The sequence below is a fragment of the Manis javanica genome, chromosome 7 (assembly GCF_040802235.1).
Source record: "Manis javanica isolate MJ-LG chromosome 7, MJ_LKY, whole genome shotgun sequence".
In the NCBI taxonomy this organism is placed as follows: Eukaryota; Metazoa; Chordata; class Mammalia; order Pholidota; family Manidae; genus Manis; species Manis javanica.
Window position 1 is genome coordinate 136024922 of NC_133162.1, and position 139896 is coordinate 136164817.

Below are 139896 nucleotides of genomic sequence, written 5' to 3' on the forward strand. Positions count from 1 at the left end.
TAAACCTGTCAGGGCAGGAGTGTCGGCATGGTGGAGGTCAGCACACACCACTGCCTGGCTCTGCTGCCTGCCACCTGGCATGGAGCAGGGCACTGTCCTCCACAAGACCACCCTCACTTCTGACCTGGCTATGCGGGGTGTTCACTAGCCCTCAGGTGAACTGGAACGACTCACAGAACTCATGAAAGTGCTGTGCTTGGGATCAGTTTTATTCTGACATAGACACAAATCAGAACCAGTCGACGGGAGAGATGCGTTAGGGTGAGCCCTGCCCAGAGCACGTCACCGTCCCGGCACACCCGTGGGTGAGCATTGGGGAAGCTCGCCTGAGCCCTGGTGCCAGAGTTTGGGCTGGGTCTCGGTGGCAGTGTGGTTGCCTGGATGGCAGCCCACGGGACTCTGTCTCCAGCACCAGCCCCACCCCAGGTCTGGCTGATGCCACAACTAAGTCATCACACGGTTGGTCGTTCTCTTGTGCCAGCCTCCTCCCGAGTCACCTTGTCAGCACAGACCGTCAGGTGCGGACCTGGGGTCCACCGTGAAGAACGCCTGGGAAATCCCAGGGCCTAGAGGCCGCCTCCCGGGAACTAGGGACAAAGGCCACCGAAGTCTCTAGTATGTGGCCCTAAGCATGTGCCCTTGCCCCCACAGTCCATGGCACCCTCTCTCGGTTCCCCACTCCTTTTTGCAGAGCAAGCACTGGACAGACTAGCCCGGTCTTCTCCCGCCAGGCAGTCACTGGTCCAGTCGAGGTGGGGGCTGGGGAGTGGGGCCAGAGGGTGTAAACCGTGACCACCCAGCCTCCCCCTCTGGCTGCAGCTTCGTAGCGCCAGCTTCCCCTCACTGGGGCTGCAGGAGCTGCGGGCGCCCCGCCTGGTGTATCGGCTGCTCTGGGGGAGGAATGTGGGATGAGGCGTCGGGCAGAGCAGTTTTCGTCCTGGCCCCTCGAAACCCCTGACACCACAGTCTCTCTGGGTGCTGACTGGGTGTCACACCATTCCCTGGGAGCTGACCTCGCTTCTCCCTCCTTGCAGTTTCCTTACCCGTGTTCTCAGGCCAGTGCCACAGCTGCACACGCTGTCCTTCGCACCTGCAGCTTCTGAGCAGAGTGTATTTTCGGGAATGAAGACATCAGGCACACATGACAAACACCACACAGTGCTGGCCATGTACAGGTCAGGACCCCGGGGGAGCCTCAGGGCACAAGGCAGGAGTGGGGGGGACCCCAGGGCAGTGCCGTCCAATAGAGACGTGAGCCACGTTTGGGCTGAACTTTCCTAGCGGCCTTGACAGAACAGTAAAAGGAGATAGGCCAGGTTAATTTTGAAATATTTTATTTGACCAACTTATCCAAAATAGTATTGTTTCAACATGTAATCAATATAAAAATTATTGTAGAGATACTTTACATTTTTTTTAAGTGCCCAAAATCTGGAGTATATTTTATGCCCATCACACAGCCCAGTGCGGCCTAGCCCCAGTTCAAGTGCTCAGTAGCCTTCTGTGGCCATGGTCGTTACAGATGTGTATTTATTATATATTATATATTTTATGTTGTATTTTATATGTATATATTATATATGAGTATACAGTTGACCCTTAAACAACACAAGTTCGAACTGCATAAACCCACTTTTACATGGATTATTAAAATAAATACAGTACAGAATTGTAAATGTATTTTCTCTATCTTTATTGTAAAAATACAGTATACATGTAACGTACAAAATATGTATTAACCAACTGTTTGTGTTATAATCAGTAAAGCTTCCAGTCAACAGAAGGCTATTAGTAGTTAAATTTGGGGGAAGTAAAAAATTTTTTTTACACATGAATTTATGATTGGATGGGGGTCAACACCCTAGACCCCTGCATTGTCCAAGGCCAACTGTTTCCACACACATACGTATGTAACTCTGTATATGTGTAAAATCTATTCCCTCTTGTAGAGGAAACATCCTCAGCACCCATCTCCTGGCCCCACTGCTTGCTGGCGAGTCACCCACCTCCCCAAGGCACTGTGTACTCATCTGTGAAACAGGGATAAAAACATCCACACAGACTCCTGGGAGGGCTAAGCAAGATGCTGTGAGGCACGGAGCAGGTGGTTAATAAATAGCTTATCTCTATTCTCCAGAACTTCAAGTAGTGACGCAGATCAAGGTTAGGCTTCTGATGACCCCACCTTAGCCAGAATTCCAGTGAAGAAATATACACACTTACGCACATGCTGCTAACAAAGACCAGTCTGTGGTGTGGGTGAGGGCTTCCCAGCATGAGGCCTGTCAGCGTGGCCCTGCCAAGGATCAGTTATCCATGATGAGATGCCCTCGGGAGCCCCTGGGCTTCTTTACTGCAGGACTTCTCAGAGCCTTGATGTGGGAGTGGATTCGTATACTTTGTGGGTCTCTAAAAGTGAGATGTATCCAGAATTATTTGTCCATGTGATCTTTTTTATAGAACACTTCCTGGAGAGATGGGACACCTTTCTAGGCTCCAGGCCATTTGATTAATTCTTCAGGACTCGTAAGCAGCATGCCCTGACTTCCCTTCTTTATTGCTTTATTATATTGGTTTGGGTTTAACAAGTTAAGGGAAATTTATGCTTGAATGGAAAGCTTGCCTACAAGTATGTGCTTTTCAGGCAGGTTAAACTAAGCACCCGTGGTTCCTGGAGGGATGCGCCCTTAGGGCCGAGAGCCTGGGCCCACCTCCCTGCCCTCTGGGCCTCTGAGCTCTGAGCATGCGGCTTGCCGGCCCCCTTCTCACCACCTGTGCCTGTCTGGGGACTCCAGCGCCTTAGCTGCGGACCAGTCTTTGGCAGAAAGGCCAGGTCTGTGTCCCAAAGGGGTCCCCTCCCTTTCCAAACGGCAACCCGTCCAAACACATGTGCGCCGTCTCCTGTGTCAACATGAAGCCCTCGTCCTCCCACATGTGACTCGCGCTGCGGCCTCCAGCCCCCTGGTCGCCGTGGCTCCATCCATCCTTTGGGCGCATCCCGTCTCCCATGTCCGTGCCTGTCCTAAAGCGTGGTCCTCAGCACTGGGTCCACATCACAGGGGAAGCCGGGGACATGGCCAGCTCTGGGGGCAGGATGGCCGGTGCCCCTTGTCAGGAGCCTTCTACCTCCATCGGTCCAGCCAGGGCGAGGTCAGCCTTCTCCGCACCACTGCCTCTGCTGTGCTGGGCCTGAGGAAGGTTTGGCCGGGTCTCTCCTCCCATGTGAACCCCCTGCCCCACACTCCCCGCTGCCCCATGCTTCCTGCTGCCCCACGCTCCCCCCGGCACTTCATCCCTCCCTGCCAAACTGTGTCTTTCTTGGCCTTTGCCTGTTGTTTCACCGATTGGATCATTTTTATATCCTGGTTTTGTTAACTCAAATGTTGGGCATTCTGCTGGCATTGTGTGCCGCACAGTTTTGGCAACCACAGTGCCTGTGTTCCCGCAAGCTGCTGGCCGAAACGCAGGGCCTGGGTCGCAGCAGACCTCCCGGGCCTCCGGCAGGTGGCAAATCCCACGGCCCCATCCCACTCCTTGCTGCTCGGTGTCCCGCCGCTGAAGGTGTCAGGCCCTCTCCTCTGAGCTGCTCCATGTCTGCCGCCCAGTCTGGGGTCCTGCTGTCCTGCCCCTTCTCCAGGTCCATGCCCAGTGCTCGCCGGGCCAGCTGTGCCGCTTCCCCTTGTCCTTGCATGGTTTGGGGTAGAAATGAGGAGAAGGCCCCACTCGGAGCCTGTCTGGCTCTCTCACCGTGAGTCTTTGCCAAGAGGGCACAGACTGTTTCCCTCGCCCCGATGCCTGCCCCTGAACCAGGGACCCCAGGCTTCCCCGTCCCGCCGGCTTCCTGGCTGGGTCACCTGGACAGCCGCGCTGAGGATGGCTGCTTCTGTGGGGGCTTCCTGAGGTCCAGGAACCTTCATGTTCCTTCTTTCTAATCTTCATCCCCCGGATGCTTTATTATCACCATTTTTCAGATAGGAAAGCAGAGGCTCACGGAGATCAAGTAGCCGCTCAAAGCCCCGTGGGTGGCGTGTGCCGGTCCGGGTTTGCATGCCAGCTGTCCCTGCAGTTACCAGATGGCTCCTGTGCTTTCACTGGTGCGGCCATCCTTGGAGCCTGGTCCTTCCACCATGTGCACCTCAGGGCCGCTGACCTGGCCGGGCCAGGACTCGGGGCTGCGGGAGGGAGGCCAGGCCACGAGGGGCTTGCGGCCCTGCCCACCCACCAGTAGGTGGGGCTGCCTGCCATCCTGCCAGCTTGTACCCGGTGAGCTCGCTGCTGGCTCAGGCCCTCCCTGGGCCCCCGATTTCCTGTGAGCCGGACACGCCGGGAGGCCACCCGGAGAAAGCCGGTGCCCGGGCTCTTTGAGACCTGGTCTCTGGACATGGCATTCTGATTTCTCAGAAATCGTAGCTGTGGAAGCTCCAGAAGGTAGGTGGGCCCAATTACACTAGAGGAAAGACCTTAAGCCCAATTTTTACTGGTGGCACTGTGGGATTAATTTTTAGATTCTTTCTCCCCTGCTGACTTCATTTTGAAAAATTTCCAGCCTATTGAAAGGTTACAAGAATAGTATAACACCCATTTCTCTCTGCCCGAGACCCACTGCTTGTTCTCTGAGGCCACACCCACTCAGTCTTTCTCATGCTGTGTTCGTGTGAGTGAAAGTGTGCGTGCCCATGCGAGTGAGTGTGCGCCTGTGTGAGCCATGTGGTGGTCGGTGGCAGACGTGACCCCTTGGTGCGCCTCCCTAGGCATGAGGGCACTCTCTGACGTGGCCGCACGTGCTCTCGGTGGTATCACTTTTTAGAAAAGGGGAAATGCACTTGGCTTAAGAACTTGAGAGATTCCCCAGTGCGGTCTGGTTGCGCAGTGAAAAGGAAGCCAGTGTAAGAGATTCACCCCCCTTGCGTGTGCTGTGAGAGGAATTTCAGGACTGGGCTTGGTGCTCCTGAGGTCAGGCCTGTGCCTGAGCTGCCCTCCAAGGGCAGATTTTTGAAAGATGCAGCCCCTGGGCCTCGGGAAGGGGGCTTGGTCCAGCACAGGCCCGCAGGCTGGAGGCCAGCTTTCCGGAGGCTCTGGATGAGGGGCCGTGGTGGGGGTGTTCCCAGGAGCAGGATCCCAGAAGGGGGCCTGGAGATGATCGTCAGAGCTGGCCAGTGGCCAGGGCACGGCACGGGGGACATGTCCTTTCCCATGTCAAAGAACGGCTGTGGGGGGGCGGGGGCAGTGGTCAGCAGGGCGTGCTAGCGGGGAGCTCTGCTGAGGGGGTTGACCCCAGACTCCTTTGTGGACAGGAAGGGGGAGGGCAGGGCACAGACCTGGGCTGCAGGCCTTCTGCTCCAGACCCCAGGCTCGAGCTGACTGCACACGAGTGAGGGGCTGTTTCTTGGGAAGGAAAACTTCCATTTGGCCCTTGTGTACCCCAGCCTGGGTGGAAGCTTCTAGGGGCTGCTACTCTAATCCTCACGCTGGCCAGGAAGGCCGGCTGATGAAACAGCCGAGCATGCTGGAGGATGGGCGGGCCTGGGGAGTTCAGGAGCCTTCCCTGACGCCGCTGGAGTGTTCGGCGGCCTCCGAAAGGAGCGCCTGAGTTTGTGTTCACCCCCTTTGGCCTGTCCTGGCCAGTCCCTCTTGACTGCGCACCAGGAGGCCCAGCCTGGTCTTCAGACCTCTTGTCATCTGAATGCAGACCAGGCTGAGTCTGGCCCTGCCACACAGGGAAGGAAGATACATACACTCTAACTGTTCTAGAAATAGAGAAGAGAATGCAGAGAACCATCCAGTCCAGGGCCCAGGGATGTCAGAACTGCCAGGAGTTAACTCAGACTGACCGAGCAAAGGTCCCCCACCTCGGAGGTGGGAAGGGGCCTCGCGGCATCTGCCCCTGCGCAGCGTGCTTAGGCGGAGGGGCCTAGCCGGCCTGATTCGCGGGCTTTATCTCAGCCTTCCATGCCCCATGGTCCTTCAGTGCCTCCTCCCCAGGATGAGGGAGAAGGGGTCACCTTTCTCTCCCCCGGGGGGAGGCTCCCCTAAGGCACGGGCCTGTGGCTCTTGGATTTGCTTTTTCTGCAGAATCACCTGTGCTCTGGAGGCAGCGTTGTTTCTGGGCCCTGTGCCTGATTTTCACAGCTGGGGATGCACAACAGCTGGCTGTGTCCCCTCATTTGCAGCCCGGCCCTGGTGTCTTTGGAAATGCACTGTGTTCACCTGGCCCCCGCCCTCCGCCCTGCCATGTGATGGGCAGAGCAGCAGGAGGGAGTTCACAGTGACCTCTCCTAGGTCTGTCCTGGAAGTTCAGGGGCAGTTGGGTGACTGCTTGCACCTGGGCATGGCAGCCTCTGCCCTTCAGATGCCTGGGGTGAGGCTGCTCAAGGGGGGCTCGAGGGGGCCGGCTACTGCCCCCAGGGAAGAGGTCCTCGGTCTTCAGCCTGAGGAACTCATTAAACTCTTAAAAATTATAAAAGGCCCTAGAAAGCATTACTCATATGGATTATATTTATAGATAATTAGCATATTATAAATTAAAACGATCATTTAAAAACTTTAATACCTTCACTGAGTTCTTTTATTCTCTAGCTCTCCACCCCTAGCTGCTTCCGTGTGTGTCTGCCGCCCTGTCTCCTCTGTGATCCCGTCAGAAGCTGCAGGCTTTACGGTGGTCTACCCCTTCTGGGTATGGATGCAAGCAGCAAGGCCCACTCCTCCTGTGCGCTGGCCTCAGGGAGAAAAGGCTGTATCTCACTAAGGTGTAAATGGCTACTAGCTCTGTACCTGCCAGGAAAAACCTGGTCAGAAGACACATGTTAATGCAAATAATTCTGCCCCTTTTGGCTTTTCTAGCAACATGGCAGTAGAATGCACATTCTACCCATCCCCACGGGAGTCCTGAGACTTCAATTTCCTAGACTCTGCTCTTCAGAGCTGCTTCTGGTAAGCCCTTAAAACCATCTCCCCCACCTGGTGTGTGTCGTCATTAGTGGTGTGAATGAACCAAGTCCCATCAAGGGCTCTAGCCTAATGGATTCAGGTTTGCATGAAAGCCTCCGACATTCTGAGCTCAGATGCCTTTTTGAATCTTCACAAGTATTGAGGATCCCAAGGAGTTTTTGTCTATGTGGATTGTACCTATCAATGTTTTTCTGGCTTGAAACTGAGAAAGTTTTATTCATATTTATTCATTAATGTATTAAAAACTATTTTATGAAAAATTACATGTTTCAAAAATAAATCTGGTGTGTGTGGGGGATTGTTTTACATTTCTTCAAGTCTCTTTAAGGTCTGGCTTTAATGGGAAGCACCTGGATTCTCCTGTCTGCTTCCGCGGTCCATGAGTCGCCATCGGTTGTTTTGGGTGACACACTCAGAGCAATGGGTGGCCGGCCGAGGGCGGTGCGCTCTTTCCTGGCCTTTCCGGGTGGTTGTAGATCCACTTCTTGTTACCACACTGAAACGTGACAAGTAGTGGTTTCTTAAAGGTTGATTTGTGTGGAATCATTTATCCTGCTTGCCCCTGACTCCCTGGTCTGACTCGCCCTTTGAGCGGCTCTTTGCCCCGTGCAGGAGATGCCGCGTATGGGGCGCTGGGAAGATTCGCTGGGTTATGCGGTTGTCTCCAGTGGTGACCCTTTCCATCATAAATCAAAATTTAAAAATCATCATATTTCATCACAATATCAAAAGATCAAGTTCGGTAACATGGCCACTGATAAGAAAAGTTCTCGAGTACTTAGAAGCTGTTGAGTTCAGGATGGCAGCTACAAGTTTGCAAAATTCAAATTTTTACTTGAATGCGAAAATCTTATCACTGACATCAAATACTGCCATTGTTTCCCTTGAAATGAGAGGCTCAGTGTGTTCATTTTCAAAGAAATGTCTGTCACATGCCCAACTCTAAATGAACATTGTTTTCTTGTCATTCTTTTGAAAAAGATGGAATTCCATGAAAACGTCCCCCTCAGCTCGTGGCCCAGCCCACAGCCGTGGAGTCGGCCGTGGAGTCGGCCGTGGAGTCGGCCGTCGGGCCTGGATGTGTGATGGGTGAGCTCTAGGCCAACTTGAATTTAATACAATTGGTAGTTTTTACTGCTTCATCAAGGACAATCTTCAGAGGGGTTTGTACTTGAAAAAAAAAAAAGCCAGTGTGTATGCTGGAGAATCAAATGGCTGCAGTTGGGAGCCTCTGTCTGAGTCGGGCAGGCTTTGCCCACCACTGCCTGGGCCACCAGTGCCCTGAAGAGTGACAGAACGATTCAGTGTTATCACAAAAAGAACTTTGCCCTCCTGCACGCTCAGAGGGCCCTGTGGGATTTCCAGCTTACCTGGATGGGACTTTGAAACACCGTCCATGAAGCATCTTCAAGCGGGGATTCCTGGGTACGTTGTCTCAATCTCTTCTGAGCATGGCGAAGTCCTGCAGGCTGGGCACGCAGCAGAAGTCCCCTAGATGCTTGCTGGCTGAGGAGCGGGCACCTCCGTGACCCAGGTTTAGGGAGCAGGGTGTGGATAAAGGCGCTTGTCATGGGAAAGTGAACGCCTGGGGCCTGGGAGCTGCTCCCTGGAGGCTGATTGGTCTGGGGTGGTGCCCAGGCGTTGGTGACTTTTTAATATTTGAAATATCTTAAAATGCTGCCACAGGGAACTAACAGCAGGGCTGTCAGGCCAAGGGGCAGAAGTCACAGGAATCTCTCCCCTTCTCTGGCTTCTGCTTAAAACCATCAAGACTGGGCACCTTGCCCTTGGACCTGGGCCTGGCATCCTTCTGAGTGGACTCCGGGGCCTTCCTAAAGGAGGTGGGGGAGGGTGGGGGAGCGCTGGACCTCAGGGCCCCAGAGGGGGCAGGGGTGCTGGTCGCTCAGGTGCTGTTGGAGCCACAGGGCGACGGGCTCCTGGACCAGGAGGGCACAGGCCAGAAGGCAGGCGCCGTCACTCTGCAGCTGCGGGCCACACCGGGCAGGGCCCTGTCGGAGCAGCCTCCCAGCCTCCCGAGAGCCCAGTGCCTTGCTTCTCCCCAGGGCGCTTAGCAGGTCACCAAGGTTCCGAGACTGCCAGTGACCCTGATTCTGTGCCATGTCCCCTCTGGGCAGGCCACCTCAGCCCCGCCCACCCTGCCGGGCACTCTGTCCAGGCTCAGGGCTGGAGGCCCGTCTGGCCAGTGGGTTTCAGTCCCAGGCAAGTTCCCTGTGGATTCAATGAGACCAAAGAAATGACAGTAGAGCGTTCTTAGGGTGAAAGGGTTTATACCCAGCTTTATTTCCACGGTGGCTGGTCAGTCACTAAAATCCCGTCCACTCAGAGCGAGTCTGCATGCAGCAAGCCGGTCTCTGCCTCGGGGCCCCTCTGCCCCACAGCCGTCCTCTGGGCCTCTGTCCTGGGCGCTGCCACTGCTCCAACCTCTGCTTTGCTCCTGCTGCCTTGCAGCCCTGCCACCGTGTTGCCCCGGAGCACTGGGCGGAGCTCTTTATACAGAGTCAATAACAATGCATTGCCCACACATGTGTAGTGAGCTAGTCAACCAGGGCCAGGTGAGAATCCTGGCCACAGGAGCTTTCATTTTATCCACAAGGCCAAACCCTGCAGGCCCCACCACCTGGAAGCCCCTCTCTGGGAGTGCTTATGGGCTGTGAAGAGGTGGAAGGTTCTGTGAGAACAAGGCCTCGGGGTCCTGGTGGTGCTCGTGAACGTCCTCTGTCCTCTGCGAGGTCCTCCAGCGAGGGGAGCAGCCTGCGCTGCTTGGCTGCAAAGCTTCCCAGGTGATTCGAACATGCAGTGGGGGAGCCTGGTTTGATTTGCTTTGTTGGTTTGTTTATTCCTTAATATTGAAACCAAGGCATATTTTGAGATTCAGGTGGAAAACAGAGGTGTGTACCCCTCATGTGGTTAATTTGGAAAAAGCAGCACGGTTCTCTGTAGCTTACCTTTACAGATCACTAAGCCAGAACTGTAACTGACATTTGGTTAACACTTTCATTGATTCTGTTGATCTTGTGATCAGTTCCAAAGAGGCATTTGAAATCTTGAAAACCAAGTTTCTCAATGGCACTCTGGGCTTGTAGGAAAAGTAGCATTGTTTACAATGTTGTAGAGGGTGGATGAAGGATTTTTGTATACCTGCAGGCCTTCTGATCAAATGTTGCTGGAAGGTGGAATCCTGGCTGTCTTAGTCCTCTTAGGCTGTCACAACAAAATACCGTTGACTGGGTGGTTTAAACAGTGTTTGTTTCTGACAGTTCTGGAGGCTGAGTCCAAAATCAAGGTGTGGCAGACTCAGTGCCTGGTGAGAGCGCCCTCCCCGGGGGGGCACACGGCCACTGACTTGCTGTGGCCTCATGTGGAAGAGACGAGCGGGAGGGTCAGACTCTGGGGTCTCTTCTTATAAGGGCAGTAATCCCGCCGTGGGGGCCCTATCCTCATGGCCTCATCCTGTCCAACCACCTCCCAGAGGCCACAGCTGCAGATACGAGCACACCGGGGATTAGGGCTTCAATATATGAATTTTGGGGGGGTGCACCTTCAGTCTGCAATACAGGACTGGAAGCCAACCATAAAAGTCAATTTATAACCCAATCCCTAACCTGGAGGTATGCAAGCACAGTTCAGCCGCAAGGAGGCCTGTGAGCCCAGAGGCAGCCCACTCAGGGCCCCTGAAACCCTGGAGGCGTGTTGTACTCTGGAAGGTGGGAGGGAGTGCGAATCCCGGCTCCCGCCACGCAGTCGGCAGGAGCAGGCCGGTCCATTCCATCCTTGCAGGAGGTGAGGGCCCACGGAGCTCGGCTAAGGAGTGTCCTCTGCTCATCGGGATTTTCCCATCTGGCACTTGACATGTCACCCAGGGGTAAGGACTGGAGCAAGGAGGGGCCGCAGGCTTGTTATTTACTACAAGGTCATTCATGCCAAGTCTGTCTGGATCCAGAAAGCCTCATGTGTGCATTCCGGGTAAAATGAACAAAGATGTACATTAACCCCCAAAAATGTTAAAGTTAAAAAAAAAAACCAGTAAAAAAGTTACATATCATGAGTGACTGATGATAGCAAGGTAAGATCCCTCCAAGGAGAGGAAAAATTAAGAAAGAAACAAGTCGAATGATTACTGTGATGGCAGTTAGATTTGGTGACACATTTGGTGATTTTAATTAGTCTTTCCTCCCAAAGATTTCCCAAAGGGTGTATCTTAATTTGTCTTGGGTATCTTGTTGCTCTTTCCTGTTTTTCTACTTTGGGGTTTCATGTAAGATTTCTACAGGTTCCCACCGTGACTGTGCTATCCCTGCCTTCTCGATGCGCCTTTCCCAGCCCGCGACATGGGCTGGGTCAGTGCAGGTCCCACGAGCGCGGGGGGTCCGTGTGTGCGGCTCGCGCTTCCCGGGGGGTCTGTGTATTGGGAATCAGTCACAGTAGTGACCGGAGAAGTGGCTGTAGAATGTCCTGGCAGCGTCTTCATGAGTGATCTGCGTGAGCTGGCATGGTGGCTTGGGGCGGGGGGCTGTTGCTTGTACTTTCGATTAAGGCAAAAGATGGGAATGCACCAAAAAACCCTCCGTTTGGAAATGTAAAAGCTAACTATGCAGAGGTTCCCTTTACCTGGGGTCTGGTGTCAGCTGGCTTCTCCCTGCCTCTGCTACTTGCTGTCTGTCCAGGGACAGAGGCCTCCTGACCTTCACCCACAGGAGAAGCTCCTGGGGAGCTCTGCCACGCTCCCTGCAGGGCCTTAAGGGATGCCCACTCCTGTGCCTCCCTGCCCAGGCTTGGCCCTCCTAACCTGCCTGCACAGACCTGGTGGGCAGGACAGGGCAGGACCAGGAATGAGTGGACTGCCCATCATCAGCGCCTTCCCCTTTGGGGAAACCCCTGACCAGCCTGCAGGGAGGCGTGTCCTCCTGTACAGAGGGGAAAGCAGCCTGGTTCCAGGTGTCCCCTGGGGCCCTGTGCCCTACCAGCACAATGACTGCAAGTGTGGACAAATGTGGTTGTGTCTGCAAGGCCTCCTGGAGGCTGGACTTGGACCCCCGAGCTGTGGAGGAGGGTCAGGGGGGGTAAGGACAAGCAGAGACTGGCCTTGCCAGCATTTGGGGGTCCTGAAGAAGCCTTTGGAGTCCAGAGGATATAAGTGGGCATAAACAGAAATCGTCATGAGCCCACCTTCTCCAAAGCTGCAACACTGCTGCTTATGCTCAGGATCACAAATCCTACACCAGGGAGTTCTTGGCTCTTAATTGTTATGAAAGTGTAAGAGTTTAAAATAAAAATGGAGAACAGCCCAAGGTCCAAGAGCGGAATGCAGTGCGCCTGCCTCTGGCACGGGTGTGTGTGTGGCGCACTGCAGGCTGCAGAGGTAGGCTGGGGAGGTGGCGAGCAGTGTGGGCAGGAACCAAGGGCCGTACATGGCCCAGGCTCTGTCCCAGACACCATCTAGAGAGGGCACTGCCCCTGGAGCTGCCGCCACTAGACACCTGCTGCCAGCCTCCCCAGATCCTCGGCCCCTCTGCCGGGACCAGTGACCTCATGGTTTGGTGACTCCAGCAGAAACACCCAGTCAGCTGAGCCTGCATCACATGACCTGCCCCGGTCACCAGGAGAGAGGAGGGATAGGGCCCGGCCTCCTCCAGCCGCACGGCGGAAGGTGAGCCCGGCTCCACCAAGCAGATGGGCGGAGAGCCCCCCATGGCTGGGCAGCTCCAAAGCTCAGATGCCCACTCCAGTGGCCAAAATAATTGCGGTATTTTAACCATGCATTTGAACTGACTGGTAAAATAACTCTGCATATATATATATGTATATACATTGTCGAATATTATCTGTGTGTGTGTGTGTATATATATATATATATATATAAATATACATACTATACATGTTATAATTATATATAACAACACATGTATGCCATATACAATGTAACTAAATGTATATGAAATGTTCAACAGCATTAGAGCTGAATATGAAAGATCATTTCTTGCTGGTTTTATTTATAATCTTACAAAAATGTGTGCACTGACAGGGTTGTGGTTTACATTATTTATATTATTCATCATTTATATTATTCTTTTGAGCAGGTGCTATTTGAGTTCAGAGAAAAAAGCTGTGATAGAAATGCCATGGAAATAGTCACTCTCTAATCTACTTGATTTTATTCATATTGAAAGAAATGTCTTCTGGTGGCATCAGAGGCTTTTACCCTCGAATTTCGGGAGGTGATTTCTAACAGGAAACCTCTCAGAGCCCACGGCAGAGGACATGCAGTCTAGGAGTGGCCAAGGTTTACGAAAGAGCTTGGAATAATATCAAGCTCAGTCTAGTTGGGTTATGCAGACTTCCTCCCCAGGTGTTACTGGGCTCTCCTGCCCAATATTAGGACAAGCAGAGAAATAGGGACAGGGACCATTCATGTTGGCTCCACAGGTACAGTCACCCTGTTTCAAGTTGCATGTGTGCATGGGTGACAGAAATGAAGGCTATTTGGTTCGGCATCTAGGGAGGTTACAGTCTGGGGGAGAAGATGACACATAGTCAGGACTTTATAATGAGCTGACTTCTTAGGAGTGTGCTGGTGGGTGTGAAGTCCCAGAATAGACTCAGTGTATCTTTCTAGAGAGTAGATTTCATACATGGTAAATAATTTAGAATCAGATAATGTTATATGAAAACTGCTGGAAGAGAGGCAAGTCTGAGATCCCAGGCACAGTTGCCACGATGTAGACAGACTTGCTCGTGTTGTTCAGCCCGCGGGGCACAGGTCCTTCCAAGCTGTCCAGAGGCATGTGCCCCATGCCTTGGGCTTTAAGAGGCACATCAGCTGGACACGCTTCCAACCCACTCACTCTTGAGAAGCCTTCTGGAGCCTCGGCTTTAATCCGGGGCTGCAATGTGAGGCAACTTCATGCTGCTAAGCTGGTGCGCTTAGCAGGGCAGCGCAGCCGAGGGCCCAGCTCGTCTTCCCCCCAGGCTGTGCAACCACAGGGGTCCTGAGCCCTCCCTGAACCCTGGCATGCTGCTAAGAATCGCGGGAGTACAGTATGTGTGCCTCTGAAAATCTCCCCATGGAGTCATGAGTATTTACAGCTTTTCCTGGAATAAGGAGTTCCCCAGCCTGCAGCACTGCTCTGAGGGTGCCCTGGGGTCTCTCCTTTCAAACCCCAGGTTTAAATTCTCCTCCAGGAAGCACATCTTGATTTCACCAACCTCTCTGCTTGAATTTCCGGAATGACTAAGCCTATATCTGGCTGACGACTAATTAGTGCTGTTGGAGAAATAGGTCTGTTGGGCTAAAGATGGGGAGCTCTGCTCCCAGCACTTCCTTTGCAGCCTCTTTATCCTCTTTTTTAGATAAACTGATATATGACATAAATATTAGTTATGACTCTGGTTGCAAGTGAGAGAAGCCCAGCCCAAACTCGGGAAGTAGCCGGGCTGGGGGAGCCCGAGACGGGCGCCTCTTGGACCTCTTCTCCTCGGGGGCTTCCGCTTCTCTTTGGATGCTGCCCTCATTCTCTCCAGGGGAGCACTGGTTCTCTCCATGCCATAAAGAGCGTGCCCTGGACGCTTCCAGAGTGCCTCCACCTTAGAGGGACGGGCCTTCCTCCTGGCGCCTGGTTTGACAGCCCCGGGGAAGGGCTCTGTGGCACAGCCTGAGCAAGTGCTCGCCTCTGACCCAGTCACCGAGGCTGTGAGGTGAGCCAGACTGCGGGGCTGCGGGGCGCAGAGCCGCCAGCAAAGAGGCACCCTTTTTGGGGGAAAGGGGGCAGCGCTGGGCAGAAGAATAAATGACGTCCCTTACATGATGCTTACAGATTCTTTGGTGAGGACTCCGCTCAGGTTGAAGAAGTCCTGGGATGGCCGCTGGAGAATGGCATTTACTATGTTTTGCCTCCAAACACTCACTCCCCTTTTCCATGACAACCACTTGGATTTCCTGTGGCGAACCACCCTACCCCTGCTCTCAGCTGTGTGTTAGGGTGGGACCCCCACCCCAGCCAGGAGGGGGACACGTGCCCCAAACTGGCCAGTCAGCACAGTCCGTGCCCTGTGGCCGTCCTGAGGGCTGCTGGGAGTGCCTCCAGGGCAGGGGCTGAGCTTCACGGCTCTGGGACCCCCACAGCAGGAGTTCCCAGACCCGGCTGGCCTGACCAACACCGGGGCCCCCTCCCCAGACGGGCTGAGTCTGCAGACCTGGGGCTGGTCCTGGGCACCCACATTTTGAATAAGCTCCCTGGAGAGTATGGATGATCAGGTGTGGGAGTGGTTCCCCCACTGTGTGTATAGACAGTAGGCGTGTTATGGCTGCTGGTGTAACGGGAAGCCTGGAGCCGGTTTCCCTGGCGTGATCACATGAGTCGTTTTTGTGTTGCTTCTCAAAATGTAGCTGCCAGAACTCTGTGTGTTTTGGGGAGGTCCTACCATTTTCAGCCGGTGATCCAGGTCCTTCCTGTTGGTGAGAGGCCACTGGCTGGTGGGAACAAGGCCCCTCGATCCCAGGAGCTGGCGGAGCCCCAGAGGTCTGGGGCACTTGAGGAGGCAGCCAGCTTGCTCTGCTGGTTGCAATGAGGCCACCTCAGGATGACTCAGAGTGTCAGGGCTTTCTAAAATTAATCTGCGGCCACATCTAAGACCAGAGCCTTGCATAACGTCGCCAGCTCCCTCCTTGCCCCACGGAGGGTCTGGGACACGGGGTGGGGGGCTGGGTCTGGACTGTGGCCATTTTTCAGCCCCTCAGACCTTTTGCTGAATTTAGATTTGCTCACAGACAGTTTTCCTTCTGCTTTTCCTTTTAGAATTCTCTCCCTCCTAACCGCAAGCCCTAGCTATTTTTATGGCCGGGGCTTTCATTTCTCAAAAGGAGGATGACAGGCGGTGGATATTTTCGTACTGTGTCCTTACTTCTTATTAATGGACTTAAGGTACAAATGTAATGCAAAATACTCAGAGCCTTTTTTAAAGTATTTTTTTCCTGATTAAAAAGGGTTTGAACATAATTATGGTAAAAACTTCAGTTGACACAATAAAGGAAAAAGCACTAATTACGGGAAATCTCTCATCCAGAGAGAAATGCCTGTTGCTGTGTTGGTGCGTTTCCTCCTAATGCTTTTCATCAAATCCCTGAGTCCCACAGATTAAAAAAAATTAAAGTGCACAATTTTATATATGGAAATCATCTTGATTTCCCAAGAAAGTCCTTGGATTCTGCCTTTCATGTTCAGAGTCTGCTGGTTAGATTCTAAATGAAAATCTTCTGGAGGAATATATGGACTTATACGTACACAAAGCGAGCCTGCCCACCCTCGGACACGGTGAGTGCCGTCAGGAACCTGACCCAGAGCAGAGCCTCCCGGAGGCCCCCATCCGCGGTGCTGGCAGCGTGCTGGCGACTGTCCCGTGGCTCCCCCTGGGCCAGGGGAAGCACCCGCGTTCCTTTCATGGAGTGGTTAGGCCCAAGCAACTTGAGTATTTGTGTCCTAACCACTTAGTCGTTGTTCGAAAAACTAATACACATAATTTGAAAAAAATTTCTTTTGCATTTCATGCTCACGTAACATTAGACAGCAGCATCAGCAATCAGAAGGCAATGGGTCAGTGTCTTCAAAATTCTGAAGGAGTGTGGTTTGCAACCTGGAACTTTGTGCCCTGTTTGGTTCTCCAGCCGCTGGGTACGTGGGTGAACGAATAAACAGGTGGATGCGTGAGTGGTTAGAGCCTGCCAGTTTCCAGTTTTTCCTGGAAGTCTTGGGGAAGCAAGAGTGACAGTCTTGATGCCTGAGCCTCGGGAAGGTCCCTGCACCGGAGGTAGGTGAGGGGTGCTGTGGGAGAGGACAGGCAGACCCCGGGGGGGTGGCCGAGGACCACAGAAGAGGCCTGAGGGGCAGGCACAGGAACCAAACAGCCCTCCGCTTTCCCAGCCTGGTTTGGAGGAGTGTGACTCACAGGCAAGCGGGCCACAGACCCGATTTCACAGTCCCTCTCTGGCTCAGTTAAATTGGCTGCCAAGCAGGAATAATAATGATATCTATTCTTATAGTGAGAATTAAATGAGTTTACTGGCCTCCTGGCATATGATTAGCACTCCATAAATATTAGCTATTAATGTTAGTGGTTAATCTCTTAGAACCACTTTTTTTTCTTTTCTTAACATGGGCTCCCAGCAGGAGCTGGAGGCGAGGCCTGGGGGCGGCAGCCCGGGGCAGGCTGGTCATGCTCCCCTTCGCTGCCCCTGGTAGCCCCGTCTCCCTCCTGCTTTCTCTTCTCCTCTCCTGCTTTTCACATTTCAGAGGAACAGGAAGTGAAAGCAATACGAGTAGAAGAAGAAAAGGACCTTTTCCTGTAAATTAGGGATGTCTCCTGATGCACTGGGACTTGATCTTGGATGTGGGCTCCGTGAGGGCAGCTGACAGGACTTGCGGTGTGTTCTGTGTAGAATTCCCTGGACAATAAGTTCGGAGATGAGGATCAGCCCTTGTAAGGTCCTGGTCCTGGCGGGCCTCTCGCTGCAGCCCCAGACCGCTGGCTCCTGGACACCCCACCAGTGCGGGAGCTCCTTGGCTGTGGGAAGGCTTTTGGAGGGGTGGGGGGCACTGGGGGAGGCAAGCTAGGGCGGAGGAGTCCGGGCAGCCTGAGCTGGCTCTGATATGTGACATCCCCTGGGCACTAGGCTCTAGAAGCTAATTCCTTTGGGGCGTGCTTGAAGCAGACCTGGGCTTCCCATTCACACTAGGTAGGACTCTGGGGTTAACGGGGCCAATCATAATCCTCACCACCACACAGAGCTGTTAATTTAGCAGCTACAGTGAACCAAGAGCCACACCAGGCCTTTCATGTACCTTACCTGATTCCAGAATGAGAAATTCCACTGTATTTGTCATTTATCCCATTTTGCAGATGAGGAAACTGAGACTCAAAGAGGTTCAATTTTGTCCAGGGTCACAAGGTGGCGGGGCCAGTGCTGACCACAGTCCGTCCGACTTGAAGATTCATATGAGATGTGAGGATTTTAACTGACAGGTTGATGTATAATGAATAATTGGAAATCAGCCTTGATTTCCAACAACAGGGTATTGATTACATAACGTGTGATACTTCTATGCAACAGAGTATCCTGCGATTCAGAATAATGTTGCAGCGTTATCAGTGTGGGAGTGTTTGCACGGAATATTCTTAAGGAGCAGTAGTGTGTATACACTAGTGTGATGCCATGTTTGTAAGATAAAACAAGTGTTTTAAGACCTTACAAATATTGTTAGGAAAAAAGTCACATATCCATAGAAAAATGTCTAGAAGGAGACATGACAAAATGTTACTCTTGGACCTTAATGACATTATGGGTGATTTTTACTCCCTTCTTCATTGTTCACTTGTATTTTCTAACTTTCCAACAACACCATGAATTACTCATTTGGACGAGACAGAGGAAAGGGGGCTACTGGCCTGGAAATAAGGAAATTCTGGGTTTCTGGGCTAGCGCTGCCTCTGATTGTGGCTGGGCAAGGCCTTTTCCTTCTGTAACGTGAGTGATTGCTTGGTAGACAGGAAGGCCCATGTGAACAGTGGCCATGTCTATTTCATTCAAGATAATATAGGCTGCACTCAGTGAATAGTGAATCAACAAGTGAAGGAATGAATGAGATGAGGTTCAAGCATCAGGGCTGTGAGGTGTGGGAGAGTCTCAGAGACATGTCATGCAGCAGGGGACAAATGTGCTGCAGCAGCGGAAACCCGGAGGTGTGCGACCTCTGCAGGCATCATGAAATGACCCCAGGACTGGCTGTTACATTCAGGTCTCCAGCCCAGGAGTCTGGTTCAGGGATCTGGGCTTTTAGGGTCGAACAGAACTGGGGTCCAGTCCCAGTGCTGTTCTTTGCCAGCTGTGCGATCTTGAGCAAACTATATATTTTGCTTAAGCTTGTTTCCTCATCTATAAAGTGAGGGTAATAATACTTAGCTCATAGGGTTGCTCTGAGCATTTGAACAATCTGTTTAGAAATTAGTTCAAAAGGGTGGACTGAATTCCAGCCACGTTTTCCTATCCCAAAGCCTTAGAAACACCAGAAAAGATAAATACATATAATCCATTAATGTTCTGGCAAACAAGAGGGGGCAGCTTCAGGAGACCTGAAATTGTGAGGAATTCCTGAAGGAGGAAAGGTGGTGGAGTCAGAGGGAAGAAGGCACCACCTACACTGTGTGCGGGGGACCGGCTGTGAACGGTGGGCTTTGAAGGGTGTCAAGCTTGAGGACAGTGGGTGGGGCAGCGGTGCCAACGGGGAATGGGCCGGGGTGTCGCGGCAGGAGCAAGCAGGGGCCCCAGCTCCCTACTCCTCCCGCCCCCCTACCCCCAGCCGGCCCGCAGCAGAGTGAATGTGGGCACTTAGGCCGGAGGCAAGGTGACGCGGGAAGGGCGACACTGGACACTGGCACATCTTTCCCATTGCTTCTCACCCTCCGTCCTGCTGCCCAGTGACTGGAAGCATCACCCGTAGATCGGGGAGCTGGAATCCACGGCGAGCGCTCAGCCACGCGTCATGATGCTGAGGAAACCACTGCCAGAAAGAGGCCCAGAGCCCAGAGACAGAAACACCAACCCCTGGAGAAACGGAGCAGATGAAACGTGCAGAACAAGCTCGGACTTCCTCAGGCAGGCAGTGGAGGAGACGGTCGGAGATCTTAGAAATGAGAAAGAAGATTCTCAAAAGCATTCTCAACCAGTGCACTGTGAGCAGGGTGGACACAGCTGAGTGACAGCATAGGAGTGACCTGGGAACTCAAACTGAGTTCCTGCAGAACGCGCCGAGAGAGAGAGGAAGCATATAATAAAGGCTAGGCCGTAAGGAAGAAACAGATCCTACCGTTTGCAACAACATGGATGGAGCTGGAGGGTATGATGCTCAGTGAAATAAGCCAGGCGGAGAAAGACAAGCACTAAATGATTTCCCTCATTTGTGGAGTATAACAACGAAGCAAAACTGAAAGAACAAAACAGCAGCAGAATCACAGACTTCAAGAAGGGACTAGCGGTTACCAAAGGGGAGGGGTGGGGAGGGAGGGAGAAGGGGATTGAGGGGTATTGTGATTGGTGCACATGGTGTGTGGGGTGTCATGGGGAAGACAGTGTAGCACAGAGAGGACAAGTAGTGACTCTGTGGCATCTTAATACGCTGATGGACAGTGACTGCAATGGGGTATTGGGGGGGCTCAATAATATGGATGAACATAGTAACCACATTGTTTTTCTTGCAAAACCTTCATAAGATTGTAATATCAATGATACCATAATAAAAATAATAATAAAGGCTAGGATATGTGAAGAATAGGTTCAGAAATTCCAATAGCCATCAAATAGAAGTTCCAGAAAGAGGGAATAATATACATACTATATTGGTAAAAACGAAATCATTCAACAATGCAGTAGATTGGAGAGAATGTGGGGAAACAGTGCCTCCTGCTGCTGGTGGGAGCGCATACACTGGTCCGTCACAGTGAGCAGTTTGGCAGCGTGTCAAGGGAAGTTATCCTCCAAATGTACTTGCAGACATGCAAATGCCGGTGGTCCAGGATATGCATCAGAGCATTGTTGGAAGAGCAAAGACTGGAAACCATACAAAATCCACGTCCGTCAACAGGCACTGGTTCAGCAACGTATGTGATGCTCTTCCAATGATCTACTGTGCAGCTGTAGAAAACAAGGAAGCCTTCTATGAACTTCATGTAGAAGTGTATATAAAGCTTGCCACAATAAAGTAAGAAAGCAAAACAAAGTGATGGGCATAATAATGGGACAGTTTTACTTACACCTCTGCTGTTAAACACATAGCCAGCAACTCTCTGACACTTCCCCATGGGGAAGTGAGGTCTGTTCGGCCGCAGCAATTCTACGTGATTTCTGAAGCTAGGTCATAGAAGGCCATGCGGCTTCTGCCTTCCTGACGCTTAGCATAGCTCCTGGGCACCCAGGGCGTCCATGCTGTCAGGAAGCCCAAGCCACCAGGAGAGACCACGGGTAGAATGTTTGGTCAGTGGTCTCCACTGAGCACAGGGCCAGGTGCACGAGCGAGGGAGCCTCCAGGCAATTCCAAGCCCAGCCCTTCGAGTCCTTACAGTTCAGATCCCAGACATGGCTGGGGCAGAGGAGCGCCAACCCCCAGAACCCCCCCGAAACACTTCTTGCCCAGAACCTGAGGCCTCGTCTAATGGCGGTGTTTTATGCGGCCAAGTTTGGAGTGTTTTGTTATCCAGCAGCAGGTGCCAGGCATACTGCTTGCGTGCGGAGTGAGATTCACGAGCAGGGGTCTCTCTGGAGGGGCTCACGGGAAAGCGGCCTGAGTGGTTGGGGACAGGAGCTTTAACAGAGACACTCCTGTGACCAAAAAGGAAATAAGACGCCTAAGTACTGGACAGGGAGAGACAACTTCTTGTTGGCAGGTGGTACAGCCTTCGTGCCTAGGTACCCCAAGAGGTCATCTGGCAAGTGATTAAAATGAGGAGAAGTCAGCAGACCTCTAAGGGCAACGACATCCTCAGGCTACAGGGGCCTTTCCCACACCCAGCAACAAGTTGAAAATGCACAACAGTAAGCCGCCATTAGTGGTTTATTTTCTCCTGCAAACTGCCCTTTAAGACTGGGCTCTCCAGAAAAGCCGTCTGTAATCCCCTGGCATCCAGAGCGGAGGGAGCAGGTGGGAGGCTCCGCCCAGGGGCCGTGCAGGGAGGCTGGGTGGGGAAGAAGGGTGTGGGTGGCAGGCGGGGCCTTCTCCCCTGAATCTGTCACCCCGGAAGAGACTGGTCAGGCAGGCCCCCAGTGAGAGGGCTGGGAGGTGACGCGGGATGGGAGGAGGTGCAGTGACGCCCCGGGGTGCAGCCCTCCGGCAGTGGGGCCTCCCCTGGCTGGTGCTCTCAGGAGCCTCGTGAGTGCCGGGCAGAGTCCGAGGCACAGAGGCCGTGTTCCGGCAGAAGGGTTAATGCCTGAGCTGGTGCTTCTTGGCCTCTGGCCCCCCAGAGCTCCCAGCAGGGAGGCGCAGCGACTGGGAGGCCGGGGCTCTCTGCCCCAGGAGTGTCAAGGAGCTCCGAGGGGATCCCCTGTGCAGTGAAGCAGGGACATCCGGCCCTAGACATTGAGCACTAGCAGGGCCAGGGCCCTCCCCCGGGCCGCTTGGCCCTCAGGAAAGGGCCGGCCCTAGGAACCTTGGGTCCCTCTTTGACACCAGCTCCTCACCCCTGCGTCCCGGCCGTCTGCGCCATCCGTCTCCTGACGTTCGTTTTCCCATCCCCTTCTTATCAGCTCCACCATGAAGGACAGCAGCAAACAACCAATCATTTAAAACCCTGACCCCTGTCCCAGCGCCAGAGCCCCTGGGGATGGTGACCCCCGTGCCTCAGGACGGCCCACGCTCGGGCTGAGCTGTCAGCCTTCCCCGTGGTGGGTTCAGAGGCCAGCCTGGGACAGTCCTACCCAGTGAGGCTGGGAGAAGTCCTGTGGCAAGGCTTCCGAACATCTATCGGTTCTGGAAGGTTCTCCAGTCACAGACAGGACAGAAGCACTGACGTGGCCACACCGTGGGAGCACCCAAACGCACGGCGCTAAGTGTGAAGAGCTGGTTGGAAAGGCCACACATACGATTCCATTCCTGTGGAATGTCCAGAACTGGCAAAGCTGTAGAAGCAAAAAGCAGGTGGGCGGTTACTGGGGCTGCGGGGTGGTGGGGAGTGACTTAACCTCGTGGGGTGATGAAATGTTCTGTGACTAGGAGCTGGTGGTGGCTGCGTGGTGCTGTGACCTGGACGTTTGCTGACCCTGCCCACAGTGGGATTCAGCTGGAGAAAACATGCGTGCCTGGAGGGACAGTTAGAATAGGGGGTCAGCCAGTGCGACTCGAGCTCTGGTTACAGGTGGGGCTTGGCCCACAGCCTGGCTTCCTGGTCCCCATGGCAAGGCCACACTAAGAGGGGACATCAGGGTGATACAGCTCAAGGGCAAGGGCCATTGAGTTTGGCCAACCATTTCCATTTTCCCTGAGCCAGTCTCACCTAGAATGTCCTCGAAGCCCTGGGCTTGCCATGCAGTGGCCCCGTAGGGAAAGGACATGCTGGCCACGGGGCCCCGGCTCTTGGGGGCTGATCGTTCACTGTCGGCTCAGCACTGGTGTATGGCTGATGCATGCCACTGTGATTGGCCCACAGGACCTGTCCGCTGGGACTGGGCAACACTAGGGGGCCTCTGAGCCTGCCTGGCAGAGACCACCTGTGCACAGTGTGTCTGCCAGCTCCCAGAGGCCATCCCACTTCTTCAGCTCTCCTGGGCAGCGTCACCGTGGGCTCTGCAAGAGAGGCACGGCGGCCCTTGAAGTACCTGCTCAAACTGTCCCCCGTCTTTCCGAAGGAAAGCAGCTTCAGCCTGATGCTGCAAGAAGAGATTATTAGTGTGGCAGTGACTCAAACACTGAAGGGGAACTGCCATGAGCCTCACAACCAACTTCCCCTCCAGCCAGGCCTGTGGGTGACCTGGGCATTTGGGAAGGTGCAGGTCTGAGGCTCTGAGACACTGCCGAGGCTGTCGGCTTTCAAACTAGGGGTGCTCGGGGCTCCTCTTGGCGTTAGTCGTGCCCACGGCCCTGCAGGTGAGCTCTCCTCTCAACCTCTGCCCCCGCAGCCCCCGGGACTGGCCTTGCAGGCCCTCTGCACACCCTCCCCTCCCTGGAATCTCTCCCCACCACCGGTGCTAAGGCCCTGCCCTCCGGAGCTCCTGTTCTATTGCTAAGATGTGTCACATCACTGCCTTTGTGTGCACTTCCTTCCTTTCCTTCCTGAGTGGGCGGCAGTGGACACTGGGCCACACTCCTTCCTTCAGGACCCTGGCCCCTCTCCCACCATCCCACCTGCTGTCAGTGGACTCCAGCTTCCACTGCTGCCACTGCCTGCCTTAGCTCCTCCTCCTTCATTTATGCCCCCCCTGCCTCTCCCCTTCCATGCCCTCCCGCCCCAGGGTCCCATCCTCTCTCCGTCTTCTCCACCCCAGCCCAAGCCCCTCTCTGTTCACTAGTACCTGGGCCCCTCCCATTTTGGCTCGTGCTGGTGCTGGGGCTCTGGGGCCCTGGCCCCCTCACCTCACGAGCCCCGTGTGCCTACACAGCGCAGGATGAAGCTGCGAACGCCGTCTGCCCCCGGGCTTTGGCATGGAGTGATGCTCTGGCAGGGCGGCTGAGCGAGGGGGCACCTGGGGTGGTGCTAGAGGCTCAGCGCCTGGTCCTCAGGGGCGACATCCGCAGCCCGGCTGGCTTGTCAGGCCAGACACTCTGGCGTTGGTGAGCTGACAGGATGCTGGGCCGCTGTTCGTAGACACTTGCCGGGCCGCAGCTGAGCTCCGCCAAGCTCTTCCCGTGCATCCCACCCACTCATCCATGCGTCTCTCCGTCCGTCCGTCCATATCCCACCCACCCACTCAGACCTCTCTTCCCCCACCTGTACCCCCACCCACCCCGTGAAGCAGTGAAGGTTACTACAGGGTTTCCAAACTCACTTGTCCCCAGGAGCAGGCGGGTGCCGTGGGTGGGGGGGGAGGCCAGGAAGAGGAGGGGACAGTGTGGCCTTTGGTGCTGGAGGGGCGATAGGGATCGGCCAGGAGAGGGCGACTGGGGGCAAGTCGTATAAAGGGGTCAGCTCACCAGTCATTGCCGAGAGGACACGTGGGCCCGGTGGGGCCAATACCTGTTTTTTCTAGAGAATTCAGAAATAGGAGCTTTTATGTAAACCCAAACGATCGTTAAATGTGGACAACTAATCAAATTAGAAACAGTGGGCAGGCTCGAATTGCACGAGTCAAGCCAGACACGTATATACAGGGGCTGGAATCGGCTCCGGGCCGTTTGCAGCCTCCGGCGCGGCATCCAGAACACCGGCTGCGGGGCCTGCCCGGCCCCCGGCCATCGGGAGAGCGGGGAGAACCGCAGCCGGTCTGCACCCCCGTTTCCTCCTCTGTGGGGGTGGCTGGGACCTCCCTGCCCCTCAGCGTTAAGGTAACGCGTGGGGGGCCCCGCGCAGCCGCCTTCCCGGGGTGGGTGCCCAGGGGCTCTGCACGGCCGCAGGACCCCCCACCTCGGCGGCCCGCTCCGCGGGGGCGGGAGGGCAGGACGCCCCGGGGTGAGGCCTCCCCGAGGCGCTTCTGGCCAGGGCCGACCCCCCTCCCTCCTCCCGCCTGCCCCCCGCATCCGCCCCCGTCTTCTCTGGTCACCGCTGCGGACAGAGAAAAGGGGAAAAGGAATTTTTAAAAAGCAGAACCGAGGTGTGGGTTTTAACTTTTGTTTGCTTTTTAAGCCTGTTTCAAGTCCCCGTTTCCAGGGAAGGCGATGTGGGGTTCGGGGTGGGTGGGAGAGCTCGTCCTGGCGGGGGTGGAGTCCGGGGCCAGGGACCCCCGCCCGCAGAGGCCCGCGCTCCTCCCGGCGGCCCTCCCGGGGCGCTCGGGGGGCGGGGCTGCGGGGCCCTCGGCGCCCCCCGGTATCAGGGGCGGACCCCGGCTTCCGGCACTCACGGCCCCGCAGGCACGGCGGCTTCAGGGGCGGCGGCCGCCCCACCTTCTCGCAGAGGAGGGCCCCCCGCCCGCGTCCCTTCCTGCTCCCCGAGGTGTCGCCGCGGCCCCGCCCCTCGCCCTCCCAGCCGCGGTCTCCGTCCCCCCGCACGTGCTCCCGCACCCCCGGGGGTTCTACGCACACCCTTCTGCTTCAGCATCCCGTGTGGACCCAATTCTCTGGGTTTCCCGATTCAAAGAAAAAGAGGCGTGGGGCGGGCGGTCTGGGAAAGCTTCAGGTGGCCGGGGCTCACCGTCCCCGCAGACGACGCCTTTGGTTGCTGACTGGCCCAGGGACCGATGGCCCCGGCTGCGTCAGGGGTCACTTGTAAGTAGACTGGGCCACCTTGAGCAAATTCCTTCACCTCTCTGAGCCTCCATTTAACCCACCTGCCAAATGGGTACAGTCATATTATCTTACAGAGTTGTGTGAAGAGCAAGAATATAATCCGGGTGCTGGGAATTCCTTGAGTCCGGGGACAATGCCGTTCATGGCTGGATCTTTGGATTCAGGTTCAGGTTAAGTGCTGAGTACGTTGAATTAAGTTGTTCGTAAGTGGTGTATGTATCTATCGATTAAGAATGTTTTTTGCTACAAGAAACAAAAAATTCTCTTTATAGACACCTGGTCATAGAACAAGTTTCTTCAGATCAGGTGACTGCTCGCACTGGCCCAGCAAGTCATGGAGTAAATGGAGCTTATCTGGGAGTCTCACTTGTTGCCTTGTGATCACAAAATAGCTATCGTGCCAGACATTTTATTTGTGTTCAAGTCAGCCTGAAGGAAGAAGGGTTGCACATTTCCCTTTAATCAAGAAAAGCAGAAACCTCCCCCAGCCCCAGAAAATTTTCACTGAAGTCTCATTTCCCGGAGCTCTGCCAAATGTCTGCTTGATTTCAGGGAAAGCTGGTAGGGTATGTATTTAACCTTCCAGGGCTCTGTAAGGTGGGTGGCAAGGCCGAGGGGGACTATGGTGCAGCCATCTGCCGTCTGCCTCAGCTCCTGGACCGCCTGAGGGAATTGTGGGACAGAGGCATTTCGTGAGCTTCTCGGGACTGTGCCTCGGGAGCAAGCCAAATGTAGGATTCAGGACCTGGGCAGGAGGTTTGTTTTACTAGATGTGTGGCCATGAGCTGTCCCTTCCCCTATGGGCTTGGGCTTCCAGGTTCCTGCATGAGGTAGCTGGACAGGATGGTATCTGAGGGTCCCCCCACCGAGGGTGGTCTAGCTTCATGAAGTCCCTGTGTGAAGGCCAGAGAGGAGGAAGAATAGGATGGGAGGCAAAGACGTAGAAAACAATAAACGTGTATAAGCAAGTATTGATAGAGCTGCGCTGCTGGTGCGGGAGCTGAGATGCTTGTCTGGAGCGTCCCCTGCCCTGGGTTACCTGAGGCCGCGGTGAGAAAGCCGTGGACTCCCGTGTGCGGCCACTGCAGTCCGGCAGAAAGTATGGCCTGAATGGTTTTGATTATAATGTTTCTTAAATATATGCAAATATAAAACTAGACATAAACTTTGGATGCTGATAGCTTTTGTACAAGGAAACCAAAAGTAATTTAGAAATCATATATAAACAACACTATGAAACTAGTAAAATTGAAAACAACAGTAATTTAACATGAGGAATGATAATCTTTAAGTGAAAATAAATAACAACTTGCACTGTGACTGGAAGTTGCTCCTGAGGACATCTAAGAGCACACCTGTGCTCCAGAGGATGAAATCACTGAAAGTAAATCTTAAACCTCACCTAACAGTTTTGGTCCTCCAAGTAATATTAGAAATGTAATTTTGAAATTGTTTGATATAAGTTGTAGGAAAAAGTAAATAAGTACACTGATTGAAACCAAGATTTTCAGTTTAAGGGAAAAGAGATATGAATATAAAATCAAAGAAGTTAAGGGGAAGAAACCCCTGTAATATTATATTTGAATTGAAAATATCAATAAAAATGTATGTTTTTTTAAAATGTGAATTCTTTAGCTCTGTATCCTTAAAGGGCACAGAAGCAATCATACCTCAGTGGTAATGAGAGCACCTAGCACCCAAATTTTGGTTTCTAACCCTTTTCCACGGAAAGAAATTAGAACTCTTGGAGAAATGGTTTATTCCAGGCGAGGACAGAGAAAATACAAGGTTTGCTTCAAATATCTATGCCAGAAAGAAAGAAAGATTTTTCCATAAAGAAAAGTTGGGGAAAAACCCTGTAAAACTAATAAAATTAAAATAACAACATGATGAGGGATATTGTTTTATTAAAAATAATTTTCTCACAGGGTGACCAGTCGGATATCAGCGCATGCTGCTGTTTTTCTTCAGGTGGGACATGCCTAGAGGACTTGGTTTCATGAGACAACTCAATTCTCCAACCACTTTCTCTGCCCAAACTATTGCCAACCTTTTTTTCAGGGTATTATGAGTTGTTTCTCTTGATGCCACTATTGACACACAAAATTGACTTGTTCTTTTACATTTACCATCAGATATTTTGGTGCCAAGTATGACCCTAAATGGAAACATAAACTCTACCTGAGGTGGCTGATAACAGTTATCAAGTGGCCATGCAGATCCAGGTGCCACTGCTGGGGGACTCTGCCCCCCTCTGTCAGCACATTGACTACAGCAATATGCAGCTTTAATACTCACTTTCCTGAATTCCTGGGTTGCTGAGCATGGCATGTGACCCAATTCTGTCCAATGGGATGAAAGCAAAAGTCATTCAGTGGGCGGGGCTTCTGGATAACCTTTGTACAAGGGATATACTTGGAGGGCATGTGCCTTCGGTCTTACTCCTTTCACTTCCCTTTTTCCCTGGTTAAAACTGGAGGTGCAGCAGCCATCTTGCAGCTGTGAGGACAAATGTCCCACAAACTATTGCTAGAGTAACTGAGTCAGAAGATGGAAAGAGCCTATGTCCTGACGACATCTTTGAACAGTTGCATCTTCTCTAGACTGTCTTTCTCCAGACTTCTTATTACATAGGGAAAACAAGCTCTTATGTGGTTAAATTGGTATTATTGAATTGACTTGCAAATAAATACATCCCTGAATGATTCATTCAGAAAATACTAATGTTAGATGTTTGGATTATCATATGTGGCATGAATGTAGATGCAAAAACTCTTAACAAAATATTGGCACATAGAGTTCAGCAATATTTAAAAATACTTACATACAATGATCAAGTGGATTTATTCCAAGAATACAAGGCTGGCTCAGTATTCAAAAATCAATCAATATGATCCATCACATTAACAGTCTAAAGAAGAAAAATTATATGGTCATATCCAGTGATGCAGAAAAAGCATTTGACAAAATTCATCACCTATTCTTGATAAAAACTCATAAAACTGGAAATAGAGGGAACTTCTTAATTTGATGAAGAAGATCTAAAATAAACCTTCAGCTAACATCGTACTTAGTGATGAAAGACTGAATGCTTTTCCCCTAAAATTGGGAATGAGACAAGGATCCCCACTCTCACCACTGCTATTCAGCACAATACTAGCCAGGGTGATAGGCCAAGAAAAGGAATTAAAGTCACATAGGAATTAAAGGTAGAAATAAAACTATCCCTGTTTACAAGTGACACGATTGTCTACATAGGAAATCCTGATGGGAGAAGTCAGAGGGGTGAATAAATGGAGAGACATGACAGTGCTCACGGGCTGGAGGACTCCACTTTGAAAAGCTTTCAGTTCTTCCCAAGTTGATATACACTGAGATTTCTACCAAAAATCCCAGCAAGAAATTTTGTAGATATAAACAAGATTATCCTAAAATTTATATGGAGAGTCAAAGGAACTAGAATAGCTATTCCATTTCAACCCGACTGTTCTGACACCAGTGGATGTGCCACAGTTCAATTCTGACACCAACAGCCAGAGTTAATGCAGACCCTACAGATTCAAGGTCATGGTCCCCGGCAGGACCTTTCCCACTTCAGAGGCCAGCCCCAAGTGGGAAGTGGCTACGCACTGGGCGGTCCCCACAGCCTCCTCAGGTTTGATGACTCACTAGCATGACTTGGAACCCAGGAAAGTGCTATACGCATGATTACAGTTTTATTATAAAGAATACAGAGCAGAAACAGCCAACTGCTGAGAGCACCGGACAGGAGGGAGTGCAGAGCTCCCATGCCTCTCCCTGTGGGCTCAGGGCCCATCGCTCCCGGCACACCAATGTGTTCAGCCAGCCAGGAAGCCCCACTGAACTTTAAGGTTCAGAGTTTTTATTGGGTTTTCATCATGTATTGAATCTTTGGCCACAAGATTGAACTCAGTCTCCAGTTCTCTGTTTCCCCTGAGGTGGGAGTTGGGGCTGATGTCATGTGGCTCAGAGCCCAATGCTCAGATCACATGGTCAGGCTTTCTAGTGACCTGCCCCCATCCCGAGTGGCTTCATCTTTCGGCATAAACTCAGGTGGGATCCAAGGAACCCGTGACTGACAGACACTCTTATTAGTCTGGAAATCCCATGGATTTCGTCTCTCTCCTGGTAACCAGGGATAGGTGTGAGCCAAATTCTTTACAATAAGAGCTAAAACAATTTTGAAAAAATTAGAACAAAAGGGGAGGAACCTCTTTATCTCTTTTCAAGACTTACAAGCTACTGTTATTAAGACTGTGTGGTGCTGGCAAAGGAACAGACACATAGATTAATGGAACAAAACAGAACCCAGGAAGACGCTCATACAAATATGGCAGGCTGATTTTTGACAAAGGTACAAAGGTCATTCAGTGGTGGAAGGACAGTCTTTTCAGTGAATGTGCTGAAGCAATGGGATATTAATAGGCAAAAAATATGAACCTCACTCTATGCATCTCAGCTTTTATAGAAATTAATCCAAAATGGATCATAGACTTACATATAAAACACTGAACTATGTACCTTTTAGGAGATAATATAGGGAACATGGGACTAAGCTTGGTGAAGAGTTTGTAAACATGACACAGAAGTGTAATCCCTAAAAGAAAAAAAATGGATAAATTGGACTTCAAAATTAAAAGACTTTACCTTGCAAAATACCATGTTAAATGGATGAAAAGATAAGCTACAGACTACGAGGAAATATTTGAAAACCACATATCCAACAAAGGACTATTATCTAGTATATATAAAGAACTCTCAAAACTCAGTAGTGAAAAAACAAGCAATCCAGTTAGAAAACAGAAGACATGAGGATACATTTCACTGAAGAGGACGGAAGGGTGGAAAATAAGCACAGGAAAGATGTTCATCATTAGCCATGATAGAAATGTAAATGATCACTATACATGATGAGATATCACTATACATCCATCAAAAAGGTTAGCATGAGAAAGACAACACCAAATGCTGACAAGAATGCAGAAAGCCTGGATCTCTCACACTTTGCTGGTGGGAATGTAAAATGGTACAACCACTCTGGAAAGCAGTTTGGAAGGTTCTTTAAAAAATGGAACATATACTTCTATGATGTGACAACTACACTCCTCAGTATCTATTCCAGAGAAATAAAAACTTAGGCTCACACAAAACGTATACATGACTGTTCATAGCAGATTTGTTTGTAAGAGTCAAAAACTGGAGTCAACCAAAATGTCCCTTATCCGGTGACTAGTTAAGCAAGCTGTGGTGCATCCATCCGTACTGTGTGGTAGTCCTGCTCGTCAACACTGAGAAGTGCACGGCCGATGGGTGCAACAACTCGGGCAGATTTCAAGGCATTAGACTCGCGAAAAAAGCCAAGCTCAGAATGTCACATCCTCTATGATTCCATTTATACAACATCCTTGAAAGGACAAAGGTGTAGAAACAGAGCAGAATAGTTGACACCAGTGTTGAAGGATAGGTGGGGGTGGCTGGGAAGGGGTGGCACCAGGGAGGTCTTGGTGCGGCTGGGATGGTTCTGTATCTTGACCACGGTGGTGGTGAATACGAGTCCACACAGCGTGGAAAAGAGCTGTGCAGGTGCGTTGTAGTGACATCAAGTGCGTGGCGGGACTGGGGTGCAGGGCGCACGGACCTCTCTATACTGCCTGGCTGCTTCCTGTCAATTTGTCATTGTCTTGAAATTAAAGAAACAATAGTAGCCAAAGAAAAACTTCCTCAGACAAAAAATGATAGCAAAGTGAATGGACCTCCTTGCACACCTCAAGTCTGAGACTCACAGAGGCGGGGCAGGGACTGCAGAGAGGCCACTCTGCGGGGGTGCTGATTGCCCCGAGGGGACACGGCTGAGGCCCTGCCCCAGGGGAGGGCGCCCTCTAGTCCAGAAAGGTACAGAGTTGTGGCATTCCTTGCTCTCTCCTCCCACTCTCCTCGGCTTCTGCCAGGCGTTTGCGAGCACAGATGTCAGATGCTACAGGACACTGGGGGGTGGTGATGGAGCAGGCCTCCTCCATGGGGGGGCAGATGATATGGGAGCAGGTGCCCCGGAATCTCAGAGCAAAGGCGCTGGCCCAGCTGGCGGACCTGGGGAGGCTTCCTGGATGGCAGGATTCTTGAACTGGGTATAGAAAGACGAGCTGGAACCAGTGACGCAATGGAAACAGGGAACAGCTCCTGCCCTGCAGGAGGGTGGGCATCGGGGACTGGGTCTGGGTCTGAGCCTGGCAGTGCAGGGCAAGGTGTGTGTGGGGCAGGTGGGAGCTGAGCAACCAGGAGGCCCTGTGTTAATCTAATGTATTTGGAATTTATGCCAAAATCTGGGGAGACAGTGAAGGACGGAGAGCAGTATGGTCAGAAAAACATTTTAGGCTCATTTCCCTGGGCAGTAGCCAGGAAGGGCGAGTGGGGGAGGGAGGCCCAGGGTCTGTCAGACCAGGAGGTGAGGCCTGCAGGGGTGGGCGGTGGGCAGGGGAGGAGGGCTCTGAGGGAGGCCGTCTGAGGGACAGAGTTAGCCGGGGCTGCGTGGACACAGGCAGCTGTAACGGTTTGAGAGTCCAGGCCAGGCCTGTCCAAGAATTCCTGGAACACAGCTTCTTCCCTTCTGCCAGATTGTCCCTGCCTGGACCCTGGGGCCCATTGGGTCCAGCCCTGGGCTCCCTCACTGCCTGCTCCGAGCTGCTGAGTCGAGAGCCTGAGCACAGCTGGGGAACATCTTCGTGTCTGTGATGACTGGCACGAGAGTCCGGATTTCAGAATGGGTATGTCAGGAGGGTCGCCCAGGGACTCCCCCACCCCCAGGGAGCTGCGGCTTCACTGGAGGAGCAGGTCCCACAGGCAGGTGCTTTCCTTCAAAGGTGTCCGCGTTAGTGTATCCCTAAGCCCGTTCAAAACGTCTGTGCTTGTTCAGGTTTCCCTCTCTAGAATTTTTGGCAACAGGTGGCATTTCATGATGTAGCAGATTCTCATCTGCCATGGGCAGGTCATATTGTCTGTCTCCTTCCGGGATGAGAGCTCATTCTGTCAGGGGCCCGCCTCATTCTCCTCTGTACACGTCCCCACTGTCGGGGGCCGGCTGGCCCAGCGATCAGTGAACAGTGCCAGGTTTTTGCACAGCAGGTTTCACTCTCTACGGCTTCTGCACTTACCCGCAGGCTGTGCTCGGGCCTTATTAGACTGTAGAAAACGGCTCCCTGCTTCATGTTTACAGTGGGGCTTGCATAAACTATATATGAATGTGTATGTGTGCTATATAAACTGTATATATGACATACACGGGATAGAATTTGGAATGCTAACCCTTGTTTCTCCCTGGCATTTTCTGTGACCCCCTACTCTCCCTGTTTCAAACAGATGAGCTCTCTGCTTTCTTTGCCAGGAATGGATCAAATTCTTGGCTTTTGACTTCTAAAAGCCTGGACCTGTGGGTAAGCCAACAGGCTGGGGGCAGTGCCCAGGGACTTGCCCGGAGCCAGATCAGAAAGCTCGTCTTAGGGTGGGGTTCTGGAGAACAGAGACACAGGGAGAATTTCCATGCTTCTAGGCTCTGAAAGAGGCCCTGACCCTGCCACCAGGACCAGTCCCCGGGGACTGGGAGGGGACTGAAATCCCAGCCAGGTTAGGGAGAACCTGAGGGCAGAGTACTCCTTGCCCCCCTTTCCTCCGCAGCCTGGTGTCCTGTCTGCGCAGTTGGCTAGAAGGTTACCTGTGGCCCCAGTGTGGAGGGAGAAGTGAAACATTTCCTGTATCTGCTCAGCTGCTCCAGAGGCCCAGCCATGGTAGCACCTGTTGCCTAAGCCAGGCGGCAAGGACGTTTCTCCCAGGCCCTGGAACAGGCCCGTGGGGCAGCCGAGTGGGTGATGCATATGACCCCAGCCTGAAGAGAGTAGGGAAAGAGCGCTCTGACCCACAGAAGTGGCCAGAAGAGAGAGGCCCTACGTCTGTAGAGACGGAGCAGGGGCGGAGCAGGGGCTGGGGTGACCCCTGCTGGGATCAGGCGGGGGTGGGGGGTGGTGGGGGGGGTGGGGGGGTGGGGGGGGCGGGGGGAGAAAGGCGAGTCGATTATTTCTTGCGCAGCTGGGACCGAGGATTGAGATCTGGCCCTGCTATCTGTGATTGCACATTTTCAGCCATTTTTTAAGGAAGCATTGTTGTGTTTTGGGGACAGAGGCCATTGAATTGGACATTGTCAGATGTTTACTTAGAAGGAACAAAAACTATTATGTTCTGTGTCCTACTCTGTAAAATGTAAAATGTGAGAAGCACCATTTCAGGGCTGCCCATCTGTGCTCTGTGAATGTGCATCACTGTCTGCCTGCCGGACCCCGGAGCCCGAGGCTGCCGCTGGGGCTCAGCCATGCCCTCGGTGCTCCTGCCAGCCCCCGGGACCCAGGAGCCCGGCTGCGGTGGTGGACGCTGGCTTGGAAAGAAATACGGGTCAGCAGGAAACAAGGGAATTCAGCACGGACAATGACTTACAAGAATGTAAGCAAGCATGGCCGACCTGATGAAGCACTGTCAGCAAAGGAAAGAGAGGACGTGACCAGCGAGAGACACACGTGAAAAGGCGGCTTGCCCAGTTGGGGGACACCAGCTCCAGGTCTCTGCTGTTCGGCTCGGAGGGCCGCCCCTGATCTCGAGTGGACTGTGCCCCAGCCAGGCGCAGGGGTGACCCCCAGCACACACTTGCTGAGTGCCCGATCTGCGCCTGGCTCCGTGGAGGCTCGGAGGTCAGAGCTACGCAGACCCACTCCCTCCCCAGGGGCTCCAGCTGGGGGCTGTGGTTCTCAGCTGAACATCATGTCCCCTCAAAGGCAACCCCAGTTCTGTGTAGGGGGTTGTCATTTCTCACCTAAAGTCTGAGCAAGAAATGATGCTCTCCCCACACACCCCCAGAGCACCATCACCTCCTCCCACAACGCTGGGCATCGCCAGGCCGGGAGGAGCACAGTAGGTGTGACTCCACTGACTGTCAGCGTCAAGAACTGGGTCCCAGAGTGTCGCCCTCCATTATCACGGAAGGGGTTTTGAGAGGTGCTAGAGAAGGCCGGGGAGCACAGAGGAAGCTCGCTCAGCCCCGCCTGAGTGGGAGGGGTCCTAGAAAGGAGGAGGAGGCCTGTGGCTGGGTCCGCAGGGCCAGGAGGGGCTGCCCGGCAGCTGGTGAAGTGAGGGGGACAGTGGGGTTGGCGGTGTGCACGCGCCTCCGGGAAGCCCGGCACACGCAGGGCCTGTGCAAGCAGGGCGGGCTGCGCAGGACAGCAACTCCCCACCCAGGCGGGTGTTTGCGGCCACAGGGATGCTGGGTGGGGGGGTGAAGCACTCAGAGGGGCCCACGCGAGGTTTCAGGTGCCCATGAGGAACTTGAGTAGAAGACGAGGAGAAAAGATAAAAAGGAAAGAGGAACCTGGCAGAAGAGGAGCCGCGGCTCCGGGCAGCATTCTGGCTGCGCCCCCAGCATTTGGAGGAGTCCATCTTCTTCATTCTGGCCACTTCTGTGAGTGTGCGTCGAGCTCACTGCGGTTTTGGTTTGCATTTCCCTCAAGACCAATGCAGTGTAGCGTCTCCCCAGGCGCTCACCGCCATCTTCTTTGGTGAAGGGTCTCTTTAGATCGTTTGACTGTTTTTTTTTTTAAGTGGGTTTTACCTTCTTGTTATTGAGTTACAACAACTGTTTTTATATTCTGGATACAAGTCCTTTGTTGGATATATATGTGTCCTGAGTAGTTTTTATCCCAATGGATTACCTCTTTATTTTCACAGGGGTGTTTTTGGAGGAGAAGACTTCTTAAATTTCGAAGAAGTTCCATTTACCAATGTTTAATGATAGCTTAATATTCAAAATATAGAGATACCAAAATTTAGAAGTTGGCTTAAACCAACCCATGCGTGGATATTTTAGGCTGTTTCCAACTTTCCACTGTTTTCCTTGTTGTGAGGAACATCGTTGGACTTAACACTGCATTTTCAGGATAGTTTCAGATACATCTCGGGATGAGAGTGTCTATAAAACTTTTGTTACACACCCTGAAATTGCTTTCGTAAAGGGCATCTCATCATGTGTGAATGAAGCCCGGTTTCAAGGAACCGGTCAGTCCTCTTACGATTTCCATAGCTTGTCTGTTTATAGGTAAGTGGAACTTTAGAAAAGCTTAAAAACGAGCATGTGCGATCTTGTCACTACACTTTGCTTAGTAAAGCACTTTTTTTTCATAGATAATATAAGGACAATTATAGTACATTTCCAGGGAGCACTTCCAAAGGCTGGAATCTTATTTCTTAAGGAACTCAGCAGTGATGTGCTGGAGTGCTGGGCAAAGGGCTGTTTGCTTCTCTCCACTTCTATTGACCCACCTGTAAAGCTGGCAAAGGTCAGCCTACTTTGTCTCGCCACAAAGAGGGCCAGGAGCCAGATTAAATAAGACGCCCTCAAGACAGGGTATTGTGATACCCCGGCCACTAAGCCCTGGGCCAGGGAGTGCCTGTGTTACCTCTAATCTTCAACAACAGCCTTGCTGGTGAGTGTTATTGTTCCATTTAAAAGGAGTGGGCAGTGACTGGGAGGACAGATGACTAATACTGCCAGAGCTGGGGTTTCCTGGCTCTGAAGCCAGAAAACCATCTACTACAGTTTAAACACACCATAGACCACATACAGGTCAGTACAGGTTTAAAGATAGGAAATTAGTGAGAATGTCTGATAATCTTGATCTGAATGATGGTTACATGAGTGTATATGCATGTCAAAATGCATCGAGCTGTATGCTAAGATTTGTGCATTTTCTTATATGTACAATAATAAGCAAAACAAAGTATAATTCAAAAGCCCTTAAAAAAATAAAGATGGCTAGGAGAGGTACAAGCAGGTTGATTATCTTAAAAATCATTCTTACGCTTGGAGGCTTCATTTACTTGAAGCCAAAGGACTCACTGGTTTTTGCTGGAAGCCTTGGAAATCTCCTGGAGCTGGTTGGTGGCCCCATGACTGGCCTCCTCCCCAGGCCCCACCAACAGGGTCTGGTTAAATTGGATCAAGGCTGGAGCTAAAGGATCTGTAGATCTGGAGCCAGGAGGTGACAGGAAGTGTCCTGCCAGAAGGTCCTCTGGCGGGCTGCCCTCCCAGCTCTGCAAGGTCCCCTGAAGGGTGGCTGGACAGTCCCGGGAAAACCGGCATCTATCTGTGTTCAGTGCCAGCTCGAGCACAGGTTATGGAATACATGTCTTCAGCCCCCTTTTCCGACTTTATTCTTAGCTCCTGTCCCGTAACTAGGTACAGGTACGGCCTGATTTTCCCAGGACACTCCCAGTTTGTGCCTCCTATCTGGGTGTAACTGTTTCCCCGCTTTCACTCAGAACTGCAGAGTCGGGACATTCTATATTAATTCAGATGGACCAGAGAGAAGCATTCAAGAGAAACCCCAATGTGAGGATACCTATAGCTTTAGGGATTCATTAGGGTTGTCTGTCAGGGACATTATTATGATACTGTATGTCAGTCACGACAGTTTTGATTGCAGGTGACCTCAAATTAGCTTTAGCAAGAAAAAAAGATATCGGTCTGGTAGCTGGATAGTTGGGGGTGGGGAGGGCAGGATCCCAGGTTCTCACGCTGCTGTTTCCGTTTCTCTCTCTGGCCCCAGCTCTCCAAGTCTCCCTGCGTGCTGAGACTTCATCTCGGCAGGATCTTTCCCGTGGTGGGTAAGCCGGCCTCTGGTGATCTAGACTCATCTTTCCATATCAACAGGGCTGGCCAAAGGGGAATTTTGTTTGCTCCAGAGATACATCTGCATGCCCAACGGAGACTCACTGGCCCCGCTTGGGTCACGTGCCCACCCTGGGCCGATTGCTATGTTTCAGCGGAATGGCTTTGCTGGGGCGCCCACACATCACCGTGCAGGGGACACGCCCGCATCAGGCCACACCGAAGGACAGAGTTCTGGATGAAATCAGGACAATTAGCTGAGCTGGCCAGACTTAGAGCATCTGCCATCCATTACGTACGGCCACCATTCAGAGTCACTTCCAGTATTCCAGGGGCTTTATATATATTGTTCATTATTTCCACTATAATCCAAAGAGTGTAATTTACCCCCTGATGCAGATGAGGCTTGGGCAGTTTAATAACACTGCCCAGGCAGAACAGCGGCCAGTGGAGCTGCTGACTTATTCTGGGTCTGCCAGCATGGCGGCATTCTCCCCGTGAGAGGGAGCAAGGGTGGTTTGAGTCAGGGTTCTCCTTGGACTCACATCACACATAGTCTGCCCTGAATAATGCTTCTGGACAGACGAATCCCTGTAGGTTCTCCTGGATCTTCTCTGTCTCTCTGAGTCTCTGAGATGAAGCCCACTGTCCCGGGAGGAAGGTACCAGGCTGGTCTGGCTCAGTCCCTGGAGATGGCCGGGTGCTAACTGATCTCAGCACATGTGCCTTGGGGTAGAACTATCTTCTAAGTCTCCATCTGCAGAATGAAGGCAAAAAGTCCTACTGCCAGGGTACCTAGGGTTATTCCGAGAGTCAAAAGAGTATGAACAAAATCTTGCTTTGTAAGACCGAATAACGGTGGTGACGATAGCTGTGGTATAGCTCAGAGTCTCTGCCTCAGTTCTTGGAGCCCAGGAGGACAGCATGGGGACGGTGCTCTTTACCCTCGGAGGCCCAGGAGAGCTGCCCTTTGTCAGTCTGAGTTCTTCATAGTGTGAAAAATTTCACCAGAGGGCAGTTTCTTCATTTGAATTTGTATTGCTAATAGCATTTCTTTCTGATTACAAAAATAGTACATGAACAAAATCTGGAAAATAAAGAAAGAAGAGAAAAAAAGAAACGCATCCCAAATTGCTCCAGCCGGTGATACCAACCACATTCGGATAGCAGCTGGGGCTGTATGTTACACAATTTAATGTTCTGCGATATTCCAATAGCAACACGTTACAGGCATTTCCCCATCACAAGAAATGTCACGAGCATTATTGCTTTGGTAAACATTTTGTGCATGTCTGTAGTATCGTTTAATCATAGGTGGTAACAGGCCTTTGAGCAGAGGTCCAGGGCTGAGCTGGGCAGCTGGGCCTGGGGGTCTCTGCTGTGGAGGACACAGGGGCTGAAAGGCCTGGGCACTGAAAGGCCAGAGGGAAAGAAAGGTGCGCAGTATACTGGAAAATAAAGAAAGAAGAGAAAAAAAGAAACTCATCCCAAATTGCTCCAGCAATTTGCTGTCTGCTTGTCTGTTCCTTTATTCCTGCCTTGATGTTTGAGGGCTCCGGTGGGCACCAGGCTCCCCCTGCCTCCTGCCAATGCTGCCTTCAGGCCTTCAACAGCACTCCTCCAAACGCCTCCCCACCCCTCCCATCTCCATCCTGTCCCCAGCAGGTGCACTTCTGGGGGAGGGCTCTGCTCCCATTGCTCTTTCTGCAAAGCTGAGCCCAGGACTGGTAGTAATAGGTGCTCAGAAATGTTTGGAGACAGGGGAGTGAGTGAACATAAATAGAAGCAATGATACTAATACGTAGCTAACATTCTCCTGCTTTCAGTTTTGTACCGTTATAACTAATGTTATTAAATCGGTGTGATTAAAGCTTTGCTAAGATTATGATTTCTTTCCTAGACTTGGGATCCTAGGGTTGAAGAATATGGGTACTTTGGTGATTCATAATACAGATCGCAAGATTGCTTTCTAGACACTATCTGTTACGCTCTCAGAAGCAGTTGTGGGAGTGTCTGTCTCTCTGGTTTTATGTAACATAATTTAAAAAAATGATTTGCTGATTTGATGGAAGAGGGGGCAGGCACAGCATCTCACTGAGTTAATGAACATTTTTGTTTTCCTGGTAAGACCGACCCTTTAAAACCTATTTATTGATCATCTGAATCTCCAATTTTGTTAATTGTCCATTAGTAGCATTTGCCATTTATATGCTTGGATCTTAAGTTTTTCTTATGAAGTGTAAGAGTTCTACATTAGCTTCAAAAATATTTCCCTAATTTCTTATACTTTATTTTTTAATGTCAAATTTCTTTTCAAAATGGAAATAGCTTAATTTATTTTTACTTTTTTATGACAGCAAAAACAATGTGCTGTCATGGAAAAAAGAATCGGACACTATAGAAAAATCATAAAGAAAGTAGAAATCTACATCCTACCCCTTGGACGTGTACTAACTTTTATCCTATGTGTTGATGGTATTTTTTGAAGTTTAAAACATTTTAATTTTCATGTATCTTCAGAGTAGCATTTTTTATTTCAGTATATCCTCTAGTGCTCTTGTGCTTAGGAAAGTCTTTCCGATCTAGAGATCAGATAAAGAATTGGGCTCTTCAAAGACAGAGCTGTCTATGCTTTGGTTCTGAAGGCACTGTAGCCTATTACAGAATATTTAGGAAATAGAAAAAAAATCAGCCATAATGCCTTGAGCTTAACACATTTCCTTTGTACTTGGTTCTTATGAGTCTTTGATCATGAGCATTTGTTTATTTTTATGTGTTTGAAAGAATAGTGCACGCACAATTTCCTATCTTCTTTTCACTCCGAATTATCCCATAAGCATTAGTTTCAGGTTGCTACATAATCTTTGTAATGGTTGTTTAAAATGATCTACTAATGGCTCCTCCGGTTGCTGTGAGATCTAGCTGACCCTATTCTGCTAAGCATTTACGTTGCTTCTGATTTTTTTGTCCAGTGGTATTTTGAAACACCAAAGCCCAGTGAAGCAGAATTTCCCACAGTTCCTTGGGGGCTGGCTGACTAATAAATTTGACTTCTGCCTATTTCTTCCTTTCCTCAGAGGAGTGCTGGAAGCCATGGCTGTTAGAGAATATGACTAGGAACAACAAACAAAATTAGAAGGCAGGTTGTGGAGTGAGAGTATGTTGAACTTTTGGGAGAAAGCCGCGTTAGAAACTCAGGCTGCCTGTTCAGGTTTTGTTTTGGAACTCACAAATCAGGCGTGCGTTGATAAGGATTTTGACAAAATGCTTTCCATCCACATCATGTTTGGTGCTGTTACTGGGAAGCAGGTCAGAGATCTGGGGGCCTGGGTGCAGGATGACCTTCAGCAGCTGCAGGGCCTCCGCCTGTGCTTCGCAGAAGAGGGATAGTAACAGGCCCGGAGGGAGGACGATTAGGATCCTGGCCTGCAGGCCCTGAGCTCTGAGGGGAAGATCCAGGAAGAGTGGCCGGAGAGAGGAGGCAGGGGGCCTCTCAGGCAGCGGGGAGGGAGAACTGCCTGTGGAACCCGGACGGTACCTTTCGTCCCTGGGCCTCCGTTTGTACGGGGGTGGGGGTGGGGGCTGGCGTAGGGTCCGCGCGAGCCCTTCCGGCTCCTCCCAGGGGCCCCACCCTGGCTCCTCTCCTGCGCAGGTTGCGTCTCGGTCTCCTCTGCAGGGCCCAGGACTCCTCTCTCCACGGAACTTGGCCCACAGTCCAAGGGAAACTTTCCAGGGCTGTGCCCTGACCTCCAGGGCAGCAAAGCGCTGTGGCACCCTTCACAGGCCGGTTTAGGGAAGGGCTGTGGGTAGGATAAATAGACTCAATACATATTTATTAATCTCTAGTAAGTGTCCCTGGTCTGTTAGCAAAGCCCATTGAGATAAACCTCTCTTGAACAACGATCATTAATTATTTTTCTTGCAGTAGGAAGAGGAGACAACCCAGGGCCTAGGTGAGAGCCTGGGGTGCAGGGTCAGACCGCGGTCCAGGCCTCTTTGAGCCCCGCCTGTGGAATGGGAACACACCAGGACCCACCTCGCAGGCTGCCGGGGAGACGCAGGGCGGTAATGCCTGTAGGAGGTGCCTGGCGGAGTGCCAGGTGCTCAGCGCACGGTAATGTTAGATGGTGGTTGTAAAAGTAACTGTCAGCAAACTGGAAGACCGAGCGCCTGGTGGGCACGGGACTAGGTGCCGGGGGCGAAGATGTGAAGACGTCCCTGAGGCGCCCAGCGAGCCCAGGTGGGGGCCGAGCGTCGAGCGCGGGGCCCGAGGTGAGGCCCGGGAAGGAGGGGGGCTCCGGCCGCGCCCCAGCCCCGGCTCCCGTTCCCGGGCGCGCGCCGCTCGCCGCACCTGACCTCCGGTGTTTGGAAGCGCCCTTCTCCACCTGGCCTCTTTTCCCGGGCTGCGGGCGGTGACTTCTGGGGAGGAGACGCCTGTCAGTCCCCGCCCCGGGGCGGGGTCGCCGGGCCTCCGGGGAGCACCGCCCGCCCCCACCCAACCCTCGGCACCTACGCGCCGAGCGGTGTCGGCGCCCGAGTGGCCCTTTAAAAGGCAGGTCCGGCCCGGCGGGGGCGGGCGGGGGGCGCTGACCGCCGCGCCAGGCCCGGCCCCTCCCCTCCCTCCGCCGTCCCTCCCCGGGTCCCCGCGTCGCTCGCGCGCTGGCTCGGGGCGCACGCTCCGCCCCCGCCAGTCGGCTCGGCGGTCGGTGCGCGGCGCGGGGCGCGAGCCGGGCCGGACGCGCGGCCGGGTCTGGGCTGGGGATCGGCGCCCCCACCGGGCGAGGCCTGAGCCGCGATGGCAGAGATGGGCAGCAAGGGGGTGACGGCGGGGAAGATCGCCAGCAATGTGCAGAAGAAGCTCACTCGCGCGCAGGAGAAGGTGAGCGAGCCCGAGCGCCGGCCTCCGCGCCGTTCGGGCCATCTGCCCCCCGGCCCGCCCCGGGGGTGGCCCTCGCCCCGGGCCGCGCGCTGTCACCTCCGGGCGGGGGCCTTCGGGGGTCCCCAGGCTGCGCCCGCGGCGCTCCGGGCGCCCTCTCCGGCCCGTGTCCTCTGTCCCTCCACCTCCGGCGGGGGCAGGAGGGGGCGCAGCTGTCCTCCACCCGCCGCTTGGTGTCTTCGACGCACGTCTGCGGAGCGGTGGCGGCCCACGCTCTGCTCGGGCGCGAGGTTCAGGCTGACCCCGCCCTGGAGGCCGAGGGCCGGGGGCCTGGAAGGCGAGGCGGGGTGGTGGTGGGCGGCCCCTGGTCCCCCCGGGCGGCTGAACTCCGGGAATCCCGGGGCTGTCCCTGGCTGCGGGTGCAGCGCTTTCGCCCCAAGGCCTCGGGGCTCTTCCTGCGTCGCGTCCCCTCCTCCCCGCCCGCCTCCGCGCCTTCTTTCCCCGCCGGCCGAAGGAGGGATCGGGTTTCCTTTCCCGAGTGGTGCCTGCGGCCTGGAACCTCCGGCCCGGCCCGGGGGAGCAGAGGATCGCGCACCCCGCGCGGAAGTGCCCTCACCCGAGCATGGGCTTCGCTCTTCCTCCGGGAAGCGGGTGGCGGCTCCGATCGGGGAGCCCACCGCCCAGGGGAGGCTGGCCCGGAGGAGGGACCGGGAGGGCGCCGCCGGAAACCCGAGCGCTCCGAGCGTAGAGCCTCTGGGAGCAGGCGGCGGAGCAGGAGCGCCGGCTCCCGGGGCGCCCTGACTGCAGGAAATGCGGGGCTGGGGCGGGGGTCTGCGCCCGCGTGCCTGCCATCCTAAGCCTCCTCTGGTTTATTGAATTGGATCACGCCAGCTGCTGACGCCACTTCCCTGCCGACTCCGACTCTGAAATCCGAGATTACAGAATATGCGCTCCTGTCGGGGTGGACCCCAGTGCCCCCCGGCGGCGCCTGCCCCCTCTCCCAACCAGCGGGCGGCCCAGTGGGAACCTGGGACAGGCCGACATCCCCCTGCCGGGCTTGTGGCTGTTTATAAACAATGACTTTTGCAGCTGAGACCTGCGGACTCCCTAAGGATGCATCCACGTGATGGGGGTTGGGTGGGGGCGGCTAGAGCCTCTCGCGCCTTCCATTGAGCCCTGCGGCCCATCCTTGCGGTCCCGGGCTAAGGAGGTGGGTGGGTGTGGGTGGAGGTAAGGCCCTCAGCCAAGCGCCAGATCTGGCTGCCCCAGCTGTCCCCGCTACCCCCCAGGGCAGGAGGCAGATTAGAGCCCCAGGGATAGCTGGCTGGGGGCTGGGAAGGCTTCAATAACTCAGGCTGGAGGGGGTGCGAATTCTGTGGCCCTTGCTTCCTCACGGTCCCATTCCTGCTTCCAGTGACTGGTAATCCATCTAGGCACAATCCCTTGTGCCGGCCCCTCTGGGTCTGGGCCTACTTCCTGCCCCTTAGGGGCTGAGGAAGATGAATGGAAGCACCAGGCTAGCGGGGACGAGTCCCCTGCCCCCACCCCCTTGTGGTCCTACTCCCTGGCTCCCCTGTGCCCGTTGTCTGTCTTTGCATCAGCATCCTCCAGGAAGTTCAGGCGCAGGAGGCATGGGCTGTGGCCCCTCCATGTGAGAGATGGTGTCATCACCGACTTCACTGAACTGCCACCCTTCCTCTTCAGCCCCTGTTCTGTGGCCGTGGACGGTTTGCGGGCAGCTGGTTGGCTGTGGACGTGGGCCTTAGTCAAGCGCTGGTCCCTTCTGAGCCTGGGCTGCGGGGACTGGAGCACCTTGGAGCAAGGACTGCTCTATGCCCTGGCCTGGCGCTGGCCGGGAGACCCTCCCCATCCGAAGTCAGAGCAGACTGGCATCCTGGCTGCCTGGGGAAGTAGCCTTCTCTGTTTCCCCTCCCTGCTGGCCCAGCTGCAAGGCCCAGGAAGCCGGAGACTCAACCCACATCATCCTCGCCCCTTTACCCTCTTGTGCTCAGTCTGTGTTGTGGGCCAGGCGTGCAGACCTGGCGGCCTCCTCGGCATTTCCTGGTGGTATTCAGGACTCTGGCTAATGGGAATTGTCCGTGGTCTCACGGGCTTGCCCACCTTACCTGGGTCAAATCAGTGAGGAATGGGGCAATTCCAGTTGCCCCGTTGCTGTAGGAGGGCATTTCCTGATGCGACAAGCAGCAGCTTGGTGGAGGGCCTAGATAATGTCTGCATAGGGAGCAGGGTCCCACCTCCCCTCTGTTCTTCTTCCCCAGTTTCCCCACATCCCCAGCCCAAATGTCACCAGGTCTCTGAGGGTGACACTGGGGTTAAGGAAAACTTGCTCTCTGGTGCCTGCGGAGCTCGCCCTCCTGTTCCCCCAGCTCAGTGCATCTCTCCATGGGCCCTGGCTTGGCATTTCCCAGTGACCCACTGCCTCCACCACGGGTCTGGGTGCGCTGGGGCTGGGGCAGATCTGTGTGGGACCCGGCATTCACCTGCTCCCGTACGTGCTGAGGGACTGTTTATGAACAAACGGGCATGTGGGGCCTGGCTAGGAAGCCCTGATGCAGGCCTGTAGGTGGGCTGGCCTGTGCCGTGTGCTCGCTGCCTCGCTTCAGCAAATCCTGCCTTGGGGACATGCTGTGGCCCCAGTCCTGGGCTGAGCCCAGGGTGCAGTGGGAGGCTGGGTGCACATGGTTCTGGCTGGCATGGAGCTTCCTGTTGTAAGGTCCTGTGGCCTCTGGCTCTGGTGTAAGGAGGGCATGAGAACATGTGGGAAGGGTCACAAGTGTCTGCCAGTGTGGCATCGTTGCTGCATGCCCCCAGCCCCGGCTATGCCCGGAGCGCCCAGGATACAGACTGTGTGCCTGGAGCTTGGGCTTGGGGCGCCATGAGGTCATCTTCCCGTTGCACTTGGCTTGTCGGACCCTCTATAAATGACTTTGTCCATTTTTGGGCCTCAGAAGGGTGGCCAGGCAGAGTCAGCTTAGGGTGGGGCCTGGGTCAGATGACAGAGGATTAGAGGTTGGCGGGCTGGACCCCTGGGGGAGGGGATTGTTGGGGAGAAGGGACAGCTGGGGCGGGGGTGGAAGCTGGCCTGCTCTCCCCTGAAGCCCACTGCCCTGGGGTCCTCTTGGAGCGCGAATGAGGGGGGCTGGCCTTGTGTCAGCGGAGCTGGGCCAAAGGCCAGCACAGGGGGGCCGTGGGCCTGCGGGAGTGGGGAGCCCCGGGGGGTGCTGCCAGCGGACAGCACAGTGCTGGCATAGTGGAGCGGATGCTCACTAGAGGGAAGGGGCATGGCTGTTATTTATAGAGCCCTGACACATGGCTGCGATGGCACCACGCTCGTCAGGGTGTCCAGGCCTCCACATGGGGCGGCCATGGCGGCCTCCACGACCAGTCCTAATCCTCACGGCAGCCTGAAAAGTAGCCACGTTACACTGGGAGCAGGGAGCCCCCCTGGTCTGCTGGGGGGCCTCTGTGGCCCCCACCCCTGCCCCTTCCCAGGTCCCAGTTGTATGTTGCCCCCTGCACCCCTGCTCTCCATTTCCCGCCCCCACCTTGGCGTCCATCTCTCTGGCCCTGAGTGTCTGAGGACTTTCCTGCCATGGCTCGTCCTCCACCCCATGACTCCTTCCTCAGCCTCCCTGCCTCTGGGCCTCTTTGCTCTGACTGGGGCCTCTCCAGTCCCAGACCAGCTTCCTCCAGAGCCCAAGTCATCTGTGCAGATGGTCCACCTCCTGTGCTGGTGGAAGGCTCCTGAGCCTGGCACTGCCTCTGGGTGGGGGTCTATGGGCCAGGGGCCATTTGGCTAAGGAAGTGGGCCTGGGAGGCTGGAAGCCTGGCCTCCAGACCCCCTGAGCCCCTGAGTCCCCACTCAGAGGAGACTGCTGGCTCCCAGCTGGGCTCAAAGTGAGCCAAAGGCTCTTTTGCCCAGGGACTGGTGAGGAGGGTGAGTCCCCGGGGCCACATGGAGAAAGGTTCCAGGAGCAGCAGACGTGGGGCAGGGCATGGGGTATGAGCGAGGTCAGGCAAGGCGCCGTTCCCCTGGAGAAGGGGTGCGGGGGGTGGCCGGGAGCAGATCTTGGCCGGATTTGATTAAGTCCTGAGTGCTGGGCGGATCTGTGCATGCCATGGATTCTCAGGGAAACCGAGTCTGCTCTTTCCCCGCTTCTCCCCGGATGGCCCTGTCGGGGGCTGCCTTCTCACCGTCACTCTCCATCACCAACCAGGCCCTCGCCCTGGGACTGGGCCATGTCGACCCAGCTCGTCCCATACAAGCTGTGTGGCTCGAAAGATGTGCTTCTGCTCCTCCCTCCTGCCTTAGCCTAAGGCCAGGCCTCGCATGGTTCCTTTTCCATGAGGTTCTGGAATCCCCAGGCCCAACCGCACCATTAGACCTCTGTCTCCCTCACCGTAGGAGAGGCTCCAAGGACATGTCAGAGGACAGTGGGTGGGCACGGCGGCGGCGGGCCGGGGTTCCCTGTCTAACTGCACCTCAGGCAGGTTGCAGGACCTGCCAGAGCCTGGTGTCTCCATGCATAAATGGGACAACTGTGGTTCTCCACACCCCTGGTGTGGAGAGCGAAGCCTTGGATAAGTGCCCCACACCTAGAGGGTGCTCATTACAGGCTGGTTCTGTGGGGCAGAGTGGTACCATGAATCCACACTGGAGCCCACCCCTGGTCCCTGCAAGTGTCCATGGCAGGCCTCTCTAGACAGCTAATCCTGGCTGAGCCCTTGGTGATGAGGGCTTATGACGTCCCAGCCCAGGGTGGTGTGCGTGCATGCATGCCTGTGTGCGCGCCTGTGTCTGTGTGTGCAGGGGGCAGCCTGCAGTGGGGTGGGGAATCAGTTCTGGGTGAATCTTGACTCGCCTCCACATAGCCTGTGGTTCTGTGTAAGCTTCCCCAGCCTCCAGCCTCCACTTGGGCATCAGTACAGTGATGGTGGGGTTTGCTTATTCATTTACTTGTGGAACCTTATTGACTGAGCGCCCACTCTGTGCGCAGCATTGTTCTAGGGCCATGGGGGAGCTGGACAAAACCAGGTCCCACCCTCAGGGAGCCGTCCCCGCCAAGGAGACAGGAAAGAGGCGAGCATGATGGCCGGCAGTTCTAAGAGCAGCAGAGGGGGCGGTGGCCTTCAGCTGTCCCTCGGTGGGATCCGATGGATGGGCACAGCCTTTTCTGAGCATCCCGCGCACCAGCTTCGAGGACGCAGTTGTGGATGTGGACATGGCACTCACGTGGTGCGGGGCATTGGCCGGGCAGAGGCTTCTGGTCTCCCGGGGGTGGGCACCTGGGGCTGGCAGGTTCCAGGTCACCCTGCTCTGCTGTGGTTTTTGAAGGCTGCCTCTGTGGCAAGTCTCCTTTTGGGATCAAAGTGCCAAGGAAAGGGCCCCAGTGCTAAAGCCGTTCAGCAGGGCACCAACAGGTCAGGCCGCTGTGGGCTGGGAGTTGGGGGCTTGCCTGTGAGGGGGGATGAGAGGAGGGGCTGCTGAGAGGCAAGAGGAATCCAGGGCTGGTGTAGGGCTCTCTAGAGAGCTTAGTTTGAGTCCCTCCCCAGGTTGCGTGGACCTCTGGGCCAGTTGAGTTTCCTGCCCTGAAACAGGTGTTGTGCAGACTAGAGGGACACAGCGAAGGGCAGCGCTCGTGGGTGCCTAGAGTTCCTGTTGTTATGTCGTGGAAGGGGCATGCCTCCTGACCTGGCTGGTGTCCGGGGCTCCCGGCCCCCCACAAAGGGGCCGCCTCCTCCTGAAGAGGCCCCCCGGCTCTGGACTGGGCAGCAAAGTTAGCTCAGTGCCAAGGGCTGACGGTCGGCTGAGGACTGAGAAGAGAGGCAGGCCCCTCCGGGCTCCAGAGAAGCCTCTGTCAAATATTAACTTCCTAGTACCTGCCTGGGGCCAGGTGCGCAGGAAAACCTCTCATCTTCACTGCAGCCAGGTGATGTCATTATGACTTCCATTCAGCAGATGAACAAACCGCGGCTCAGAGCCATGTGTGACTTGCCCATGGGCTGTCCTGCCCAGCTGTCCGGTCTGCCACTGCCCCGGTGGTGAGCAGGGAATGAGGCGCAGACCTCCAGGGAGGCCCTCCTGACCCCTCCTCCCCGGCAGGGTCCATCTACCAGGGGGCCATTTGACAGATTTTGGTCCCCAAGACCTTTTCCTTCTCCTATCAAATGAAATTTTGGGGCCCCTGTGTCCCCCTGAATCCCCACTTGGGGACTAGGCTTATGCTTGGGATGTGGCCTCTCTGCCGTCTGGGATGTGGGGTGGGCTTTGGGGTGAGGGGTCAAAAGCCGGGGATGGGGGTTCATGCCAGTGAAGACAAGTGAGGTAGTGGTGTATGTATACGAGAGGGTTTTCCTGGATTTAAAAGCTGTGTTCCGTGTATTCAGTAGAAAGGAACCCCCCTTTTTCTGAGATTGTATCTGCCTACTTTGGTTTATGTTGTTGCAGCAGTGTTTCTTTTATGAAATGATGTTAATACTGGCTGTTTCTTCATGCACTTGAAAGGAAATAGTCCTGCTGCTGACTGGGCCCCTGTGCCCGCACATGCAGGTGCTCACACACACACACACTGGGCCCCCGTGCCCGCACATGCAGGTGCTCACACACACACACACTGGGCCCCCGTGCCCGCGCCCGCACATGCAGGCGTGCACACACACATGCACTCATTCACACATGTACACACACACACACACACACACACACACACACACACACACACACACACTGGGGGAGACTTGTCCTGGTGTAGAATCTAAAGTCTAAGACTTACTGCTCTGGGGACCATGCCGCCCACTCCTGTGGAGTGGGGAGGTGGTTTTCCCAGCTCCAGGCTGACAGCAGGCCCTGGGCAGGCAGGGCGAGCCCCCTGGAGTGTCTGCTCCCCAAGGGTGGGTCCTGCGTGTTCCAGCAGTAGTAGCTTCCCCAGCCCAGCACGCGGTAGGCACTCAGCGCATGTTTTTTGCATGGATACATGGATTCTTCAGGCAGGGGGAGATGGGCTGAGCTGGCAGAGGCCAGGGAGGCCCTCTGGGTCCTGGAGTGTGGGGTGGGAGCGGTAGGCGAGCTGTGGCTGCAGGATTTCAGGCCTTCAGCATGCAGGGGAGGCAGCACGAGCGCTCAGGCCTTGGAGTCAGATGAGGGGGCACATCTCGCCCCATCACAGGCAGTTCTGAGGGACCTGGGCATCACAGCACTGCGCCTTGGCCCGGGGAAAACGCCTCAGCACTGCGCGGAGCTCGCCTGAGCCAGGGGCTGCAGACCCCGGGCTTCCCAGGAGGGGCTGGGGCTCTGCTGAGGAGCCCTGCCTGCTGGAGGTGCCAGGTGCCAGCAGGGCTGGCCTGGCTGCCCGGCGGGGGTCCTCCAACCCGAGGAAGCTTCCTGGTGACAGAGGTGCTGGGGCCTGCTGCCCTGCGGGCCTGGGCGATCTGCTGGGCCTGAGACCAGTGAGCTGCGGCCCTCAGAGCTGCCTCTGCTGTCTTTGCTGGACCTCCTCCCCCTGCTTCCTGGACTTCACCTCCACCCCCAGGCCCTGAGCCCAGAGCCCAGGGCCACAGCACACTGCACCCAGGGTGGGCGTCGGAGCCTGGGGGTGGGCAGCAGCCTCGGGGCACTGACAACTGGCCATGGTGCCCTGGGAAGCGGGCGTCATGTTCCCTATTCCTCAGGGTGATGGTCAGGGTGCCCCCCACTGCCTGGGCCCCGGGGAAGGGCAGGGGGCTGCAGACGTCTCCACCTCGGCAGTGGGGGGCCGCAGCGCCTAGGGCTGGGTGCCATGGCTGGGAGTGGGTGGATGGCCGCCAGCAGCCTCCATGGGCCTTGGGGAGGGACTCCCCACAGCAGCCACAGCTGGGCCCCTGCAGGCACCCATCCTGGAGCCCTCAGGGCATTTCCAGGGATGTCTTGCTGGCCCCTCATTTTCCTGCCTCAGCTTACATGGAACTGGCCCCCAGAGGCCGCGATGACCTTGTTCATCCCCGCGGTCATTCTCTTGTTGACGGTGTGTCCGCAGTGTGCGTGGGGCAGAGGTGCTGAGGGCGCTGGGGGAGAGGGGCCCCTGCCCTCAAGGAGCTCCCGGCACGCACACTGCACCGAGGTTGAGGCAAGGGCTTCCTGCCAGCTTGGGAAGCCAGGGAAGGCTCCTCAGAGGAGATGGCACCTGAGCTGGGCCGGAAGGTCAAAGGAGACGGGCGGTGAGGCGGGGAGGGATGTTTCTGGAAGCCTGTTGGGGTGGCTGGAATGCGTATGAATGAGGGTTGGGTGGGATGAGGCCTGAGTCTGAAAAGACAGTGAGGAAGAGCAGGCCTTGGAGGGCAGGGGGGCCCCTGTGCCCGGCCCGCTCACCTCTCCCCTCTGGTGCTGCCTGGACCATTTGTCCGTCTCCCAGCCTGGGCTCAGCTGAGGACCCAGTGCCTCACCGTCCTGGGCCGAGGGGGTTCCCGGCTTTCTGAGGACCGGGGGGGATATGGGGGGTGAGTCCTGAGACCCTGCAGGAATGACCGTGGCCAGGTCAGGAGCCACCGTGCCCAGGAAGGACAGGGCCTGGGGCAGCTGCCATCCTGGAACCCACCTCGCCAGGGCTGGGGTCACAGGCTAAGCGACGTCTGTACTGCCCCCTTCACATGTGTGTCTGCTTCTTTGTTATGGGGCCTCAAGGTGACACTGCGGTGGGTGGGTCTGTTCCTGTGTGCTCTGCCCTTCTAGGCCAGGCCCTTGGCACCATGGTCATTTGGGGTCTCCTGGCTCCTAGGGCAGAGTTGGGGGGTCCTCAGAGGAGGATGGCTCCCTCCAGCCAGTGGGGAGCCTGCTGGGTGGGGTGTGGGCCCCGGTAACGGTCCCAGCAGCTGGGGGTGGTGGGGGCAGCAGCTGGCTGGCGAGGGGCGGGGGCTTCCACTCAGGTCCAGGGTGAGAGGAGCTCTGCAGAGGCTGTGGGGCTGGGAGGGGGGATGGGGCACTGCGAACCTTTGCCAGCTCGGACCTTTTTCCAACAGCTGCTGCTACTTTCTTTGGACCCTTTGCTCAGCTTGGCCTCTCCCCAGGACTGTGGCCAACATGCCTGAGCCTGGGCATGCCTGGGCCCACCACTGGGCCTGGGCACAGACCTGGTGCAGGGAGGCCCGAGGGCCTCCGAGGGACCCAGGGCCCCTCCCTTCACACCCTCCACCACGGCTCCCCTCTCTCTGCTCCGAGCTGGATCGGCCCCCTCAGGACTGCCTCTCCGGCCCACGGTGACTGTATCAGAGCAGGTCTGGGTGATGGCCTGGGGCCAGGCGGCTGTCAGGGGAAGGGGGTACCTGGAGCTGGGGCAGAGAAGGAGAAAGTGAGGAGGTGAGTGTGGGGGAGGACACGCTGGCAGAGGCAGGGGTGGGGTGGCCTAGGAGCACTGTGTCCCCTGGGGTCCTGGGCCAGCTGTGCCTTCTCTGAGCCCTCAGTGCCCTTTCTGCAGTGGGAACCAGAGTTCCTGCCCCCGGGACCATGCAGGGGGCCCACGAGGAGGTCCGCATGGTCAGTGCCTGGCCTGACCCCGTTCCTGCCCACCGAGTGCTCTCAGGTGGACCACTGTGACTTTTGTGTTGTGCTGAGGGACTCTTGTAATGGACTTTTTTCTCCTATTTCCTCTATAGGCTGAAAAAGCTAAATTAGGAGGTGGTGGTACCTCTTCCCGAGGAGGGTGGTCAGAGCCCCCCTCAGCCGGAGCCGGACGAACAGGGTGGAGGAGGTGAAGTGTTCCGAGTGGGGTGGGCTGAGGGTCAGAGGAGGGCCTGAGCTGGGGGCAGAGGTGAGGGGTCTCCCGCCATTCATGCATTCATCCAGGGAGCCGATGTGTAGAGGAGAGGACGCCCTGAGAGGCCTGGGCTGAATCTCGGCTTGGCCGGGGCCTCAGTGGGCCCAGGTGGGGATGGGGAGCGTGGGGCTCCCTCCCAGTCAGCGGAGTGAGCTTCTGGCTTTGGGACAGAGGCAGGCGGAGCTCCCCCTGGGCCCTGCTGGGCCCACATGCTGCAGAGGACAGGCTCAGCCTCTCTGTGCGTTCTGTAACTTACGCAGAGCCCTCACTCTCGCCGTTTTTCATTGTTTCTCGCAGTGACCTGTGAGGTGGGCAGGCCTGGACTGCGGTTCCTTGTGGCTGAGGAAAGCGCAGAGGCTCAGGGAAGCCAGGGGGCCCTTCCCACGGGTGCCATCCCCATCTGTGAATCCAGGGGGAGGGGTGCTGGGAAGCCAGATACAGCCAGATACAGCTGCAGGGTGTCTCCAGATCAGAGGCAGTGTGTGGAGGCTGCCTTTGTGGGTGCCCAGCTGGCCCGCGCCCGTGTCCCTGTGTGTGTGTGTGTGTGGGCGTGCTAGCATACCTTGGCAGAGGGTGAGCGTGCACAGCTGGCCCGTCATAGTGCCAGGACCTCTGCGTGGCCCCAGCACCCCCAGCTCTGGAACAGGTTCCCTGCAGTGATCAAGGGGCCCCAGAAGGTCAGATTTGGACAGAGGGGGCTCCATGCTTCACTCCCTAGGGAGCCTCAGGGCGGGTGGAGAACTGGGCTCAGATACCACAACTCCCACCTCCCATGAAGAAAGATTGGGGGGTGTCCAGGGACAGGGGAGGCCTCAGAGCGAGCCAATGGCCAGGAATGGGAGCTGAGTAATGATCCAGACTGAGATGCAGAATCCGCAGTTAATTGGATGCATTTGCTGAACCTGGGACAGGATCCAAATATTGCTGTTTTTCTGGAATATAAACTAAGCCAAGAGTTTATTTGTGTCCCCTCCCCATGCGCTCAAGGACTCAGTGGAGCAGGCTGTCCCAGAGGCAGGGCTGGCTGAGCCGCGGTGTCACCACCTCCCCCACGGTGACTGGCCTGGCCCCCCTAGCTGGGCGGACTGTGGGTCTGGACGAGACACCTGGGGGGCCCTGGGTTCTTGTTGCCGGCACTGGGTCTGGTGGGCCTGCGGGGGCCCCGGCCTGGCCTGGGCCTGTGGAGCTGCCCGGAGGGTGGTGCAGGGCTGCGGGCCTGGCTGGGGGAGCTGGGTCAGCAGCAAGGCAGACCCAATGCCTGCATCCCCACTTTGTGCCACTGCACTTGCAGGTCACCCCGTCTGCTATGCCCACTGAGAGACCAAGGGAGGCTGTCCCCACATCTGTAGCCAGCACAGGGCTGCCCCTGAGCGACGCTGGGAGAGACAGGCCTCCGGGCACAGCCTGAGACCCCGATTCTAGCGCCCCTCTCCCCCCACCCCACCTAGGCCCCGCCAGTCCCTTAGCCCTTCTCGCTTTGGCTTGCTCCTCCGTGGGTGGGTTAACTGCCCTCCCTGCTAGATTCTGGGTCCTCGGTGGGGGAGGCTGGTCCCGCTGAGGGTCTGTGATGCTGGCACCTGCACACAGTAGGCATCTAGTGCTAAGCGCGTCGGGGTGTGAGGTCCCAGGACACAGGGGATGGGAGAGGTTTCACAAAGCACCTTACGTAGTGTGGCAGGTGGAAGCCCGTTCAAACGCCGGCTCTGCTCCTCTTGAGCCCTTGACCTTGGGCAAGGTACCACCTCAGCCTCCCCTTCCTTCTTGTGAGGATTCAGTGGGACAGTGGTGTCACCATTTCACACCCGAGGACACTGCTGGGTGGGTGCCAGCTTGCGGACCCCGCTGTCCTCTGGGGTGGGGGTGGCTGAGGTGCCCAGGCCCAGGGTGTGTGTCCAGGCTGAGTGTAGCCCGGATCGGGGGTGGGGTGGGGGACTCTGCCCACAGAGGGCCATGTGGGGATGGAGCAGGTGACAGCAGGGGCCCCTCTGCTTCCCACCTCTTCAGCCCGCCCAGCCTGACCCCCTGTTCCCGCAGGCAGCAGGACTGTGTCCGGCTCTCAGGTGGTCCGGACGTGTCTGGAGCTGTAGCGCCACATGGCCAGAGTCACATCCAGGACCTGGGTCGGCGTCCACCCCGGGCCTCACCCGCTTCTGCTCTCACCTGTGTGCCTTGGCACATTCCTGTAATTTTGTCTCTTTGTAACAAAGGGATTGGTAACTGGCTGTTCAATTTTCACTTTCTGGTGAAGAGGCCCCAGGAGGAAGGGGATAGGTGGGCATGAGTGCCCCCGGCAGGCGTGGAGGGAATGCTGCTGTTTGCTGTGATTTCTGGGGGCCTCTGCCCTCCCCTGTGTTGGGGGGGGATCTCCTGACCTCACTGCTTCTGCCCTTATCCTGGGACCTTTGGAGGAAGCCTGGGCAGGCTGAGCAGAGGCATGTGGGCCAGAACCCTGGGGTCCCTCCTTAGCGGGGAGCCTGAGATGAATGGGCCTCTCTGCTAAACTGGCCGAACCGCTCTCCTCCCATTGTAGAGGTGGGACCCTGAGCCCTCTGGCCTCCCCTGCACCCCTGGGATGGACCTGGGAGGCCCTGGCTTCTGCCCACTCTGCACTGACCTCCTGTGCTTACTGGGGTGGGGGGAATGGGGCCTGTCAGTGTCCCCCCTCCCCACCCCCCAGCACTGGGACAGCAGAGCACGGGGCCTGGAACAGCCCTGCCTGTCTCCCGAGGGCTCACTCCATCTGCCAGGGCCGGGGGCAGCTCTGTGGCCCTCCCTCCCATGCCCAGCCTTCACCCTGACTGGACCTGATGGTCACACGCCCCTTCCCCTCCCAGCCCCTCCCAGCTCTCCTCTCGCCTCAGTGCTAGTGAAGCTCTGGAGCCAGTCCTGGGCTGGGCAGGGCCGCCCTGCTCTTCCGTGGGGCCCCGAACCAGCGAGTGCCGGGACCCCTGATTCCCCACCTGCCAAGTGCGGGGGCCCTCAGGTGCCCTCCCCGGGGCCAGGAATGCACGGACAGTCCAGTGCCGAGGTGGGGACGCCACTAGCACAGCTCCGGCAGATGAGGGCCTGGGAGTCCCCACAGGGGCGGGTGGGGGTGGCCTTCCCTGCTGCTGAGGGGGGGGCATCTCTGCTTGGGTGGCAGGACTGGATGGGAGCTGTTTAAGGGGATGCCCTTGGATAACACAAATAACAGCAATAACTAAAGTAACAGTAGTGTACTTGAAAAAGAAAACACATATCTTTCTTCCTTTTGGTACTATTTAATAGTTCCAATTTCACAGATGTAGACACGGAGAGTTCTGATGGGTACAATAAATGAACAACCTGTTTGCACAGTCAGGTGGAGCTTCTCAGATAGGTACAGACATGTGCAAAGGGCATCCAAGGGACATGGCATCCAGTGTGTGCCTGTGCCTGGGGTGGAGTCAGGGAAGACTGCCTGGAGGAGGAGAGGGCTTGGTATCAGTAGGGAAGCAGGGTTCCCTGAGGGAGGCTGTCGGGAGGCATGGTGAGTGGGACACCAGGGCCTTCTCTCTCTCCTCTCCGAGCACCGGCTCGGAGCTCAGCTGAGGTGGGCTGGACCCATCAGCTCCACACAGGCGGTTTCCCCACCAGGCTCAGGAGGCAGCTGATGAGGGGCTTGTGCACTGGAGGGGTGGATCCCACCTCTGTCACCATCGGCGTTCCAGAGCCTGGGCTGAGAATAGCACCCACACTTAAGTGGAGGGAACGGGCAGCTCTGGGGTGACTGTGCTGACATCTCTGAACAGGTGGTGTGGAGGGCTGGGCCTGTGCTGTGCAGGGCCCAGCCTGCATGACAGAAGGGGCCAGCCAGTGGCCTGTGTCATGGACACCCGGGCCTGGCCCTGGCCTTGTGTCCCCGCTGACCCTCCATGGAGAGGCTGTGCCTGGGGCCTGGCGCTGGGATATCCAGGCTCGTGGGGGCTTTTGCCACTAAGAGGCCAGTACTTCCAGCTGCTGTTTGGGTCCCACGGGTCTTTACCATTTTACCCTTTTATTGGAAGGGTCAGAGTGAGGTGGGGGGCTTGTGGGGTCCCTGCAGGGCTGCGGAGCCAGGACACTGCTGAGGGGAGGTCGGGCCAGGAGAGGAGGTGGGTGGGGCGGGGTTTGCTGTCTGTGAGGAATTTCGAGTGTGAGCGGAATGAATCATGGGGGGCAAGCGTGCAGGGCAGTGCCAAGAAAGGCACCTGTGGGCTGGGTCGGAGGGTGGAGTCTCGGCTTCCGGCTTGGGTGGGAGGAAGCCCGTGTTGGGATGGGGGAAGAACAGGGGGGAACTCGGCCACGGCTCTGTGCTGGGCCCTCACCTACACACCCTTCACCCTAAGCCCTCCCTGTGGGAGCTCTGGGCTCCCTCTCCCTGGGGAGGCTGAGGCCCGAAAGGTGAAGCTCCCTACCAGGGCTGCTCAGCCTGCCGGCCCGCCGCACCCTGCCGGGGCCTCTCGCACCAGAGGGGCCCCTCCCTCCTCTCCCTACTCCCCCACTGCCCCTTCTCCTAGCAGCTGTCAGGTCAGACATCCTGGGCTGGTCACCCTGAGGAGGAGCCTGGGGGGGGGCAGGTGGGTGGGGACTGGGCAGTGCAGGGTTTGTCCCTGCTGCCCCTGGGTTCCTGGCTGTGTGTCCTCACTGCTGTCCCTGACACCTCAGGGCACCTGAAACTTCACAGCCTCAGGTGTCCCCGTCTCTAGTGATGAAAGGTCTGTCCACCTGCTGCTCTGTCAGCCTGTACGTGACGCTGCTTCTCGTATCCTGTCCCTGCCAAGTGCCTGCAACCCCCACCGGGGCCCAGTCAGGCCCCTCCCACACGGGTCCCTGCTCTGCGCTGCTCTGTGGCCTGTCCCCAGGGCACCCTCCTACACCGGCCTCTCACCCTCTCTTCCCACCCCAGGGCCTTTGCACTAGCTGTTCCCTCTGCCTGGCACACCTCTCCCTTAGCAGATGCCACTTCCCTGAACCCCTTCCTGCCTTACCCCTCCTGCCATGCTGTGTGTTCTGGAGATACTTCCATCACCACTCATGCCCCCTGGAGCAGAGCATTGACCCCTCCAGGGCGAGGACCTTGTCCTGCCCCTTGTAGAACAGAGCTGGGCAGGGGCGGGGGTGGAGCGTGTCCAGGATGAGTCCAAGCTCCAGTCTTCACAGCCCAAGGGGCCTAGTACCCGAGTCAGTGGTGGGGTCTGGGTCGTGAGGGGTACAATCAAGTGGAGGCCCCTGATGAGGGGCAGCTTGGGCACCCCTGGGGCAGCTGGTGAGACGTTCCGCCCCCACTGGGGTATAAGCAGGCCTGGTGGGGGTGGTCTGGGCAGTGTGGTGGCACTTGATTGTGGAAGGGGTTGGTCTGTCTCGGGCTGGGTGGTCCTGGCCGTCCCAGAAGCCCTCCTACCCACACGGACGGACGCCTGGTTCTGCAGAGGACCGGTAATGGACTCAACCTGGTGGCTGGTCCCCGAGGGAACGGAGCCAGTCACCACCAACCCTGGGCCCCTCCAGCACTTCCTCGGCCACAGTGCTTTGGCTGCAGCCCCAACACCCATGTGCAGGTGGCTCTCAGGCCACTGGGTCTGGGAGTCCATGGTCCACGTTCACGTTCCAGCTCCCACTCCGGCGCTGGGGTCGGTGGGGCGGGTGGGCGTTTTCTTGTCTGAGCGGCACTCACCCTCCCCGCAGCACCGCAGGGCGCTCCCAGGCGTCAGGAACTGCGCGTTTCCTGGCCCCCGCCTCACGTGGCCCCTTCCCCACCCCAGCTTCGGCCCCTGATTCCCTGTGCTCCGTTCTGGCCTGTTTGCACCCCCCCAGCCCGCCCGGTGCAGCCGGCCTTCCTCTGGATGTGGCCGCCCACCCTGGCCGCCAGCCGCAGGCTCATCTGGTGGACAGGCTGGAATTTCAGGTGCCCTGGGCGGGCAGGGGGGCTTCCTGGCTGGGCGGCAGCCGGACGCCCCTCGCCTGAGCCGGAGCCCCTGGGAGGCTCCCTGTGGGAAGGGCCTGGGGCTGCCACGTGGGAAGCCATTGCTGGGGGGCCACACAGGTGGTCGCTGCGTGTTTATGTATCCAGTTAAGGACACAAAGAAGAAAAGCAAGCATCACTTTTCAGTCTCGCCAGTATTTCATAAAGGAAAGGGAAAATCGTTAAAAGAGGAAGGAGATAATTTTAGAGTGACCATTTCCCAAGAAAGGCCACGGGGCTTCGTCAGCTAGTCAGCGTTCTTACCAGAGGCCCTCAGAGGGGCTGAGTCCCCGTGGACTGGTTTCAGGGCGCAGCTATGTCCAGGGCATGACACTGTCTGAAGGCACCTCCGGCGGGGGGGGAGAGCCTGGAGCCTCCTAGTGGGGCGGGGGCGGTGCCGTCTCAGCGGGCCTGGGGGAGCCCGGCAATGTTTTTCTCGATTTGTATTTCATCGCAGAAATCTTTGCATTCTACCGCGCAGTCTGTCTATCGGTTATTTCACGAAAGTGTTTCATCAGTAACTCTTTGGAATGCAGCAAGATGGAGTGTGACCCTTCCAGCAGACCCGCAGGCACATTGCCAGTTAATCCCAGGCGCCTGTGAACCCCGCTTTGAGAATCACAAGTTGAGTTTGGGCTTTGGAATCTGTTGGGCTTGGGGTGCTGCCACTTATTAGCTGAGTGACCTCTCTGAGCCTCAGTTTCTTCATCTGTGGGATGGGACTAACAGTGACCCCCTCGGGATATGCATGAGCTGCGCTGTGAGTGTGGGTCAGGGGCGGTGGGCCCCCCTGCAGGGGAGTCCTGGCACCAGGCTCCCTGGGTCCTGGCCTGTGGGGCTGAGGGTGGGGCAGGTGGAAAGCCCTTAGCTGGGGTCCGTGGGGGTGGGCTGCGTGGCCGAGGCGGAATCCGAAGCTCCTGGGCCCTCTCTGGAGTGTGGGGCCAGCTTGCAGCCATTTCCCCTGAGAGGAAGGAAGGGTGGTAATGGCTGTCCCCTCCTGCCACTGCCTGGCAGCCAGCTTGGGGGGATGGGGTGCCGTGGGGCCAGGGGAGGGGTCCGAGGCCCCTCTTCAGGCCCGTCTCCTGGCAGTAGCCCTGAGTGCACCCACAGTGGAGAGGGAGCTGGGGCCAGGAGGCCCCCCGAGACCCGCTGCCGGGGCTGGGCCCTTCCCGGCCTGCCGCCTGGGCCGCTGTTGGGCTGGTTCCTTTCTCTGGTTTTCTCTCCAGCCCCCTTCCTCACTCTGGCTCCTTGCGCCGTTTCTCCAGGCCTCCGCTCCGCTTCTTGCCAGGCCCTGGGGCCTCCTGTGGTGCCTGCTGCCTTCCTACTGCGCCTGGGAGGGGCTGAGGGCCCGGAGCCCAGCAGGGAGTGTGTGTGGGTGAGCGTACGCAGGCCCGTGGGCGACCGCGGCACAGGACACCTGCACGTCCTGCGTGTGCGGACAGCGCTGTGTGGGGTCCTGGATCTGCAGCATGCCCACTTCCTGGGGGCCGAATGCTGTTTCTGGCTCTTGCCCAAGGCCAGCGTTTCAATGTTTATCTTTCTTAAAAAGTCGTGGAGCCTTTGGGAAGCTGTAAGGCAAAGCCTGAAGTGTGGCCAGCCTGGCACTGCAGGAGGGCTGTGAGTCTCACTGGCCAGGGCCACTCTGCTCCCAGGCAGGAGCCTGGGCTGCTTCTCCCCAGTGTGGCAACAGCTGCACTGGAGTGGGGCCCAGGGGCCCGGGGGCCAGTGCCTTCCCAGGAGGTGGGCCCCTCTTTCTAGCCCCTCTCCCCTTGGTCTCCTCCACCCCAAGAGCCCAGCAGCAGCCTGGGGCTGGAACCACGTCAGACTTGTCACTGGAGACCACCAGCCTTGGGGTAAGCATGGCCGCTCTGAAGGCGGAGCTGCCCGGCTCCCCTGGAGGGAGAGGAGAGTGTGCTTGGCTTGGACGAGAAGATGAAGCTGCCCCTTGTGCAGTCCCCTGCTGGCCGGGGTCATGAGCCACAGCCCAGGACTGGCACCCAGTGGAAATGACCCAGGAGTCAGGTGTCCCGCGTCCGGGCTGGGCCAGTCACAGGTTGGCTCTGCATGCTGCCCTCCCGTCCTCACCCACCAGTGGGGGGCCACGGGAGGAGACTCCTGTGCAGGGGCACCGTGTCCAGAGGCCTCGGGGAGCTAACTAGGCGTCCTGGGGCCAGACTCATCTTTCGGAGAGGCCCCGGGGTTTCTGCAACCCCACCACACTCCGTCGCTGCCTAGAGCAGCCTGCGGGAGGCATGGCCTTGGCTGGGACACAGGAGCAGGTGACGAGGCAGCTGCGGGGGCTGTCGGTCTAGCTCATTTGCCACAGCAGAGAGATCTGAGCACTTGTTCACGGCCACCGCAAAGCCACAGAGTCCTGACTTTGTTTCTTCTTAGCCATGTGGCTAAATTACTTAAAGCCTCAACCTTACTTTTCTCATCTCTAAAGGGGGCATAAGAATATGTAGCTCGGGGAAAGGCCTAGAAATGAAATGAGACCCCTAGTTGATGCCTGGTAGCACTGAGCTCTCCTCCCCTAAAGGGAACTGGGCTCTTGGAGAAGTAGCTGAATCTGGGGCTGGGGCAGGGAAAGCCCTGCTGAGCCTGGGGCGTCATACAGGGCCAGACAGCCAGGAAGTGCTTGAAGGTGCATGGAGTCCTGTCCGCAGGCACCCGCTGGCCACATTTAGGACAGATTGAGCATCACAAAGAATAATAAAGGTAATAGATTATAACACACTGAAGGCAAAATGGGGCCAGGAACCCCTAGTGATATCCCCGCGCCCCTCCCCACAAAGGCGTGACCAGGCGAAGCTCTTCTTTGTAAAATGCCAGGTGACGCAGACGGGATGCCGGAAGCCCTGGATAACAGGTGCTTCAGGCAGAGGCGAGAGGTCCTCTGCCTCTCAGACTTCAGTGTGCACACAGAGCACCAGGGTACTTGTTGACATACAAAGCCTAATTCAGGAGGTCTTGGGGGAGCCTGAAATTCTGTATTTCTATCAGGCTCCCCAATAACAGTGAGGCTGCTGGTCTGTGGACCCCACTTCAAGTAGCAAAGTTTTAATGGAGGTAAAGGCACCAGGGGAAAAGTCTTGGCTGTGGACATTCACAGTGACAGTGTATTGCCCCTCAGATAACTAAGTAGCTACCAATGGAAATGACCTTTGCAGCAGAGATCTGGCAAACACTGGCCGACCACTGATGGGCTTCAGCATGCCAAGCGGGGACATCCCCAGGTGGTGTGGCTGGAAGGACACAACGTTACGTCTGTAGGATTCTTGCCAAACAATGTTTAACCTGTACTTCACCACAGGGAAATAATCAGATGGCTGTTGAGTGTGGAACTTTCTCCAAGTGACTGCTTTAAACTCTTAAAAGACGTCAATATCACGAGAGAAAAAGGACAAGAAGAAAAAGAAACATAAAATGACAAATGATAGGCGTATTGGCAGTATTCTGGATTAAAGGAGATAAGAGACATGACAATGAGGAGCAATATGTGAACATGTTTGGATCTCAGACTGAAAATTAACCCAGACATAAAGGCACACTCTGGGGAGAAGTAGGGGTATTTGAGTATGTCCTGTACATTAGGTAATAGTATCGAACAAACCCTAGCCATACCAGGTGTGCTGATGGCTTACAGGTATTTAGGGGAACATTCTGATTCTTAGGAAATGTGCTGAAGTACTTAGGGGTGAAGCATTTTGGGGAAAAGGGTTTTGGTGTCTGTAGCTTCCTTTCCAGCGGTTCAGCAAACATTCGGGTCAACGGACCCAAGTGGTTACCCAGAGACAAAGCCAACCTTGGCTGAGTGGTAGCAGTTGCTGAACTGGAGGAAGGGTGCATGGCAGTTTGTTTGCTGTTCTTTTGACTTGTATGAGGTTTATATTTCCAGGTAAGAAGCCAGGCGGGGCGCATGCTGGGGTGGTGAGGGGTGGGCTTGGGGCTCCACCTCCCCTCCTGGCCTGCCCGCCTGCTGGTACGTGGCTCCTGGGTTACTGGACGGTCTGGGAGGAAGCTAGGACAGGCTCGGTGGCTCCAGTGCAGGAGTCCATCACAGCCCCAGGGGCCGCAGCACCAGAGCGGGAGGGAGCCGGCTCTGCACCGGCCGCAGGGCCCGTCCGAGTGGAGGGCGAGAGGCCAGAGACACTCACAGAGGGAGGCCCTGGGTGGGCAGAGAGGGCAGGACATCCCGTGTGGACCTGTCTGCCCTGGGGGTGGGGGGCAGCTCTGGCCACCAGGTGTCCTTTGCTGGGGCCCGGGCCCTCCCCCACCTTCCCCTCTAGGGGTCTCTCTCAGAGCCCAGCCATATGTGCCCAGCAGCCGTGGCAAAGCCTGCCTCCTACCTGCCCACCCACCTGCCTTTCTGTCTGGGAGCCTCTGTGGGGTGCGAGGACGTACATCCTGTCGCTGTGGTCTTCTGACCACAAGCTCTGCCGAGAGGAAGCAGTGGGGGGGCGCCGCCCTGCCCCCCGGGGCCGCTCACTCTGAGACCAGCCCTGACCCAGGCAGCCGCGCAGGTGCCCAGCGATGATGAGGAAGGTGAAGGCCCGGATGGGGCTCAGCAGCTGGGTGGTGGGTCCCTGGCGGGAGCTGCATGAGGCCCCCTTGTGTGTGAGTGTGAGTGTGGGTGTGAGCATGTGTGTGGGTGAGGAGTGGGGGTCGCCCATCTCCGCTGGCGGTGTGAGGTGCCTCCTGCGGCAGCCAGCAGCAGTGACCAGGTGCGGGGGCCGCGGGAGGACCTGCAGAGCCTGGGCACCAGGCCGACTGGGCCTGTGGGCCCTGCCTCCCTCAGGCTCTCTTCTGGGCCCCTGCACTCGGCGCTCCTCTTCCCCCAGCTCTGGGTTCTAGAAGGCATGTACTCCTGTGGGGCGGCGCCGTGCCTGTCAGGTGGGGGTGTGTGCCCCATGGGTGCAGGGGACCCGGCCGCTGTCTGGGAGGAGGGGCTTAGAGCCCCCAGGAGGGGACGGCTCGGGGCTCAGCGTCCTCGTCCTGATGCACCTGGCTCACCTGCCGTCTGGCACACAGAGGTGGCACGCTTACCTGTGAGGGGGAGCTGCTGTCTGTGAGGTGCTGTGGGTTCCAAGTGGCGAGCTGCTCGGGGTCAAACCGGTGGGCCTGGGGGCTTTCCTGTCCCTCCGGGTTTGCAAGGCACGTGTTTGCTGTGGGCTGGCCTGTCCCTCAGGGCCTTTGCCTGTGGGGAGGAGGAGAGGGCAGGCCTCTGTCCCTGCCCTCTGCAGCACCCTTGCCAGGAAGCTCACCCTGAGCCCCCAGGGCCCTGGCACCGGGCACTCCGTGCTGACTGAACACCCCACCCCCACCCGGTTTGCAGCCCAGGTGCAGGCGGCTGAGCAGTGGATGTGAGGGGGTTCACTGCCCCCACCAGCTCCCCTCTGCCCTACTGGGCTGTCCCTTCCGAGGCACTTCGGCTCCGCTTGCTTGGAGCTTGGAGCTGAGGAGGGTGTGGTGGGGCAGGCGCAGTGCATGGATAGGTCTCCTGGCCTGCTGGTGCTCAGGCCCTGACTGCCCCCACTCCCTCCTGCGCCACCCCAAAGTGTGGGGCCTGTGCGTCTGCCCTCTGTCCCATCCTCTAAAAGCCTCCCCTTTGCTCATTGCAAAGGAGACGTGCATGATAGGTGTGACACAGGAGTGCCTGCCCCCACCCCAAAATAACCCTGGACAGAGGGCAGGAACTCTGACTGCAGGCAGGCCCTCCTCCTCACCTGATTCCTGCTCTCCTTCAAAACCCAGTCAGTCGTCCTGCACTGTCTGTGCCCCTGTGGGCCAGGCCCCCTGGGCACCCACAGGCCCCTGCACTCTAGGTGGGCTGTGTGAGGGTGGCCCAGGGAGGCCCCCTGACTGTGTGGTGAATGTGTCCCCAGGGCCACAGTCTTGGGGAGCAGCCAGCTGCCTGTGTAGGTGTCCCAGGCGGAGGCCCTGGTGGCGTTGGAGCGAGCAGCCCTGGGGCCTCCCCGTGGGGAGGGGACAGACCCAGCACCGCCAGGCAGCTTTGAGGTGGCAGGGAGGGGACCCGCGGTCGTCTGGGCTCCCCAGCAGCACTAGTCGGAAGGCCTCTTTCCCAGGAGCTGGGCACGGCAGAAGAACCAGCTTTGGACGGTGGGAACTGGGAAGCTGGTAGCAGTCGAGGCTGTGGGATTTCCCTGGGTGGTAGTTTCGGCCTGGTCCCTAACCCTGGCCTGTCTTGGGGTAGGCGGTGCCTGGCTCGTCCCCCATAACCAGCTCTTTCCTCTCCCCCGCCTCTCAGGACGCACCGGGATTTCCTTGAGGAAGGGGACCCTGGCTGTGTGCCCTCCTTCCCTCGTCTATAAAATTGGGGTAGGGATGCTGAGGATCGGACGAGGCCAGGAGCAGTGTGCACTTCCTGGCGCGCTCTGAGCCTCCGTCTCCGCCTGGTTACAGGTCGCCGTGATTACTCCCGGCAGAGGCCGTGCGCCGAGGTGTGGAGGAGTTAGGCAGTTAGCCTGATGTCCCACCGGCCAGGGAGCCTGGCTCGGCTTCCCGTGCTGGTCACCACCTCTTCAGAGCTGGGACCCACTGGAGCCAGCCTGGGTCACCTGAGGCCAGGCCTCAGTCAACATGAATGCCAATTCTAACCCTAATTCTAACAGCTCCCTCCCAGAGCGAGCTCTCTGTGGGTCAGGCTGCCTACTTTCCGTATACGACCTTCCCATTTTGCCTGACAGGAGGCTGAGCCTGAGATGGAGTGACTCTGACCTCAAAGCCCATAGCTCAGATTAGCCAGGGGTCAACAAAAAACACATGTGTCCACCCTGTGCCCAGCCTTGTGCAGGATTTGAGGATGTGGAGAGGGCTGGGCACTGTTTCTGACCTCAGGCTGTCCATGTGGCAAGACAGGGTGAGAGGCAGATACTTGGAGACATTGCAGAACAATAAGGAGGGCAGGTCCCAGGCCGTGAGTGGGGCAGAGTCGTGTGGGGAAGGGAGAGGGCAGGGGCAGCCTCACAGAGGTGTCACTTGAGCAGGGTTTTGAAGGATGAATAGGAGTTTGCTGCCTGCATGCATGCCCATGTGCGTGTGACTTCTGGCTAGCCTCTTGGGATGCCGTCAGTCTGCACCGGGCCGGAGGTTGGCTGGCGTTCAGGCCAAGCTCCAGGAGGATGGTCCGCAGGTCTTTCAGGGGATTCCAGGTTCTTGCAGGTCTAGAGACGTGTTTTATAGACCTGAACTTTAAGGCCTATGTTATTTTTATTTTCCGGACAAGGCACTCGAGGCTCAGAGAAAAGTAAGGGACCCTTTTCCCAAGCATCTTCTCACTGCCTTGCAGGCCCTCTGTGGCTGGCCTTTCTTAAAGCCTGAAGGTCTCCCCGGTGGCTTCCGCAGTCTGTGTGCACCTCTGGGGCCTTGGAACCCTTGGCAGCCCTGATGGCAGGGCAGGGCCTGGGGGTCCTTTGCTGATTGAGTGCATCTCCCCTGGGAGATGGAGAGGGAGGCACGGACAGGACTCGCTCCCCGGCTCTTGCTCTGCGGGCTGGCCAGGCCCTGCCCCTCTCCTGGGGAGCCGGGGCTCACTCTGTGGCCCCTGCTACTTCTGAAGTCCCTTCCCACGTCGTGGTCCGTTGCTCTCTGGAGGGCGTGGGGCTGTAGGGCGGCGTCTGATAAGGGGTGAGTCACCCCCCAAGCCCCAAGCTCAGTGCTGAGCCCTGGGCCCCTCTGCAGCCCCACCCCGTGTGTGCAGCACAGCTGGGGCCGGCGGCCAAGGGAGTGGCGAGCCTGGGGCTGTGGGGGTGCGCGCGTGCCGATGCTCTTGCTCGTGGTGGTCTGGTTTTGCGTTTCTCCTCTCACTGCAGAGTCAGCCCTTGGTGTCCAGCTGCCCCGGCCCCTGCTGTGTGTCCTGGCCACTGCAGCACAAAGGTGCTGGTGGGCCGCGCCCCTGTGCTCCCCTGCCCTTCGCCCTCCTGACACTCACACCCTCCCTCACCATCCTCTGTCACACCCTCTAGGGGCCTTGAGTGGTTTGAGATTCCCTGGGACTGCCTCCTCCCCTTTGCTGTGAGCTCTCCCCTCTGTCTGAGCTGCCAGTCCCCCGGGGAATCTCCCCTGACTGCCTGGGCTGCTTGGCATCCCCACCCTGGGCTCCCACAGTCTCATGTGCGTCCCTGTCTCTCGGGGCTGGAGCTGTGTCTGCTTGCTCTCTGCAGAGATGCCCCAGGCCGGGCACAGGGCAGGCGTTTGCTGAGAGATGGCTGAGTGTCCCCGTGTGGAGAGGAGGGCCTGAGAGGTGCCTGGCCCGCGCCAGATGGAGGAAGCGCAGCAGGGTGGCACAGGCCATCCTGGGGCCGGGCAGGCTGGGAAGGGTCCAGGCTCTTTCTGGGACTGGGTGTCCCTCAGGCCAGAACCCTGGCCTCTCTCCTGGGCCGGTGAAGCTGAATTCCGGGCAGCGTGGCCCGTTCAGCATCTTGGAAGGGAGCGTGTAGCTGAGGGGTCGCTGGGGTTGACCTGCTGGCTCTGGCAGCTGCTGGGCCGGCCCGCAGGGCTCCTCTGGGCCGTGGGCCTGGCCCTTCTGACTCATCCTTGCCCTGGGCCCACCTTACCCTCCACCTGGGTCTCCTCTGCCTCGGCATCCCCTGTCTGCACCCCCATCTCTGATCTTGCCTCCCCTGCCTCCTGCTGCCCTCCCTGTCTTTGCCACTCTGTTTGCCCCTTTCTCTCTGTTGTCCTCGAGGGCTCGGGGCCAGGGAGCAGAGGCTGGAGGGCGGCACTCCTGGGCAGCCGCCCCTCAGGCGCCTGGCCCAGCTCTGTCAGTTTCTAGGTACTCCCTCTCCAGGCCTTGGGTGTCTCTCGGCCTCTCCCCTCCTGTCCTCTCACTTCCCCTCCCCGTCACAACTGAGGAGGCACAGCTGTGAGTCGCGCAGGCTTCCACCTGGGAGGACAGCGTGTGGGGCATGTGGCGTGAGCCCGTGTGTGTGTGTGCCCTTGCACATGGCTGTGGATGTGCGCGTGCGCCGGGGTGGGGTGGGCAGCAGGGCCTGCTGGGCTGTGGAGAAGGGAGGAGGGTGGCTAGATGGGTCCACATCTGAGCATCGTCAGGTCAGTCAGGTCGGGAGCTGACTCCTGGTGACTTGAAGAACCTGCCCCGCCACCCTCACCGCACTCCTCGTCTGAGTGGCCGCCTCCCAGCCGGGGGCCGCTCTCCTCTGTCTGGGTTCTGAGCCTGTGTCCGGGAAACAGAGTCCTGTGGGTGTGGGGTGGTGCCTCCTGGCCCCTCTCCTGCCAAGCGTGCAGGCCAGTCACCCAGGGGTGCGGTGTGAGGTCGCCGAGGAGGGCTGCTGTCTTTGAAGCCCCCTTGTCCGGTGTTGGTCGCTGCAGCAGGCCTGTCCTGAGTGGCTCCTCTGGGCCGTGGGGGAGCCCTGGGTGGCGGGAGGAGAGTCCTGGGCTCAGGCCTGCCCCTGGGGGTCCCAGCAGCTGTGAGACTGAGGGTCCTGAGGGTCCCAGCACCCTGGGCTGCGTGACGCTGGCCACAGGCCTCGGAGACCCTGACTGGGTGGGGAGGGTCAGTGGGCTTGGGGACTGGGCACTCCTGGTGTGGCCGCTCTCTTTCCCAGGGTAACAGTCTTCCCTCCTCCGTCTGCCTCGGCAGGTCCTCCAGAAACTGGGCAAGGCGGATGAGACGAAGGATGAGCAGTTCGAACAGTGTGTCCAGAATTTCAACAAGCAGCTGGTGAGCGTGGGTGGCCCTTGGCCTTGGGGGGCTTATGAAAATGAAAGTGTGGCTGACAGGTGAAAAATGTCAAGAGCCAAATTGGTGGAGCAGGGGAGCTTGGAGACGGGATCTTTGTGGGCTGGTGCATCATGGAAGGCTTCCCGGAGGAGGTAGCCCTGCACTGGGCATGGACCATGGGAAAGAGGAGGGAAGGGCAGGGTATGAGTCCTCCAGACGAGATGGAAAGCTTGGTGGGGGGAGGAAGGGTGGGTGGGGGCAGGCAACAGACTGTGGCCCAATGCTGGAAAACCTTGGTGTCAAGGCCAGCGGGAGCTGTAGAAGCTCCTTGGGAAGAGAGTGGCTTCTCAGGGTTCCATGTGGGAGCACAGCAGACTGGGTTCCATGTGGGTACCTGCTGAGCATCAGGCACTAGTCAGGGGCTGTGATTGCAGGGAATATGGTCTTTGTGGAAGCAGAAGGGGCTGCCCCTTCCTATGGGAGGCCTAGGAGAGGGTGTAGGTCACCTGGCTGTCAGCAGCTCCCAAAGGGGCCCCAGCACCCAGGCCACCCCTGCCCCTGGAGTGCTGCGAATGCAACTCACCCGCCTGGTAGCCACCCTGAGTCCCCCAGGTGGGCCAAGCTCTTCCTTCTGGGGGCACCTGCAGCTTGCACCCAGGGGGCATCATTGCCATTTGCTTCTATCACTGAGAAGGGCAGGTCTGCCTCCTTCCTGTTCTCAGGGCCCAGGGCTCGGCTCACAGCGAGCGGCCTTGACTGCATGGGGCAAATGTCGGCTGCCGCCAGAGGGGATCCGTGCAGGAGGGGACGTCCATGCCCTCTAGACCTACTGAGGTCTGGGTCTTCAGGCCACGCAGATGGGGGTGTCGAGGAAGCCGGGAGCACTGTGTGGGGAAGGGCGGGGCGCTGGACGAGCCGCCCCATGGAGCTGTGCTGGGCGACGGTCCTGGGCTGTGATGCTCTTCCAGGCTCTCTGGTCCGGAGCCAGGAGAGGGGACAGCGGCTCCAGAAATTCACTCGCCCCAGCTGCTCTGCAAGGAGTGTGTTAGAGCCCCAGGGACCTCCACAGAGGCGTTCCGTGGATGCCCTGTTTGGGGGTCCAGGGAGGCAGTTGGGGAGCGAACACAGACACCCAGTGCTGGTGGCCTCAGTGCTGTCCTGCGGGAGGCGGCTGAAGGGGAGGGCTATGCCTGAGCCCGGGCTCTGATGGGGGTGCATGGCTCAGGGGCGCAGCTGCAGCTCGCACAGCGGAGGGAGAGCTCTGGGCAGCCTCTTGCACATCTGTGCCCTGCGTGCCTGCTCACAGTGAGACCTTGTTTGGGCAGCACAAGGGGCCCTGGTACGGCCTGCGGCCCAGACGAGAGCAGCGGCCTGCCTGGGGGTGACCCTCCTCGGGGTGCAGCGGCCCGCCTGGGGGGGCCCCTCCTCAGGTGCAGCAGCCTGCCCGGGGGTGACCCTCCTCGGGTGCAGCCGCCCGACCGGGGGTGACCCTCCTCGGGTGCAGCGGCCTGCCCGGGGGAAACCCTCCAGCAATCCGGGGCCCAGAGGCCGAGGCCGTGGAGCCTCCCCGTCTCGGACCGTCTCTGTGTCGCCCTAGGCAAGTCGCAGAGCCGGGCTCTCAGCTTCCTCTTTGGCTGGGCAGGGCAAGTGGTTCTGGGAGGATGCGGTGCTCTGAGCACACCAAGGCCACAAGAGCGGGCCCTGGTAGGAGGAGGGACGGCCTGCCTTGGGGCACAGCAGAGGTTTGGGGGTCCCTGGGGGGAGCCTGCTGGAAAGCTGTCCTGCCTGCCCAGTGATGGAGAGTCGACCTGCATCGGTGGAGACCACCTCTCACCTCCCAGCCAGGCCGGAGCACTGTAGGAGTGCCGGTTTCTGGGACTGTGGCTCGCTGCCAGTCCATGTCTGTCTGAGCCTGCACCAGGGCGAGGGGACCCAACCCACGGCTGTCACCCATGCATGGGCAGAGAGAGGCCAGGAGGGAGCCTGTCCCCCGCAGACACCAGCCGCAGGCCCTGCAGAGGCTCTGCTCTCCTCGCGGCCCATCTGAGGACATCGCTGCATAGCCCTCTGAGGCTGGCCCTCCAGGCCACAGGGCTTGGCTCACTCACCACACTGCCTGAGCCCCTGTGGTGCGCCAGGCACTGTGCGGCACGCCACGCTCATTAGCTGGCGCTCTGCCAGGCAGGCTCCTTCACTCCAGGTGACAGATGAAGAGACCGAAGCTCGGAGAGGTTAGCGCCTTGCTTGAGTCTGTGTCTAGTAAGGTACAGAGCTGGGTGTCCATGGCCCCAAAGCCTCTGTTTTCATCTTCACGTGGTTTTTGGAAAATTCTGCATCTCCCTGTTGGTGGTCTCAGACCTCCCCTGCGGGCCTCAGCTTCCCGGTGGTGTCTATGGGCAGGAGAACTTGCGGCCCTTCCATGGCCCTCCCTTCTGGGGGTCCGCGGCCTCTGGAAGCCCCTGAGGCGGCTCTCCCACCCCCCGGCTCAGGCCCCCCGCAGGGCTGTGCCCTTCCCTGACGGAGCGGTGGTGACCTGCTGATCTGGGCTTCGGGAACGAGGGGTCAGGTGGTCCACGCCTGCTCCTGTGCTCGCCGGTCCCCGGTCCGTGGTTATTGGGGGCAGGCCAGGTGCACGCTGCTTCCATGACACACGTGTGCTGTGTCGTGTGTCAGTCAGCAGAGCCCCCAGCGTCTTGTCCAGTCTCTGTTTCCTGCCTTCCTTCCGGGGCTGTCAGTGGTGCCTGGAAGAGACAGGTGCTGACATGAACTTGGGGAGGATGTCCCTTGGGGCACAGGGCCCCTGAGTCAGGGATGGTGCTGAGAACACAGTGGATGCCCAGGACGTGTTTGTGGTCAGAGAGGCGGGAGCCGCTGTGCCCGTGCGGGGCCTCTCACTCTCACATGCCTCGGCCTTCTCGGCCCCCCAAAGCCCGGACCAGGACAGCTGCTCGGTGCACCTCTCGGGAGCAGCCCGTTTTCTATGCAGGTGGGCAGGGAGGAAGGGTCAGTACGGGTTGTGCCCCAGGCCCTCACCCTGTTTTGCCTTTTCTCTGCAGACCGAGGGCACCCGGCTGCAGAAGGATCTGCGGACCTACCTGGCCTCAGTCAAAGGTAAAGTGCAAGTGGGGCTCTTGGGCAGACCTGGCCTGGGCAGGCGGCTTCGTGGGACAGTGAGGGGGTCTTTCCCTCATGCAGCTGATGGGTGCTGAGCTAGGAAGGCACAGCAGAGTCTGTGGGGGTGCCCCTTCTGCGCCCTGGCTTAGCGGCCCATGGCCCTGGCTGCACTGTGGCTCCTCTGCCCCACAGCCATGCATGAGGCCTCCAAGAAGCTCAGTGAGTGCTTGCAGGAGGTTTACGAGCCTGACTGGCCTGGCAGGGACGAAGCGACCAAGATCGCGGAGGTGAGTGTGGGCCAGGGGGCCGGCCGTTCCTGGAGGGCCCTTCCAGTCTCAGCTGCCAGCTGGCCCACCTTCCCTCGCCCTCTGGGGCGAGCACTTTGGTTCCCAGGCACTCATGTGCTGTGTGATTCGCGCGTACCTCCCCTCTCCAATCCCCCTGGCCCTGGGCCTATCTGAGCCTCACAGCTGCCCCACAACAGGCTGCAGGGCAGCAGCTGTTACCCATTACAGTGAGGCAGCTGATGTTCTGAGCAGCCACTGCTGTGCACAGTGGGTCTGGGGCCGACGCCCAGGCCCCTGGGGAGCACAGGGGCTGAGTGTGCCCAGGCCCCATGGAGCACCCTCGTTCCTGCCTCCTGCAGAACAATGATCTGCTCTGGGTGGATTACCACCAGAAGCTGGTGGACCAGGCGCTGCTGACCATGGACACATACCTTGGCCAGTTCCCCGACATCAAGGTGAGGGGCCTGCTTTGCGGATCTGCCCTGCTCTGGCCTGGCAGCCTGTGCAGGGGGAGGTGGGTAGGAGGCCCGGGGAGGGCAGGCATCCCCCTTGCCTGGCAGTTCACCCCTCCAGGGCTGCTCTTTCCGAGGCCAGCACGCCAGCTCCCACACCTGGGTCTTTCGGAGCTGAGGGTTTTGGGCCAGTACCTGTGGGAAGAGACTGTGTGGGGTGTGTGCGTGGGTATGGCTGTGGCACTGTGCAGTGGGTGTAGAGTCATCTGAGGTGTACTAAGGGGCTTTAAGGCCTGGGCATGTGTCCAGCACAGGTGCCCTGTGTTAGGCTGTGTGCTTGGAAGGGAAGTGTATGCAGTCATGTAGGTTGTCTGGTGTTTGGGTGACTGTACGGTCAAAAAACTTGCATGTCTGTTGTGCCTGGGAATGTGCTGGGGGTTGTTAATAGGCCAGGGTCTCCTCCGAGGTGCTTTGGTCATGGAAGCAGAGGTGCCTGGGTCGTGACTGCGGTCATTCTAGACCCGATCCCCTGGGGGTCCACGCTCCAGCCCTCTCAGCCACCCGAGGCAGGTGCCTCATGGGGAGTGGAGAGGCTTCAGTGGTGGCCTGGGAGAAGGGAAGCCTGCGGCCCGGGAGGCCCCTTCAAGGAGCTGAGGGCTAGGCCAGGGAAGAGGCTCAAGCAAGTCCAGCACAATACTGGCTGGTGGGTGTGACAAAGGGGCAGGTGTCACTCGGAGGCGGCTTGACCTTCATGTGGGAAGAGACCTTGCAGGGCCAGCTCTGGGCCACCAGGAGTGTGCGGCAGTGCCTCAGTGTGTGTTAGGAGCCCTCGAGGGGCCTGGGTGTCCGGCCGCATCCAGGTCCCTGTGCCCACGGCCCTGTCCCCTGGGCCTGGTCCGGGTCAGGTCTCAGCGCGGGTGCCAGGCCTCATACAGCCCCGCACCCCTGTCTATCCCCCAGTCACGCATTGCCAAGCGAGGGCGGAAGCTGGTGGATTATGACAGCGCCCGGCATCATTACGAGTCCCTCCAAACGGCCAAAAAGAAGGATGAAGCCAAAATTGCCAAGGTAAGGGCTGGAGGTGGGACCGGGAGGGTCTTTAGGGAGACCAGCAGGGGCGGGATGCCAGTGGGAGCCTCCCTCCTGTGCTGGCGTCCTCAGCCCTGCCCGCTGCAGCTGGGCCTGTCCCAGAGCTGGGGGTGGGGCAGTGCTGGGCCCAGGGTGGGGGTGAGGCAGGCCCTGTGGGGCCTGGGTGAGGGCTCACGCCTGGCCCGTCCGTGGTGCCCGCTTGGCCCCGGGCCCTTGTGCCCTGCTCTCAGGCCACTTTCCAGGGTGAGCTTGGGTTTCACTGGACTTGTCCTGCCCAGCTGGGCGTGCTCGGGTGGAATTCCATCCCAGGGTCTGATGTGACCCTGTCTCAGCAGGAACAAGGCAGGGTGGGCACAGGGCTGGGGCCCTCCGCACCCTCCGTGGGGAGAGCTGAGGGCGGGCCCCACTGCCCGGCAGGACCCTGCTTGCCGAACCCTCTGCACCGCTAACAATTCTGACATTTTGCTTTGCAGCCGGAGTTCACCCCCTCACTGTCCCACTATTGATTCTCTCAGCCTCAGGGCCACAGGCCCCTGCCGAGGTGGCCAGCGTGTCTGTCTCCGCGTTTGGGACGTTTGGACTTGGTGTTTAACACGCGTGTCTCTGTTTCTCTCTCCCCACCTCCCTCCTGTCTCCGCTCTCCTTGCCTTGACCTCCGCTCCCGCCCCCAGCCTGTCTCGCTGCTTGAGAAGGCCGCCCCCCAGTGGTGCCAAGGCAAACTGCAGGCTCACCTCGTAGCTCAAACTAACCTGCTCCGAAATCAGGTGACACCCGCCTCTAACCTTGCACGTGCTGGCGCCTTCTCGTCTGTTGTGTCCTCGGTCGGGTGCCTGTCTTGTGCTTCCCCGGGCGGGGGAGGGCTCAGGCCTTTTTCCCGGTTGGGAGGCAGGGTGGGTTTCAGATGCCTCTGGCTAGATGCTGGCTCAGATGCTGCTGCTTCAGATGAGACTGAGGTCAAATGTGGGAGACAGGTAGAGGCTGGGACCTCTGGCTGACCTAGGGTGGGCCCAGGTCTGCTGCTGAGAGCCGGGGTCCACAGCAGTCCCGGCATTCTCTGAAGTCCTAGCCTCCAGGGATGGCTCGGAGCTGTTTGTCTGCTGTGGGAGCTCTGGCAGGGAGGGATGTGATGTGACTGGGGCTCCTGCCCTGACATGCCCTGTCCTTCAGGCGTCCTAAGCACTGTGAAGCCATCCTGTATAGGAGACAAGCCTGCCCTGAGGGGCAAAATCTCCTTCCCAGGGTCCCAGAGCCACTTAGTGGCCAGGCTGGGGTTCACCTGGCTCAAGCCCTGGGTTATTAGCATAGTATCCTGGTGGGGGTGTGTGTGTGTGGCTCCCTGTGGGTGGACCTGCCACTGCTGGTCAGACTCATGGGGACCCCTGGGACCTGTGGGCCCCCATGGTTCCCCTGGAGGGGTTACTGGGAGGGCGTTCCATTCTGGCTTGGATGCTAAAACCTGGACCTAGAGGGCTGGTTCAGTGGGAGTTGATGGAGGGCAAACTGTCTGCACTCCAGTGAGCCCGGAGGGCTTCCTGGAGCAGGCACTTTGTATAAAACTCCTGAGCAATCCTACTACCCTGGCAATACTCCCTGTTCCCGGCGCCTGCCCTCGGGATGCCAGGTCCTGGGTGAGCACTGCGCTCCGGGACGGCTGGGTGCAGCGCCCGGTACGGTGGCTTCGTGGGTCTCCCTCCTGTGAAGCTGATGTAGCTCCAGTGCACCTTCCTGGTCCCAGGGTTGGGGCGGGCAGCCCGGGATGCTGGATTTCTCTCTGGGCAGCGGCCCCGTTTCTCCTGGTTTCATCATCTTCGGCCCTGGTGTCTTGAGCTCTGGGCTCAGCAGGGGGTTGTGGCCCAGTTCTTAGCTGACCCGCTGCTGATTTCCTTTAGGCCAAAGCTGTGGGCTGACTTTGTAGGCAGTGCTGTGGAGAGCATCACCCTGGGTTGGGGTGACCCAGGATCTCCGGAGTCTGGGGAGGCGGCCTGCTGGGGAGACATGGGCGGGGCGCGTGGCTGGAGCCAGCTTGTCCTGCCTTGGAGCTGGAGGGCATGGGGCTGTTGACCCAGGGCCAGAGTTCCTGCATGATTTTCCCTGAAATGGGTTTGGCGGAGACCACATGAACGCCTGTGTGGGGTGGGAGAAGCCCCTGAGAGACCAGGGCGCCTGTGGCCCTTCCTGGGCTCCTCGGGCACGTGTGGTGGGGTCGTGCTGGGAGGTCCACTCGCCTCTGCCCCGCCACACCCCCCTTTAACCGCACGGGAGGCTGAGGCACGTGATCTCATCTTTGGAGTTGGACTGAAGATGTGAGTTTCTTGGCTGAACTGGCTTTCCTGTTTGGGTTCCATTTTTATTGAACGTATCCTCCTTCTGCACCCCCCACCCCACCTCATGCCTGCTTGGAAGCTGGGGAGCGCTCGAGTCCCTGTGGGCAGCTGGCTGACTGTGAGGTGGCGCACTTGGGGCCCCAGGGCTGCCCAGCTGGCCGCCGTGACTTGAGACACGGGGCCTCGTGAGACGATGCTCCGTCCAACTGACCAGTTCCATGTGTGCCCTGGGCTCATTCTGAGCTGCTCTCCACACTTGCCAATCTCCCCAAACCTGCCTGCAGGGCCCTCGTGTCCCACTGCACGGTGAGCAGGCCGACTTCGGGTCTGCTTTACACATCCGTCAGGGTGCAGCTGAGCCAGCGGGGCCCCCCAGTGGACAGCTCGCCCCACTCCCTGCCACCCCAGGTGCCTCAGAAATAGCCGGAGGATGAGGAATGTGACTCTAAGGGAATGAAAAGCACAGGCGCTTCCAGGAGCTCTAGAATGGAACCACCCTGTTCTTTGCACTTTGCTGGGACATGTGAACAGGTCTTAGTGTGTGGCGACCAGCTGCTGTGCCATTATCAAGTCACTGTCATGACTGCTTATTTGGGGACTTAGGACTGGTGTCATGGGGTGGGGCCAAACCCTCACGGAGAGGTGGTTTTTGTGGGTAGAGGGGCTGGGCAGTCAAGGCAGGTCCTGGCGGACGTGGGACTTGAGCCAGACTCCTGGTGGGTGGGTGGGAGGCGTGCACGAGTGTCAGGCTTGTGGGAGACCCCCTTTTTGTGGGTTCTGCAAACTGTCATCAGCAGACCCCAGTCAGGCAGGGCGGTTCCTGGAGGAGTACAGTGGGGATGGCCAGGCCCAGGGCCTGGAGGGCAGGCCACACCCGATCCATTCCAGGTGTGGCAGGAGCACGCGTGCTTAGAGACGTCTCTTTTTTCTTTGTTTCCTATCCTACCTCTAATTTTTAAATTAGATGTTTAAATGTGAGGCAGAGAGCTCACACACTCCAGCAAGTTCCAATGACCTGAAGGTGACTGCAGGCAGGAGGGGTGGTGGCCCCTCTCCTCCAGTCATCCCCAAGCTCCCCCAGCTCAGTGGGGTCATGGGCTGACTTGGGCTGATTCCAGTGTCTGAAGCTGGTTGGAACAGCTGGGTGGGCTTGCGAGATCGTGTGCTTTGTGACAGTTTGGCATTCTGGCCCGTTGGCGGCCTCTGCCAGAAGGCCTGAGAATGTGAAGCTGCCGGCTGGAAGTTTTCTCCTGGGAGGGGCCGTTCCTGGGCTGTGACTCAGGCCCTGAATCCAAGTCACCCCGTTGTCACTGTTCCCAGCAGCCCCTCCAGAATGAGTAGCAGAGCCCTGCTCGCTGGAGCTGACCCACTCCCACCCTCACGCTGGCCCTCCGCCTGCAGGGGGAGCACTTGCTGCCTGGTTCCTGACATTCAGCTCTGCCATGGGGCCTTAGTGCTGCTGCCTGGGGGTGCAGACAGGCCCGGGGGGTACAGGGCCTGCCCTGGGCACAGTGCGCAGGCCTGGGGAGCTGGCACGGGTGCTGCCCAGTGGCCCAGCTCCTCCCCTGGCCCTGCCCTCCCCATCTTCCCCCTGGCTTTCCCAGCCTCTGTCTAGTGGGAGCAGGGCACAGGGTAGGGGGGCTGGGTAGGAAATACTGCCCCAGGGAGGTGAAATGCAGGCTGGTGGCAGAGGCTGAGTAGGAGCCTGCCTTAGAAAGGGGAAAGGAATGCTCAGGACAGCCAGCAAGGGCCAGGCCCCGAGAGCTGGGCAGCAGGCTGACAGCCTGAGATGGGTTCCTGGGGAGTGGGCAGGGCCCACACCTGGCTGGGTCTGAGGTCTGCCTCTGTGCCCTTCCTGTGCCCAGCCTCCCCGTGGGCCTCTTGTCCTGTGCCTTCTTCTTGGGTCCTACTCATCCCTTCCCTCCCTCCTGGGCCACCTGGGCCAGATGGTGAGGGGTACTCCCTTCGGTGATGGCTGCTCTGCCCTCCTATTCCCTGGGCGCCCCCTGGAACTGGCTATAGGGGCACAAGGGCTGCCTGGGGTGGCCCACCCGGTTGTCCACATTCAGGTTAGCCTGTCTTGCCCAGAACCTGGGTCCCAGTGAGCTGGGCGGGAGGTTGGGGGAGCAGGTCTTGTGGGGGCCTGGCCTGGGCTGGGCTGGCTGGGACAGAGGCCCAGCAGAGGGCAATGACCCGTCCTGCCCTGCAGGCCGAGGAGGAGCTCATCAAAGCCCAGAAGGTGTTTGAGGAGATGAACGTGGACCTGCAGGAGGAGCTGCCGTCGCTGTGGAACAGGTGGGCCAGGAGCAAGGGGCCCCGCCCCCTCCCGGGCTGCAGCTGTGTCCCTGGTGTCTGTCCACCGGGCCCCGGGCCCCTCAGGGTCTGCATCCCTGGGTGAGGCTCTATTGGGCTGCCCACTCTCGCCCATGTTCTCTTTGCCTTTTTTTCTCTCCCACCTGCAGCCGCGTAGGTTTCTACGTCAACACATTTCAAAGCATCGCTGGGCTGGAGGAAAACTTCCATAAGGAGATGAGTAAGGTAGGCCTGGTGACCCCGAGGGCCTCGGCCTCCGGTCAGGGCCAGGCTCCTGCATCTCTGCTGGGGTGGGATCGCGCCCCGGTGGCCACTGCGCCTCCTCTGGGTCCCAGGGAAGAGCTCCCCACCCAGAGTGTCCAGGCCCAGTGGGAACTGCTGGGTGCATGGGGGTGGCGGTGAGCGGGGTCCCCAGGTCCAGCCCCAGTCCCCTCACTGCTCCCTGTCCTATTCTTGCCTGGACAGAACCAGCCCCCATCAAACTGTCAATGTGAACGCAGGAAACCTCGGCCCAGGGAGCTCAGTGTCAGAACATGATGGTGGTTTCCCAATTTGTGGGCAAATAGTAAATAAATTACTAGGATTTTTCTTAATTTTTAATTTTTCCCACATTTTTTTTAAAGACATTAAGCAGGTCTGCTTTCTCTGCCAGCATTTGGCATATTCAGAAGGGCTCTGATTATCTTAAATCCTTATGTTGTATTCTTTTCATTTTAACTTCACTAGCAGTTGAATGGCAGAGGCGAGCTGGGGAGAGGAGCGTTGGCAGTGGGTGCATCTGACTCTGTCTCTTGGGCTCAGAGGAATGAAGTGATGGTGGTTGATTCCAGGCCCAGGACAGGAGGAGGACAAGGCAGCGTGTGGCCTCTCCCGAGTCACTGTCCTCAGTATGGGGACCTGCCTTTTAGGCCTTCCCTTCCCTTTCTACATTTCCTTCCTCCCTCCAAAGATTTGAGACAACTTATAAAAAGTTTAGAGACCAGAAAGAGGTGTTTGGGGAAGGAGACATTCCTGTAAAGTAGGAGGAGAATTCAGCTCTGAGGTTCCTGGTAGCCAAGGCAAAAAGAGAAATATTCTCAGTGATGGGAATCATGTGTGCACCAGATGAACCTCTTGTCTTGCTGGTGTCTTTTGTAAATCTCTGGCAGTTGAAGTGTGGTCTGAATGCATCTTGGCAAAATGACCTTAACAATTAGGATCAACAGTTTCTTAGTGTTAATTGCAAAACAATTAAAAACAGTATGAGCTTCTGTGGCCTTTTAGGAAATCCTTGCCAGTAGGAAGAAGAGAAACAGCTTTGGCCAGGCAGCCCACTTCATTTCCCCCCTGGTTTTCCTCGTTTGGTGCTGGTTCTCAGTTCCCACTGATGGAGAAAAAAGAGTTATTCCTGGTAGGGGCAGGGGTACAGGAAGCGGGCACAGTAGGGGGAGAAGCAGGGATGTGCTGTGGAGACTGGGACTCTTCAGTGGCCCCTCCTTCCACCTGCTGCTCCTTCTGCAGCTCAGCCAGAACCTCAGCGACGTGCTGGTGGACCTGGAGAAGCAGCATGGGGGCAATACCGTCATGGTGAAGCCCCAGCCCAGGTGCGTGACCGCCTCCCTCCAGCTGTGGGCAGGTGTGTGGGGGGGTCCCGGAGAGCTCCTGGGCTCGCCGACGCCTGCCGGGCCGGGCAAGGCTGGCCCCTGTGCTCTCGTGGCCTCCCTGCGTTCAGGGGAGCAGGCGAGGCTGCCCACTCCTCAGGCGTGTCCCATCAGGGCAGGGCCGTGCTGGGCGGTCTGCAGATCACCCGAGCTGGGCCTGGCCTTCCCTCTGTGGCCGGGGGACGAAATGATTCACGGGCAGCAAGGGGAAGCTGTCTGGGAAGCGAGCTGTCCTCCTAGAGCACCACCTTTTCCCTTTCCTGCCCTGGGAAAGCCCAGGGCCCTGGATGGGGGCACTGGCACCACACCGTTCCTGTCCTGGGCCCCTCAGAACCCCTCCCACGGCAGGAGATCCCTGCTTCCTGAGGGGAAGTGAGGCGGGGAGAAGCCCTCGCCTGGCTGCGGCCCGTGGGAAAGCGCAGTGAGCCTGGGATTTCCCTTCCTTTGGCCTCTCAGAGGGCAGGGTGGGGAAGGGATGGGCATGACAGCATCGCTTCCCTGTGTGACACGGGCCACAGTGTCTGCTTCTGGGGGTAGTTGGGTCATTACTTAGTACTGGTAAGGTATTCAGTGGACGTTACTGACCCCTTTCCCCCTGAAAATGAAATAAAATATATGTGATGGAGAGAGGGGCCCACAGGGTGCCCAGAGGCTGAGGAGCTGGCGAGGGGTGGCGGGTGAACAAAGGTCAAAGGCAATTTCCTAGGTCACACCTGGGAGGAAGGTGGCCCCTGGGCTGCCCCCATCTGGCTGGAGGTCCTGTGGGCATGTCCAGGATGAGTGAGGACAGTGAGCTGCTGCTTCCTGTCCTCGGCAGTGCAGGCAGTGGGGACCAGGCTTTCCGTGGGGAGGGCTGGCCTGAGGGCAGAGGAGGGCAGGGGAACCTCCTTGGCACCAGACCGGCCCCTCTACTGGGGCCCCACACTGGCCAGCTGAGCCCCACTTCTTCCTGGCGCTCTGGCCTCCAGCACTCCTGGGGGCTGTGCTGCGAGCAGGGCGGGTGGCCAGCAGTCCTCTCCAGCCCCCTGCAGTGTGCTAGCCCTCTCTACTCATCTTGCCAGTGCCACTGCCTGGTGCCTAGCAGCATGCCAGGGCCAGCCGGGCCCCAGGACTGGACAATGGGGTTCCAAGAGTGGGGTCAGGCCCTCGTCTTGGCCTCTGGGTTAGGGTAGGCTTGGCCCCTTTGCCCTGCTCTGAGCACTGGCACTGGGGTGCTGGTGGGGGACGGAGCAGGTCAGCCCCAAAGTGGGCATCTTCCCAAAATGAAGGCCTCTGCGTCCCATCTGTTACCACAGAAAGAAAACTAAACTGTTCTCCCGGCTGCTCAGAAAGAAGAACAGGTACCAGCACAGAGCTGCATTGTGGGGGGCTGACGCTGGCCCCCGTGCATGCGCCAGTGCCCACTCGGAGGTGCCCCTAACCCCGGCCCTGTGCGTGTGTCAGCGCCACTCGGAGGCGCCCCTAACCCTGGCCCTGTGCGTGTGCCAGCGCCGCTCGGAGGCGCCCCTAACCCTGGCCCTGTGCGTGTGCCAGCACCGCTCGGAGGCGCCCCTAACCCTGGCCCTGTGCGTGTGCCAGCGCCGCTCGGAGGCGCCCCTAACCCTTGCCCTGTGCGTGTGCCAGCGCCACTCAGAGGTGCCCCTAACCCCAGCCCTGCGTGTGTACCAGCGCCACTCGGAGGTGCCCCTAACCCCTAACCTGACTGCCATGTGGTGCTGCCCTGCAGCGGGGCCGGGGCACACTCTGTCGTGTGTTGGGGGCAGAGAGCATAGCGGTTGCTGGGTGGGAGCGCGGGTGGCACCGTGCTCTCTGCACCACACAGGGCCACTGCGCTGGGCCCGGCCGGGAGCACTAACAGGTGGGGAGTGTAGCCAGAAAGCAGTCCTGGGGGGCTTATGGGGAGGCTCCTGTGGCTCGGTGGTGGTTTTAAAAATCGTATGTGTGTACAATGCTCATATTGCTCATATACATGCTTTAAGAAGGCACATCCGTTCCCATAAAACACACGGTCATAAGAGCGAGAAGGTGCTGCGATGTGCTCCGTGGCCCTCCCATCACCTACCTGCCCCGGAGGACATGGTCACTAAGTCCTGTGTGTCCTTCCAGGCTCAGCCTGTCCAACATGGGGACTTGCCTCGTGTGGCTGGCGGGTGCTTGAAACGGGCCAGTGTGACTGAGGAGCCCAAGTCTTCATTTTATTTAATTTAAAAATCCATGTGAACGGCCCCCGTGGCTAGTGGCCTGTCTCGGTCAGCCGCTGTTCTGGAGTTTATGCAGGTGCCAGTGCCGGCTCCTTTTTCACAGCCCCTTGGCACCGTCATGGTGGGTTATGGACACTGTTTGCCTTGTTTTCTGTGCTGACCGATATGGCTCAGTCCTTGGCCCCCTCGTCCCGGCCGCCACCTTCCCTGTGTGGGCACCGCCCTTTAACACGCACTCCGCCCTGGGCCTCTGGCTGGTTTACCATGGACGGGTCCGTGGGAGCAAAGGTGTGAGGCCGTGACGGGGGTGTGGGTGGGCTGTGGGCCCTAGGAGCTGGGTGCACTTGGTGCTCTGGTGTGAGGGGTGGACAGGCGGAGGCTGGCTGAGAGGCCCTCTGGGGTCAGCCGAGGCCCAGCCCGGGCGTAGGGCTGCGGGCATGTGGGACTCTTTGCTTCCAGGACTGCCGGCTGCCCCAGGGGGCCAGGACTTCAGCTCCCAGTTCTGCCCTCACAGCCACTGTCCAGAGCAGGCCCCACGGCCAGTGTGTGGGGCACACGTCCTTCATTCTCACCCATTCTCATGCCCATGTGCACGTGGCTTCACACATGGATGCAAGGGACACCCTCGGGCACATGGAGACATCACACTTTCACAGTGGATCAGTGTGGAATGGGCCACACATTGGCCCACGTGGACACATGCTCACACACGTGCACACACATTTCCACATGGGGGTCCCCGGGGCGTCTGCAGGCGCCTTGCCCGTCAGAGGCACCCCCTCTTGCACGCTGGGACCTCCCTCCATCCGGCCCCTTCTCTTGTCTCGCCTCTGCAGTGATAATGCTGCTGCCGAAGGGAACAAGAGCCCGTCACCTCCGCCAGACGGCTCCCCAGCCGCCACCCCCGAGATCAGAGTCAACCATGAGCCGGGGCCACCCAGCTCGGCCACAGCTGGGGCCACCCTCCCCAAGTCCCCTTCTCAGGTAGGCGGGTGTCTTGGTGGCCTGTCCCCTTCCCTCCTTCCTCTTCCTTCTGCTTTGCTGTCTCCCTGTCTCCCAGCCCCACCCGCCCAGGCTGGCCCCTGTGGCCCCTGTGGCCCCTGTGGGGCATCTGTGACCCTCCGCCGCAGCACCCCGACCCCTGGCCTCTGGGGCTTCTTGGCTCCTTCCGTCTTCCTTTTCCTCCTGAGATACAGGCTGGGCCTTGGCCACAGGCATTCAGGTCTGCTGAGCGGGCTGTGGGTCCCCCTCTCCCTTTATAGGGGCGGCAGGAGAGGGGCTCAGTGAGGGGGTGAGAGGTGGCAGAGGGGGCAGGCCTGGCTTCTGGAGGAGCCTGGCCCACGCCCCCCAGGTCTCTGCAGTGTCCCCAGGTGTGGCCAGTGTAGAGCTGGAGAGGAAGGGGGCACCTTGCTGCCTGAGCCCCGCCCCGCAGTAGGCAGCCCTTGCTTGTAGGGTGCGGCCCTCGGGCCCCTGATGGGGATAGATGAGCAGCAGTGAGGCGAGCCCCCCTGGGGGCGCACCTCCTCCGGGCGGCGCTGTCAGCACCTCCCATGTTCCCCTTCGTCGCGTCCCCACCGCTGCCCCGAACAGGCAATGCTGTTGGCACCCCAAGGTGACAGATGAGGAAACCGAGGCCTGGGGGTGCTGTGTGACCTCCTGAGGCCTCCCGGGCAGGTGGTAACCACCCTCCCAGCCCTCTGGCGGGCCCTGGCTCTGTGCTGGCCCCCCCAGCCTGAGGAGAGGCCCCGAGCAGAGAGCAGGGTCAGAGGGAGGTGTGTGTGCTCAGTGCCCCCGCGCCCCCAGGGGTGGGAACCCAGCCCCTCCCAGGCCCCTCCTTCTGTCCTCTTCTCCCCTCCCCTGTCCCCCCCCTTTCCTCCTCTCAGTGCAGCGGCTGGACTCCCTGGGGCCTGAGGTCCTGGTGTCTGTGTCGTGGGGACCAGCGGCTCCTCTTGCGTCCTCACTGCCCTGGGTGGCCTGGGTGTGGCTAACCGTGGCCTTGTCTCTGTCTGTCTCCCTGGCCCCCACATTCCGCTGTGCCTCCCTGCGCGGCCCCCTCACCCGCCGCCGACCCACAGCTCCGGAAAGGCCCACCAGTCCCTCCGCCTCCCAAACACACCCCGTCCAAGGAGGTCAAGCAGGAGCAGATCCTCCGCCTGTTTGACGACACGTTTGTCCCTGAGATCAGCGTGACCACCCCCTCCCAGGTCAGCCGCGGCCACCGCGGCCCAGCTCTTCCCCATCTCGCATGGCCTTCCCGTCCATCTCACGCCCTGTGCCTCTGCCCAGCAGCCAGGAGTCTGGCCGGAGAGCCTGGCCCTGAGCCTCCCTCTCGTGCCTCCGTGCACCCCTCCATCTCTCACCCCTCATCCGTGTCTGAGCATGTACTGGGGTCAGACGCAGGGGAACAGGTGATTGGCCCTGCGGGTCAGCAGAGCAGCGGCCTCGAGGTTCCATCAGCGCTGTGGAGGGGGAGCAGGGGGCCGGGGAGCAAGAGGACTCAGGCTAGTCTGGGAGGCCTTCCTGGGCAGGGCGACGTTTGCCACGTGGCTACAAACACAGTTCTTTGGCCGGAGATGGCAGCTTGTGTGGAGGCCAGGAGGGGTGCGAATGGGTTGGGAATGCTGGGGAGCTGAGTGGGTGAGGGGGGTGCCGTGATGGGAGGCAGGGAGGGGCAGTGGGAGCACACGGGCACGCCCTGGGGTGTCTGGTCCAGGCGCCTCCACTTTAGCTCCTAGAGCTGCTGACAGCCCTTGGGGGGCGGGATGGTGTTCGGGAAATGCCCTCAGAAGGCACATCATGCCCCTTCCCGGATGGAGGGCCCGGCAGGGAGGGTCCCCAGGTTGGCTGCCTGCTGTCAGACCAGCTCATGGTGCGCTGACCGCCCCAAGGCCAGCCTCCAGGTCTCACTGCTGCCCTTCCCACTTTGCTCTCGCCTTTCGGGCATGCTGCTATCCCGCACTGCTGCAGGGCTGCCCAGCCCGGGGTCTCTGGGCTCTGCCTCCCACAGGCCCCTTTGCACACCCTTGGCAGCCTGGGGCAGGGTGTGAGTGTGCACGGGGAAGCAGCTGGAACGGAGGACAGTGGTCTCTGCAAAGGGCCTGGGGTTTGTGGGCTTCAAGCCCCTCGGAAAGACCTTGGGTGGGAGCTAGGGACTTTCAGTACAGGGCGGCCAGGCGGGCGGGTGGTTCCCTGGCTCAGGGGCCCCGGGGGCACGGGAGCCCCTCTCTGTAGAAGGAAGCTGGGGCTGGTCCGGTGCACTCCTGGAACGGTGGGCAGACGGGGTGGCCCACGCCCTGGGCGGCTTTGGGTGCTCTCAGGGGCTGGGTGGCACAAGCACTGGTAAGCGCTGAGCCAGGAATGGTGCAGCCACTCACTGGCACGCCCTAGTTGAGTCTTCAGCTAGTTAAGGGGTTGTCACTCCACCTAGCAGGTGACGGGCCTGCGGGCTTGCCCTGCAGCCACAGCGCCTGCACCACGTTCCTCACGTTTGCTGCATGCCTCCCTTGCTGCCCATGTGCTGCCCCTCTGCCCACTCGGCAGAACCAGGTCCCTGTGCAGTGGGGAGCGTACACAGGGTACCGTGGCCCGGGGCTGGCCCCATCCACGAGGCTGTGCAGACGGGGTGGCTCTGCTGGGCTGTGCTGAGAAGCTGGCCAGCATCCCTGCACTGAAGGACAGTCCTGTCCTGTGTGGTGGGGGGCTGGCCTGCTGGGGTGGAGGGCGTCACCTGCCCTTTGCCCTTTGGCCTGGTGACCTCGTCCCCTTGCAGCATGAGGGGGCAGCTGTCTGCGCTTGGCTGGCTTCTGAGAAGGGTGGGGGGCGATACTGCCTGTCGGCTGGTGGGAGGCCTGTGCCCATGGTGTCTTGCCCTGTCCTTCCCTCACACGGCAGGGCTGTGGGGATAGATCAGTGCCTCTGACCCCCAGGCTCGGTGGACAGAGTGCGACCTAAAGGAACGTCAGGCCGGAGTGAGCCTGGGGCGCCTGCCCAGAAGCACATCCACTGGCCTGGGCTCTCTGAGCTCTGCGGCTTGGCCTGGTGTGGGTGCCTCACCCCGCAAGCTGTGGGACAGCTGGCCCCAGTATTCTCACGGCCCTGACAGGCCCAGCTGAGGAGGCCTTCCGGGGTCCTCCCTGGGCACGGGCTGGAGGAGGCTCCTGTTGGTACTGGGTGCAGATGGGAACTGGGCTGGCCTGGGCTTGTAGGGGCTGCCACCCTCCTGGCACTATATGAGGTGGAGGAGGGGGTCTGGGGCTGAGCCAGGTCCCTTTTCTGTAGGGCCCAGGCAAGGTCTTCCCTGCCTGCCAAAGGGGAACCCTGTGTACGAGACGGAGGCTGCAGCTGAGCAGCCCCTCCTCCTAGGAGGGCTGCGTGCCCAACGGGCAGCTGGGGCTGACCCGGCCTGTCCTCAAGGGTGGTCTGGGACCTACCGTGGGCTGGCTTCTCACAGTGTGAGTGCAGCCACCACATCCCGGTCTCCGGGGGCTGCTTCTGTCACAAGCACGTTCCTGGGCTGCACCCGGACCAACTGAAGGGTGGCGGGAGCTGCAGTTTGAGAACAGGCACCCCAGGTGTTGGGGACCCCACGCTTGAGACTGGGCCCCTGAGCGGTGTGGCTGGTTCAGCCCTGTCCTCTGTGGTGCTGGCTGGTGGGTGACTGTCATCCCATCCGTATGGGGCAGTGGGGAAGGCCAGTGCCTGCCCCAGGGCCCTCCCGGTTGGGGGCTGACCCCTGTCCAGCTGGAGCGTGGCCTGTGCTGCTTTGGAGCTCATGGGCACAGGGGGCCGAGAGGAGGTGTGCTGGGGGGTCTCTTCAGCCGTCAGGGCAGACAGATGAGAGTGGCAGACAGATGAGAGAGCTGGTGTGGGGCGAGCGGCAGCTGTCCTGGCAGGCCTGTTGAGATGTCCATCCTGGGTGCTGTATGCCGTCCATGTGCGGGTGGGAGCCTGGGCCAGGTGTGTGTGAGGTGGGGTGCCCTGGAGCCTGCGGCTGCTGTGCGCGTCCTTGTATGGGGCTCCCAGCCTGTCACTAACACTTTCCTCCTTTGCTGCCACCAAGTTTGAGGCCCCAGGGCCTTTCTCGGAGCAGGCCAGTCTGCTGGACCTGGACTTTGACCCCCTCCCACCTGCGGCGAGCCCCGTGAAGGCGCCCACGCCCTCTGGTCAGGTTGGTCTGCGCCCACGACTGCCCACAGGTCCATCGGCCTCTGGGGCACCGGGCCCTGGGCTCATGTCTGCCACAGGCCGTGTGGGCCTCCCTAGGCCCAGGCTTCTGGGTCTTGGGGTCTGCAGGCTCTCCTATGCACTGCCCTTTCCCCGGTGCCCTGGCCCCTGGGTCTCGTCAGCTCCTCTGGTCCTGACCATGGGGTAGGGAAGAGAGCAGATGGTCCGCATGGGCCCCTTTGGCAGGAGGGTGGACCGAACACTCACTGGGTACGTCAGCGGCCCATCTCAGCATCCTGTCCCTCCCCAGCGTCAGCCGCTGGCCTGGGTGCTGGGCCCCCTGGGAGGTGTGCAGGACTCGGCCCTCTGGAGACCTCAGAGCCTGGCTCTGTGCTGCCCCAGGCCTGCCGGGCTTTGGGGCCCTGGGGGGTCCCTGGGGACGCTTGCTCACCTTGTCTCTAACCTCTGTGCTAACTGTCCTTCTCCTCTTGCTGCGCTCAGTCAATTCCGTGGGACCTCTGGGAGGTAAGCCGTGCTTGCTCTGTGCCCACCTCCTGGGGGCGTGGCTCTTCTGCGGGTGCGGGGCCCGGTGCGCCTCGTCCTGCACCCGGTCGCTTCACGGTGCAGCCACGCACGCTCGGGCCAGCGCCCACGCGAGGGAGGTGGTGGCTGTGTCCAGCTGTTGCGCTGCGTCGCCCTGTGGAGGTCGTGCCCTCAGCCAGGCCCTGAGGGAAGGGGCTCCTCAGTTTAGCTTGAGAAGCGGGTCCTCTGCAGTTTGGCCCAGTTGTCAGGGCCTGTGAGTGGCCGCAGACGGTTGGCCCCCCAGGACAGGGTGGTGTCCTCCTGCTGGCCCGAGGCCTGTGAGGCGGGAGCGTCCTTGCCCTTGAGGGGCTTCCTGGTCGGGGCCCTCTAGGGTGCTGGCATCAGGGGGCTGCAGGGACACCGGAGGAGGGAGGGATGATGGGTGAAGGAGGAAAGGCGGGGCCAGCAGGTGCCCTCATGTGAGCAGGGTCTGCCCGGCCCCGCCGTCACCGGGTGGCTTGGGCACGGAAGCTGAGGAGGGTGTGGGACTCACCCCACACCTAGGGAGGCAGCTAACGCCGGAGCAGGAGAGGCTGGTGTGCGTGTGGGCGGCGTGGCACCCACAGCCAGGGAAGCTCACGGGGGGTTTCACTCCGGAGGAGCCTGGTGCTGGTGACAGGGCCATTTTTGACAAGCCAGTTTCGGTGGAGGCTGAGCTTCGGGTGGAATTTGCACCCACGGCCCCTTGTAGGAGTGTGGAAGTGGGGCCCCATGGGGATCTGCATCCCGGAGGGCCAGGCAGCTGCCACAGGCACCCATGCCCTACCCCCACCAGCACATGGCTCATGACTGTCCTCTCTTGTCCCTGTACCCCTCCCCGCCCCGGCCTCCCCGCTCTCTCCGGTGGCCCGTCACTAGCCTGCAGAGGGCCCAGCTGGCAGCCTGCCTTCCGGGGAGACCAGTGCTGCCGAGGGTGCCTTTGCTGTGGCCTGGCCCAGTCAGGCGGCCGAGCCCGGGCCTGCCCAAGTAAGTGCCTGCCCAGCCCTGCCCGTCCCGGTCTCTGAGGGTGCAGGTGGAGGAAGGCCCGAGGGGGAGCACAGGGTGGACAGGCCACCAGGAGTCCCCAGGCGGGCAAGCAGGGCAAAGGGGCCCATCTGCCCCGCAGCCCCCAGCTTGGCCCACACTGGGCAGGGGGCATTCAGAGCCCCTGTGGTTAATGGTGGGCACTTTCCAGAATTTGCTCACCTGACCTTTGCTCTGACCTAAACTTCCCCTCCTTGTACAGATGAGGAAGGGGGCTCACCCCACCCTAGGGCTTGGGGTGGTGGGGCCCTGAGAGCTGGCCCAGGTCAGCCTGAGGCGGTGGGTGGTACCCCCCTTGCCTCGTGTGGGTCCCCACGTGGTGCCTGGAGCTGTGCTGCCCCTGCTCAGGAAGCAGGTGTCCAGGGTTGGGCGAGGGCTACTTGGGCCCCTGGGTAGTGTTTGGGCTGGGACAAGTGTGTGCTGCCCTCTGAGCACAGGGGCCCGCAGGCTCAGCCAGGCCCTGCCACTTGGGAGGGGCAGCTGGAAGCCAGGCATGGCCAGGTCTGGGGCTCGGATGGCAGGGCCTGTGAGGGAGGGGTGGGGACGGTGCTCAGGGGCCTGTGCCGGGCTTCTCCGCCACGCGTCACTTGCGTCACTTGTGTCTGTGCCTGCGAGCACCTCCTCTAGCTGCTCCGTGCCAGGGCCTGGCCTTTCCTCCGGGGCTCCCTGTACTCTGATGGAGCCCTGGCCAGCTAGAGGCCACCTGGGGGCTGCCCTCCCCGCCCCTTTCCTGGTCGCCGTGCCCAGTCCTGTGTCTGACCCTGCGCCGGGCATATTTGTGTTGCAGCCAGTGGAGGCCCCTGAGGTAGCTGGTGGGACCCAACCTGCGGCTGGAGCCCAGGAGCGCGGGGAGACAGCAGCCGGCGAAGCAGCCTCCGTAAGATGACAGGGAGCAGGCCTGCCTTTCCCGTGGCTCCCACCCCGGGTCCTGCCTGTGCTCAGGCACTGACACCTCCCCTTCCCCTGCACTCGGGCCCTGCCCTCCCGGGACCCTGCCGTCCTCGCTGACCTGGGCTCCCTCCCCCAGACCTCTCTCCCTGCGGTCGTGGTGGAGACTTTTGCAGCCACCGTGAACGGCACCGTGGAGGGCGGCAGCGGGGCAGGGCGCTTGGACCTGCCCCCAGGCTTCATGTTCAAGGTGAGCCCCGCCGCTCAGGCTGAGCCCAGCTGGGAGGCCTGGGGCGGGATCCCCCTTGTTTGCAGGTGAGGACCCTGAGCCCAGCGGCTTGTGCAGAGCTGTCCTACCCCTACCGCCCTTCCTTCCTGCGGGCGAGGGGGCGCTCCTGGTCACCGTGTCACCCACGCCGTGCGGGCTGCAGGGGGGACGGAAGGCCTGTGAGGGAGGGGTGCTGAGCTGTCCGCCTACCTCTGCAGGTGCAGGCCCAGCACGACTACGTGGCCACCGACACGGATGAGCTGCAGCTCAAGGCCGGGGACGTGGTGCTGGTGATCCCCTTCCAGAACCCGGACGAGCAGGTGGGGCCCGGCGGGCGCGGCCAGCAGGGGGCAGCAGAGGTCCAGCAGCGGCCGCCCGCCCAGTTCCCGTCCTCGGTTCGCTGCTCCTCTCCTCCCCTGCAGACCAGCAAGAAGTGGGAAGTGTGGGGACTCGGGGCGGCCGGAGGCGGGCAGAGAGGAGAGCCAGGGTCCCGCCAGGGTCCCGGTTCCTCGCTGACGTCTTCAAACTCTGCCCTCTTGTCCCCACCTCCTCCCTCCCTCAGGCCCCACTGCCCTTTGGCATCTACAGTTCTTCCTCCCCCTCTCCCTTCCCTGCCCACCAAGGCCTCCTTCCTCCCAGTGGGGGACCAGGAGCCCGCTGCCCTGCAGGCCGCCTCCTCCAGGCTGGCCCTGGCCTGCCCACCTGGGACCACGTGCCTCTCTGCCCACAGGGACAGGGTGTGGCTTCCGGCAGGACCCTGAGCACCCTGATGCCCCCCAGATACGGCCCAGACCCTTCTTCCGCTGGGGCTGCCCCTTGTTAGTTGGGCTGAGCCTGGTGCAGAGTGAGGCAGACCTGCCCCTGGGTCCGGACGGGCTGCCTTGTCTGGTGGCCTGGCTCCCCAGCAGGCGCCTCTGGTAGGTGTCCAGGGAGCAGGGGCTTGAGGACACCGGCTGCTTACTGAGGCCACAGTGGGCCAGGAGGCTTGAGTAGCAAGGACTTCTGGGGCCTGGTGATGAATTGGCCAGTTCTTCTAAGCCCCCAGATCTCCATTGATCTCGGGGGGCCAGCCCTGGGCCAGTGGGTTGTAAGAAGCAGAATTCCGGCCCAGGCCCAGAATGGGAGTCACTTGGGGTGGGTGGGAGTGGCTCAGGTAGGTCATTCAGGTAGGGTTTGTGACCAGGTACGTAATGACACAGAATGAAATAACAAGGTCCCCCTGCCCCCATCGCGCGGAGCCCAGCACAGGGCAGCGCTGGTCCGGCGAGCAGCCCTTGCAGGCTGCTGGCTGGGGGCTTGTTGGGTTTCGGTAGATAATCCCTGCGAGGGTCAGTATGAAAGCAAAGGCCAGATTCCAGTTGGAGGGTTTGGTGGGGCAGCCGGGGTCACTCCTGACCCTCTTCGTGGGGCAGCGCTCAGCAGGGGGCCCTGGCACCGGGTGCAGAGGTCTGGAAGGGCAGCTGGTGCCCTCCTCAGTGATGTGTGCTCTCTGGGCACTGACAGTGGGACCCTCCTCGGCCTGGGAGTCAGGGTGCAGACACGTTCAGCCCAGTGCAGCAGGCAGGCGGCCTTTCCAGAGAGGAGGACTCACCGGTGAACAGGGTGAAATCCAGTTGCTGAGGTGGAAGGCCACGGTGGGGGGCAGGTTTGGGTCTCAGGAGTAGCAGGGAAGGCTCCCTGGAGGAGGCAGTCCTGGCGGTGGGCTGGGAATGGCTGCTGGGGTGGTCAGGCCGGAGGGGCTGTCCTCCCAGCCCCGGTGGCCCATGCACTCCCTGGGGGCCCGAGGGCCCGGCTGCCGCCCCGTGACCGTGGCTGTGCCCTAGGATGAAGGCTGGCTCATGGGCATCAAGGAGAGCGACTGGAACCAGCACAAGGAGCTGCAGCGGTGCCGCGGCGTCTTCCCCGAGAACTTCACCGAGCGCGTGCAGTGAGGTGGCCGGCGCCGCTCTCCCGGCGTGCCGAGGGCGTCTTTTCCTGAAAAATGTGTGTTTCTTTTTTTTTTTTCTTCTGATTTTGTTTAAACTTTTGAAAAGCAAAGGGATATCGGGGGAGAGACCTAGGCCAAGGGGTGTTCTCCCGAAGAGTGGGTTGTTTTCCACAGAGCCCGGTTTCGGCAAGCCCGGGGGCGTCCCGTGGGCCTGAAGCTGCTGTGTCCCCTAGTTGAGTTCCCGGCCACCCGATCCCGCCTGCCACACGTGTGCCCTGAGCAGGGCGGCCCAGGGCCGCCGGGCCAACATGCCTGCCTGAAGCTTCGGCGCCACCTGGGCGAGGGCCCTCTTTTCCTGGCAGCTGCTGGGGGTGGGGCCCAGCCTGTCTAGAGACCTTGGGGGCCAGATACCAGCCTGGCCTGGCCCTGCCCTGCAGACCGTCCGTGTGCTGTTTGAAAATAAATCCTAGTGTTCAAAACAAAATGAAACAAACCATTGACAACAACACAGAGGATGTGTGCTTGTTTGTTCTTTCTCCCTACTTCTGTCTGCAGTGGCACTGGATCATCTGTGGCTTTTCTACTGAGTCAGTCTGCCCCAGGCCCTCCACCCTGGGCAGGTGCCTCTGGGCAGAGGGCTTGGTGCGTGACAGTCCCCTGCCAGCTGCATGACTGCTACTTCCTTTTGAGTTCGTCTGGGCCTAGACCCAATGGACAGCTGCAGCCCCTGTCCCCTGGCATTTTTACTGGTGGGTGGTTGGAAAGACAGGGGCTCTAAGACCCAGCTCTGTGCCCGAAGTGACATTAGTTAATACACGTGAGAGCATGGGGGCCAGGTGCCAGGACTCCATTTCCCAGATGAGGAAACAGGCCCATGGAGGTCCGGTGACTTGCTGGCGAGTGGTGGGGAGGGCGCTGACTGGTTGGCCTAGGAGCCTGGCAGCCGTGAAGGGCAAGCTGGGCTGACTCAGCGTCTCTCCCTTGCTGCTGCTTCCTTCCCAGCGGCAGGGCCTGCGCACAGCCCAGGTTCTTCAGCTCCTCCGCGGACGTGGGCTGTGCTGAGCAGCATGTGGCCCACACAGCTGTGGCCTGGGTCTGTCCCAGAAGCCACAAGTTGTGCACGTGGGCCTAGAGTCCACCTGGACCTCTGGATGGGAGGGATTTGTCTCTATATAAGTCTGTACTGTGGTACACGCAGGCCAAGGGGTTGCATGTCAGAATCGTGGCTGTATTTTCGGGCACAACCCTGGGCTTCACTTCGGGTGGCAGGACTGCGGCGGCCCCGCCTCGGCCTGTGGCTGACCGTGTCGCCTCTGCCAGCGGTGACTTCTGTGAGCAGCGGGAGTTACGAGAGTGGCTCACGGGCAGCTCACTTCTCGTTACCCCTGCTCTCAGGCTCACACTTTCCCCTGCTTCCTTGAAGCCCAGGCCTGGCCAGGTGCGCTGTGCTTCTGAACCCAGGTGCGTGTGCCCTGGGGCGGGTGGGGTGTGCAGCTGCAGTGCCACCGTGAGAGTCCTCACTTTCATTTCATGATGAAGAATTTGAAGGCCTCGTGCAGGAGAACGCATCTGCCTTAGGTCTATCACAGTACGGAATCAGAGGTGGTCAGACAGTGGCTTTGTCCTGCCGTCTCAGCCCCCATCACGGGGTTGGGGCCCGCAGGGGGCTCCCCTCGACAGGTGGGAGGGAGCCAGCCAGGCAGACAGTTCCCAGAGGTAGGGATCCTGGTGCAGGGCCCCTGCTTCAGGGGGTAAGTAGCTGGCTCGAAGCCTGAGCGGGGCCGTGGTCTGGGAGCTGGGACAGGTTTGTGCCTAAGCCGAGGCTGCGGACTTCACACCGTCACCAGTCTCAGAAATGGCCAGTGCAAATTAGGGACTCCTGGTCTCCTCCCCACCTGCTGGCCTTGTGGCCGTGCACAGCAACTTGGATGCTGCCCGGCCCGCCGACTGGCCTCTTGCTCCTCACCCGTGGTCGGGTCTGGGGTCACGCTGGCATTACTTCTATTGGTTCCACCAGCCTGGAGCCTCTGGGCTCTGCCCCTGGGATCTTACATTCACACCCTTGGTCCAGCCCGCCCGCAAACACCAGGTCTGTGCTGGGACACCACGATTGAACATTCAGCAAGCCGCAGCTGGGCATCCTTAGTGCCCGATGCGGGTGGGCACTGGGGCTGCAGCGCAGGCCCCCACGGTGACCGTGGCTCCCTGTCCTCTGGGGCTTTGACGTTGGACTGGGTCCCCAGCAGTTCTGAGCTTGATGTCCGCACACAGTCCTGGGCAGTGAGACTTCCAAGGATGGGCAGGGCCTTCCCAGGAGTCTCCCAGCAGATCTTCTTTGTCTTATTGGCCTAAAGTGGGTCAGGTCCCAGGGCTGAACCAGTCGCTGCAGCCATGGGTGGGCCCCCTGGTTGGTCCAGGACTGACAAGGCCTCGAGCTGGAGGGGTCTGGGCTGGATGGGTGGGGCAGGTGGTGCACACCTGAACGGAGATTTGGGTGTGACTCCGCGGAGAAGGGATGGGTTCCAGGAGCTTCAGCCAGTGAGTGTGTAAGCCCAGGTACCTTCCAGAAAGGGAAGAGGGACCCTGAGAGCAGGACCAGACTGGGTGAGACCACCAGGAGGGGCGTGTGAGCGTGCGTGTGACCCTGGGGATCCTTGCTTGGCTGCATCCTGTCCGTGGCTGACCTCAGGGTCAGCGGGTGACCCCTACACATGTCTGCTCCTCCACCTTCCAGGAGGGTGGTTATCTGACCCCCCGCCCCCAACCTGCCCCCACTGGAGACAGTACCTGCAGGGTGTGACCTTCACCCTCCACTTGGTGCCTGTGGCAGGGACGCGCCTGAGTCTGGGCTGGGCCAGCTTCTTGGACATTTATTCATTACCGGGCGGTCCGTTCTTCCATTCGCTCACTCACTAACATCCCCACGCGGGTGCTGAGGTCACAGAGGAGCTTCAGATGCAGCTCTGACCCCGGGTGTGTTACAGCCTGGGGGAGAGCAGACCGGAGTCGGGCCACAGCAGGGCCAGTCCTGCTGGTGCGGGCAGGTTCTGGAGACAAAGGGTCACCCCCCGAGCTTCACAAGGTACAGGGGGGGGTGTCTCTGCTGAGCCCTTATAGCTAACAGGGGCCCCTGGGAGCTGATGCCGGGGAGGCATGCATCCAGCAGAGAAGCAGGAGGGGGGATAAGCGAGCCTGGCCAGTGGGCTTGCCTGCCGGCTCCTGTCCACCAGGGCCCTTGGGCGCCACTGCCGGCCTGTTGGAGGCCATGGCAGGCTGCTGCCAGCGATGGCGTCGGCTGGGCCCTGTTGTGCAGAGAGCAAATCTCTGAGGAAAGGCCCCTGTCAGTATAATTAGAAAAGATAATTAGTGAGCAAGGAAGCTGCCTTCCTGACAGCCCCTGACTACAGAAGAGCATCCTGACCGGCCGTGGGAGGAGGGAGAGAGGTGTTTCCCCTCCCCCAACCAGCGCAGGTCAGCGACAGCAGGAGTATGACACGGGGAGTCTTGCTAAGGGAAGGCCTGAACCCCAGGGTGGCAGAGGCCCTGCCCTCTGGTCTGCCTCCCCGCTGTTTGGCTCAAGTCCCTGAAGTGACCCGTCCTGTGTGAACTGCCCAGGGGTGGCCACGAAGGAGGCGCAGCTCTTCCCCGGGGACGACCAGCTCGTGGCGGGCCAGGGGTCAGACTAACATCCGAGGGAAGGCATCAGGGCTCTTCTGGAAGCCTGGTGCGACGCCCCATTCTCACTCTGATAGGTCTGGAGGTCGGCAGTTTCTGTTGAGCAGAGACTTGGAATGACGGGGGATGGGGAGGGGAGCTGCCTTCTGGAATGTCATCTTTCACTGTGAGCTGGCGACTCCAAATGTGTGGTTCAGGGAATATCCTCACCCGAGCCTCCGAGGGTGCATCTAACTGCCCACCTTCTCTGGATGCCACGGGCACCTCACACTTCATGTGCCTCTAAATGGCCTGACAAATGTGGGGCATCCCTTAGACCTTCCCACCCCTTCTGGGTGGACACTGCTGGGTGCCCAGCTAACCCTCACCTGCTCCTGTTACCAGGTGAGGACTGGAATTCCCCAGTTCCTGTCTTCTCAAAGGGAAGAATTCAGTCCAGAGACCCAATAGAGAGTTAAAGCAGCAAAGGTTTTTTTATTTAGCAAAATGGAAAGAAAATAGCTCCAGAGATGGAGGAGTGGCCGACCCCGAGGTGCACAGCCCCTGGCCAGGTTTCACATTGTGTGTCTTTATGGGGATTGTTTGGTTTCCTCCTCCCATTTTGTCATTCTCACAGCACCCTTTGGCTGCACCTCATTCCCTCACCTTCAGCCTCTTTGTGCAAGTTTTTGTTGGTCATTTTTCCAGTGAGCACCTAAGCGACATCCATGGCGGGGGCCAAAGTCACAAGCGGTATTACAATGATATTAGCACGGCCTCAGGGTCCTTAGGGGACAAGGTCTTCCTTAAGTGTGCAGGCTCCAAACTTGAGACTGTCCCAGTAACCTGTATCTTTTGCTGATCAGTTTGTGCTTAACTGCAAAGGGGGCGGGTCTGAGGGAGGCAGGGAGCCCCTGGGCGGGACCGGGTGGTCTGCCACCTCCCTCCGCACCTGCTCAGGTCTGACACTATGACAACACCGCCACCCAGCCCAGCCGCCTGCTCCACCTTCGCCTGCTCTGGACTGCGCCTCATAAAGTGCAAGGGCAGACTGGCTTCGTCTGTGTCCTAATGTGGGTGACGCCTGGCACCCAGGGTGCTGGGTAGGCAGAGGGGCAGGAGAGCAAGTCCCGACTGCTCAGAGCCCTCTATGGGACCTCCAGCAGTCCACGTAGAGGCCTCGAACCCAGCTTCCCCATAGTTAAGTAAGGAGATTGAAGACACAGTCAGTTGTCAGGAGATTGCTGAGCTCCGTGGAGCCAGCCACCTGTAGCGCCCTGAGGCCTGCTGCCATAGACTCAGATGTGCTGAGATATTCTCTGGAAATGCCGGCTTCCCCAGTTTGACCCCCTGTCCCCCGCCCCTGCCATTGTCCTGCCATCTGCTCATCTTTATTTTGTTCACAAGAATTTTCTGAAAGACGTGAGACCCTAAGGCGGGTTACTTACTAAGATGGGTGCTCATGAGTTTTTGAGCCGACAGCTCAACCGAGTGCGAGCTGTCTTTGAGAGCGGTGCGAGTGCGTGTGCGTGTGCGTGTGCATGTACGAGTGCGTGTGCGTGTGCGTGGCCTTACTCTAACACGACCGCGGGCGCTCAGCACGGTGGTCCACGATTGCCTCCCTGGGGCGCACTGTCAGGCTGCAGGCAGCGTTGTTTGGATGCACTCCATGCTGACGGATTACCATCTTTTGTCGGGGAATTCGATTTTCGTGTAATAGGAAGAAAACAATTTCTATGTGAAAAGTTGCCTACAGTCAGAAGCTGGAACAGATGAGAGCAGGAGGAAGCAAAAAAAAACCTTGTAACAGCGTCAAAAGGTCATTGTTGGAAAAAAAATACCTTGGTTTTGAAGGATGATACCCCCTCCCTCCGCACCCTGGCCTGGACAGGGGAAGCCTCAGAGGGGGTCGCTCTTCAGGACACGAGGTGCTGCCTGTGCCTGCGGGGGGTGAGGGAGGAGGGTCCGCAGGGGAGCAGGGGGCCCGAGCAGGCGCAGGAAGCCCGGCCTGGAGAAGGACCCGCACAGAGATGGACATCGCGGCAGATGCCTGATGAGTCCGCACGCGCTGTGACCGTCAGCTGAAGCCGCTTCCAATTCTGAGCGGGGCCAGAACGCGCTCCTTTGATTCCACACCTTCAGTGTGTCCGAGGAAGTCACGGAGAAGGGAGCTGACACAGGGCGGGGAGGGGACAGCAGTCCGCAGGAGGGTCTCCCCGGGCCTCTCCCAGCGAGACTCCTAGAAGGTGGTGGGGCAAGAAGGGAAATTTTCAAAGTATGCAGGGGAGGGACAGTGAACCATTTTACGGAGAAGCAAAGGAGGGGGATTCTGGGAGGTCCGGGGTGCAGAGCAAAGGCCGGGCTCTGGCGCTGGTGCCACATGGCCTTGGCCTCGGCTTGTTTCCCATACAAGAGTGAAGACGACTCTTAATTTACAGAGTGGTTGTGTGAATCCGGAAGTAATACAGAATATTTTTTAAACGGTAACCCCATACACACATCTGCACGTACATCTCACAAACAGAAAAGCAACGCATTTTATTCACTCAATTAATGAGGAACCAGGAAGATGCTACAGGCAGTTGAAGGGGGAGCTGGGTTTGTGGGGATCTGTAGTTCCCCCACAGATGCCCGCGCCTCACCTTGATCGGGGCTCGTGTCATGTGCGTCTCCATCAGCCGCGGTTACTAGCTCGGTCTCGGCGGGGCTGCGGAACAGCCCAGCCCGGACACAGCTGCGCACCCCGCAGTCAGGCTTATATGGTGACGCCCAGGGTCACCTTGAAGGGACACTTGCCGATTTTTTTTCGGCCATTTGAATTCTCTCACGGTCTTGAAAAACAGTCTTCTTTCTGTCCCCCGGATCATCATCATCGTCTCCAAAAATCATCCTTGATCACAGAACAACAGTCCCTGTAGATTATTTACACAGGTGCAGAGAGTGCGTTTGTTAATATTTAGGCTTCCTTGAGTTTGCTTCCAAATTTTCAAGTTTCCGGGGGGCCGTGCAACACTGGGCATCTGCCAAGGGCCCAGTTAGCTTGTCTGGAAGTTTTCAGAAAGTCTCAGCCTGGATTTTTAAAAGCCTTTGTTGTTTGGTAAGAAACTGAGTACGAGGAGCTGTCGCCAGATGTCTGGATGGTGTCTCTTCCCAGCGTCCCCCTGACCAGGCACTGCTCCTGGAAGAGACCTCCCTCCCACCTGTGAGGCTGGGACCCCGCACCATCTCTTTGGGGTGCTTTGTGGCATTGATTTTGTGCATAAAGTGGCTCATCATACCTGATTAAATGAGAATCATTCCCAAGTATGACATCCCAAAGGCACAGTCCAATTACATCCCGGAAAAAAGAGGACAGTTTCTCCCGGAACCTGTGGAAACTACCTTGCCCCAGGGAAGCTGAGCTTCTGAATCTGGGGGATCCGTGAGAATCAGATGAAATCCTTTCTTTTCATGCCCAGCTATGGGCTGGTCAGCAGCCAAACACAGGGCCAGGTCTCCACTTGAGGTCCTTCTACTTTGTAAATAGTTATCAGATGTGGTCAAAGTGTTATGTGCAGCACCATTTGTATGGACCAAAAAATGGAAATAACCTAAAAGTCCATCAACGGGAAATGGATAAAGTATAGCCACACAATGGAATATGTAGAGGGGAAAATGGATGAGCAAAAATTCTCTATGTATCGATATAGACAAATCTCAAAAGCAATGTTCATCACCTTCTCCCCCTAAAAAGACTATAGAAGTAGAATTACAGTGTTTCCAATTATATGAAGACTAAAAGCTTGAAAATATGCCATATATCACTAATGGTTACCTATATATAACAGAGTGCTTAAAGATACATGGGAATAATATCGACCAAATCTGGACAAAAGCTACCACTCAGAGGGTAGTCCATGGGCAAGGGGTATGTACCCAGGGACTTGAGTCGTTTCTGGAAAAAAATGTTTCTTTTCAATTTACAAAAGCGATGTCTGTTAAACTATAGGCTGAGAAGAAAGAGAGAGGGCCTTCACACGTATCTGTAAATGAGAGAAGACTAATCCAGCAGTGTTCCCCGAAATAACCACAATTAAACGGCCTCATTCAACCGGCAGTAGTTCATTCTCGTTCCCTGTCTGCTCTCAAGAGGTTTCTGCTCTGAACTGAGTCCTCGCAATCCAATCCTTCACGGGTGTGGGCTGACGACCGTCCAGGCAAGGCCAGCTTGTCGCCTGTCCTCAGCAGGTGCTTCACGGAGCGGCTGGCACGTCCCTTCATGAGGTCTGCAGCTGTCCTTCTCTGCTGAAGACAGCATCCGGCCTGTGGCTGACAGCAAAGCTCCCAGAAAACAGCGGACAGTGCAAACTGAACATTATCTGCAGATGACACAACTGTGGTTAATTTATTCAGCAACCAGTCATAGAAAGATGGAGCCCAGCAGAATTCTCTACTGGGAAATAACTATTTCATGAGTTTTGATCAATGTTTCCCTGAGGGTAAAGACAGCCTGGACAAACCTTCAGGGCCTTCCCAGAGAACCCAAAATGTCCGCGATATTTATAGTTATGACACCTACTGAAACAAACAGCCTGGGGGAGGCTGGGGTCTCTTCTCAGGTGACAGCTGTTCCCACACGGCTTTCATGAAGAGACCTGGAGCCCATTAAATAAACATAACCACTTCTGACATCTCTCCCTCTTGTTTCATAATGTGAAAGAACAAACATTTGTGAGTTTCCAGGGCCTTCTGGAAAGTTTCAAGAAATACTTTCCTGAGAGATACCTAAAAGTTTTATTTTACTGTTTCTTTGATTAAGATCTGCTCTTAGAAGGAGAAATCAAAAGCGCCGGCAGAAAAGATTTGGGCACATTGATAAAAGAGTGTCACAGGCAACAAGAACCAGTTCTTGCTCCCCTATTCAGTAATAGCAAAGCATCGCAAAGTGAGGTGATGTGCTTTTGAGGAACCGCTTCTCTTTCACAAGCGAGGTTGTGTGTGTTGCTTTTTAGTAACTAAGGACATAATAAAGCCAACTTAAAGACAGAAGTTTTTATGGGAAGACACACACCGCTATCTGGGCAGATTGCATACTGGGTAAAGATTCACCGTTCACTGTGCAGACAAGGCAGCAAGCCCGTCAACAGTGCGTGAACTTTGCTAAAGTTTTACTTTATTTCATGGTTTCTCTTCAGATATGATATTTCATGGTTTCTCTTCAGATACGATAAACCGAAGCAAGCACAACTGGCTTTTCAGGTTTCCCCTTCCCTGGGCTGGCTGACACTGCAGCAGAGCTGCCCTTCACTGCCTCACAGAGTACACGCACAGACGTGTTTCTTTGTTACTGTTGCTTTGTGTATAGCCTCAACCACTCATATTAATGAAAACTTTTTTCCAGGGCCACCGACTTCTATTTTACAGGAAAACTGGGGAGGTGGGTGGACAACTGAGAACTCCCCCGGGCGAGCAAGCGCTGGTAGCCGGCCAGCAGAGGACATGGGCACTCACGCATGGTTTTCTCAAAGTGGTGAACGTGAATATGTTTATTAACATGACCCCAATACATAGCCTTTCTGTAGCATATAAAAATAAGAAGCAAAAGTATATAATCTTCAAGCTATTCGCTGTAATTATGTATTATATCTTACTTAGAGCTCACCTAGGTAGTCTGTGATTATCTGTTAATTAGCTCCAGTCTATATCAGTTTAAGGTTTTAAGGGACCTGAAGATCTTGGAAATTTACTTATTTTGATACATGACAAAACATATAATTTGTCTAAATGATGATTCACTTTAGAGTAACATCAATTTATAGTTTTCATAATTGTCACATATGAGCAATGTTAGCTTTTTGATCAGTAAACTATTTAGCAAGTTTGGATTTACGACTCTCTTCATGAGAAATCAAACCAAATAAAATGTGTGCTTGCATTCTACTTAACAATAATAAATCAAAGGAAAGATTCACTTAAAAAAAAACTTAAAAAAATTAGTCAGCTAATCTTATTTACCTTATTTATGTGAATTTGAATTTATAAAATGTTTCAAAGCTGGCAGTTTCCCTGTGAAGGATATAGTTCAAAGCGTAACTCATTGAAAATATTACAAGTTAAGAACTTTAGATTTACGTAGGTGCTTACTTTTTTCTATGAACTAATTAGAATAGAGTTCCTTTAATTTGGGAGACATAACAATCTACCATATTTTACGCTCACACACCAAGAGGTCAATCGGCGCAGAGACACGCGGACACTCAAACACCTAGATTTTGCTCTCAGTTCTACAACTTTAGTCACAGGCGAAAAGTTAACAAAATTTGACCAATCCCACATCTCAAAGAGCTGTTCTTCTTCCCAGGGGGCAGGAAATGCTTAACTGACTTGAGCTTTAACACAAGCAGAAGAGGACTGGCAAGCTGGCTTTTCTGTCCTCTCACCCCAAAGGGACTGGACCTCTAGAGATCGCCAAATGGTCAGACCGTAAAACCAAATTCCCAGCCACTTGCAAGAATGGATAAAGATTTATCATCATGAAAGATCCAGAGGTAAAAACACAAATACAAATTCATTACAGATTAGGAAAAATAAAACTAGTGAAGCAGAGACTGAATTAAGTCAAAGCCCTGGTGGTGGGGACTGTGCCCCAGAAGGGCTGCAGGAGGGCTGTGTCCGAGCCCAGCAGCCCAGCAAGTGCCCAGCAGGTGCCCTGTCCTGTGAGTCCACTGGGTGTCTCAGCAGGACCTCTGAAACTATGAAAGAATAATTTTTGAAGAGGTAAAATCAGGGCTCTCATACAAATATTAGATGAACACCCGAACATTTTTATTTAACTACCAATGAACAAGAGCGCCCATTCAATGATAACTGCATTTACAGAGATTTATATCCTCCATTGGATAAAATCCATTTGCATCATTAGGGACAGAAAGCATCTTCCTCACCATCAGCCTTCCACCAGCTAATTTCTTTCTCAGCAGAGCTGCCAAACAGCCCAACTAAGGACACAGCCCAAGGCACACACTCCCGTAGAAGCAGACAGTCCTGGAGGGTCCGCTGGCCACCAGCCAGATCCCACCGAATCTTTCCCACGGAATCCCTGTCATCTCCTTTCCCGTTCTGAAGTAGTCTTTTTCCTGACGGAAGGATGCAGCAAGTGCACCTGTCCCAGAGGAGAAGCTGCTACTGGTAAATGGCAGCAACTGCTGGCCAAGCCCGGTGGCTGGGAGTCAGCGGCTTACCTGGCTTCTCAGAGGTGACTTCTTTCTTCCTGGGGAGACACCTACAGTGCTGGGGAGGGTGGAGCCAGGCAGGGGTGGGACGGGTGGGGAAGTCAGCTAAGCACTTGGGCTTGCTGGCTTCCTGCAGGGATGCACAGTTGTCCCTCCATTCCCCCAGTTTTTCTGAAAATGTCCACAGAAACTTTACAAATAAAATTTTGTCTTGAATGTGTTGGAGGAGTTTGCACAGAATTGAACCCTACAGTTAAAAAAAAACATTGAATATACTATATTTCATAATGCAGAAGTGATTTAAATGTTTTTAACAACCAGAATGGCACAGACAGTGACAATTAAGCTCTGTGCTGACCTAGGAGAATGTACGTGGGCTGCAAACCCACTTGTTCACTTGTGCCGGACCTGTTCCTTTCTGGGAATGTCAGCTTCCTCATTACAAACGCCCCAGGGAATACAGCCTCAATTAATACGTTGTGTATCTATTTTCAGATCTTTCTATTTATCTGTATTTTACTGCATCTATACTTTCAAATATAGCTTAACACTCCCTGTTATTTTGCAATTAAAATTAAGCATGGAGCATGTCAGTTACCACCTGATACCTGTGTACAAGCTGTGTCTACAGTATGTGCTACGATTCACTAACCATCGCCTCCTGCTGCTGGGCTCTCAATGTTTCCAGTTTCTACTATTACAAACCTCACATCTGTTAACTTATTCTCTGTTTACATCCTTATTTATTTCCTCAGGATACTTTTTCCAGAATGGAATTCCTGGGTCAAGGGGCATGCATTTTTTTTTAAATAAGTTTTTATTTTAGAACAGCTACAGATTTATAGAAAAGTTATAAAGACTGATACAGAGTTCCCACATATGCCTCAACCCCAATTTCCTCTTAATGACATTCTACATGAGTGTGAGACGTTAGTTACGATTAATGAACCCATGCTGATACATTATTATTAACTGAAGTCTATACTTCATTCAGATTTTCTTAGTGTTTTCCTAAACCCCCTTTTCTGTCCCAGGATCCCACGGAGGATCCCATGTCACATTTTGTCATCATGTCTCCTTGGGTTCCTCTTGGCTGTGACACGTTCTCAGACTTCCCTTGTTTTCGACGACTTTGACAGTGTTGAGGGGTCAGGTATTTTGCAGAATGGCCCTCAATTGGAATTTGCCTGCTGTTTTTCTCACGATTAGACTGGGGTTCTGTGTCTTGGGGTTGAAGGGCACAAAGGTAAAAGGCCACGTTCATTGCATCACCTCAAGGGTACACACTGCTGATCTGACTTCATGCTTGGTGTTGTTGACCTTGATCGCCTCACTGAGGTAGTGTTAGGTTTTCCACGTGGTCTTTGGAAGGAAGTCACTCTGCACAACCTGCGCTTAAGGGATGGGGAATTATGCTCCACTTCCTCAAAGAATCATGGGAGATTTGTGTATTCTCCCCAATTCATTTAATTATTCATTCATTCAATTGCTCATTTGTATTGGAACTGATGCACACTGTTGATTTTATACTCTGGGTTGTCACCCAGTGCTAGTTTATTTTGTTGCTCAAATTGTCCCAATTTTGGCCACTGGGAGCTCTTTCAGTGGACTTCCATGTCCCTCTGACGTGCCCTGTCATTGGGGTCTTTTTTTTTCTGCCACGTCCTTCCTTTCTGACACTACAAGATGCTCCAGGCTCATCTTGAATATTTCCTGCCCCAGTCCCAGAAGCAGCAGTTTCTCCAGAGAGCCTCAGGAATACCTTTGCAAGGGTCCTTGATACATGTTGCCAAATTTGATACATGTACCTAATTTATAATCCAGCCGGTGGTATATGTTTGTCTATTTCTCACTTCACCACAATGACTTAAAAATATTTTAAAATAACATCCCTAATTTGATTCTTTCATCATAGTGACTTTCTCTAATTTTGTTTGAGTAAACTAGTAACTAGTAAGAGTTTATTGTACATAAGAACAGTTTTGAACTGGGGGCCCTTGAAGCAACAGTGGACTGAGGCTCAGAGGTACACGTCATAGGACAGTTTATGTAGTGACAGCACAGAGGCTGTTTATTCTTTACAATGATTCGAGTTTTCCTAGCGATAGGGGATTGCTTCAAAGTAGTGACATCATGCCCATTTGGGGGCTCAGCTTAAATTTCATTTATGATTTTCAGAGGCATTTATAAGAAGCAGTCCAAGTTAAGTCTTGCTTATTTTGTAGAATAATCTAAATTGCTTTGCTCATGGACTTTCTTTAATTTTTAATTTTATTGGCCATTTATTAGTTGGTAAATTGCCCTTTCATATCCTTAACTCACTATTTTATAAGTGTGTTCACTTTTATCTTAACATTTTGTAACAGCTGTTTATATAGAACATAATCAACCTTTTGACTATCACATAAATTGGAGATATTTGTCTTAGTTTCTTATTTGCCTTTTGAAATCACTGTTTTTCACTTAAAAAAAAAGAGACATTTAACTGGGATGTTTCAAACATACACAGAAGTAAAGAGGACAACATAATGAATAATTCTTACGTACCCATCCCCAACTTCAATAATTATCAACATTTTGTTATCTGTATTTGAGCTACCCTTTCTCTCGTATTATTAAAAAAAAAAGGAATCCTTTAAAGCACATTCTAGACAGCATGTAATTTTACCTATAAATACTGCAGTAAACATCTCTAACAGGAGTATTTTAAAAACACAAATACCATGCATTATCACATGTATCAAAGTCAAACTACAATTCCTTAATAGAATATAGTTCACAGTTCATGGTCAAATTCCCCAAAATATCTTTTTAGAGTTGATTCGTCTGATTCAGAATCCAAACAAGACCTATGCACCAGGCTTAGGTATACCTTTTTTTTTTGCCAGAGTTCTACATTTTAGGATTAAAAAATTACAAAGATTTGATTTCATCCTAGGAAATTCATTGCTTCTGAGTTGATGTATCACAATATGGCATATTCTCTACAGGAGGGTCTTTCCTAGGGACAAATTTCAGTGTGTTGTGGCCTGTATGAATACTTTATGTAACATGTTCCGAGTAACAATTCAACATCGGCACCTATTTTTACTGGCTTAGGTGGTGGAGAGCTTCTGTGGATTGCTGAGTTGGTTCAGCACTGCGGGGTGACCGTCTGAGGTGGCCTGGGCTCTCCTGGAAACGACCGAGGAAGGCTACAGGGGGTGCATTTGGGAGGTGACCCCAGAGGGAAGCAGAAGAGAGGGCCAGGAAGGATATGAGGCCAATGTCAGGTAGAACTTTTTGCCACAGTGGACGATGGGGTCACTTCCAAGGGTTGTCCACTGGGAGGCCATTCACTGCCCCTGCCCCCCACCAATGGGGTGGTGCCCAGAGGCATGAGGTCACTTGGGCAGATGTGCACTAGCTCCTACTCACCCATTTTTTTCTTTTTTATTGAGTAAAACTGGTATATAACATGTTTCAGGTTTTTATGGCTGTGTAATAATATTCCAGCTGTACTGCATTAGTCTATGAGTCTAACACCTTTTTTACTGCATCATTAGGTTTTTCCACATAGAGTGTCGTGTCATCTGCAAGTGGTGACATTTTTATTTCCTCCTTTCCCATTTGGATGCATTTTATTACCTTTTCACCAAAGCCCAGTGCAATGTGGACTCATGTTCCCCCAGCAGACCCAGGGCCGGGAGTGCAGGACTCCCGAGTGCGTGTCCCCTTCCCGCTCAGCTATGCCCATTCTCTTTGTAGCCGAGCCCCAAGGGCGTTGGAGCGTGGGGTGCTGGTTATGAACTGTGTGTGTTACCTTTCTTTCTCACCGTGTGGTGGCTCGGAGAAGCTCTGGAATGAAACGTAAGAGCCAGTCCCGTGGTCCTCTAGGAAGACCCCCTGGAAGCGTGGCCATGCCGGCCTCCCTGCCTGCCCCATGGCGCTTTCAGGGAGATAGTGAGGGGCTGAAGCCCCGGCAGCTCTATGCTGTTGTTTGGCAGTACTTTTATCTCTCTTTTTAAAAGCAGCTCTATTAAGATGTAATTTACATACCATAATGTTCACTCATTTAAAATGCATAATCCCATGGTTTTTTGTATCTTTATGGAGTTGTACAATCATTGCCATAGTCTAATTTTACATTTCCACCCTCCCCGATGAATTCCATACCCATTAGCAGCCCCTCTTTGCTCCCCCTTCCTCTGAGCCCCTGCTAACAGCCAATCCGCTTTCTATCTCTGTAGATCTGCCCATTATGGGCATTTCATGTAGATGGAATCATATAATGTGTGATCTTTTGTGACTGGCTTCTTTCACTTAACATAATGCTTGCAAAGTTCATCCGCCCGTACCCTGTGTCAGTACTGCATTCCTTTTAGTTGCCAAGTCCTGTTCCGTTGCGCGGACAGACCACATTCATTCACCCCTTCGTCGGTTGATGGGACACTGCGTTCATTCCACTTTCTGGATCTTGTGAATAATACTGCTGTGAAAATTTTTGTTCAAGGTTTTTGTGGACATGTATTTTCATTTTTCTTGGGTAGGTACAAATAAGGCATTGTTGTTATTACTTTGTAAGTTAACTGAGTTTATGCACATATTTAAGAGTTTTATTTGCTCAGTAGTCTTTCTTACATCTCCCACCTTCTGTCTGTAATGATCATTTGCTCCTGTGTGAGGTACTTCCTTTGGAATTTCTTTCTGGGAAGGCAAATGCTATCAGTTTTTGGTCTGAAAATTTGGGAATTTCTCTCTCAGTCTTGAAAGTTTTATTGGGTGCTGTGGGCTGACTTGTTCTCTCCCCACCAAAAAAAGAAAGAAAAGATCTTCAAGGTCTAATCCTTGGTGCCTGTGCATGTGACCTTATTGGAAATAGGGTCTTTGCAGATGTGATCAAGATAAGAGGAGGTTGTACTGGGCCGGGCTGGGTCCTAATGCCATGAGGGCTTCCTTCCCAGGGGAGGGAAATTGGGGGCAGAGGTACAGGGAGACGGCCACGTGATGGTGGGGGCCGGCTGGGGGGATGCACCGCAGGCAGGAGCGCCAGGGACTGCTGGGGGCCTCCAGAGGCCGGGAGAGGCGAGGAAAGCTTCCTCCCGAGAGCCTGCAGAGGGTGTGTGGCCCTGTGGGCACCGTGACTGGACCTCCAGAGCTGGGAAAGGATACATTTCCGTTATTTTAAGCCACCCAGTTTGTGCTGATTTGTTACAGCAGCTCTAGGAAACGAATACACTGGGTGCACAATTGTTTGTTGGCACTCATTTTCTTAACACAAGAAGCATGTTTTTACATAATCTTTCTGATTTCCTTTGTTCTTTTTGAGAAGTTAACTGTTGATCTAATTCCTGTTCTTTTGTAACTGGTCTCTTTTTTCTTCTTGACTGGTTTTAAGATCTTCTATCTAGGTACTAGGAAATGCCTAGGTTTGGGTTTCTCTTTACTTATTCTGTTTGAGATTTATTGGACTTCTGAATCTGAGAATATGTGACTGTCATCAATTCTGGAAAGCTCTAAGCTGTTATCTTTTTGAATATCCTCCCGAAACTTTATCTCTACTATCTCAATCTGGAAACCTGATTAGATATAAATTAGTCCTTTTTGCTCTGATCTGTCTCCACCTCTCTCTTGTATTTCCCCATGTCTTTGTCTCTCAGTGCTGTGTTCTGAGTTATTTTTTCAAATCTTTTTTCCAATTTACTGATTCTCCCTTCAATGTGTGTAACACACTATTTAACCCATCCATTGAGTGTTTTGTTTTAATGGCACAATATAAAAGTTTAAATGTGCTTACATTTTATCTTGTTACTGAGAGTAAACATACAGAAAAGTATTTAAAACACAGACATGTTAGCTTGACAAACTGTGGCAAACACTTGTGTAATTGCACCAAGGGAGTCAAGAGTGCTGCCCACACCCCGCGGCCTCTGCGCCCACCTTCCCATCATGCCCTCATCCCCCCTGCAGCAGTGACCACAAGCTCATCTTCTAAGGGGTTCTTTTTTTAATTTCTTTTTATTTTCGGTTTGTTTTACAACATTGGTATGGATAAGCATATAATTTAATTTTACTGTTCTTCAAATTTATGTAATGGAATTACACAGTGAAGTTCTGTTGTGCATGGTTTCTAACACTATGTTTTGAGGATTAGTCTCTGTTGCATCTGTGTATCTGTCATGTATCCATTTTCATTGTTGTATAGTACTCCCTTGCAAGGGTATACCCTGATTTGTCATTTCTACCACTGATGGAGATTTTTTGGCTATTTTGGCTTTTTCAAAACTATATTCTGATGCACATAAGCAAGTATTTCTGTAGGGCATATGTCTAGAAGTAGAATTGTTGGGTCAGATTTACTGGATATTAACAACATTTTTCCCAAGGTGATGGCACCATTTTACACTCCCACCAGCAATGAATAGAAGGTCTTGTTGTTCCACATCCTCACTGACAGCTGGGATTATCAGACTTTAAAATTTTTGCTAGTCAGGTTTGTGTGCTCCATTATTCATTGTGGTTTTAATTTGCATTTCCCTGATTACAGTGAGGATGAATCTATATTATATGTTTATTGGTCATCTGGTATCCTTATTAAAGTGGTGCCTGTTCCAGTCTTTGGCCCATTTTTCTACTTGGTCTTTGTTTTTTTCTTATTGATTTGGGATCACTCTTTACATATTCTGTTAAGAAGCCTTTTGTCATTCATGACCTTTCACTTAGTGACTTTTCTTTTTCACACTATCACAGTGTCTTTTCATAAACCTAATGTCTTAATTTTAGTGATGAACTTACTAATCCTTTCTATGTCCAGTGCCTACTGTGTCCAATTAAGGAAATCTTTATCTAACCTCAATGTCATGGAAGATATTCTCTTAGAATGTCTTCTCAAGTATTTATTGTATTGCTTTTCACTTTTAGGTTTATGATCTACCTGGTATTGATTTATGGGAATGGAGTAAAGATCCAGTTTATTTCTTCCATAAGGATATCCAGTTGTCCTAGCACATCTGATGCAAAGCTGGCCTTTCTCCAGCACTCTACAGTGTCATGTTTATCATAAATCAAGTGTTTATGTATTTATGTCTTTTTTCCTGGAATTTCTAGCATTTCCACTGGCCTATTTGTCCTTGTGCCAGTACTGTGCTTTCTTGTTTGCTATTTGTGATGGTTAATTCTAAAATAACACCTTCCCAGGCCATGACACTTCCAATGAGAATGAAATATAGCCCCAAACCCCTCTACCCAACGTGAGGGTGGAACAAGCCTGAACTTTGAAATAATTCCACCTGTTCCCTTTGAAACCTGATCTCACTTAGTGGACATACGTCTCCCTAAACATAAAAAAGCCATCTCTTGTTTCCTGAGGCAGCTCCCTCCGGGTCTGCCCATGCCCCACTCTCAGGTGTGTACTTTTGTCTTTCTTTATATTCTTATTTTCCAAATAAACTCTTGATGCACAACAGCTTTTTTTGCATCCATTCTTGAATTCTTTCTCACAGTGAGACCAAGGACCCAACTCTAGCAACACCCTAATACACTACCATTTTATAATGTTTTGATAACCAGTAGAGCAAATAAATGCACTTTTTTTCTTCAAAAAATACCCTAGTTATTCTGGGTCCCTTGCATTTCTATATCCTTAGATTTTCTTCATTTTTCCTCAACAATGCTCTATGTTTTTCAGTGGTAGGGGTCTGCACATCTTTCCTCCCCGAGAACATCCCTGGCCATGCTCCTGGTGTGTTGTGGTCTCAGCACAAGACAGTGAGGTCCCTGGGGTGTCAATGCTGACTTTCCCCTCTGCGCCCCTGGCACCTAACAAACGCATGGCTCAGAGTAACTGGGTAGCAAATATTTCTTGTATAATTTAATGAATTTTATTATTCATACAGAGGGTGACATTTTTAGTGTTCTGCCAAAAGATTAATAATGCAGCAGTCATCAAACATTTATTGACCACAGATAACAGTCAAGGATGCGCATGGAGCACTTCCCTTTGTTTTGTTGTTTGACTGTCTCCAGCACTGACACCAGTGAAGAGAGCATCTCTGGGGTCTCTCCAGCATCCGGCGCCTCTCCCAGCATCAGGAGCACCCTGATGGAGCTGGCATGCAGTAGGCACGACAGGTGTGCTTCTCTGTCTCTGCCCAAGGCAGTCTGGCCCCATTTTCCCCACCAAAGCTGCGGCTAAAAATGTCTGCAGCCTTGGCACCACCTGGGCCAGCTTCTCCCCCCCGCTGGGCCTGCTCACCACACCCCACCATTTCCCTGTCACCTCCCCCTTGTTCTCTTTGTGCAAAACTCAATTTGCATCTTGATGGAGATGAATAATTAGAACCCTCCAGTGTGAATAATTCTAGGCAAATTAATTTTCATGCCAATCAGGGAAAATTAATTGGCTTCATGATGTGTCATATTTTCCAGGTGGGGCCCAATCTCTTTGCAGCCCCGAGCTCTTCTTCCCCAGCGCAGGAGAAGATTGCTTGTTAGTTATATTGTTTGTTTGTTTGTTTTTAATGCTTTCACAGGCAACAATGCTTCCCCTCCTTGCAGCTAAATGACCCATTTAACAAGTGTGATAAAAACCTCCTTAGAGCAGCTACTGGCTGAGTCAAATCCACCTGGTCCTCTACTGCCCAATCTCTTTTTTAACCTTTTTATTTGCTTTTGTGGAATACAATTAATATACAGAGATGTACATAAAAGACATAAATATGCAGCCTATAGGATTCTTTTTTTTACTGAAGTGTCATTGATATACAATCTTATATTGGTTTCCTGTGTACTACACAGTGGTTCAGCAGTAACCAGTATTATTAAGTCCTCCCTCCCCAACTAGTGCAGTTACTCTTTGTCAACATAGGAAGATGTTACACAATTGTTGGCTATATTCTTCATGCTGTGCTACTATCCCTGAGACCAACCTACATTATGATTGAGAATTTTAGTGCCTTTTTATCCCCTGTACTCCCCATCCATCCACCCCCATGGTAATCACATGGTAGACACCCAGTGACTATGAGTCTACTGTTATTTTGTTCCTTTTGTTTTGTTTTGTTTTGTTTTTACATTCCACAAGTAAGTGAAGTCATATGGTACTTGTCTTTCTCCACTTGGCTTATTTCACTGAGCATAATACTCTCTAGGTCCATCCATGTTGCAAATGGCAAGATTTCTTTTTTTGTTATGGCTGAATAATATTCTGTTGTGTATATACACCATGTGTTCTTTATTTGTTCATCTATTGATGCACACTTTGGTTGCTTCCATAACTTGGGTATTATAAATAATGAGACAATAAACATAGGAGTGCATATATCCTTTCAAAACAGGGATTTGTTTTGTTGGGTAAATTCTTAGAAATGGAATTACTAGGTTGTATAGAATTTCTAATTTTTAATTTTTTGAGGAGCCTCCATACTGCTCTCCATAGTGGTTGCACCAGTTTACATCCCCACCAGCAGTGCAGGAGGCTCCCTTTCTTCCACATCCTCACTAACACTTGCTATTTCTTGTCTTTTGGATGGTGGCGGTCCTACTGGTGTGAGGTGATACCCCACTGTGGTTTTGATTTGCATTTCCCTCATGATTAGCGATGTGGAGTGTCTTTTCATGTGCCTGTTGGCCATCTATAGTTCTTCTTTGCAGAAATATCTGTTCAGGTCCTCTGTCCACTTTCTTTTTGAAGTATCATTAATATACTCTCTTACATTGATTTCAAATATACAACACAGTGGCTCAACAGTTACCCATATTATTAAATCTTTACCACCTCTAGTACAGTTGCTATCTATCAATGTAGAAAGATGTTACAGAATCATTGACTCTATTCTCCATGCTGTATTACCATCCCTGTTACGAACTTATATTGTGATTGTGAATTGTTGTGACTCTATATCCCCTTCACCCTCCACTCAAACCTGCCCCAATCCCTCCCACTTGGTAACCACTAGTCACTTCTCAGTGCCTATGAGTCTACTGCTATTTTGTTCCTTCTATTTTGCTTTGTGTTTATATTCCACAAATAAGTGAAATAATATGGTATTTGTCTGTCTCTGCTTGGCTTATTTCACTGAGTATAATGCCCTCTAGATCCATCCATGCTGTTGCAATTGGGAGAATTTATTTTCTTTTTATGGCTGAGTAATATTCCATTGTGTATATGTACCACATCTTCTTTATCCATTCATCTACCGATGGACACTTAGGTTGCTTCCATATCTTCTCTATTACAAATAGCTCTGCCCACTTTTTTTCTTTTCTTTTTTTCATTTTATTATCATTAATCTACAATTACATGAAGAACATTGTGTTTACTAGGCTCTCCCCTACCCCAAGTCCCCCCCACAAACCCCATTACAGTCACTGCCCATCAGCATAGTAAGATGTTGTAAGATCACTACTTGTCTTCTCTGTGTTGCACAGCCCTCCCCGTGTCCCCACCCCCCACATTATACCTGCTAATCATAATACCCCCATTCTTCTTCCCCGCCCTTATCCCTCCCTGCCCTCCCATTCTCCCCAGTCTCTTTCCCTTTGGTAACTGTTAGTCCATTCTTGGGTTCTGTGATTCTGCTGCTGTTTTGTTCCTTCAGTTTTTCTTTTGTTCTTATACTCCACAGATGAGTGAAATCATTTGGTATTTGTCTTTCTCCGCTTGGCTTATTTCACTGAGCATAATACCCTCTAGCTCCATCAATGTTGTTGCAAATGGTAGGATTTGTTTTCTTCTTATAGCTGAATAATATTCCATTGTGTATATGTACCACATCTACTTTATCCATTTATCTACCGATGGACAGTTAGGTTGCTTCCATTTCTTGGCTATTGTAAATAGTGCTGCGATAAACATAGGGGTGCATCTGTCTTTTTTAAACTGGAACGCTGCATCCTTAGGGTAAATTCCTAGAAGTGGAATTCCTGGGTCAAATGGTAAGTCTATTTTGAACATTTTGAGGAACCTCCATATTGCTTTTCACAATGGTTGAACTAATTTACATTCCCACCAGCAGTGTAGGAGGGTTCCCCTTTCTCCACAGCCTCGCCAACATTTGTTGTTGTTTGTCTTTTGGATGGTGGCCATCCTTACTGGTGTGAGGTGATATCTCATTGTGGTTTTAATTTGCATTTCTCTGATGATTAGCGATGCGAAGCATCTTTTCATGTGTCTGTTGGCCATCTGAATTTCTTCTCTGGAGAACTGTCTGTTCAGCTCCTCTGCCCATTTTTTAATTGGGTTATTTGCTTTTTGTTTGTTGAAGTGGGTGAGCTCTTCATATATTTTGGATTTCAAGCCTTTATCGGATCTGTCATTTACGAATATATTCTCCCATACTGTAGGGTACCTTTTTGTTCTATTGATGGTGTCCTTTGCTGTACAGAAGCTTTTCAGCTTGATAAAGTCCCACTTGTTCATTTTTGCTTTTGTTTTCCTTGCTGGGGAGATATATTCATGAAGAAGTCACTCAAGTTTATGTCCAAGAGATTTTTGCCTATGTTTTATTCTAAGAGTTTTATGGTTTCATGACTTACATTCAGGTCTTTGATCCATTTTGAATTTACTTTTGTGTATGGGGTTAGACAATGGTCCAGTTTCATTCTCTTACATGTAGCTGTCCAGTTTTGCCAGCACCATATGTTGAAGAGACTCTCATTTCCCCATTGTATGTCCATGGCTCCTTTACTGAAAATTAATTGACCATATATGTTTGGGTTAATGTCTGGAGTCTCTAATCTGTTCCACTGGTTTGTGGTTCTGTCCTTGTGCCAGTACCAAATTGTCTTGATTACCATCACTTTGTAGAAGAGCTTGAAGTTGGGGAGTGAGATCCCTGCCACTTTATTCTTCTTTCTCAGGATTGCGTTGGCTATTTGGGGTCTTTGGTGTTTCCATATGAATTTTGAACTATTTGTTCCAATTCGTTGAAGGATGTTGTTGGTAATTTGATAGGGATTGCATCGAAGCTGTATATTGCTTCGGGCAGGATGGCCATTTTGATAATATTAATTCTTCCCAGCCAGGAGCATGGGATGAGTTTCCATTTGTTAGTGACCTCTTTAATTTCTTTTAAGAGTGTCCTGTAGTTTTCAGGGTATAGGTCTTTCAGTTCCTTGGTTAGGTTTATTCCTAGGTATTTTATTCTGTTTGATGCTACTGTGAATGGAATTGTTTTCCTGACTTCTCTTTCTATTGGTTCATTGTTAGTGTATAGGAAAGCTACAGATTTCTGTGTGTTAATTTTGTATCCTGCAACTTTGCTGTATTCCGATATCAGTTCTAGTAGTTTTGGAGTGGAGTCTTTAGGGTTTTTTATGTACAATATCATATCATCTGCAAATAGTGACAGTTTAACTTCTTCTTTACCAATCTGGATTCCTTATATTTCTTTGTTTTGTCTAATTGCCGTGGCTAGGACCTCCAGTACTATGTTAAATAACAGTGGGGAGAGTGGGCATCTCTGTCTTGTTCCCGATCTCAGGAGAAAAGCTTTCAGCTTCTCGCTTTTCAGTATGATGTTAGCTGTGGGTTTATCATATATGGCCTTTATTATGTTGAGGTACTTGCCCTCTATACCCATTTTGCTGAGAATTTTTATCATGAATGGATGTTGAATTTTGTCAAATGCTTTTTCAGCATCTATGGAGATGATCATGAGGTTTTTGTCTTTCTTTTTGTTGATGTGGTGGATGATGTTGATGGATTTTCGAATGTTGTACCATCCTTGCATCCCTGGGATGAATCCCACTTGGTTGTGGTGTATGATCCTCTTGATGTAATTTTGAATTCGGTTTGCTAATATTTTATTGAGTATTTTTGCATCTACATTCATCAGGGATATTGGTCTGTAATTTTCTTTTTTGGTTGGGTCTTTGCCTGGTTTTGGCATTAGGGTGATGTTGGCTTCATAGAATGAGTTTGGGAGTATTCCCTCCTCTTCTATTTTTTGGAAAACTTTAAGGAGATTGGGTATTATGTCTTCCCTGTATGTCTGATAAAATTCCAAGGTAAATCCCTCTGGCCCGGGTGTTTTTTTCTTGGGTAGTTTTTTGATTACCGCTTCAATTTCTTTGCTGGTAATTGGTTTGTTTAGATTTTGTGTTTCTTCCTTGGTCAGTCTTGGAAGGTTGTATTTTTCTAGGAAGTTGTCCATTTCTTCTAGGTTTTCCAGCTTCTTAGCATATAGGTTTTCATAGTACTCTCTAATAATTCTTTGTATTTCTGTGGGGTCCATCGTGATTTTTCCTTTCTCATTTCTGATTCTGTTGATGTGTGTTGATTCTCTTTTTCTCTTAATAAGTCTGGCTAGAGGCTTATCTATTTTGTTTATTTTCTCAAAGAACCAGTTCTTGGTTTCATTGATTTTTTCTATTGTTTTAGTCTTCTCAATTTTATTTCTTCTCTGATCTTTATTATGTCCCTCCTTCTGTTGACTTTAGGCCTCATTTGTTCTTCTTTTTCCAATTTTGATAATTGTGACATTAGACTATTCATTTGGGTTTGTTCTTCCTTCTTTAAATATGCCTGAATTGCTATATACTTTCCTCTTAAGACTGCTTTCACTGCATCCCACAGAAGGGGCTTTGTGTTGTTGTTGTCATTTATTTCCATATATTGCTGGATCTCCATTTTAATTTGGTTGTTGATCCATTGACTATTTAGAAGCATGTTGTTAAGCCTCCATGTGTTTGTGAGCCTTTTTGCTTTCTTGGTACAATGTATTTCTAGTTTTATACCTTTGTGGTCTGAAAAGTTGGTTGGTAGAATTTCAGTCTTTTTGAATTTACTGAGGCTCTTTTTGTGGCCTAGTATGTGGTCTATTCTGGAGAATGTTCCATGTGCACTTGAGAAGAATGTGTATCCTGCTGCTTTTGGGTGTAGAGTTCTGTAGATGTCTATCAGGTCCATCTGTTCTAGTGTGTTGTTCAGTGCCTCTGTGTCTTTACTTATTTTCTGTCTGGTGGATCTGTCCTTTGGAGTGAATGGTGTGTTGAAGTCTCCTAAAGTGAATGCATTGCAGTCTATTTCCTTCTTTAGTTCTGTTAGTATTTGTTTCACATATGCTGGTGCTCCTGTGTTGGGTGCATATATATTTAGAATGGTTGTATCCTCTTGTTGGACTGAGCCCTTTATCATTATGTAGTGTCCTTCTTTATCTCTTGTTACTTTCTTTGTTTTGAAGTCTATTTTGTCTGATATTAGTACTGCAACACCGGCCTTTTTCTCCCTATTGTTTGCATGAAGTATCTTTTTCCATCCCTTGACTTTTAGTCTGTGCATGTCTTTGGGTTTGAGGTGAGTCTCTCATAAGCAGCATATAGATGGGTCTTGTTTTTTTATGCATTAAGTGACTCTATGTCTTTTGATTGGTGCATTTAGTCCATTTACACTTAGGGTGATTATCGATAGGTATGTACTTATTGCCATTTCAGGCTTTGGATTTGTGGTTACCAAAGGTTTCAGGTTACTTTCCTTACTCTCTAAGAGTCTAACTTAACTCACTTAGATGCTGTTACAAACACAATCTAAAGGTTCTTTTCTATTTCTCCTCCTTTTTCTTCCTCCGTTATTCTTTATATATTAGGAATCAAATTCTGTACTTTTTCTCTATCCCTTGATTGGCTTTGGGGATAGTCAATTTAATTTTGCATTTGCCTCGCAATCAGCTGCTCCACCCTCCCTACCGTGATTTTACTACCTCTGGTGACAGCTATCCAACCCTAGGAACACTTCCGTCTATAGCAGTCCCTCCAAAATAGACTGCAGAGATGGTTTGTGGGAGGTAAACTCAGCTTTTGCTTATCTGGAAATTGTTTAATCCCTCCTTCAAATTTAAATGATAATCTTGCTGGATAAAGTAATCTTGGTTCCAGGCCCTTCTGCTTCATGGCATTTAATACATCATGCCACTCCCTTCTGGCCTGTAAGGTTTCTGCTGAGAAGTCTGTTGTTAGTCTGATGGGCTTTCCTTTGTATGTGATCTTATTTCTGCCTCTGGCTGCTTTTAACAGTCTGTCCTTATCCTTGATCTTTCCCATTTTAATTACTATGTGTCTTGCTTTTGTCTCCCTTGCATCCCTTGTGTAGGGGGATCTGTGGATCTCCACGGCCTGAGAGACTATCTCCTTCCCCAGATTGGGGAAGTTTTCAGCAACTACCTCCTCAAAGACACTTTCTATCCCTTTCTCTCTCTCCTCTTCTTCTGATATCCCTATAATGAGAATATTGTTCCGCTTGGATTGGTCACACAGTTCTCTCAATATTCTTTCATTTTTAGAGATCCTTTTTTCTCTGTGCCTCAGCTTCTTTGTATTCCTCTTCTCTAGTTTCTATTTCATTTATCGTCTCCTCCACCGTATACAACCTGCTTTTAATACCCTCCATCGTGTTCCTTAATGATTGGATCTCTGACCTGAATTCATTCCTGAGTTCTTGGATGTCTTTCCGTACCTCCATTAGGATGTTGATGATTTTTATTTTGAACTCTCTTTCAGGAAGAGTCACGAGGTCCATATCATTTGAATCTTTCTCGGGAGTTGTATTAACAATTTTACTCTGGACAAGGTTCCTTTGGCGGTTCATGTTGTATATGGCGCCCTCTAGTGTCCAGAAGCTCTATTCTGGAGCTGCTCAGCCCCTGAAGCAATGTCGGGGGTCGCAGGGGAGCGGTACTGGGGGGAGGAAAGAGCTGTTCCCCACCTCCTGGCTGCTGTGCCTGTCTCCACTGCCTGAGCCAGTGGGCTGGGCACACAGGTATAAGTTTTTGTCCCAGAGCAGCCAGATATGGATCCCTGCTTTCCACAAGCGGCCGGAATCCCAGTCTCCCCAGAAACTCTGCCTGTATTAACTTTCCAACCCAGTAGTCATGCGAGTCTCATGAAAGCACCATGAAATGTAGGTTTGTGCTCCCAGCGCAGGACTTCGGAGCCAGGTATTCAGCAGTCCCAGGCCTTCCACTACCTCCCTACTCAGTTTCTCTTCCTCCCGCTGGTGAGCTGGGGTGGGCGAGGGGCTCAGGTCCCGGGAGCCACAGCTCTGGTACATTACCCCATTTGCTGAGGTCTGCTCTTTTCTCCAGGTGTTTGCAGTCTGACGCCTCTTTCCTGTTGCTCTCTCAGGATTAGTTGTGTCAATTAAATTTTCTAATTGTATCCAGTTTTAGGAGGAAGCCTCTGTCTCTCCTCTCACGCTGCCTTCTTTAATCACTCTCCAGTTCTGCCCACTTTTTAATCAGGTTATTTCTTTTCTCTGGTGTTGTGTCATGAGTTCTTTATATATTTTGGTTGTTAACTCCTTATTGGATAAATCATTTATGATAATATTCTCCCATACTTTAGGCTGCCTTTTTGTTCTCCTAATGGTGTCCTTTGCTGTACAGGAGATTTTTACTTTTATGTAGTTCCACTTGTTCTTTGATTTTGTTTCTCTTGCCCAAGGAGATGTGTCCAGGAAAAATTGCTCATGCTTATGTTTAGAGATTTTTGCCTATGTTTTCTTCTAGGAATTTTATGGTTTCATAACTTATATTCAGGTCTTTGATCCATTTCACTTTTACTTTTGAGTAGAGTTAGACAATAATCCAGTTTCATTCTCTTGCATGTAGCTGTCCAGTTTTGCCAACACCAGTTGTTAAAGAACCTGTCATTTCTCCATTGTATGTCCATGGCTCCTTATTGTATATTAATTGACCATATATGCTTGGGTTTATATCTGGGCTCTCTATTCTGTTCCATTGATCTATGGATCTGTTCTTGTGCCAGTACCATACTGTTTTGATTACTGCAGCTTTGTAGTATAGCTTGAAGTCAGGGAGCATAATCCTCTGCTTTGTTCTTCTTTCTCAGGATTGTTTTCACTATTTGGGTCTTTTGTTGTCCCACGTGAATTTTAGAATTCTAGTTCCTTGAAAAATGCTGTTGATATTTTGATAGGGATTGCATTGAACCTGTAAATTGCTTTGGGTAGGATGGTCATTTTGACAATATTAATTCTTCCTATGCATGAGCACAGGATAGGTTTCCATTTATTTGTGTCTTCTTTAATTTCTCTCATGAGTGTTTTATAGTTTTCAGGGTATAGGTTTTTCACCGCCTTGGTTAGGTTTATTTCTAGGTATTTTTATTCTTTTTGATGCAATTGTAAATGGAATTGTTTTTCTGATTTCACTTTCTGCTAGTTTGTTGTTAGTATATAGGAACACAACAGATTTCTGTGAATTAATTTTGTATCCTTCAACTTTGCTGAACCCAATTATTAGTTTTAATGTTTTTTTTTGTGGAGTCTTTAGGGTTTTCTACGTATAATATCAAGACATCTGCAAGTAGTGACAGCTTAACTTTTTCCTTGTCAATTTGGATGCTTTTCATCTCTTTGTGTTGTCTGATTGTCATGGCCAGGACCTTGAGTACTATGTTGAGTAAACATAGTGAGAGTGGGCATCCTTATCTTGTTGCTGATCTTAGAGGAAAAGCTTTCAGCTTTTTGCCATTGAGTATGATTTTACCTGTGTTTATCATATATGGCCTTTATTATGTTGAGGTACATAGCCTCTATGCCCATTTTGTTGGGAGTTTTTATCATGAATGGATGTGTAATTTTGTCATATGGTTATTCAGCATCTACTGAGGTGATCATGTGGTTTTTGTCCTTTTTGTTAATGTGATGTATGACACTGATTGATTTACGAATATTGCATCATCCTTGAATCCCTGGAATAAATCCCACTTGGTCCTGATGGATGACCTTTTCGATGTATTTTTTAATTTGGTTTGCTAACATTTTGTTGAGCATTTTTGCATCTATGGTCATCAAGAATATTGGTTTGTAATTTCCTTTTTTTTGTATTGTCATTTTCTGGTTTGGTATTAGAGTGATGCTGGCCTCATAGAATGAGTTTGGAAGCACTCCCAGCTCTTCTATTTTTTGGAACAGTTTAAGTAGGATGGGTATTAGCTCTTCTTTAAATGTTTGATAGAATTTTTGCTGTGAAGCCATCATGTCCTGGGTTTTTGATTGTTAGTTTTTGATAATCAATTTAATTTTATTGCTGGTAGTTGGTCTGTTCAGATTTTCTGTTCCTTCCTGGGTCAGTTTTGGAAGGTTATATTTTGCTAGAATTTGTCCATTTCTTCTAGGTTGTCCAGTTTATTGACATATACTTTTTCACAGAATTCTTTAATAATTCTTTGTATTTCTGTGGTATCCATTGTGACTATTCCTTTTTCTTTTCTGATTTTGTTTGTGTGCTCCCGTTTTTTTCTTGGTACGTCTATCTAGGGGTTTGTCAATTTTGTTTATCTTCTAAAAGAATCAGCCATTGGTTTCACTGATTTTTTTTCTGCTGTTTTATTCTTCTCTATTTTATATATTTCTGCTCTGATCTTTATCAATGTCCCTCCTTCTGCTAACTTTGGTTTTCATTTGATCTTTTTCTAGTTTCTTTAGTTGTGAGTTTAGATTGTTTATTTGGGATTGTTCTTGTTTCCTGAGGTAGGCCTGTGTTGCTATGTACTTGAACTGCTTTTGTGGCATCCCATAAATTTTGTGCTGTTGTATTTTGATTTTCATTTGTCTCCATGTACTGCTTGATTTGTTTTAATTTGTTCATTGATCCATTGAGCGAGATTAAATGGTTTCTTTATTTATAAGGTGGGAAGATAATACCTACCTCACTGGGTTGTTAGTAATTAAAGGATGGTTGACCTTTGAACAACCACAGGTTTGAACTGTGTGGGTCTGCTTATATGTGAATTTTTTCAATAAAATATTGCAAATTTTTTTGAGACTTGTGGCAATTTGAAAAAGCTCTAGCTTCATTGTAAGACCACAGTGTACAATACATGTAACATACAAGATGTATTAATCGACTGTCTTGGTAAGGCTTCTGGTCAACAACAGACTGTTCGGGGTTAGGCTTTTGGGGAGTCAGAGGTTATATGTGGATTTTCGTCTGTGTGGAGGGTTGGGGCTCCCTCCCTAACTGTCGTGTTGTTCAGGGATCAGCTGTATTGGTAAAGCAGTGTCATGTGATCACCGCTCTATGAAGTTTACCATTATTAACATAACGGGTCAGGGCAAGAGGTTAGGTGTGAATCCTATTAATCTCACGTCAGTCGGGTAGGCAGGTAGATGCAACTGCATCTCTGAATTTTATAGTCAACAGAGGGAAGAAGAGTACTTCTCAAAGAAGGAAGTGGAAGCAGGGACCCGGATATGTGGGTGTGTTCATAGCAGCATCGTTCGCAGTGGCCGAGTGTCCCAGCTGGGTGAGTAGACAAACACCGTGTGGTCTATATTTAGCTTTAAAAAGGAGGGACATCCTGACTCACCTATGACATGGATCAGCTCTGAGGACATTAGGCTCAGCGAAATGAACCAGTCATAAAGGGACAAGTCCTGAGATCCTGCTTCTTTGTCAAATTCACAGAGGCAGGAAGTGAAGGATGGGGGCAGGGCAGCAGGCAGATGTCTGATAAGCAGAGTCTCAGTGTGAGAAGAGGGAGGTTCTGGAGGTGGATGGTGGTGATGGCTGCACGGCATGGGGGTCAGAACGGTAAACTGTATGTATGGCTACCGCAATAAACAACCGGGATTTACGTCTGGGGCGGCATTCGCTGACGTGGAGGGGAAGGGGCTGGCGGGCCCCTCAGCCTCCCGAGCCCGCCCTGTGCCCTGCCTGACCCCTGCGGCCCGTGAGGCCCTGTCCTGATGTGGAGAAGACCACTTTCTGCTCACAAGCCCCTGCCAGCCGGCTTGCCTAAGGCAGGCTTCAGACGGAGGGCTCCCGCTCCTGTTCTCCGCCTCCCCGAATTAGGAAATGCCTCCTGCTGCACGCCAGTCCTGTTGGCAGCCCGGATGAGTACACCGGACCTCTGCTCTGATACTGGCCTGGGCGGCGGGGAAGGCAGCCCCTGGGATGCGGGCCTGGCAGGGCGCTCTCTGCAGGGGCAGCTGCCTCAGACAGGGGGAGGTAGGCCCCATGTCTGGCTCTGCAGCCTTGGGGGGCAGCGCAGCAGAGAGCCTCTGGCCGGTGGGGGTGGGGGCTAGGGGCCCTGACAAGCCGGCCACTCTGCAGCGATGGGACAGGGCGTGGCCAGCTGAGCTCTGTGTGCCCCTTGCCAGCCAGGTGTACCTTCTGGTGCCTACCTGCTGTGTAACATCCGCTTAGATGCCCAGTGGCTTTAAACAGCCATTTCATTATGTCACAGTTCTGGGGGTTCTCTGCTCATGCAGTGTGGGTGGCGCGGCTGTGCTGGCTCGGCCCCTGGGCGTCTGCACCTTTTTGAGGACCGTCTGGATTTGCCTGTGTCTCAGGATAAATGTCTGTGCTGGTTGTGTTTGCAGCCGGGCACTGCACTGCTGGGTGGCCATCCAGTTAAGCTTGCTTCTTTATGAGAAGATCTCCATGTTCTAGATCCGGGGCTTGAGACAGTAGCCTTTAAAAAATCTGTACAATGTTTTCAGCAAAGGCCTTTGGGTGCTCCCCTTATCTCTGAGTGCATGACTCAACCTTGGTCCAGTTCACCTGGGGTGGGCCTGGGGGGGAAAGCCTCTGCTGCTGCTCCTGTCCGCCCTTGAATATCAGCCTTCGGGTGATCCATTTTCAGGTCATTTACAGGAAGGCCCGGGCGAAATTCTGGCCATCTGCTTCCTCTGTAGGGGGGTTTCCATCTAGCTTGTCTGATGGTATACTCATGGGTGACAAGAATACACCTTAACAGCCAACCTAGGTCCCCGTGAGTGGGGTTATGAACGACTACTTTTCAACTCTTCTCTGAATTTGGTAGGATCTTTTGAAAGTGGATGTAAAAAACCTTCATAATTTAGAAGGTCTGCTGCTGTCCAGGGTACATGAACTCTTTGCAGTGGAGTCCATGGTACATCTACAAAACACATCGCACAGGAAGGCCTGACGCTGGCGGATCCTGATGGCGAGGCCCTGGAAAGTGGAAGGAGACAGCAAAGCAAGCCCAGCCCGTGTCAGGTGCTCCTGCTCAGCTCACTCCTGGCCTTTAGTGCATGTGTGAGTGGCACGAATATCCCAGGGCTGGAGCTCAGGCCAGAGCGCTTGCTGTAAATCTCGGAAAGAAAGGGAGGTCAAAACAGGCTGCTGAGTGTTTCTGGGATTTTCTGGAGAAGCTGGAGGAGTTTGGGGGTCTAAGGGAGTCTGCTGAAGTGACGGGGCTGTATTTCGAGGCGTCCTGGTAAACAAGGGGCCCAAATATCTAAAAGATCTGCTGGAAGGTCAGGGATGGAGAGCTGGGGATAATGTGTGTACACAAGCGTATAGAACAGGAATTTTTCTTAGATCTGGACTTTAATTTCTGTTGGGTCCAGTTCATGTTCCTTCCACTTAAAAAGGGAGTCCCTCGGGCTTGCCCCTGAGCTCCTTTGCATCCACTCTCCACCTCAGCCTTTCCACAGGTGACCAGTGGGATCACTCTTTAGAATGAGAGCTTGATTTAATTTTTTTCCTTTTAAATATAGCCTATTCAAAGGCTCCGTCATCTGCGTTGACAAGTAGGGTCTTATATTGATCTCCGTGGGTGCAGGAGGAATCCCCAAAGAAGAGTGAAAATGACGCAGTCCTCAGGAAATCCACTCCCAACGTCATCTCAAAAAGATCTAGCCACAGACTGGGTGCAACTCACATTCTGCCTGACCACATCGGTGGGAAGAAGGTCTCTGGTTTCCCATAAGACTAATATGACAATGGAGGTTGAGAAAACGGAGGCCTCTTAAGAACTGGGACCCCTTCCAGCAAATTCCCCTGAGAGGTGGTGCAGCCAAACAGGAGAACCCTGGTCATCGAATCTGCAGCCTATCTGTCTGTCTGCCAGACACACACCACGACAGGCACCCTCCAGACCAGAGAGAACGTGCTGATGGGCCATAAAGCCAAGCCCTCAAGAACAAGGCAGGACAGAAACTCCAACCTGCTTTTTTGTTTTTGTTTTCACATGCACATTCACAGCTCTAGCAGAGCACTGGGTCTCCCAGAGCCAAATCAATGCCTAAGAGGGATGTGCAAGGAATTAGGGGTTGTGTGGTGTTTCACAGTGCACCTCCTTGCACAGAAATTTTCTTGAGGTTGACAGGGACTTAGTGTCAGTCTAACCTGTTCCATGACTAACTTATCCTGACATAGGAATTTAGGGTTGTGGTGAGCGCTCTCACAGCTTTTAAGAGCTTCACCCGTGCTGCCCGATTTTGCAGCTTTTTGCTTCCAAGGTGCCCATTAGTAATGTCTTCACCTCACACGCACGTTGACTCACAACAAAGCTGGTCCAAACAGGTGCTGGTCTGGTGAGAACTGTGAACTCACCAGTCTGTACGGCCGGGTCGAATGACAGCCTTATAGGACAGTCTGCCTGCATTTTCCTCCTTATGAAAAATGACACAAAGACAGAGATGAAGAAAAACAGTGGCCATCTCTGGGAAGAAAACAAGATACTCATAACAAATATTTATCATAGTCAGCATGCCCAAGGAACTAGTTCACCCAGATATTTTCTCTCTGATCAAAATTAGGGAAACAGAAGGACTCAGTGTTGTCACTTCCATGAGACCCAGCAGGCAGAGGCCCCGGAGGCTGACAGGTAGGAGTTCGTACCCTCTGCGGGTTTTGTCAGCGGTCCCAGGATGTCAGCGCAGCAGCCTAAAGCAAGCAACGTCCAGCCAGAAGGTCCCTTCACAACTGTCTCCTGTAGGAAGGAAAAACATTCCCTTCCTCTCTTCTTAGGTCAGAGGTTGCCCTGTTATGCAGATAAGTTTTGTTTAAAAAAAAAATAAAATTGAACCAAGTAAATCTGAAGATCTAATTGGCTTTATTAAGTGATTCATGATTCAGGCAGCATCCCCTCTAGCAAGCAGACATGCTCTGAGGAATTGTACAAAACAGAGGTTTTTGTAGACAGGAGGGTGGGGAAAGTTATTAGCAAAAGGAAAGAAGGGATTGTCTCAGGCCAGGTCACCTTCCCTTAGTGGGGAGAGCAGGGGGCCTCACGCCGATCACCTCGTCATGTTCTGGGGCTGGACAGGACCCATGTGACCTTTGAAGTCAGTGGAGCTGACCAGAAAATTCATGACTGTTAGAAGATCACATTCCTGGAATAGGTTGAAACTGTAATTAAACATTAGTTTGGGGGCAAAGAACTCCATCTGGGCTTGTTTCTTTCTTTCTTTTTTTTTAACGGTTTCTTAGTTAAAAAGGTATCTCTCTTCCTGGTACAGGCCCGCTTTCCCAAGTAAGTCTAGGCAGTTCCGGAGGAGGTAAGGAGCTCTTCCTGAATCTGCTGGGGTTTGGCCCCTCTAAGAACAGACAAACTAATGAGAGAAAAACAAACAGGAGTTTATTAACGTGTATGTCTTATATTTACATGAGACTTACTCAAGGGAAAAATTAGTAACTCTCAAAGAGTAGCCTCGCATTGAGGTTTCATACCACCGTCAGCTAACGCAACAAAGAAGGGTGCAGGGGATGGGGGGCAAAATGTGAGAAGGAGCCCAGGGGAAGCAGGTAAACAAGGGTACATTTTTATGGGGCCTGTAGGGGTCTCAGTCTGTTTATGGCCACAACCACCTCCAGCAACAGCTGCCAGCCTCATGGACAGCGCCACCTGGGAATGTGATACGGGGCTTAGGGGTGTGGACTTGTTAAGTGGTCCATGAATATTTAAAATGAACTTAACACAAGAAATTTACAGCTCTGATTTCTCCCTGGGATACCAGCATTATGGTCTGGGAGCATATCAAACAAGGCCACCTGCCCAGCCCCCAAGGTGGGCTGAGGTATTGTCTGTCTGCTAAAGAGTAAGTTAAGAATATTACTTCTTAACTTCCTGGGTGTTTAAAATACAATTTTATCTTTAAGATGGAATCCTTCCTGCCTTTTACTGTATTGTTCACGGCTGGGCTTGTTCACCATTATTAATTGGCCAGATTGCAAATCACCTCATCAGGTCTGAAGGAGGAAAAACAGCACGCAGGCCTGGGCCTTTTACCATACGAACGCGAACCTTACACATGATTACAGATGATCGGCATAATAAAAACATGGGTTGCTTTCCTTTGTCTAGGGAATATTAACTTATCTTACTGGAAGGTTACTCCAGAGCTTAATGTTTAACGTGGAGTTTTGCTAGGGGGTTTCCTTGCATGTAGTTGCATGGCTCTGACTGCAATTACTTTGTCCTGCTTTTTCCAGAGGCCCCCACCCTGCTCCGACTGCACCCACGGTCCCTGTCTCACTGTGAAAGTCCTGTCCTCATTTCTGTCTTCATTTCTACCCCCAGACGTTTTCCCCTCCAATGTCCTTCCTTTGCCTCTCAGATCTGATACTTAGGGAAGGGCAGGTCTTAATGCCTTGCTTATTATTAATCAAGTCTATCAAGTAAATTAATTAATTATATTCAAGGTATTAACTGTATGGCAGGTACTGTGTTTATTGAGCCTATAGCACAAATAGAGCATTTAACATTCTTTTTGAAAAACATTTAACCCTCCCAATGATCCTGTGAGGGGGGCGTTATTTTCCCCAGCCTATTATTCAGTAATGGCTCCCTAAAATGTCACTAACATAGCTTATTTGTAGGACAAATGAATTTATGGCTCAGTGGGATAAGGACCATCCTGCCTAGACAGTTGAGTCTCAGTATCTCAGAAGAGAAAGGGCGAATTTGGGATAACTGCTGAGGTTGGAGGTCTGGCTTAAGGAGTGTCTGAATGTGGGGAAAAGCACAGAATTTCCAGAATCTCCCACCCAGCCTTAGTCCATTTACATATCAATTGGCGTTTACCCCAGCAGCTCCCCAAAGCCTTCAGGGCAAGGGGTGGAGAGAGGATGGGCGTTCTCTCCTCCCCTCCATCCCTGGTATGTCGTTGGTCTGGCGTCTGCCAGTCACCCAGGACAGGCCCGTGGAGTTGCTCCTGGGGGGTTTGGGGTGGGGAGGTGAGCACGTGCCAGGACTGCAGGGACGGAGGGCACCGAGCAGGCATTTGCCAGTGGGGACCAGAGAGAAAGAGCTCACCCTGGGGGACTCTGGGGCCCTTCCCCACTGTGAAGCTGATGCTTGTCAGTATTTCTCAGCATCCTTCTCTTTACACTTAAAACTTACTTTCTCAAAGCCTGAAAAACTCGGGAATAACTTTGAGAAATATGAAAGTGCTTTCTAAAATAAAGGCTCCTTTGATTTCCCTTTGAAATGCTAAAATATGATATAAGCCTCTTGGCTCTGGAGCTCACAGCTATTGAGTTCCTTCTACGTGTGATAAAAAGCTTGCAGCCTGGAGCAAAGACATGTGAAGAGATGAGGCCGGTGCGTGAAAACACTTCCCATCAGCCATTTGACGGCCTTTTAAAAATGCTAATGTCAGTCCTACCGAGCTGTTACCTTAGAATTCACACCCATTCACTTCTACATCCATGTAAACAAAGCATCCCCTGGTTAACATGGAAGTGTGAAGCCAAACTGAGGCAACTGAAAATCCTGGATTCAATCCATCCTAAGGAGGAAAATGCAATTATCTTCCTTCTTGATCCAGGGTCATTATTTTTGTGAGAATTTTGAGCTTGAAGGGCTGCAGAGGAGAAACCTACCTCCCATTAACTGAGTGCCTACTACAAGCCAGGGACAGTGTTGGGGGCCTTTATACTTAAGTATCCCCACAACCCTGTATTTTAAGTTTTATGAGATCCATTTTGAAATGTGTAAGTCAGAGTTGATATTGGTTAAATAATTTGCTTCAAAGATACACAGCTTATAAGTAGCAAGGATATTAGCATCTAACAACTGAACATCAGTTGCCCCGAATCTCAGAGAGCTATCATATTTATGAGATAAGTAAGGGTAGCTGTTGTAATAAAAGGGCCCCAAATCTCAATAACTTAAGAAACAAAACACTATTAATAGCTCAACTCTGATGTGGTTGGTGAGCAGGCTGTTCCATGCAGGTTTTCAAGGGCTGTGTTCCTTCTATGTCATGGTGCCACTGTCTCCAAAATTTGGCCCCCAGTGTTGAATAAAGAGAATGGATCGGGACTTTTATGGGGCAGGCCTGGGAGGTGGTGACCCTTCCCCCTCACTCCCTTCATCTCCGTTTAGTTGCATGGCCTCAGACTGACGTCCAGGGGGGCTCAGAAGTGTAATTAAACTGTGTTCCAAGGAGGAAAATAAAAGGAGTTGGGGAACCCATATATAATGATTTTTTTCATCTTGTATGTTCACAAGACACTGTGTTGCACTCATAGCAGGAACTTAATGTGTATTTTCAGACTCAACATATGAATGAGTGAATGCATGAATGAATGATGGCTCAACCCCACAGGAATGATGATGTAGTTATAAATAAACAGAAGATCAAAGCTGGATCACTTGAGCCATCAAACAATGTCAACTTTGCTTTCTTTAAATCAGAGTGAAAGGGAACAGGAATAGATGAGCCGTACAAAGTAATACCCATATAATGCTAACGGTGGTCCCTCAGAGAGGAGGCAAGGACTGAGTGAGTTAATAAGAATAAAGGGCTGGGGGCACGGTGAGTCACGCGTGTGAGCTGTTACCATGCCCAGCTGATGGCTCTCCCTGCCGTCCTCAGGGGGCCACTCCAATCTCCACTGGTCTTGTCTGCTCTCCCCGTACCTCCTAAACCAAATTCTGGAGTTTCTAGTAATAATTGGTGTTTTCTCTGTGGAGAGGAGGTGCTCCCTTACACATCTCGGGGAGCCTGAATAAGTCATGGTATTTTTATTAACACAGTCCCTTGGAAAGAGATTCTGACTTTTTAATTGGCACAGAGCAATTTTGCAAGGTCAGAAGTAGAGACCCATTGACATGCTTATTAGTGTCACTGTTTGAGGTCATTAAAACAAGCAATACATTTAGTCAACAATGGGACAGCTTACTAATTGCTGACGTTTTTTTCTACAAAGTCCTCTATGGTTTATGGGATAGGCCATTTTCTCTTTTAAAATACTTGTCCTTGTTAGGCTGGAGGAAGGAAAAACAAGGACATGCAAACAGAACAGAGAGATACCATAAAAGGAGAAGAGACCAGACCCCAAGGTCCGTGCCTTATATGGAAAGGGGACAGCTCTTCCTGAATTCCATCCTTCTGATGTGCCAGCTAAGACCCAGATGTCAGCCTCCTCCCTCTTCAAAGGAAAAGTTTCTAATTGTCTATTATGTCATCTTTAGCCAATCATACCTCTCCACGCCCCCTAAGATAGCTTGTCCACTCCCCCCCCTTCTAACCCCTTATAGGCCCCCAACTCCCTGACCGGGTGTGACTTCCCTGGCCTGTGTTTCAGACTGAGGAACATCACCCGGGAATTGCACTCAAATAAACTGCCTGGCCCTTTATTGCCTCTCGTCGCCTGCTTATTTCGGCTAGAATTTATCTTACAGTCCTCACTAGGCTTGTGTCCTCAATATGGGATGTCTTACTTACCAATCAGTCCCTCTATTTAGCAGATTCTCTCTCTCTGTAGCCTTGATGTTGTCCAGCCTGGACAAAGTTGAGGGGTCCTGGGAAAAGGGACTGAAACTCAATCAGCTTCCCATGGAGATATGTGTGATGGACACAAGAAGGAGGTTCTGAGATGCAGAATTATAAAGAGCCTGAGAATGAGGTTTCATAGGGATCACAACTGAAATAGGCAAGAGGGGTCACTGCAGTGAGGGGGCTCTGCTGAGTCGGCCTGTGTGTTCCACAAAAGGACTAACAGGAGGTGCCCTTGGTCGGGAAGGCCATCGATGGCCTTGGCTCTGCGGACAGTGGGAGGCACTGAGCTGTTTGGGCAGTAGAGTGAATGACCAGACCTGTGCTTTGAGAGGCAAAGTCTAGAAACCTTGGTTTGAGCAAGCAGTGACGAGTGTGTGGCATGGGTCCAGGGAGACGCAGAGGTTAGGCTAGCTGCCGTGGGTGGAATGAGGCTGAGGAGCTGAATGGCAGCTCAGGACCAGCTCTTGGTCTACAGCCAAGCAGTCAACCCCACCTGCAAAGATTCTTAGCGGAGGGCAGCGGCTCTCACAGCTGAGCGTGCACCTGAACCAACCGGAGGGCTGTCACACCCAGATGATTGGGTCCTATGCCTAGAGGTTCTGACTCAGAAGAGCTGGGGTGGGGGCAGGAATTTGTATTTACCACATGTCTGGGTGAGGCTTATGTTTCTGGCCCAGGGCCATGTTTTGAGAAGCACTGGGAAGCAGGTCTGCTGTGCTGAGAGCCTGAAGGCTCTTTGCATACTTCTCAGTCTCACAGATGCAGTACCAAGACGGTTATGTGCCCATGAACATCTGTGCACACACTTGTGTGCTCAGGTCTGGTCACATGATAGGGTGGTCTGAACAGAGAAATTTCTGAGCCCAGAGCACCTCGGTGATGCTCCGTGGATCCAGATCTCCTAGGCTCTTTAGTTTAGAGTCCCCACAGAAATGTAACTGACCTGTCTTTGGACTGGCTGAGAGCCATCAGGTGGGACAGCCTCTGAGAAGGGGATTTGGCCGGCTGCTGGGGAAACAAAGACAGCACAGGAGACAGAGCGTTGATAGGGAAGGAGGATGCTGTTAAGGGCTGCTTTTGATGACCTCATAAGTTCCTAAGATTCAGGCTTTGTGGAGTGGTGGATGGGGAGAGGTGGAGAAGGTGGGGCAGGGCCAGGGAGGAGGTAGGTGAGGTGGGCATGGATTTAGCAAGGAGTCCGAGGGGAAGGGGAAGATGAAGAGGGGGCCAGGAAGAGGCGAAGGGCAGGGAGGAGTGAGGGAGAAAGAGAAAGCTGCAGTGCTGACTGGCTGTGGACCTGTCGGCACCAGGTTTGTATTTTCATCTCTCTCCTTAACCACAATATTGAAACAAGGGTGGCTACTATTTCCTCTATGTGCAAGGACTTTGTATCTTTTCTTCCTCAAAGACTCTTACAATCCTGCAAGGTAGGTTATACTGCTTGCCCTTTGTGGATGGGAAAACTGAAGACACATTAAACTCGTGTTGCCTGGACCCTGCTGGCTCCCCACCTCTCCCCTATGCCTGTAGGGCAGCACCATGGACAGCAGCTCTCAGCGTCCGGTGGAGTTACAGGCGGCTGCCCAGAGGAATTCCTGTAGAGTTACTTGTTAGAGTGGCTAAGTTAATTGTCCGCCTGGTCAGGTCAGGACTAGAATCCTGCAGTTCAGAGCCTGGCATCACACCCTTGATCATGCAGCCATGCACTTTGTGCCACACAGCTGTGTTTTGGTGGGTCAGTACCACCTCTTTCTCAGCAGAGGACCCCACCTCCAAGGGCCCTTTGTGTGAGGATATATGTAAGTCTGTGCTCGTATAGCCAGAATGCATCTGCAGCTAAGCACGAGAAATGGATAACCAGCTGGTGGGGAGGGCATGGGATGGGCAACTGGGTCCTGGGGGATGGTGATGGGAAGGCTTTTCCATGGCTTCCCTTTTTACCCTGTAGATTTTTGAATTATGTGGACTTTGTACTATGTTGTTTATTAGCTTATTCAAGAAATAAATCTAACCCATCCACAATAAGCCATAGAAGCAATTAAACTGTTTTGGGAATGGCAGGCAATGAAAGCCTTCAGTTGCTTGGGGGCTGCTGGGAGGGTTGCTGGGGTGCATTTGATGGATGGCAGCTGTCCAAGCGAGCTCTGAGAGCAGAGCTTTGGAAAAGGATGGCTGGGAGAGTTGGCGGGGGTGTATACTGGGGGCTGCTGGGCCTGGGAGCCGGGGCTGGGCAGGTGCACTTGCTCCCGCAGAGGGCCTGCGGACTTGCACACACAGCTTTATTGTGAAGAGGCTGCTGTGCTCGCCCAACAGCCTGAGCCTGGGCCTGGCCAGTGCACCACGGGAGTGCAGTCCTTTCTGCAGCCGACCAGCCACCCAGGGCTCTTGCCGCATTGCCCGCGAGGTGGACAGTCTCCCTTTTGGTCTGAACGAGCCGCTGGAGCTCTTGGATAGTTGAGGGAGTGGGGAAGAGAAAGGCCAGGGTGTGAACCTGGACATCTGGACGATGTGGCTGTTGCTGTGTGGGCTGACTTGCCCCGACGTCACGCTGGTGGCCGCCAGAGCTGCTTGGCTGTCAGAGCTCCCTCCTGGGTGCTGTGATCATTACACCGGTTGTGTCTGCGGTGCCTCTGTGCGGGCGGCTCACAGGGGCCACACATCAGCTGGCCCTGACGAGAACGCAGCCCCTCCCCAAGCACCCCATGACCTGCCCCTCATCCTTATTGGTCCCTCCTTCTCTACCACCTTCCCTCGTTTTCCTCCCTGCCAACCGGACCATGCCACACCCCATGCCTCCACACCCTGGAGCCAGCTTGCCTGCGGGAGGGATTCTAAGTGCCTCAGCGCTTCAGGCAAGCTGCTGTGACCTGCCCTCGGTCCCTCCCGCCTCTGCCCTGCTTCTCCAGGCCATTGCCTGGACTCTCTGTGCTCCCCTCCCCACCCACCGCCAACCCGCACGGCGCCCATGCCCTTCACACTCTGGGCTCAGGGGCCACACCTCTGGGGATGCCTCCTCACCTCCAGTCTGACCTCTAGCCTGGGGTCAGGGCCCCTTCCACGGGCCCGCAGGCCTCGGCCACACAGCTCAGCATGCGCTGGCCTCTCAGGGTCAGTGCCGGCCTCCCCTCTCCTGGGCAGGCCTGGAGGGCCAGACTCTCCGGAAGTTCATCCCCGGGTCCCCTGAGCCCCACACCTTGCTGGGAGATGTTCAGGGACTGGAGCCGACCACCCCCGTCTCCTCACGCCACAGGGGAGGAGAAAGGCCCGCTGGGCAAGGGGCCCCCAGGATCTCCCAGGGGGCTGGCCCCTGCCTCAGAGCCCTGGGCTCTGCACAGAGGGATGGGCTTTGCTCTGTGGACTCACAGCCTGTAAGGGAGTGGAAATGCTCCCTATGGGTCCTTTATCAGGTTTTTTTGTGATCAATTTTTTTCTTTTTAAAGTGGTCTACCCGAGTTTCCCAAGATTCTACTGTATAAAATTGAGGAAGAAAGTGAGTTTGAATTTACTGTGGTCCTCACCTTGAGAGGGTTTCCTCTCCCATCTTCATGTTAAAAATAGCACACCTCTAGTGTGGAGCCCTAGAATTCCATTTCCTGGCCACAGAAATCCTGTTGTATTTCTGGAACTGATCTCACCACTGACTAAGGACTTGCTGTAGCTGTGCTCCTCCCACACACCTCGCATACCCACAGGACTGGCCATGGGAGAAAGTGAGAAATGAAGCCCATCTACAAGCCTGTCCTTAAGAAAGCTGTGGGCTTCCCTTTGGACGTGGCTTGGAACAGACGATGTGCAGGCAGAAGCTTCCGGGGATATGGGGGCACGGCTCCCCCACCTGTCCTTCTCCAAAGCCATCGGCTTGTCCATGTGGCCTCCCTGTATTTCTCAGGCTCTTCTCTAGCCCCAAATGCAGCACGGAGGCCCCTGTATCAGTCGGGCGTCCTCTGAGAAAGGGAACCAGCAGGCTCTGTGGGTACATGAGTGGGCACACGCGACTGTGGCAGCGGGCAAGTCTGACATCCACAGGGCAGCTGAAACCGGCAGGGGCTGACGTTCTGGTCTGGAGGCAGAGTTTCTTCTTCAGGAAGCCTCACTTTTGCTCTGAAGTCCTTCCACTGAGGCCCGCCACACTACGGAGGGCAACCCACTCCACTTAAAGTGACTAATGGAGGATGCTAGCCACGCTACAAATACGTACACGGCAGCACCTAGACTAGCATTGAATGGGCCACTGGGACCTCAGCCCAGCCACACTGACACGTCAGACTGAACACCAGCGTCTCCTCTGTCTCCCCACCCACAACAGTCCATAGCTGGGTGCAGGGTTTGATATTTGTAAGTCGGGGGTCTTTCTCTGCACTTACGCTGCACGTCCTCCACAGTGTTTCCGAGCTTCCTCTCGGGAGGGTGACATTACCAGGCCGCTGTTGAGTGCCTTGCCCAGGGCCCACATGGCTCCTGGTCCTTCTGAGGCTGATCACAGGGGCTCCGGAGCACGGACCTCTGCGTGGGCCCAAACAGGACACTGGCCAGGCCAACTCCAGACTGTGTTCCTTTTCCTACAGGAGCATCATGTAAAGAGGGGAGCATGATGCCTTTTTAAATGAGGGAACAGAGAAAAGAGGCCATTCCCTTCGTTTTGAAGAGGGGCATGGGGTCCTGGTGAGGGTCCCAGCTGATCTCAAGGATCCCATGGGACCTGGAAAGCCTTGTGGCTACAGCCTGACCAGCTCTGACCAGGTGGGGTGGTTGGAGTGGCACCGACGCGCCCTTAAAGGATCAATAAAAGCACATTGGTGGATGGGGATAAATGAAAATGCTTTTTCACACTGAGGTCCCACCTCCATGTGCCCCTTCACCACCTGCCAGAGACCTTTTTTGGGGTGCTTCCATCAGCAATAACTGGAAAAGTCTGTTAATTTTTCTTTAGGGTCAAGTGTATATATGGCTTCATTTATATCTTTGATTTTATATTTTTTCTTTGCCCATTAACTGTTTATATATGAATTTAGTCTGACGTTGTGGAGAAGGTGAAGAGCTGGGTTTTTCCTTCAGAACTGTGGTTTCCAGAGTGTGATCCCCACACCAGTGGCCTCAGCCTCACCTGGGAGCGTATTAGGAAAGCAAACTCTCAGGCGTGGCCTGAAATGCAAACCCCTGGGGGGGCCAGGCCGTCTGCTTTCCAAGTCCTCTGAGCAGCTCCAGTGGGTGGGAAGTTTCAGAACTGCTGGTGGAGGGAAATGACTCCTTGGCCTCTGTGGGCCTGCTGTTGTCGCCAGAGCAGAGGAAGGACAGGATTGCCCCCAGGTGAGAAGAGACCCGCTTTGTGCAGCCTCTTTGAGGGATCAGGTGTGTGGGCAGAGACAGCTTGTTGCCTGCGGAGACGGGCGTGAACAGGGAGGCATGGCAGTCAGAGCCGCCTTCCGACTTCTAGAGCAGGAGCCGTGAGCAGCGAGGCCTCCCTTCTCAGAGTCAGCGAACGATGCCCAGGGCCGCCTGTCCCATCCCAGCCGAGCTGTTCATAAGCACGCCTGCGGCTGGGCCACGCATCCTTTTCCATGAGGTTCGCCATTGCGGTGAAGCAGAACCGAACCAGACTCCTGAACAGAAACATCGGTTCTTTACAGAAGGGTGGCTCGGAGTGGAAAGGGGGGCGGAAACCAGGCACACTGTGCGGGACAATGTGCCAGGTCCCTGGTCATGCATCTGAAGAAGTGGGATGATTCTTCAGGGCAATTGTGGAGTGTCAGGTCGAGGATGAAGGACTGGAGCACATGGTCGGGACCCAGAAATCCTCACCTACTTGGGGCTTTGGCCTGACATTGGCCAGAGCTCTGGGAATGGAGCACTGCCCATGTGTGTTCAAGATGGCGCAGGAAAGAGAATATTTGTTTGTATAAATATTCATTGGTGTATTACTGAGGGTGACTGGAAGTGGATGTAAAATGTATGTTCTACTCCATTAGGAAATGTGCACATTAATGGTTTTCTTTCTTCCTCACTCTAAAGCTAGAAATTAAGTCTATTGCGCTGTGAGAGGGCTTCTCACTGTAATGGGCATCAATGACACCTCCCACGAGCCGCTGTCTGGATGATAAATGGGAACGGAGGTGGAGTAGAGTGGGGGTGGGGGCAGCCCTCTGGGGAGCTGCTGCTTGTGTGTCCAGAGGACAGGAGCCTCCAGAAGTATTCCCAGCTCTGCCAGCCTGCTTTCCTCCGGGGTCCGTGGGCCTGGACCCCTCCAGCTGCCAGGTTAACTGGGGGCCTCTGGACTCGTAGGGTGAATGGGCAGGCCTTCCATGGCAGGAAGTCAGCAACACAATGAGGAGATAGAGCTAAAAGCCAACCAAACTCTTATGTCCCAAATGTGCCATTTTGCCTAAATTCACAACGTTGTATCATAATTAAGTTGTGTCAGCCAGCTTCATGATGCAGGGGGAGCCAATTACCAAAGAAACCCACTCGTGATATAAAATGCCATTTGCTTGGGAAACCCCAAAAGGACATTATTCCAGGAACCTTGACAAGGTACATTACTAGGGTTTCATTCCTCCAGCAGGAGATTTTGTGCTCTGTTTAATGAGGCTGGAGGAATGACAGACTTCTCAGTGACCCCAATGGGTCATGCCCATGTATGATCACCTCTGTTTGACTGTGGTGAGACCTGTACACATGATTGCATTCCCATAATTAGATTAAGCTGTAAGACAAAGATGGAAGTATTTCACAGAGGTCACCAAACAGAAGATACTCCAGGTGGGCCCGACCTAATCAGGGGGGTTCTGCAAAAGCAGGCCCGAGGTCAGATCTGCAAGCAGCAGCCATCCCTTCTTGTTCTAAACAACAGGGTCACACATCAGGGAATGGCAGATGGCCTCTAGGACCTGCTGGCCTCAGTCCTACAGCAGCAAGGGACTGAATTCTGCCAATGAGCTTGAAGGAGAGCCCCGAGCCTCAGGCGAATTGGCAGCCCTGACCAGCCCCTTCACAGTAGCTCTGTGCCACCATGAGCAGCAGAGCCCCAACTCTGGAACCACAGACACTGTGAGGCTGTGAATTTGTGTTGATTTAAGCTGCCAAGTTTGTGGTAAGTGTTATGCCCTGTGGACAATGAATACAGGAGATGAGAGGCAGCCTTAGGTCACCAGAAGGTCATAACAGCTACCATTTACCAGCCTTCTCTGGGGCAGGTGTTTTTATCCATCATCTTAATCTTACAATAATCCACGGAGTTAGGGTGGCCCACTGGGAGAAGACTGCTGTGGAGGGGGTGTGGCGCTGGCAGACACTGGAGCCTGAGACCACAGGCGAGGGAGGCTGCGCATTTGGGGTTGGTCCGATTGTCCTCACCTCTGTGATCTCCTTCCAGAGAAAATCTTGGGCCTCCCCTGAGAGTTCTCTCTCTTTTTGATAGAGACGTTTGATTCCCTGCTGCAGTGCAGTCAGTGACATGGTTGTTTACATCACATCCATGAGCTCTAAGGTCTGATGGGAAAGTAAACTCCAGGCGCTTCGTGTCCACTGCCCAGGCCTGACCGTGCATCCCTGGGAAGCGGTCGCTGTCCTTCATTCAGTGCGTGATTTAGGGAACTAGTCTGTGAGCACTCTGGGGGCAGTACCTGATGACACCAGCTGGAACACGCCTCTTGTTCCTGCCCCGGTCCTTTCCTCCCCTGGGTTGTGAGCATGAGGGTTGCACACTTACTAGCACAGTCCCGGGTGTGTCCCCAGGTTCCGTGTCCAGGGCTTGACCTTGCCCTGCCCATGTCTGATGCGCAGTCACACATGCTCACTAGCATTCACACTCAGACACAGGAACGTGAACACTGGGACACACACATGCAACCACACACACATTCACACACAAGGATACAAACATACACATTCTTAACATACACAAACACATATGCGCAAGTGCACTCATGCACATTTACACACTCACACACACTCGCTCACGCAGTGTACCTAACCCCGAATCTCCCTGCAGGCATGTGCTCGTGTTGTTCCCGAGCCTGAACCGCCTCTCCCGTCTGCATTCTGTTTGGTTAACTTCTCTTCCTCTGCAACTTACTTGAAGTTTGTTTGACCTCCTATGAGGAGCTCCACAATGCCAGGCTTGGCTGGTGGCCCCTGTCCCCTCCTGGGGCACTGCCCCGCCCGCCGGGAACGTGCCTCGGTCACTCCCGCGGCTCCTTGAGGCCAAGGCTGACCTCTCCCCCCTTGACTGGCTCTTCGCTGCACCGGCCCAGACTCACTGATGCTCCTCTGAGTGTCCGGCCTTTCCTGGCAGCCACACTTCTGCGTGCGCTGTGCCTTCTGCTGGCCCTTCCCTTCCCCGTCCCCTGCAGCAGACCGGCTCCTGCTCATCTACAGAAAGCCAGCATCGGTGACCCCAGCAAGGAGCCTCCCGTCGGGCTCAGGTGCACCCCTCACCGCTCCCCCGACCAGCCTGGCCAGCCTGGCGAGCCTGGCTCTCCTGGCCGCACGCGGTGACTAATACGCCGCGCTCCTCGCGCGCAGTGCCGTCCTGCTCACCTTCGTGCGTCCGTCGGTCAGCGGCCCTTGGGAGCTGCCCAGGGAAGGGATAAGCTCTGGGAAGGCCGGCAGGTCTGAAAGGGAGAGGAAGAGAGTATAGACAGGCCAGAAATTCTTGGGCTTTCTGGATTTAAAAATAAAACCATTGCTCATTTTTAGCGCTTCATTCAGGAAAAGGTTCTCAAAGTAAGACACAGCTTTGTTAAGACTTCCAAAATCATTAAGGTGGCACTTAATAGAGCCCCTTAGCTGGTGAAAGGGGCCCCAGAATGACTTCCAAAGTACCCATGAGGAAGTCTGGGGGGCCAGGCCTGCCTTAGAAAAAAAGTGTGGATGTGGCCGTTGGCATCCGGAGGTACCTGGAATCAAATACGCTGGAATCCCGTGGGTTTGAATCTACTGGCCCAAGGGCTGCCAGCCCGGCCTGAAAGGCGAGTGTTTGGGATGTGAAGGGGCCTCTCTGACCACCTTTCCAGGCAGCACACGGGCGGAGGAAGCTGCCTGGGACGTGAAGGGCACATTCTCCAGCCCCCCGAGGGCGTGAGGCCAGGAGGAGGGTGGAAAAGGAAAGACCTCCCCAGACTGGATCCAAATGATGCGGAGGATATTCCCAGGGGGCGGACCCAGGGCCTGAGCCGAGCACAGCCTCTGCCTCCGCCCGAGGGCCCGGCGGTATTTCCCAAGCAGCACTTCGCTGTCCGAGAACCAGCCGTAGTCCCGGGGGCGTCTGCAGAAAGGGGAGACGGGTGAGCCCGAGGCAGTCACGAGATCGGGGGCCTCAGGCCTGGCGCCGGGCTGGGTGAGGCTTCTGCGGTGTCTCAGCAAGGGCGTGAGGGCGTTTCGCACACGCAGAAGGAACTGACAGGGCGGACTGCAGCCCTTCCTATTGCTTTTCAGCGAATATCCACCCCCTGCCCCCAGTAGAGTTGGAAATACTTCCCAGCTCCGTGGATGGAGGGTGAGCTTGGCCACGTGACTCACCCTGGCCAATGGGGTGCCAGCAAATCCAAAGCAGCCAAGGCTTGGCCTGAGCCTGCGGTGTCGGCTTTGGTTTTTCACCGTCTTCCCCGCAGGAGTTTCCACTTGGGAGCCGCTGTCCGTTGCTGGAGCAGAGCTGAGCCCAGCCCCCGGGGAGAAGCCAGACGCAGCCAAGCCCGTGCTGGACCAGCCGCCCTGCCCAGCGCCCAGCAGCCCTGAGCCGCAGTGCGGGCTGCTCCCAGCAGGGGGGCTTGGCAGGGGCTTGCTGTTCGGGAACAGCTGACCGGTACCTTCCTTCAAGCGAGAACAGGTGGCGGACAAAGGGACGGCACAGGGCTCTGGCAGGTTTTCCGGGGTGGGCGGGAGCGGGGACTGGAGCAGCTCCCAAAGCGGGAGTCTGGGAACCGAGGCCCCGTCCCGCAGAAAGCAGCCTGCTCTGCCCCAGGCGCCGGTCTGAGCCCGGAGAGCTGTTCTGAGAATAGCAGAAAAGGAGAATGATGGGGGGGCTGTGGGTTCACATAAATATCCTACCAGGATCATTTTCCTTAAATAAAGATGGAATGCGACTTGCTCATTTCAATTACAGGAATAATAAACATTCTCTTCCTGATCAGCTTCCAGATAGGCATAGTTGCCAACTGTGGACGCCTAGCGCTGCCATTAAGGCGGCAATGGAACAGTTATTGCCAGTGTTCGTTTTCAGCGACTGAGGGAGATTTGATTTATTTAAAAAAAGATTGCACACACATGCAACAGATTTATTGGACCTCAACAAATGTTCTCTTAACAAAAATTATAATTTTAAATACTCCTCAGAAAG

At 54.5% G+C, this 139896-nt stretch overlaps 1 protein-coding gene and 3 long non-coding RNA genes across 28 annotated transcripts; 2 read left to right on the forward strand and 2 right to left on the reverse strand.

Moving 5' to 3' along the window:
• Positions 1–23004: 23004 nt before the first annotated feature.
• Positions 23005–27430, reverse strand: LOC118967944 (uncharacterized). The gene is made up of 3 exons (XR_005055285.2): positions 25496–27430; positions 24075–24684; positions 23005–23288 (listed from the first exon to the last, which is right to left on the reverse strand). It is a non-coding gene; the product is annotated as an uncharacterized lncRNA (long non-coding RNA).
• A 10567-nt stretch (positions 27431–37997) lies between these two features.
• LOC118967936 (uncharacterized) lies at positions 37998–42251 on the reverse strand. The gene is made up of 3 exons (XR_005055265.2): positions 42113–42251; positions 41636–42018; positions 37998–41399 (listed from the first exon to the last, which is right to left on the reverse strand). It is a non-coding gene; the product is annotated as an uncharacterized lncRNA (long non-coding RNA).
• A 6-nt stretch (positions 42252–42257) lies between these two features.
• On the forward strand, positions 42258–91723 carry BIN1 (bridging integrator 1). Of its 25 annotated transcripts, XR_005055263.2 has the most exons (22): positions 42258–42478; positions 67866–67946; positions 71003–71057; positions 71253–71347; positions 71707–71802; positions 72760–72867; positions 73560–73652; positions 77422–77507; positions 77675–77750; positions 79026–79108; positions 80461–80505; positions 82203–82350; positions 83442–83570; positions 86426–86533; positions 87031–87054; positions 87970–88077; positions 88922–89011; positions 89162–89272; positions 89509–89610; positions 90794–90892; positions 91114–91273; positions 91392–91723. XR_005055263.2 is itself a non-coding variant. In XM_036995977.2 (21 exons), exons 1-21 carry the CDS (start codon positions 42395–42397, stop codon positions 91219–91221), a joined length of 1929 nt encoding a protein of 642 aa, XP_036851872.2. In that variant the 5' UTR covers positions 42258–42394; the 3' UTR covers positions 91222–91723. The 25 variants fall into 25 exon arrangements, 24 of the variants coding, with proteins under 24 accessions (XP_036851872.2, XP_036851876.2, XP_036851873.2 ...); XM_036995977.2 differs by having other exon boundaries at positions 91114–91723; XM_036995988.2 differs by lacking the exon at positions 42258–42478 and adding an exon at positions 51590–51824 and having other exon boundaries at positions 91114–91723.
• A 33533-nt stretch (positions 91724–125256) lies between these two features.
• Positions 125257–129421, forward strand: LOC140850632 (uncharacterized). Its single transcript, XR_012133582.1, has 2 exons — positions 125257–125333; positions 129049–129421. It is a non-coding gene; the product is annotated as an uncharacterized lncRNA (long non-coding RNA).
• Positions 129422–139896: the final 10475 nt, after the last annotated feature.

Excerpts from the sequence above, each read along its gene's own strand:
- BIN1 (XM_036995977.2), top strand. The coding sequence starts at position 42,395 with ATGGCAGAGATGGGCAGCAAGGGGGTGACGGCGGGGAAGATCGCCAGC. Across the intron at positions 67,947-71,002 it reads AGAATTTCAACAAGCAGCTG|ACCGAGGGCACCCGGCTGCA; the intron begins GTGAGCGTGGGT and ends TTTTCTCTGCAG. Across the intron at positions 89,611-90,793 it reads TCCAGAACCCGGACGAGCAG|TGGGACCCTCCTCGGCCTGG; the intron begins GTGGGGCCCGGC and ends GGGCACTGACAG.